The sequence below is a fragment of the Saccopteryx leptura genome, chromosome 2 (genome assembly GCF_036850995.1).
Source record: "Saccopteryx leptura isolate mSacLep1 chromosome 2, mSacLep1_pri_phased_curated, whole genome shotgun sequence".
Taxonomy (NCBI): domain Eukaryota; kingdom Metazoa; phylum Chordata; class Mammalia; order Chiroptera; family Emballonuridae; genus Saccopteryx; species Saccopteryx leptura.
Genome location: NC_089504.1, coordinates 136,885,474 through 137,029,652, shown reverse-complemented (window position 1 = coordinate 137,029,652; position 144,179 = coordinate 136,885,474). Strand labels below are relative to the sequence as shown.

Below are 144,179 nucleotides of genomic sequence, written 5' to 3'. Positions count from 1 at the left end.
ATTTCAAGAAAAGTCCAGATTTCACTCAGACAAGCTGTGAAACAGCTGAGTACCTTCCCTCTTGACAACCAACACACATTGCTGTGTAGAAGCAGACCAGGATAATTATTGCCAACTTCATCCAGCAGTGTTTTAAACTGGCGATCATTTAAAGCTTGGGCAACAACAAAGTTGACCACCCAAATGACCAGCGACATCACCTCACCAAGCTGCTCACCACACATCTGAGCACAAAGTGCCTCCTGATGTAGGATGCAGTGAAAACTTAGGATGGGTCTCTTTTCATGTTCATAAAGAAGCGCTATGAATCCTCTGTTTTTCCCCACCATGCATGGAGCACCATCAGTACACACCGAAATAAATTTATCCATCAGTAGATTTTTTTTCTTTAGCGAACTCAGTGAAAGACTTGAATAAATCCTCCCCTCTTGTTGTCTCTTTCATAGGCAAAACAGCAAGACTTTCCTCACGTAGTGTGTCTCCGACAGCATACCTTGCAATCACGCTGAACTGGGATAAATGGCTTACGTCTGATGACTCATCCAAAGCGGGAGAAAAAATGGTGCTGCATTTATGTCCTTCGCTTGTGTTGCCTCAATTTGATTTGCCGTCATGATGGTACAATCGTGAACAGTTCTTGCCGACAGAGGCATGTCTTTTATTTGTTTGATTATCTTGTCTTTATCCAAAAAGTCATCAAAAAGTTCATTGGCAACATCAAGCATGAATGTTTGGCATACTCCCCATCTGTGAATGGCTTTCTGTTTCTCACAATTGCTAAAGCACCAGCAAAGCTAGCCAAATTCCAGTCACCTTGTTGGGTCCAAACACGGAGTTGCTGCTGACTAGCTTGCACTCTGCACAGTAGCTCTTGACATGCTTTCTTCCTGCTGTCTCCCGCTGGATATTTTGATGCAAATGTAGTATGGTGTGTGTCAAAGTGCTGCTTTCTATTTGACCATTTCATCAATGCAATTTTATCATTGCATATTAGACACACTGCAGAACCTGCTCTCTCCACAAAGGCGAATTCCTCTGTCCATTCCTGCTGAAAGTACGATACTCCTCATCTTTTTTTCTTTTAGCCATCTTCTTCGTCAAAAGGGTTTCTGCAATTAGCTAGCTGACTACTTGATTAAAAGGAGGAAACTTTACTTCCTGACCTCACAACGACCTGTGTACGTTACACATTATCCAATAAAAATTTGGTGTTGTCCTGGAGGACAGCTGTGATTGGCTCCAGCCACCTGCAACCATGAACATGAGCGGTAGGAAATGAATGGTTTGTAATACATGAGAATGTTTTATATTTTTAACATTATTATTTTTTTTATTAAAGATTTGTCTGTGAGCCAGATGCAGCCATCAAAAGAGCCACATCTGGCTCACGAGCCATAGATTCCCGACCTCTGCTTTATATGTTTTAAACGCTTTGGTCCTTATAATACATCTTAAGATAGATGTCCTATTATTTTCTGACTGATGGTGGTGCAGTGGATAGAGTGTTGATGCTGAGGTCCCAGGTTTGAAACCTTGAGGTTGCCGGCTTGAGCCTGGGCTCATTGATGTGATCTCCAGGTTACTGGCTTGAACTCAAATGTTGCTGGTTTGAAGCCCAAGGTCACTGGCTTGAGAAAGGGGTCACTAGCTCAGCTTGATCCCCCTGGTCAAGGCACATATGAGAAGCAATCAATGAACAACTAAAGTGCTGCAACTCATTTGATGCTCCTCATTTCTCTCCCTTCCTCCCTCCCTCTCTCTCTCTCTCTCTCTCTCTCTCTCAAAAAGCTATTATTATCTCTATTTCACAACTGAGGTGCCAGTAAGTAAAGTACATTGCCCGAGATCACACAGCTTAAGTCACTGGGATTTTAACCTAGGCTGTTTGATTTCAGCATCTGTATTAACCAGTTGACTGCACTGCCTGCAGTGGAAGTGTCATGAGCTGAGTCTGGACTTTGTGGGAGAGGATTGGACTGGCAGAAGAGATTGAAAGATGAATGAACTAATCCTAAAATAATGACTACATCTGATTTCCAGTGTGTTTCTTTCTAGCTCCCAGACTCCTCCAGTACCAAGGAGATAAGAGGAAATAGAATGAAAGCTTTTCTCCTGTTATTCCTCCCTTCCTCCTTCCTTCCCCTCCCTCCCTCCTTTCCATCCTTCCTTTAATAAATACTGACTGCCAACTGTGTTCTGGGGAAAGTACTAGATCCTGGACAATGTATTTTTAGCTCTCTGGATACAAAAGATGTATCATTTTGATATGTTTTAAAATAACTGTAGTTTTCCCTTAAATCATCTACTTAACAGTCATCTATTTCAAGTTGAACTGTCTTCCTATTAAATGTACCACAATTAAGTGTTGTGACAGTACTAGAAAATAAGCAATTTGTAAAGCATTTGCACAAATTCTAACTGGGGATACTACTGTGGCTTTCTCTATTATCTGTTTAGCAATCAAAGCAACTCCTTAATTTAACACATGATGTTGAAAATAATCTTACAATATTTCCAATTAAGTTAATTTTCACATGTTTTTGTGTTCTTTGTCATCAAATGGAGAATGATAAAAATCTGTTTTGCATATTATTGATGACTATGCGGTGTGTTTTTCTATTTGGTCATTAATAGCTCACTATGATCTCATTTCAGAAATGAGTTCCAGACTCAGTCTACAAGTAACCAACTTCTCCAAATGAACTACAATTCATAGTTAAACTCACAAAAGCAATTTCTCTACATTTGTGTCAATCTAAAACAAGCCAAAGCTTGATGATCTACTTTAATTAAACAGGTTGGACAGAACTTAGAAGTTTATTAGCAAGAAGTTTGACCCAGAACCAAGAGAGGCCATCACAGACATGAAGAAGAGATGGATGTGCACAGTGTAGACCAACATTATCTGACTTCTAATTTATGGTTGGAGAAGAACATTGAAGTGGCAACCTGTTTTTAAATTAATAAAAGAGTTCAGCCTGACCTGTGGTGGCGCAGTGGTTAAAGCGTCAACCTGGAATGCTGAGGTCACTGGTTCGAAACCCTGGGCTTGCCTGGTCAAGGCACATATGGAAGCTCATGCTTCCTGCTCCTCCCCCTGTTCTCTCTCTCTTTCTCTCTCTCTCTCCTCTCTCTCTAATAAAAGTGAATAAAAAGAAAGATGTCTCTATAAAAATAAAAAAGAGTTCAAAACAATGGGAATAATAATTGTATGCTTTCAAACTCTACTGAATATTGACTATTACCAGGAAAAATATGTTGTAAAAACCAACTTATGGCAAATATCAAGAAAGAAAGTATAGTGGCCTGGGAAAATCTAACCAATTACAATTCTTTTTAAAAAAGATTTTATTTATTGCCTGACCAGGAGGTGGTGCAGTGGATAGAGCGTCAGACTGGGATGCAGAGGACCCAGGTTCAAAGCTCCAAGGTTGCTGACTTGAGCGTGGGCTCACCAGCTTGAATGTGGGGTCACTGGCTTGAGCCCAAAGGTTGCTGGCTTGAGCAAGGGGTTACTCGCTCTGCTGTAGCCACTGGGTCAAGGCACATATGAGAAAGCAATCAATGAACAGCTAAGGCGCCACAATGAAGAATTGATGCTTCTCATCTCTCTCCCTTCCTGCCCTGTCCCTATCTGTCCCTCTCTTGGTCTCTCTCTCTGTCTCTGTCACACACACAAAAAGATTTTACTTATTGATTTTAGAGACGGGATGTGGAGCAAGAAGGATTAACTCATAGTTGTTTCACTTTAGTTGTTCATTGCTTGCTTGTTGCTTCCTGTATGTGCCTTGACTGGACAAACTCAGGGTTTTGAACTGGCGACCTCAGCATTCTAGATCGATGCTCTATCCACTGTGCCACCACAGGTCAGGCTAACCTATTACAATTTGATTAGCATATGAGCTACCAATTTTGTTATACTTTTAGCATATTCTGGTGAAATAAACAACTATTTCTAAGGGATAAATCTGAGAGAATCTCACAATAGCTCCATTTGGCCATTAAAAATATGTCATCGTGTTGTTGCCGTGAAAATATTCTGGTGATTTATTTGTCTATTAGAATTATACGAACTTCTTTTACAGGTGTACTCAATTTATGTGGCTAAAAGGCCAATACAGATATTCTCCAAAGAATATCATCCTCAACAATTGAATAAAATTAGCATACTAAAGGATTCACTTTTAGCTGATGACATTGATCTCTGGGACGATATCAGTCTATCAGGTAAGGCCTTATGAAACACTGACCGGTGCTTCACACATTTCTGGGTGTGACGGGCTGTGGAACAGCACACCTGCTGAGCACTGAGAACTGATGGGGAGTTTTATCAAATAAGCCAACAGACTCCTTTGATTCCTCTTCTGAAGATTCTCATTGGTAGGTTCTGGCACGAAGCTCCCAGGAATCTTTGTGTTTTTTTTTTTAATGGTTTTGGGTTTTTTTTTGTTTATTTAACTTCTTGGGTGATTCTGATGAGTAGTTGGGACTAAGAACCAGTCCTGCAGTGGTTGTCAAAGTCTGGTCCCTGGCCCTCATCATCAGCATAACCTGGGAACTTTTTAGAAGTGCAAATTCTCAGTCTCCTCCTGGCAACCCCTTCCTCCTGCCAACAACCCCTTCCCTCCCTGCACTACTAATTATAGACTCTGGAGATAGATAACCCATACTTTAAAAGCTCTCTGGGTTGCCTGACCTGTGGTGGCGCAGTGGATAAAGTGTTGACCTGGAAATGCTGAGGTCACTGGTTCAAAACCCTGGGCTTGCCTGGTCAAGGCACATATGGGAGTTGATGCTTCCTGCTCCTCCCCCCTTCTCTCTCTCTCTCTCTCTCCTCTCTCTCTCTCTCTTTCTGTCTCTCTTCTTTAAAATGAATAAATAAAAATAATTTAAAAAATAAAAGCTCTCTGGGTGATTTTGAAGCTTGACTCTTTCTTCAGGCTGAGCAGGATGCCACGTTCTTCCCTCTTTGCTGAGAGCCAGGGCTCACTTTTCCTCCTTGGCGTGCCCGACCTTCCTCTACTTCCCACTCCCTTGCTGCCTGGCGAGACAGAGTGTGGTGAGAGACTTCTTTGTTTTCCAGAGAAACAGGAAGAGAATAACAAATAATAACCAATATGTGGAAGTGACAGAAGTTCTGAGGCTTATAAAACCCTTCCTGTCCTGGTCCCTGGTCTTCTGTCCTTCGTTTTATTCCTCAGTGTGCAGCTCACACTGCCTCCTCCTTCTCGTGCCACCCTCAGCAAGGCTGTAGGACTCTTCACAGCACTCAAGGCCTAAACTTTAGCCAAGCAGCTGATGTCTCCTTTCAGCATAAAGTTTTCTTTTTAGTTTTTAATGGACATCGCCCAAACACACATTTTGTTCAGAACATTCTGAATTTTCTCTCTTTTTTTTTTTTTTTCATTTTTCTGAAGCTGGAAACAGGGAGAGACAGTCAGACAGACTCCCGCATGCGCCCGACCGGGATCCACCCGGCACGCCCACCAGGGGCGACGCTCTGCCCACCAGGGGGCGATGCTCTGCCCCTCCGGGGAGTCGCCATTTTGCGACCAGAGCCACTCTAGCGCCTGAGGCAGAGGCCACAGAGCCATCCCCAGCGCCCGGGCCATCTTTGCTCCAATGGAGCCTTGGCTGTGGGAGAGGAAGAGAGAGACAGAGAGGAAGGAGAGGGGGAGGGGTGGAGAAGCAAATGGGCGCTTCTCCTGTGTGCCCTGGCCGGGAATCGAACCCGGGTCCTCCGCACGCTAGGCCGACGCTCTACTGCTGAGCCAACCGGCCAGGGCTCTCTCTCTTTTTTTTAATTTTAGTGAGAGGAGGGGAGGCAGAGACCGACTCCCGCATGCGCCCCCACGGGGATCGACCCCTGGGGATCCACCTGGCAAGCCCACTAGGGGGTGATGCTCTGCCCATTTAAGGCCCTTGCTCTGTTGCAACCGGAGCCATTTTAGTGTCTGAGGAGGCCATGGAGCCATTCTCAGTGCCCAGGGCCAACTCATTCTAGTCAATCCTTGGCTGCAGGAGGGGAGGAGAGAGATAGAGAGAAAAAGAGAGAGGGAAGTGAGAAGGGGAGGGGTGGAGAAGCAGATGGGAGCTTCTCCTGTGTTCCCTGACCGGGAATCGAACCTAGGGCATCCACACACTGGGCCGATTCTCTACCCCTGAGCCAAGCGGTCAGGGCCCTGAGTTTTCTTGATAATCAGCTGTTATTACGTATAATGAACATTAACTGTTCTATCTTATAACAAATAATGATATCATTGACTATTGAAGATAGGAAGCATGTTTGTCAAATAATCAAGGATGTCTAGAATTTTTTCTCGTATTTTTTTTAAATTTTTGTCTTTACTGTTATCCTTAAGCTATCAGCAAACATGTCCAAGTATTTGTAAAAATTTTATGTATTGATTTTAGAGAGAGAGGAAGAGAAAGAGAGAGAGAAACATTGATTTGTTGTCCCACTTATTTATGCATTCATTGGTTGATTCTTGTATGTGCCTTGACCTAGGATCAAACCTGCAACTCTGGTCTATCAGAATAAGGCTCTTACCAGCTGAGCTACCTAGCCAGGGTAGCTAGCCAAGTATCTTTTTTTTTTTTTTTGTATTTTTCTGAAGCTAGAAATGGGGAGGCAGTCAGACAGACTCCCACATGCGCCTGACCGGGATCCACCCGGCATGCCCACTAGGGGGGCGATGCTCTGCCATCTGGGGCGTCACTCTGCTGCAACCAGAGCCACTCTAGCACCTGAGGCAGAGGCCACAGAGCCATCCTCAGCGCCCGGGCCAACTTTGCTCCAATGGAGCCTTGGCTGTGGGAGGGGAAGAGAAAGACAGAGAGGAAGGAGAGGAGGAGGGGTGGAGAAGCAGATGGGCGCTTCTCCTATGTGCCCTGGCTGGGAATCGAACCCGGGACTCCTGCACGCCAGGCGGACACTCTATCACTGAGCCAACTGGCCAGGACCAGCCACGTATCCTTATAAAAAGTATTTTCTGCCGCCTGACCAGGCAGTGGCACAGTGGATAGAGCGTCTGACTGAGATGTGGAGGACCCAGGTTCGAGACCCCGAGGTCGCCAGCTTGAGCGCGGGCTCCTCTGGTTTGAGCAAGGCTCACCAGCTTGAGCCCAAGGTCGCTGGCTTGAGCAAGGGGTTACTCAGTCTGCTGTAGCCTCCCAGTCAAGGCACATATGAGAAATCAATTAATGAACAACTAAGGAGCCACAACAAAGAACTGATGTTTCCCATCTCTCTCCCTTCCTGTCTGTCCCTCTCTCTGCCTCTCTCTGTCTCTGCCACAAAAAAAAAAAAAAAGTATTTTCTACCTTGCTTCTAATTTTTTTGCTTTTAATTTGGGAAGGCTAGGAAACCAGAAAACAAGTTTATTAGAAATATGCTTAGAACAAGTACAATAAATTTGCCAATTTTATTTTTTACTGATAATGTCAAATGTTAGTGAGGTTGTATTAAAGTTAATACTTCCCAATATTGCTCATGCAAGTGTTAATTAATGTAATTCTTTGGGAAAGCAATTTGGCAATATACTCCGGTAAGCCAAGATCCTTAAAATACTCATATTCTTTAATATTACATTTTTACTTCTAGAATATAAAAAATAATTTATTATAAAAAATGGTCCACAATGAAGTTTGTTGGTTTTATCATTTATATTAAGAGAAAACTGAAAACTACCTAAATGTTTAATAATAGAAGACTTTTTAGGTAATTCATAAAAACCTACCAGTAAAATTATAGCCATTAAAAGCCGCTACAGCCTGCCCTGTGGTGGTGCAGTGGATAAAGCATCGGCCTAGAATGCTGAGGTGGTCATTTCAAAACCCCAGGCTTGCACAGTCCAGGCACATACGAAAAGCAACTATGAGTTGATGTGTCCTGCTCCTCTTTGCCATCCTTTCTCTCTCCAAAATCAATAAATAAAACCCTTAAAAAAATAAAAGCTGATACAAGATTTGAAATAATTTTATCACACAAACATGTCATATAACATTAAATGCAGAAGACAATCCCTCTATCCACTGCAGAGGTTACAAATCATATAGTAATGTTTTATGTAAATTAACTCATTTCAACCTTACAAAAACACCTGTAAGTAAGTACTATTATAGTCTCCATTTAATAGGTGAGAAAACTGTTACTAAGTAATACAACTAATTGTCAGAACTAGTATTCAAATCTAAGCAAGGTAGAGCCAAGAGCCTGTGCTTCTAACCACTGGGACTTTAACTAGGGACATCTCAGTTATGCTTGCTGTCCTAACAATTTTTCATGGTGCCCCATTTCATTCTTAGAGGTCCCAATTTAGATGAAAAATCATATGGTTACACAAGCTCTAGGTGAACATGGCCATGCTCAAAAACAACAAGGAAATAAAGAAAGAAAAAGAAGAAATTCTCAGTGGGTCAGAAACTGCGGGTTTTCTGGGACTGCACGCATGTGGAATCAGATGGGAGATGGAACTAGTAACCCAGAACATGACTGATGTAAGGAAGAGTGTGATCACAAAGGAAACGTAACCAAGCAGGCCTCATGCCTGGAGGCTGGCAACACTGGGAGGAGGCCCAGAGCAACCAGTATAAGGAGTAGTGGGTGACTAGCAGGAACAGGGTCTTCAGTTGGAATAGATCCGCAAAAATGGTCACAATTACATCTTGCACCATGGGGTAATATCTGTTTCCCCACCCTTTGAAACTGGGCTGGTCTTATGAGTTTCTTTGATGAAGAGGAGGTGATGGAAGTGATGCTGTGTGATTTCTGAACAAGCCTGGGCTAGCCTGGTGGAAAATGAGAGACCACTTGGAGAAGGACCAAGGTGCCCTAGCCAACGAACGGCCAGCTACCTGTCAGACAGGCGAGTAAGGAACTTAGGACTAGCAAGACCCTAGCAGACCAGCTAACTGACTGCATATCTAGCAGCTGACTACAAATGCATGAATAGGGCTGTAGACAAACTGACCACTAAGCCCAAATTGCTGATCCACAGTTTGTGAGCTGAATAACTCAGTGTTATTTTAAACTACTGAGCTTTGAGATGGTTTGGGACGCAATGAATGCTAACTAATATACCAGGAAGCCCTTGCAAATATCTCCGACTTCCACTCCGCAAAGGTCTAGGTAGTGTTTCTTTGGGGGCGTCTGTTCTAGGCAGGAGCAATACTTGGGACAGAAGGGCTGTGTGTCTAAAAGTCACCTGGGGAAAAATAAAGCTCACTGAGCCCCGAATGTTCAGTCATGACATATCTTATCCAGTAAGATGTGTGTGGTCTATTGCTCTAGAAGAGAAATCATGCCTATTGCGATATGCAAAATGGGCTAAGAACAAAGTAAATTTCGCCAACTATCCAAGAGAAACCTTTCTTTATTCAGAAACTATTTTGTTTTTTAATGTTGCTGTCAAAGAAAAGCCTGCCATTAGGTCTATTCCTCTGTGTAACTCAAGTCCTAGAATTACAACTAAATGTTACCACAGCCCACAATTTTTGCCCCAAGAGAGGTCATAAAAAGAGTTAGAACACTTTCCCCTTTGGAAGCGGACACTTGGTCACGCCACAGGTTTGGCTGTGAATTGCACACAAAACCCTGTTTCATTGCTAAGATGAGTCAATGAGGTCAGAACTGCTTACACGTTTGCAAAAAGTAATTCATCTCACAATCAGAAGGCAATAGCCAAAATTGTTTTATGTGTTTATTTTTTATTGAGGTGAAGTTTCACATATAACAGAATTCATCATTATAAAGTATACAATTCAGGGGCATTTAGTATGTTCACAATACTTTTCATCACCTCAGAAAAACACCCATCATTAAGTAATCACTGTCCCCTGCTCTCATCTTCTGGCCAACACAACGGTGCTTTTTGTCTCTGTGGATTAAAAGGAATCATTCATTCAATATGTGACCTTTTGAATTTGCTTTTTTTCTTAGCATAATGTTTTACTCCAAGCGGTAGCATGCATCAGTATTCCTTTGCTTTAAGGACTAAGTTACATCCCATTAAGTGTATATGCCATGATATGGTGGAACATGTTTTCACCGAGGGGCATTTGGAGTGTTTCCACTTGCAATAAATTCACTTCCGTAGAGGCTTGTCTTTGTATAGTATCTGTTAGAATCAGTTTTGCTACCGAAAATGTGATCTCTGTTGAGGAAAGAGTCTCCCTTTCTTCTTTAATCTCTAGGATAAACAAAACTTAGTTGAAAATGCAGTGTAGTAAAACAAAGCAAAGCGAACAAAACCTACTCCTTGTTTAGGTTACATCCAGTTAACCATGTTGAATCAGAGTGGCCAGGAGACAGGCTGGCTTCTGCATGTGGGGACTTACACCCCTCAGATCTCAGGCAGCCACTCACTCATGCAGGTGAGCGAATGTTGAATGAACCTGCTTTACATCTTGCCACATGGCTCTCGAGGGCAAACAGCTCAGGCCCTTTTATTTCAGACACCTTCCCTGCTCCGCTCCCTGTCTGTCCCCTGGGGAAGCGGGACAGATTGAGTTGTAGGTTGGGCCAGACAGGTGGTAGTTGCCGAGGTCTGTCAAAGGAAAAGTCTACCACTCAATATTTAAACAGAAAGCTGAGTTTAATACTTACTGAAGCGCAGTGTCTTCCAGGAAAGTAAAGAGCTTTTATATAGGGTTTGGAAACTATGGAGCCGAGGGCATGACGGACACTCAGAGGCGGGAGTGGGTTGACGCCAGCTGCGGAAACTGGGTTGTTTAGATGAGAACGGTGTCGCCTGGCTGACTTTCGAAAGCATGGGACTGTTCCTGGCTGGCTTTCAGAAGTGTGTTCACTTAGGCAAGTTGCCATTGATTCATTAGACTGAGGCAAGCTGTCATTGGCCCATTAAACCAATTTAGAACTGGTTCTGGTAGTTTAATCTTTTCCTAGGAGTGTGAGAACTTTTACATTTTATCTTATTTTCATAGGAGTGTGGGAACCTCAAGAAAATCATAATCTATGTGGAGGACAGACATGCAGGCCTACTACACACAGAGGCCACATAACAGAGAGGGGAAAGCACAGGCTTCTTGCTCAACCTGAAAGGTTGGATACTTGTACTTCTGCTTCTTCTCGAATCTCCACCCAGGTGATAGTTCAAGGATTAAACAAGACCTAAACCACTGAGGAGGAAGAGAACATGAGGGGAGGCAGTAGGGAACAGAAGAGCAGTTGAGAGATGTCAATCAAACTTTGGAAGTCAAATAGCAGATGGGCAGTTGCTAAGTGATCCGGCAGACCAGAGAAAGCTGAAACCATACTGCTTGCAGAGACGGAAGCCAGGAAGTGCACTGGGAAATCTCAGGAATTGAGTCTCCAGTTATCTCTAAAGGCAGGGCTGAGGGGCAGAGCTGAAACCAGAAAGATGGGTTGAAATTCTGTAAATGAAGCAGTGAGGCCTATATCCCTCTCCACACAACAGGCAACCAAGCAACCCACTGCAAAAAAAAAAAGAAAAAAAAAAGAAGAATACTGAATTGAGGACTTTAAGTTCAAGCATAGTGAAAAGGCAGGGAGCTCTGCAGAAAGCAGGGGATTAAGTGGAGTTGGATTATCTTGCAGAGTGAAATTCTGAAGCCTCTTTCCCTAACTTGGCTCCCAGAATGCCGGCAGCCAGGTTGCTGCCCACCAAAGCAAGGAACTGGAGGCGGAATATCTCCCTGGGGAGATGACCACCTCAGGGAAACAGACCTAGAGATGCTGACACATTGTGGAGCCGGATCTCCCAGGGAATGCCTGGGACTCTGCCCTGTCATCCTGCAATCCGCCTACAACTCAATCTGTCCCACTTCCCCACACAGAGCTTCTCTCTAGGTTTTAGTGCCACACTCTGAAGTATAAATGAATAAGTAAGAATTGCCAGACAAGTCTCCAGAAAAAAAAAGAGAGAGATTAAAAAAACTTTGAAAGAAACAGAAAATAGAGACTCAGAAAAGTTAAGACCCATAAGTTGTGGTCTCAAAATGATAAAAGCTGTTGCATTCATGAAGAAAGAATGAGTTGTTTTTTAAAAGCCACGTTTACAGGATAAAAAGATCTCTTGAAAATAAAAACCATGATAGAAATAAAAAATCAATAGGCATGGCATAATAGTTGTATGACTATAGGATGTTATTAAACCTGAATCTTAATTTCTTTTTCTATAAAATGGAGATAACAACAGTAACTAACTAACTCACAGGGTCATGAGTATTAAATGATTTAGTACATGAAACGAGTACATAGTTACTGCGAATTTTTTCACTTGCTATTTTATCATATTACAGCATAGTAGATATCAGTTTGTTGTTTAGTTTTAGCATGTTAATAAACTTATTTGAATAATTGCTACTTTTTAAATTAATTGGTTTCTTAGAAAAAAATTAGTCTGTAATGTGCTATAACTCAAAAGTACTTTTTTTTGCAAAAGAGAAAAAGAGAGAGAGACAGGGAGACAGGCAGGAAGGGAAAGAGACAAGAAGCATCAGCTTGTAGTTGTGTCACCCTCATTGTTCACTGATTGACTCTCACATGCACCCCAACGCGGGGGGGAAGCCCTCAAGTCGAGCCAGTGACCACCAGCTCAAGCCAGCAACCTTGAGCTAAAGCCAGCGACCATGGAATCATGTTGATGATCCCACGCTCAAGTCGGGGACCTAGGGTTCCAAACCCGGGTTCTCAGCATCCCAGGTCGATTCTCCATCCACTGTACTGCCACCTGGTCAAGCTCAAAAATACTTTTAAAATTAAATGAGTAGTAATTATTTCTAAGAAAGAAAAAGTCAAAGGGAAATTAGTGAAGCCTACTAATTAAATATTTTTCATTTTTAAAGATTAAAAAATTTTAATATAGTGCAAATCAACATGCCTGGTCAGTTTCAGCTTCTTCCTGGAGAATCTGGGGGCAGGGATGCTTCCATTGCTCTGCCTTCTCTTTGTCTGTGATGACCAATGTATCAGAGTATATGCTGCCTCAAACTTTACTTATTTATTTATTTATTTATTTTTAAGTCTTTTTTTTCTTTTTCAATTATAGTTAACATATAATACTCTATTAGTTTTAGATGTACAACCCAGTGATTAGACCTTACACAGTCCCACATTTTATTTATCCACCTATCAGTTGATAGACATTTGGATTGTTCCTACTTTTTGGTCATTTGAATAATGCTGCTATGACAATTTATGTTCAAATTTTTGTGTGGAGATATGTTTTTATTTCTCTTGAGTATATACCTAGGGGTATACAATGGGAATTGCTGGGTCATATGGAAACTGGATATTTAACTGTTTAAGGAACTGCCAGACTGTTTTTCAAAGGGGCTGCACCATTTTACATTCTCACCAGCAGTGTGGAAGAGTTGAGCCAATTTCTCTACATCCTCATCAACATCTGTTATTATCTGTATTTTTTTATTATGGCCATCTCAGAAGGTATGAGATGATAACTCACCATGTTTTGATTTGTATTTCCCTGATGACTACTGATGTTGAGCATCTCTTCATGTACGCATTGGCTACTCGTCTATCTCCTTTGGATAAATGCCTAATCAGATTCTATATCCATTTTAAAAATTATTATTATTAAGTGAGAAGAGAGGAGGCAAAGAGACAGACTCCCTCATGTATCCGGACTGGAATCTGCCAGGCAAGCTCCCTAAGGGTTGATGCTCTGCCCATCTGGGCCTGCTCTGTGACTGCCTTAGCTTGGCAACCGAGCTATTTTTAGTGCCTGAGGCAGAGGCCATGAGCCATTCTCTGTGCCCAGGGCCAACTCACTCAAACCATCGAGCCATGGCTGCAGGAGAGGAAAAGAGAGGGGGCAAAGGGGCGAGAAGCAGATGGTTGTTTCTACTGTGTGCCCTGACTGGGAATTGAACCCAGGACATTCACATGCTGGGTGGACATTCTACCAATTAGCCAGCTGGCCAGGGCCTCTATATTCATTTTTAAATTGATTTGCCTTATTATTATTTAGTTGCAAGAGTTTTTAATATATTCTTATATAAAATTTCTATAGCATTGTATATACTGTATTATACAATACTATAATATAACATATTATTGATGATACAAGTACCTTATCAGATATGTATGTGATTACAAGTATCTTCTCTAATTCTGTAGTTTGTTTTTTCATTTTATTGATGGTGTCCTTTTATTTTATTTATTTAAAATATCAAAAAAATTTTTTGATTACAGTTGGCATAATATATTAGTTTCAGGTGTATAATCCAGCGATTGGACAGTACATAACTTACTAAGTGATTATTCCAATAAATCTAATACCCATCTGTATTGATGGTATTCTCTGAAGCACAAAATGTTTTCAATTTTGAGTAAGTCTAATTTATCTAGTTTTTCTTTTGTGGCTGTAATCTTGGTGTCACATCTAAGAAATGCAGTTTCTTTAAGATGTATTGCTTATTAAAAATGAGTAAGTAATTTATGCAAAAAATTCCAGGGTAACAAAGTGATGATGGATAAGAAGTATTTTCCCAGACTGACCAGGCAGTGGTGCAATGAATGGAGCATTCATTCATTGGGATGCTGAGGACCCAAGTTTGGAACCCCGAGTTCCCCAGCTTGAGCACAGGCTTACCAGCTTGAGCCCAAAGGGTGCTGGCTTAAAGCTCAAGATTGCTGGCTTGAGCACAAAGGTCACTAGCCTGAGCCCAAGGTCGCTGGCTTGAGTAAGCGGTCACTCGCTCTGCTGGAGCCCTTTTGGGTCAAGGCACATATGAGAAAGCAATCAATGAGCAACTAAGGTGCTGCAACAAGTTGATACTTCTCATCTCTTAACCTTCCTGCATGTCTGTCCCGAGCTGTCCCTCTCCCTATATGTCCCTCTCTCTCTCTAAAAAAAAAAAAAAAAAAAATAAGGAAGTATTTTCTCAAATTATAAAATAATGTAGTATTTTAGGTTTTCCTTTTAGGGTAACTCTTTAAATGTTTTATTTTTCTCCTCTTATAGTAGAAAAAAATTATGCAGGTTGCTATTCATTCAAAATTATACTATTATGTAATATTGTTGTGGTTCCCATTTGGACAATGAACATTTCTATTAAATAATGAGGTATCACTTAAAGTCATTATTTATTATTTTTCTAATTTCTAACTTTTTTACAGGTAGGTAAATAAAAAGAAGATAATTAAAATGATATGAAATTCCACCTTCCACAGCTAACTCAACATTAAAATTGTTTTAATAGAAAGTCCCTTGCTATAGTTTAAATAAAAATAGCAGAATTACCAAATGTTTAGTATATTTCCATTTTTGTAAAAAATACAAAGATATTTGCTTGAAAATAATTTTGTAAGTATGTAAGCCAAACATTAATAGTGACTATCTGGAGAGAGTAGTTTTTATGTTTTGGGGAAAATTCTTAGCCTCATTTAATATCTAAAATAAAAATATAAAAATAAAGAGAAAAATATCTTCTAACCTTTTCTGTACATATTTAAAATGAATTATTTTACAAAATCACAATTTTACTAAATAATGTTTTATATCATGTTATTATCCAGACTTTTTTTTACTTCATATAATATCATGCCATTGAATATACTTTAAAAAGATTATTTGTGCTGGCTGAACTATAATTTATGGGTTAGTTACCTTATTTAGCTATTTCTAGATTGAATGGATAGGTTGTTATTTACAACTTTTCATCACTTAAAATTACATTGTGATTAGCATTTTTATAAATAAATTATTATCTACATGTTCGATTATTTCCAAAGAGAAGATTCCTAAAACAAGCAGTATTGGATTAAAAGATAAGACTATCTTAAGATGTCTTATTGAAAAAATTCCTTTGAAGATACAGTTACATGAATTGCTTTTTGGGTCCAATTCTGCAAGTGTAATTACACATTTCTATAGAAGCAGCAAGAAAAAGAGTTGAAGCAGCTTGTCATGCACGAGAAAACTCCTAAATGCCCACAAGCTTGACTTATCTTCTCTTTAACATTAGAGATGGGTTTCAAAGACCTGAAAGGCTCTAGTTCTCCTCAGGCTATCATTGGAGGACATGCTTTCATTGCCCATTATCCAGAGGTAGTTGTTTCATAAATGAAATAAAGTCCTTAACGACACTGTTAAGCAGGCATTATTATCTCTGTCTTACAGCTGAAGAAACTGAGGGCTAGAGCGATTTTCAACCTTTGTTTCTCACGCACTCATAAACTTATTACTAAAGAAAAAGGGTCCCTGACCTCTTCTTCCTTAGTAACTAATTTATTTGTGCCATGAGATGAAAATGGTTGTATTTAGTCAGGGGCACTGACCTTAGTAATTAGTGTGTGTTTGTGCCATGAAAAAAAAGGTTGAAAATCACTGGCAAGGTAACTTGCTCCAAATCACTCAACTAGCAAGGAGCAGAAGTGAGACACAATTCCAGGTGTTTGTGGCCCCAAAGCCTTTGCTGTTGACATTTCACAATATTTCAATGTTGGACAGAAATAGTATTGTTATGGGCTTAATATTATTAACCCCCCAACTCTATATTGATGATTTCTCTCCAAGGAACTTTTATTTCAAAAGAACTTAATGATGAAGCACTATTAATACATTAACTCCAATACCAGAAAAACAGTATAAAAAGCCCACTGGGAATGTGGACCATAATTTTATGAAAAATGTAAGCCCACAAAAATATAGAGGCTGTAAGAATTCTTTCAGAAATGCTCTAAACTATATGGCAACCTTTTTATTCTACCTGAAGTCTGTATTGGTCTATCCTTTACTTTCATAAAGTTTTCTTCTCAAATATGTGAAGAGACACCTTATGAATCTGAAAGTTGTATGTGATAGTGCATTATTTTAACACAACTTTATTATGTTAACTGTTTTCTGGGAATCTTTATCTTCAGAGGCTTCTTGGTAGTTTTCTCAGTGTCTTCTCTTATTTTGAGTATGTGGCAACACTCCACAAAGCCTTGTAGAACTGCTGACAAGCAGATTTCTATCACCCATAACAAAATATCTAAGATAATTTCTCATCTCTCTACTCATATGCTACCAGCTCCAACATCCTTTGGTGAATCAATTTTTCCAGTTTCAATGACATGGAGTTATATTAATTTTAAGTGACGACAGCATAACCATCCCTGCAGGAACTATACGTTTGCCAGATAATGCATATTTAAAACCCTATCATTTCCGAGGGATATAAAATTTGGCTCTTTTTACAGCAATCAAGTCATTCATCATAAGTCATATTTTTATTTTTCTATTTTATTGAGTTGGTTGTTTCTGCTATTTATTCCTGTAGCTTCTATTGAATTCCCACTCAGCTCCATGGAGGCAGGGGTGGTATTTGTCTCACTCACCAATATATCCTTGTCTCCAAGACATAGCAGGCCCATAAATATTTGCACCCCCCCAGCTTTATTGACATGTGACTGACACATAACAATAAATATTGAATAAGTGAATGAATGTATTCTTCCCACATTGATTTGAAGCAACACCATTTATAATTTTTTTTAATTGTTTTTTTAACAGAGACAGAGTCAGAAAGAGGGATAGATAGGGACAGACAGACAGGAATGGAGAAAGATAAGAAGCATCAATTAGTTTTTTGTTGTGACACCTTAGTTGTTCATTGATTGCTTTCTTATATGTGTCTTGACTGTGGGGCTACAGCAGACCGAGTAACCTCTTGCTCGAGCCAGTGACCTTGGGTCAAAGCTGGTGAGCTTTGCTCAAACCAGATGAGCCTGCACTCAAGCTGGTGACCTCGGGGTCTCGAACCTGGGTCCTCCACATCGCAGTCCAATGCTCTATCCACTGCGCCACTGCCTGGCCAGGCCATTTATAATATTTTAAATCTAGTAATTCCTTGCTAAGTGTGGAGGTGGTTTTCCATAAATACTGCCTCATGGTTGGCAAGACAAATCTATGTGCTGTATAAAGTAGGGAGTTGGGGTAAGGAAATAAAAAACCCCTGACAAATGAAAATTTTTTTTGGGGGGTATATACTTTCAAAGTACGCCAGAATCACTGGTTTTAAAGATCTTCTGTAGCAGGAAAGGATTTTTTCTGAGTCGCCTTTTAAATTTTTTTCAGAAGACCTTACTACAATAGCATCTACTGAGGTACAATCTTCTACAAATGTTATGCTATGCTAAATAAGACTGCACTTTACTGTGCTTAAAATGGAATTACTTTTGCTTTTGCCTTCTTTTTAAAATTTATTTTCTGAACCCATGTTGAGAAACAAATCTGAATTATTCTATTTAGAGGGATATTTAAGATCTATGGCCAGAACTATATAACCCAAGGGATAGTTTTTTCTTGGTCAGTCAGAAGGCAAACATTTTCACGATTAATATGACTAAAATACTATCTTTAGATGCATTATTAAATCAGGCTACAATAGGCACAGCCTGTTAGCCTATAGCTAACTTTATGCCTACTTTATGGCTCAACTTTATGCCTACTCTTGATGCATATTTTTTTCAGCTATGCCCACTGTTTTGATTTTCATCAAGTGTGATAGTATAGCCATCCTCCCCTTATTTTCAGTATCTTTTCTTTCTCTGGTTATAAATAATGAAACAAATCTAATACTTGCCTGGCCCTCAAGGACTCATATGGGATTCAGAGATTCAAAGCAAAAATGCAACATTAAGGCACAGTATAACACTAGGGACTGAAAACCTCCCCACAGATAATAACTGGAAAAACACTGCATCAAGAAAAGTTAAAAATCTTTTTTTTTTTTTTTTTTTTTTTTTTTTTTTTTTTTTTTTTTTTTGCGTGGGCTCAGCCAACACTTTTAAAACTGGACCTTTGTTGATTCGTTTGTGGTTCTGAGTTTTCTCTGTTCTCTTGCTAGTCTAAATAATTTTTATCAGTCTCAGGGGCGGAACCTAAAACAATTCTATTTGTGTAATAGCTGGACACATGTTGGGGCCGGAGCATTGCTAGGTGGTGTCCCCCCCCCCCTTTATTTATTTGGTATGAGAAACACTATCCCTTCCTTCATATACACTGATGTATTTCTAGCCTTTTCTTTTAATTTCATGAAACCTTACCAAGATTATTTTTCAGGTTTTTTTTTCCTTTGAGTGCCAACGAATTCCTGTTTCAAAGCAGCAAATGAAACAGCCTTAAATAATCACAATCTTATGATTGAAGGTTGCAGAATCACCCGCTCCGTTTTTATGGCAATGTTGGGGCATTCTGCTCTAAGAGGCTGCGCCCTTTCTTTGGAAACGTGGCTATCCCCCATCTTACTGAAGGATGAAATGACGGGGGTGGGGAGGGGCAAAGGCACCCACCCCTACACCACCAGAGGCTCAAGCTCGGTTTAACTGGCAATTCCACAAAGGGCGCGCGGCCCTTTTGGAGTGATAGCAATCACCTGCTCAAGGCCGCGCTTGCAATTACTACTGCACGCAATCAGCAAGGTCTCGCAGGGCCTCGGGGTCTACGGCGGGTCGCCACTTCGCGTCATACCGGTCCCACCTGGGACCCCGCAGTCTGCGCAATCGCGGGGAGAACGTGCCCTCTCGCGATCGGCTTTCCGTCGCAGCTGGACATGGAACAAACCCGGGGGGTGGGGGGGAGGCCGGCTTTGGCCCGGGTGGGTGCCGGGGAAGGAGGCGGTGTCGGGCGGCACGAGGCTGCGCGCGCGCGGGAGCGGGGGCGGGGGGGCGCGCCTATATAAAGCGAGCGGGGCTCAAAGAGCGGGCCGGGCCGAGAGCGCTGAGTCGGCAGAGTCGCGCGCCGCAGACTCCGCCGGCCGGGCCCGAGCGGAGCGCGGAGCCAGGCTGAGACGCAGGGGCGGGGTGGTGCCCGCCCACCGCCGCAGCGCTCCTGGCTCCCGCAGGCTTTCGAAGACTGGCCCGGGCTGCGGCAGCCAGAGGTGAAGCCGGGCTGCGGCGGCTGCCCGGGAGGGTGGGCAGGGCTGGGGGGCCGCCGCGGTGAGGAGGAGGGCCCGCGCGGCGTCCCCGGGGCGCTTTTCGCCAGGTCCGCCTCCCCAGAGGTGGCACCTGCCGAAGTGGCCCGGGCTGGTGTCTTGGCTTGCGTGGGGCTGGGGGAAGGGCGGGGGTCGGTGCCTTCCGGGCGCTGAGTGGCAGCCCCACGGAGGCGCTTCTCGCGCAGACCCCTGCGGGGACTTGGGGTCAGCGCTGCCGCGCGGGGCGCCGGGTGTGCCCTCGCTTTGCGGATGCGCCTAGGGGGGTGGGGTGGTACCTCCGATGCGCGGGAATGAGCGGGTGCGAGGACCACTGACCAGGGCCGGTCAGGCTCGCCAGGACCTTAAACCGGTTGGGTGTGAGTGGTTATGGGTTAGTTTAGACAAAACAGAAAACCAACTTGGGGCGCTTGCAACTTGAGAGAGTACCTTGCTACAAATGTCCCGTTAGTGACGGACTTGTCTTGTAGGCCCCAGAGCAAGCAAAGGGAAGTTGGCATTCTTTCTCAGGAAGCTACTACTTTTCGGTTAGTGAATGAGAACTCCGAAAAATATGTGTTAGGGATTAAAAAAAAAAAAAATGTGGCTGGTGGTGAGGGATAAGTAGGGGTTTTGAATGGCTGCCTTCAGGTCCCAGTGGGGAAAGCTTATTTTTTTGTCATCACCTGATCATAGAAATTGTTTAGAATGCAGACTGCTGTCATGAAAAGAGGAGCTCTGAAACCATTGCTTGATTAGCAGTTTTCCCTCCGTGTGTGGAAAATTGAGTTTCGGGGAACATTCCCCACGTTATGGGTTTTGCCTATGGAAAGGCGCTCGTCCTTGGCAATGTTGCCTTACGTTCAGTGAGATGGAAGCACGATCTCTAAAGCACCCTGGGCTTTTTAGCTCCCTTCTGTGGAAGAGAATTTTGAGGGAGTGGGTCTAGATTTTTCAGGGAAGTTAAAGCCTGGATGTCTCTCTCTAGTTCTGATTCCCTTTGATACCTAACCTTTTTTTCCCCCTTCCCTCCTTCAGCCTCAACTGTTTCAATGGTGCAGCTCTCCTCATCTTGTGGTTACCAGTCACCTTCAGGCCGATCAGAGAGGGGAAGAGACAGGAATATGAAGTCAGCCAAGCCCCAAGTGAACCACAGTCAGCATGGGGAAAGCCAGCGGGCCCCCAGCCCCTTGCAGTCTCCTCTTAGCTGTGCAGCCTCTCCTTCTCAAGTGTATGAGACCTATATTGAGAATGGACTCATATGCCTTAAACACAAAATTAGAAACATCGAGAAAAAGAAGGTAACTTTTTCTGTTCTCCCAGCCAGGCGTATGCACCATCTTAAATAAAGGTTAAGGAACTGACTTTTGGCTTTCAGTCACGGCTCAATAGATTACTTACTAAAGATTTAAGGAGCCATGGGTTTGAGCTGGCTGAAAACATATAAGCAGGCTAAATATTGGATATAGTAAACATTTTCTATTTGGTTTGTCAGCATAACTGAATGAAAATATTCTTCATAGTAAAATTGTGCACCTTACTGTTGAAATACTTGAAGAGCTGGATACTTTGTCAGATTAATTCCTTGAGCATAATATTAATGTTCTTTTCATAGATTACCTGTTTTTCTTTTTTAGCTAATTTTCCTTGTGACACACTTTCTGCAGCAGTTGATATTGCAGTCTAGGTACTGCAGTCATTGGAAGCTTTAGTGGTGGTAGAACCAGAAAATGTTTTAGCGTTGATTTTTGTGTTGCTAGGGGATTGTTTAAGATTGGTGGGTGAAAGCATTGTAAAGGGACTTGGGTAACAATCAGCTTAATGTTACAATAAGTGCTGATGTAAAGATCCACATCATTTCTCATTTCCTGAGTCATGTAGCCCGTGAAACAGAACTGTACATTGCTTAGTTGTGTCCTGATTCTCTGTGATATTAGGTGATTCATTAACTCTCTGACCTAGGGACTCTTCAATATTTTTATGCCAAGACCTAGTTAGTTAAACCTTAGGAAAGCTGCTTTTAATGGAGGAGTGTGAAGGGATTTTTTAAAAGTCTGTTTGAGTCTGTTTCTTTTCCTTAAAAAATTAAAAAATATGTATATACATGGGAAGGTAGTGAAGAAGGACCGGTTACTAGTAGCTTCTCTGTAACCCTAGCTCTCACCAGTTGTCTTCTGAATGCATACAGTTAGTTGATCACAGGTGTGATAAGGTGCTTGTGCCTGGGTCAGCGTGAATTCCCTGCCACAGTGGGAAACTAATCAAAGCAGGATCTATTGATGGAGACTCAATTCTTTTCCCAGGTGGAGGAACTACATATATTCATACACCTACGCTATCTGGCTTAATTATACTACCGCTTTGAATGACCTAGCTGACAGTACCAAAGCTTTTGTTTCAAGCTACTAGGAAAGCATTTCAAAGCTATAAAGCCAAGTGGGAAGAACCGAAACATTGCTTTTGGAATACCATTGTGGGTCCTGTCGTCTTTTATGGGGACAATAAATGCAGTTTATTTGTCATGTATTTATTTAAATATCAAACAATATAAAAATAGCTTCAAATTGAGGCTACTATATGCTAGAAAAGAAATCTTTTACGTTTCTGTACTTATATCAGGAAGCTTTTCATCTGACTAATGCCACATAATACAACCAGTAGCTAATGGTTTAAGCATGAGGTTGGAGCAGGATTTCTTAATCTCAGCGCTGTAGACATTTTGTGCTGGATAATTCTTTGTTGTGTGGGTCTGTCCAGTGCATTGTAAGATGTTTAGCAACATCCCTGGTCTTTACCCACAAGATGCTGATAGTATTCTCCACTTTTCTGCCATCCCCCAAGGTGTGATAACCAAAAGTATCTCCAGACATTGCCAGATATCCCATGGGGACAAAATTGCCCCTGACTGAGCACCACTTGGGTAAGGGTATATGACTGACTAGTTAAATCTCTGTGGTCTAAATACATATAGAGGCTTTGAAGAGAAAAGAGTTTTATTATTTAATGTTTATAATTCCAGACTGATGTTCATTGTGTGTAATGTTTTTTTGTTTTTTGTTTTTTGCCCTTAACTGGAACTCACATACTCAGTTACTGCCTGTTTTGCAGTAAATTGGTACTTTTGCAGATTGATAGCTTACTCTAAGAACTTTATTTTCATAAGAAACAAAGTCTGGTATTTAGTTTATTTGCTTCAGAATTTTATATCAGACTGTACTAAATACAAGTTTATCTTTTGTAGCTCAAATTAGAAGATTATAAGGATCGCCTGAAAAATGGAGAGCAACTTAATCCTGACCAATTAGTAAGTGATTTTATGATTGTTTGGGCAACTTGCTGGTTTCCTTTTCTTAATAAAACTGTAGATAGACTTCGAAAAAAGAAGAGTGACATTTGGCCTTTTTAAAAAACCTTACTGTAAATATTAGACTTTTATAACTTTAAGAAATGTTGCTTAACTTGCCTGTGGGGTACTGGATGACTGCAAATTTTACCTTATTTGGTGAAGGAGAGTTTTTGCAATATGGAAATAAAGAAAAAGGTTTCATTGATGTTTGCCATTTTGACTCGATCACATCTCCTGGCTAAGAAGGGACAAATTAATCCAAAACTTATTTGCTCTACCTTGTATATGTATTGTCTTTTACCTTTTTCAATGAATATTTTTTGGATGTGTGTCATAGATACTGGCATTCAAGGACTTACTGACTCTTCTTCACTGGCTTTGAACGCTTGTGATAGAGTAAGTTACAGTTTTGCTGAGGCACACATTTGAATTGTGTGAGCTCTGAGAGTGATGTGTTCACACAGCTGGTGAGAGGACTTAGCTGGACATCCAGCATTTTAACAGGGCTTTGTTTTCAGGTAGTCATGGTATGTTCAGTAAATTTTAAAGTGATAAAACTTTTCTCTGTGTAAATATCCTTAAAGCGTTCTCTTATGGTAGTGTTGTTGATTTGGGGGAAATATGGGGAATGGAGGTGGGGAGGTCGGTGGTTCTCATGGTAGCTCTCTAAGAAATGTCAGGAACATGCTACATCTCAGAGCTGCAGCCAGGTGAACTTTAATCTTAGTATTTTTTTACTATCTTCATAACCATTGTTGTTCTATAATGTTAACTTTGATTTTTCTTTTGAGAAATATGCTGACAACTTCCAACCTTATCTTGCTAATAGCTTAGTTTTCTAAACTCTAGATTCCTATGTCCACTTGCCTATTTGACATCTGATTTCACTCAGTCTCTCCAAATCTGGATTCCCTTTATTGTTAGCTATGTCAGTTAATGGCTAGATGCGTTAGAATGATGGAGTTGCCCAAAACCTTGGAGAAGTTCTCATCTTTCTCTTCATACCTTATGTCTAGCCCATTAGCAAATTTGGTCATTTCAACCTTCAAAATAAATTTAGGAACTATTTTTCATAAATTCTGCTTAAAAAATTTTTTTTAAAATTATTTTAGGTGAGAGAAAGGGAGATAGGCAGACTCTTGCATGCACCCCAACCAAGATCCACCCAGCCGCCCTTTCTGGGGCCAATGTTCCAGTACCAAGCTGTATTTAGCATCTGAGGCTGATGCATTCCAAGGGAGCTATCCTCAGCGCCCTGGGTCACGCTTGAACCAACGTAGCCACTGGCTATGGGAGGGGAAGAGGGAGAGAAAGGGGAGAGGGAGGGGGGAGAAGCAGATGGTCGCTTCTGCTATGTGCCCTGACTGGGAATCGAACCCAGGACATCCATACGCCAGGCCAGTGCTCTATCCACTGAACCACTGGCCAGGACCCATAAATTCTGCTCTGTTACCTTGGTCCAAGCAACATCTGATCTTTCATCTCCATTAATGTAATAGCTTCCTCACAGGTTTTTCTGGTCTGCCCTCTCTCTTTAAATCTATTCTCAGTATAGTAGTCTCAGCAATCCTGTTCACGTGCAAGTCAGAGGGTCATTTCTCTGCTCAAAAGTCCCTATTGATTCCCGTCAGGGTGGCACAATGTCCTTACTAAAGCCCACAAAGCCCTACAAAATACGCTCCCCACTTCCTTTTACATCTTGATTGCATTTCCTACACTTCTCTCCCTTATTAGCTTCAGCCCGGTTACACTGGAACCTCTTGCTGTTCCTCAAACATCTCGGGCACATGTCTATTTCAGGGCTTCTGTTCCTGCTGCCTGGGATGCTTTTCCCAGATGTCTGAATAGTTCCATTTCCACCCTCCTCTGGTGGAAGGTCATCTCAGTAAGGCCTGTCCTGACAACATATATATACCTCCATTTTCCCATTCATACTTTTTAGCTACTTTCCTTGCTTTAATTTTGTTCTTAGAAGCACTTCTCTGACAAACTGTAAAGGGTTGCTTGTCTCTCTTTCCCTTACAGCGCACGTTCCGTTTGAAATACTGTCCGTTCACCGCTGTTTTCCTAGTACTTAGGATAGTGTGCAGTGCTATATAGTGGGCATGTGGATTATTACATATCGATTTCCTAAATATAAGATGAATGAATATTTGGTTTCTAGATGTGATTCAGTATATGATTTGTGGTACTTTCGAAAAATAACAAGCAAGCATTATATATGTATATTTAAGGTAAAAGTTTTGAAAAATGCAGGTAAGTTAGAAGAAGAAAAATCTATAATCTGACCTCCCAGAGAACAGCTGTCAGTAGTGTAGTATTTCATTAAGAAGCTCTAAGATTAGGTTTTAAAATTGATAATAATTCATATAGTTCAGAAATAAGAAAATACTAAAAAAGATTAAGTTTTTTTTACCCTGCCCTTCCTCTGTTCAGTTCTCACCTTACAAAATAATGATTTGTTAATAGATTCTTATACTATCTGTTCAGAGTTTCTTTAAGCTTATATAAACAAACCAGTATTCTTCTCTTTGCCTTGTTATAATTGGAAATATGCTTATATATACATGGTTATCACCCCAAGTCTGTAGTTTACATTTAGGGTTCATTCTTGGTCTGTGGGTTTGGAGAAGTGTATGAAGGCATCCCTACCATTATATATATAAATAGAATCATACGGAGTGTTATCACTGCCCTGAAATGCTCTGTGTTCTACCTGTTTAGCCACCCTTTCTTTTTATACCATGTCAGTGCTTCCGTAATGCCTGGTCTTTAAAGTTTGGTTGAATTGTTCTGTGAAACAATACAAGCCTGTTTTTTGTTGTTTGGTTTTTTTTTTGCGGGGGTTGGGCAGCATGGGAGATTTTTGGTAATAATCTCTGGTTTTGAAAATTGGTATATTTATATATATTTTTTTATTTTGGAGTTAACTTTTAAAAACTTTTCCTTGAAATTTACTTACTTCATTCAGTTTTAAAACTTTATTTACACAGATTGGGGCAAAGTAATATTTTTTATAAGTCTGTTTCTGTGTTTCTGTTTATTTCTAATTTTATATGGTTGTATTTCTTCAGTTTACTCTTATTTAAGTTTTTGAGAAATTTTTCCATCGATTTGAGAGAAAGAGAGAGAGAGAGACAGACAGACAGACAGAAGCATCAACTCATTGTTTCACTTAGTTCCTTCATTTAGGTATACATTCGTTGGTTGCTTCTCATATGTGCCCTGACCAGGAATTGGACCTGTGATCTTGGTGTGTTGAGATACTGCTCTATCCACTGAGCAACCCAGTCAGGGCCAGTGGGATTTTACAGAGGAAGTGGGAGATAGAGAGTGAGAAAGATTGATTTCTTGTTCCACTTATTTATGTATTCACTGGTTGACTCTTGTATGTGCCCTGACTGGGGATTGAACCCACAGCCTTGGTGTATCGGGTTGGTGCTCTAACCACCTGAGCTATCTGGCCAGGGCTGGTGTTCTTTTTCTTGAAACAGAAATCTCAGTATATGAATTCTATTCAAAGATTTTAAATTCTGTTCAGAATATTAGCATGTTTGAGGCACTCTGAGATCATGTTTTGAACTACCTTTTGTTCATTCAACAAAAATATAGGTGCCTTCTCTGGGAGGTGCTGTGCTTAATGCTAGGGTTATAATACCTAAGGAACTAATGTGATGCTTGCTCTCATGGAGATAATGTGATTGGGGAAGAGAGGCAGGAAATAAGCAAATTCAAATGTGATATATGTTAAAGTGAAATAGAGAGTGATAATATAATGGGATGAGGAATCTAACCTAGACTGGAGAGGTGAGGACAGCTTCTTAGAAAAGTAAGAGCTTTGGTTAAGACCTTGAAATTGAATAGGATAGGCCTGACCTGTGGTGGCGCAGTGGATAAAGTGTGACCTGGAACACTGAGGTCACCAGTTTGAAACCCCGGGCTTGTCTGGTCATGGCACATATAAGAAGGAACTACGACACGTTGATGCTTCCTGCTTCTACCATCCCCTCTCCTCTCTCTATAAAGTCTTTTTAAAAAATTGAATAGAACTTACTTAGCCAGTTAAGGAAGGGAAAAAGGAAGAAAAGAATGTTTTCACAAAGAGCATTTCTAAGAAACTGGAGAGAAGGCCAGTATGGATGGAGTGATGAACCTGGACATGGGGGGACACATGAAGACCCTTGTGTGCCATTTAAAGACTGCTTTTTCCTAAGGCATCAGAAATGATGTGGATAGGTTTTAGGCAGAGATGAACTATGGATCTGTAGTTAAAAAAAGTCACTTTTCCGCATGAAGACTGTTTTGGAGATGCTAAGTATGGATGTAAGGAAACTAGATAAGAGGCTGGATGTAGTCTAGGTCAGAGATATGGGAGCTGGTATCTAGGAATAGCAAGCAGGTTTGAGTCAAGTAGTGGGATTTGAGAGGTAAAATCAACATAGCTTGGTAACTGGGTGTATGAGTAGAGGGAAGAGCCAAGTTTCTGGCTTGAATAGCTGGATAGATGGCAAAACCTTTTCTGGGCTTGGAAACACTGGGAAAGAAGGTTTTGGAAGGGTGGGATACAGAGCTCAATTTTGGACCATTGATTTTTACTATGCCTGTGAAGCATAAATGGGCGATGTCTTGTAAGTTTTAAGAAACAGGTCTGGAGCAGAGAGAAGTTTAGTCTACAGAGAAGTTTTACATCCCTTTGAGGGCTAGATACCACAAGTCTTCGATGTCATTTCATTGCAACCTTGGTGAGGAAAAAAAATGATTCCCGGATGGAGTGATGCCAAGGGCAGTGCCTGTGGAGCGTGTATGTTCTCCCATGTCTCTATGATTTTTCTGACACTAGCTTCCTTCCACGTCCCAGAGATGTGCACGTGAGGTGATCTGGCGTGCCTGTGTGGTCGCAGTCTGAGTGGGTGTGAATGCGCTCTGTGGTAGAAAGGCATCTTGTGCCAGGGTGGGTTCCCAGCTGGCATCCTGAGTGGCCAGGGTAGGCACCAGCCACCAGCAATCCTGAACTGGGATAAGCGTGATGGAAAATCATGCTCTCTTTTTGATTTTTCTAAATGTATATATGCCTCACAGTTATTTCATGTTTAATATTAAAAGTGTTTGGGGTCTTTATTTAGAAGTTTGATGTTTTTATGATCAGCAATATGCCATAGGAACCTAACTCTTGTTTTTATCAATTAGCCTTTGATAGAATTGGTTTCATCATGTTGTTTCACTTAAGGGCATTAGTTTCCAAGAACCTGTCAATGATGTTGAGGACTTACTTTACTATAGTTATGTTACCTGTGCATTCTTGGTTCTGTAGTTGGAAGCCCTCTCTTTTTCTTGTGAAATACATGTTCCAAACAAAATGTTGCATATAAATTATAATGCATAATAAAGGATCATTCAACTCAACTAGTATGTTACCAACACCATTGAAGCTACTTCCTGGTACTTTATTCTGTGACTTGACCTTGAACTTTTCCCCCTCCTTCCTTTGCTTTTATTTTAGTAGCACTTGTGTGTTGCCCTTAAATCTGTTAGAATTGCTTTTTTTTTGTACCTTATAATAAATGTTATACTGTTATATTCTGAAGTTTGCCTTTTTCACTCATGTTTAGGATTTTTTTATTGATGCAAGTATAGCTATATATTATTCACTTTCCTCTACTCTGTAGTAGTCTGTAAATAGGTGGATGTTTGAGTTGCTTGCTTTTTTTTTTTTTTTTTTTTTTTTTTTTTCTGAAGTTGGAAACAGGGAGGCAGTCAGACAGACTCCCGCATGTGCCCGACTGGGATCCACCCAGCATGCCCACCAGGGGGCGATGCTCTGCCCATCTGGGGCATTGCTCTGTTGCATCCAGAGCCATTCTAGCATCTGAGGCAGAGGCCACAGAGCTATCCTCAGCACGTGGGCCACCTTTGCTCCAATGGAGCCTGGCTGCGGGAGGGGAAGAGAGACAGAGAGGAAGGAGAGGGGGAGGGGTGGAGAAGCAGATGGGCTTTTCTCCTGTGTGCCCTGGCCCAGAATCGAACCCGGGGCTCCTGCACTCCAGGCCAATGCTCTACCACTAAGCCAACCAGCCAGGGCCGAGTTGCTTGCTCTTATGTTTTGGTATTCTACTGTGAGCAATCTTAATGTGTGTTATGACACAGGTGTGAGATTTTTTTCAGGGTACATATTTATAGTGAACTTAATAAGTAAAAATGTCAAAAAATAAGTTTTCCAAAATTATTGTACCAATTTAGGCTAATACTGTACTGTTAGTAGAGAGGGGTTCCTATTACTTTGTACCTTTTAAAGATTTAGTATTATTAGACTTTTTAAAAAGAGCTTTATTGAGGTATCATAACATATCAGAAAATTAACCCATTGTAAGTTTAGAATTCAGTGTAGAGTTATGCAACTATCACAAGCAGCCAGCTTTAGAACACTTAATAACCCCTCCAGATTTCCTTGTGTGCCTTTATTTGCTTTCTATCATTATAAATTATCTTCTCTGGATATTTCTTTGAAATATGGCTTCTTTGATTTAGCATTATGCTTTTGAGCTTCATCTATGTTAATGGCATGTATCAGTAATTCATTTCTTTTTATTGCTGATGAGTTTCTTTGTATGATTATACTACATTTTGTTTATCCATTTACCAGTTGCTGGATATTTGGATTGGTTTTATTTGAGGGGAAGGGATAATTTAAGTTGCTATATAAATTTGCATACAAGTCTTTATGCGAACATACGTCTTCATTTCTTTTGGAAAGACATCTAGAAGTGGAGTGCTATACTATTTTAATTACGGAGGCTTTATAATATGTCTTTATCTGGTTGGAAATGTTCCCTACCTCGTTATGTTTCATAGTCACAATTGCTTCACTTCAGTTGTTCATTGATTGCTTGTCATATGTGCCTTGACCAGGCAAGCCCAGGGTTTTGAACCAGCGACCTCAGCATTCCAGGTCGATGCCTTGTCCACTGTGCCACCACAGGCCAGGCCTTTCTAAATTTCTTGAAGTTGCTTATTTCTCTGTTTGAATCTTCTCATTTTGCTACTTGTGTAATGTATTTGAGTAGTCATTGAATATTGAAAGAAATCCTGTTGGCTCTGTGCTCTTAAAACCCATAGGCTTCTCGGACCTTAGACTTTATAGATATGAATTCAGCCCTATCATCATCATTATCGTCATGATCATTATTATGGCTCAAATTTTTAGTATAAAAATTAAAAATTTAAATTTAAGGTTATATAACTTCTAAATACTCTTTCTATCTTTTTGATTATATTATATATAGTAAATGGCTAATTTATAAAGTCTTAAATCTCTTCTTACGTTTTTAAAGAACACTTCTTTTTTTCTTTTGAAATATTTGTACTTACAAGTTCACAGAACTGGTGTTTTTCCTTCTACCTGGTAGGAAGCAGTAGAGAAATATGAAGAAGTGCTACATAACTTAGAATTTGCCAAGGAGCTGCAGAAAACCTTTTTGGGACTCAGCCAGGATGTGAGTACGTTTTCTTTGCTTTTCCTAAAACCAGTTCAACCACTGATCTTGATGAAAATTTCAGTGTCTAATGATGGTATTTGGTTATCCTCCATCTAATTTCTGCCGATGTTTTATTGTGGATGGCCGCAGTGTGCGAGTGATAGGGCCCTAATACTTTTCTCTCCTGAAAATTGTGTTCTCTACCTTATACCATGCATACGGTGCCTGTCTATTTACATGCTTTTCCATGGCTGTAGTCTAGAGGTAGCTTCCAACACACCAAATTTCGTTATATAAGAGGTTATTTTTCCCTATTTGTACTGTAGCCCAGTGGTCCTCAACCTTTTTTGGGCCACGGACCGGTTTAATGTCAGAAAACATTTTCACGGACCAGCCTTTAGGGTGGGACAGATAAATGTATCACGTGACCGAGACAAGCGTCAAGAGTGAGTCTTAGACGGATGTAACAGAGGGAATCTGGTCATTTTTAAAAAATAAAACATTGTTCAGACTTAAATATAAATAAAACAGAAATAATGTAAGTTATTTATCCTTTCTCTGCAGACTGGTACCAAATGGCCCATGGACCGGTACTGGTCCACGGCCCGGGGGTTAGGGACCACTGCTGTAGACCTACTTTGATTTTAGGTGAAATGATCAAGTACTTGGGAGTGTGCCTTCATTAAACAAGACCCCGGTGCTCGTCTGTACCTACCTCCCAGCCTCGCAGCTTTCGGGCTGTCCTTTTACGAAGGGTTTTTTTCTTGTCAGACCTTTCCTATGATAGCCAGCTGTAGAGTTTCTGTAACATTTTCTTTCTTCCCTTCAAACTGAAGGGGAAAGCCTTTTTGTTCAGCCCAGCCACTTTTCTCTTTGTCTTTGTGATAGGAGCTCTGTCTCTTGGTACTGGGATTTATCATTCAACATCATGGTTCAAAAAATAATTTAGTTATCCAATACTGTTCGGTGATAGCAGTTTATACTTTCATATCTTCTTTCCAAAGCAGTCCTCAACTGGAAGAAGAGAAGAAAATGTAACCTGACTTCTTAGTTTCTACATAAATAAGGAGAAGTAGGCTCTTGTCAGTAATTTTTGTGACATGAACATCTGATTATCATCTAGGAGACAACATAGTTTCGTACTTGATTGACTCAGCAAACATATGAAGTCCTGTCATGTGTCAGGTTCTATGCTGGCACTTGTTATATATTGGTGATGAATAAATATATAGTCCCTTTCATCATGGTCTTGAAGCCCAAGGGGGGATATAGATTTATAGAGAAATAACCATTTACTGTAATAGCTACTTTGATGGGGAAGTTCGGGGTGGCCTGAGCTCATGAGGACCCCTAATCCGACTTGGGAGATGAGAGATCTGAGGGGACCGTGTGCTGCAGTCCTGAGGATGCCCTGGGCATCAGTTGCATTTCCCTTTACCTTATGAGACTGTGTCCAAGGGAAGCCCACTGTCTGGGAGAGCTCGAGTTGCCATCTTTATACGTTTCCTCCTCTCAAGCAGAATCTGAGAATCCTGTAGTAGTTTGGGTTGTCGTTGGTGTAAGTCCATACTGAAATCTTGGAAAAGATTTTCCGTGCCTTTGCCATCCCAAAGAAAATACCCTTATCCACCATAACCCCCAACCAGCCCGTTCCTCATTTGCAAAGTTTTATCTTCATTCCTTGTCCCTTGTCCCTGATGGAAACACATCAAATTTATTAAGTTGCTTTTATACCCTCTAGAAAGGAATTAATAATGCCATAATAAATCTTTTTCCTGAGTCCCCCCCCCCCATCTTTATCTGTTAGGATTTATGAACATACACCTTTTGTAGAGTTCTACTGATGCTGTGTCAAAGTAATTTTTTTATTTTTGTGACAGAGACAGAGAGACAGGAAGGGAGAGAGATGAGAAACATCAATTTTTCATTGCGGCACCTTAGTTGTTCATTGATTGCTTTCTCATATGTGCCTTGATGGGGGAGGGGGAGGGCTACAGCAGAGCGAGTGACCCCTTACTCAAGCCAGTGACCTTAGGCTTCAAGCCAGCTACCTTTGGGCTCAAGCCAGTGACCATGGGGTCATGTCTATGATCCCACGCTCAAGCCAGCAACCCTGCGCTCAAGCTGGTGAGCCCTTGCTCAAGCCGGCGACCTTTCGGGGTTTCAAACCTGGGTCCTCTGCATCCCACTGCGCCACTGATTGCTCTATCTATCCACTGCGCCACTGACTAGTCAGACTGTATGAAAGTAATTTAATTCATCTATTGGAAAGATTTTTTAGATTTTTTTTGTTTTCTTAATCCTTATACCTTTGAAAATATTCAATATGAAGGAAATATTACAATCAGAAAAACAACTCTAGGAAGAAAAAAACTTTTAGGTTTCTTAGTGGAAATAGGTATTACATTTTATTGTTGTTGTTTTTTTAAATGGAAGCCACTTTTGAGACCCATGTAGTAATGTCAGACTTTAAGGTATTATATAGTTTTGATCTGTAGAGTAAACATTGATATTCCATATGCATTTTGTCTGCTAAATATTGGAAGATACAGCTCCCACCAGACTGGCAGACAATTAAGAAAATACCTCTTAATTTCACTTTAAACCAAACCTATTTGCTGTGGTTGTTTATTGACACTCCATTTGTAAGGCATTTTATTTCTGTTTGGTTTTCAGTTCCTTATGCTTTAGCCAGTCTTTGGTAAACTGACCATTACCGTTCAGATGTTCTCCTCCTAGAACATGAGATAAAAAAAAAAAAAGTGAAGAATTTTCTTAAAATATCTGGTCTAAAAAGGCTTGATATACATAAATATGGAAAAGTAGAAGCTTGGGATTAATATGGACACGTGATAGGTACTTAGTTTCTTATCGTGGTGATATTAGAGGTGTTAGTTAGATATAGCTGGGCATTAGGAGTCAGATATTTGGACTCCCTTGGCTCCGGTCACTTGAGATAAACCAGTTTATTACTCAGTGACTTTAGCTGATAAAGGAAGCAGGGTTAAAGGAATTTACCTGTTTCACAGTCAGCGTTATATATATAGGGGTGGGCAAAAGTAGGTTTATAGTTGTAATACAAATAAAAAATACAATAATAATAATAAGACAAGAATAAACTCTGTGTTTTTGGGTACTCACAATTGTAAACCTACTTTTGCCCACCCTGTATATGAGATTTACCATTAATCTCAACTTTTTGGGATTAGAATTTTTTTTTTTTTTTTTTTTTTAGAGTACAGTTGCTAATATTAGGTGGTGGAGAGTTGTCAATATTAATTAGCATTTGTTTTAACAGCTACTTAAAGCTCAGAAGAAGGCCCAGAGAAGGGAGCACATGTTAAAACTTGAGGCGGAGAAGAAAAAACTTTGCACTATACTTCAAGTTCAGTATGTATTACAGAACTTGACCCAGGAACATGTACAGAAAGACTTGAAAGAGGGCTTGAATGGTGCAGTGTATTTGCCTTTAAAAGAACTTGACTACCTCATTCAATTTTCAAAACTGACCTGCCCTGAAAGAAATGAAAGTCTAAGGTAAGCTAATGAAAATATTTTTCTGAAATAGAACACATAACACTTTAGTCTAGCACATATATATACTCTGTGTGTGTGTATGTATTTTTTTAAGTGAGAGGAGGGGAGATAGACTCCCACGTGTGCCCCAACTGGGATCTACCTGGCAACCCCAGTCTGGGGCCGATGCTCGAATCAGCTGAGCTACCCTCAGTGCCTGAGGGCAATGCTTGGACCAATTGAGTCACTGGCTGCAGGAGGGGCAGAGGGAGAGAAGGGGGAGAGGGAGGGGAAGAGAAGTAGATGGTCACTTCTCTTGTGTGCCCTGATGGGAATCAAACCTGATACTTCTGCACACTGGGTTGATGCTCTGTCCACCGAGCCAAGCCTGCCCAGGGCCTAGTACATATATGTATTCAGTAATTAAGAAAACATTAATTTGATTTAATATGGGAAATGTTGGCTTGCCTAGCCTCTGAAAGGGTTGATAGACTAGGAGAAAAGTGGATTTGAATGACCTCATTAACATGCTTCGTTATTGTAACACTGATTTAAAAAAATATCTGATCATCAAGTTTTAACTTTATACAAGTATTAACCATAATATTAATTGTATATAATCTTAAAATTCTTTTTTGTAATTATCTCAGGCTGTTGTATTACCTGAGAGTCTTTGCCCTTTTACTGCCTTACATAAATGGAGGTAAATGAAGTTTAAGTTGGCCAGTATCATGAAAATTTGAAACTGAGAATTATTTGGTGTTTTTGTGCTGTGAATAAATAGACACAAATCAGATAATTTAAAATACAAAACCTTAGCAAACTGAGCCTACTCAATAACCCCCTACAATTTTCTGTTTTCTATTCTTGCTTTGATAGAATAAATTTGTTAATGAACAGATGTCTATGTTTTTGTTTTGTTAGATACAGGTATTCCAATGTGTTTCTGTTAGCCAGGTAAATGCAGGGTTAGAGTTCCACTGTTGTTAGAAATCAGCTTTGTATCTAATATAACTCTTTTTTTTTTTTTTTTCTGAAGCTGGAAACGGGGAGAGACAGTCAGACAGACTCCCGCATGCGCCCACTGGGATCCACCTGGCATACCCACCAGGGGGCAACGCTCTGCCCACCAGGGAGCGATGCTCTGCCCCTCCAGGGCATCGCTCTGTTGTGACCAGAGCCACTCCAGCGCCTGGGGCAGAGGCCAAGGAGCCATCCCCAGCGCCCGGGCCATCTTTGCTCCAATGGAGCCTCGGCTGCGGGAGGGGAAGAGAGAGACAGAGAGGAAGGAGAGGGGGAGGGGTGGAGAAGCAGATGGGCGCTTCTCCTGTGTGCCCTGGCTGAGAATCGAACCCGGGACTTCTGCACGCCAGGCCAACGCTCTACCACTGAGCCAACCGGCCAGGGCTAATATAACTCTTAATTACCTATAATAGACAGCCATATATATAACTATATATATATATATACACACACACACACACACACATATATATATATATACACACACACATATATATATTTCCCATTCTGATAGTTCATTATCATTACCTATTTGGTGTCTTCCTTCTCCTTCACTTTGGGGGATCAGGGGATTGGAGTTTACTTTAACATGTGAAATGTAAGTGAACACAATTTGAGCAATAAACTTTTTAAAGTTAAATGAAACTCTTAATATTTCCATTCTATTGTTTTTTCATTTAGGACATAGGCTTGATATTGATCCTAAATGATACCACATTGACAGCTTTAAACTCTTTGGTCTATTCCTTAATAGCTGCATTTGGTAAAAAATATTCATTTTGGTAGTTTTGAGGGAAAGTGCTTATACTTGAAATCCATAAATGGGCAGTTAGTCATCTTTTAGAAAGTTTGTCTTCATTTTCAAAGAATAAAAAATCAAAGTTAACATTGAATGCCTTGACTGTTTCTGGGTTAATTGTGTAAATTGCGTTGCTCCATATTATATACGTACCTCTAAAGCCACTTTGTTCTGCGCTGCTTTTCCTTGTCAGTGTTGAAGACCAGATGGAGCAGTCGTCCTTGTACTTTTGGGACCTTTTGGAAGGTAGTGAGAAAGCAGTGGTAGGAACGACATGTGAGTTTTCTCTACTCTGGGCTTATGCAGTAAATACTAAACTTGATTTCCAGCAGTTTACCATGATAGTGAGGACTGGAACTGTGTCAGTCCATCAGAACTTACATGTCTGCCAATAGAAGATTCATTCATTGGGAGAATGATCTCGGTTTAGTTCTACTGAAAGCAGTTGTTGAATAATTGCACTCATTAAAAGAGAACCTAGGGAGTTTTGAAGTGGAAAGTCACTATAACTTGGGAACCAGAGCTAAGGTCTAGTGCTAGCTTTAACACTAGCTTGACCATTTTGGGTTTCAGTTCTTTATTCTGCACAGCTGTACCTTAAATCCACACATTGTTCATATCAAGGCTTATTTACCAGCTCTGCCCAAGAAAATATGAATGGTTTGGTTACATAGTCTATTGGAGTATTGTTGTCTATTGATCTTGAAATGAGCTGGAGAGAAAAAGTTTGACGTTTTAAATAGACTCTCCACCAGTGACCCCAAGTACACATGGCTGGACATGAAGTACATAATTTTATGTACTAGTTTAGGATAATGAAAACTCATTTGAAGCTAGAAAACGTTTTTGTAATAGTGATTGCTTTTTAAAGAAAACTCTTAAGTATGTATAACTGTTACAAAATATCTGAATCTTTTCAAGTTTCAATCACAGATTTTTATTTCCTGGTTAGAATGCAAAATGATACAAATACTTTGGAAAATAGTTTGGCAGTTTTTTATATAAAATTAGGTGTACATTTAGGATATAACCAAGCAGTTATACTTCTTAGTTCCAAAGAGAACTGAAAACATATGTTCGTATAAGTATTTGTGCATGAATATTCATACCAGCTTTATTCATAATAGCCCCAAAATGAATACAACCCAGATGTATATCAACTGATAATTGGTAAACAACATGTGATCTATCCACACAGTGGAATCTACTCAGCAATAAAAAAAGGAGTGATGTACTCATACGTGCAACAATATGGATGAATCTCAAAATAATGATGTTGAGTGAAGCCAGACAAAACATGAGTACATATTGTATGATTCCATTTATATGAAATTCTAGAAAAGACATAACTAGAATGCTAGCAGGTCACTGGTTCCTGGGGAGTGGGGGGAGGGGTTGATTATAGAAAGGACATGGAGGAACTTTTTGAGTTGATGAAATGTTCTATATCATTGTTATGGTGGAAGTAATACCAGAAGTAATACAGCCATACTGTGCTCTTAAAATGGATGAATTTTGTTGTTTGTAAATCATATGTCAAAGTTGATTTTCTTAAAAATAAAAAAAAGATAAAATCTATGTCAAAGTACTTCTATGAAAGGAATAAGAGACCCAAATCAAGTCTGGGAAATCTGCTTAATTTGGTAATTATGTTTTTAGTGGATAGTAAAATGAAGTAGACGTTAGACTTATTTATGGTGCAGTGACTTTAAAGTCATTTTAAGATTTTTCTTAATCACCAAAGGGTGATGTGCTAGGAGTGACATTAAAGCATTACTCAAGAGTAAAGTCTTAATCATGGGATTTTGCAGTTTAACAATCCTTTAGAGATTGTCTAAGATAGGGTTTTCTTGTATGAGAAGCTTTTACTTCCCTAAAGCCTTCAATTACTTGGGGAAAATAGAGTAGTTGCTGGTTGTGATGTGGGAGCAGACAGAAGAAAGGACTTTTTCCTTGAGCTCAGGGAACAATGTGTGCTTTGGTAACATATTTGGGTCTTTGATAAAGATCTCTGACTTTAGTCATTTTTCAGAGAGTAGAATGGAGGCCCAGAGAAATGTCAGTGACTTGCTAAACTTTGGGATTCTGATCTTACCAATTTGTGTCGACTGAGCCTGCCATGGATATGGACTGCGTATTTACTTTCTGTGGTACTGACCAGTTCTTTGAATCCCCTCTAATGTAGAATGTTATAATGACATACTATAGTTAGGAAAAATTGTATTAGGATTTCTATTTCAAAGTTTTCTATGACCTTTTCATTGTATGATAACTAAGTCTTAATCACTTTTTCTTAGACAAACATATGAAAGATCTACTGTCTAAGTTGCTGAACTCAGGCTATTTTGAAAGTATCCCAGTTCCAAAAAATGTTCAGGAAAAAGCAGCATTGTTGGAGGAAGAAATGCTATTAAAATCAGAGAAAGACAAACAATTATTGAAGACTGAATCTGTCAAAGAGTCAGGTTTGTTGATATCTGTGAAATTCTGTACAGTGGTTACATTTTTAACACCCAAAATGAGTTAAAGCATTGTGAAATGATTGCCTTATTTTAATTGGTTAGTGTCTACATGCATGGAAATCTTTACTTGTGTAGGATGAGCCTCCATTTAGAAGACATCTGTAGGCTTTATTACTGTGACTTACTTCCTTTTATTAAGAGTGGACCTCAGCCGAAACATTAGGTTATACTTTGCTACCAGAGGGTACTGTTCACTGTCAAAATGAACAATGTTTATGGAGTTTGAATCTTTTTGTTAAACTATTAGTAGGTAATTTCATGTGAAATTGTCAAAAGTGTAAGTTCTGGTAGCATCCAATAGTGTAGTAGAACACGATTAAAAATGACCTGAGGTTAACGTGTTCAGGGAAAAAATTGCCAAAGTAAATAATAATATGTCCAGTAAAGGAAATATGCTCTTCAAAATTCTACTTTTCTTGGGTAAGAAATACTTTGAGTAAATGACACTTTTGCTTTTGTTTGTTGAAGCTGGATTTATTTAAGAAGTATCACTTTTAAGGAGGTAGTCCACACAGAGGTCTGGAAACCACTAGCAAGATTCAAATCATTTCTCATGTCCACTTCCTCTTAGTTCTTACTACTAAGTCCAGTGCTTCAGTATCTCACTCCCTCATCCTCTCTCCAACCTTAAACTGGCTTGTATGAGGCCTTTAAGGGCTATATTTCAAGCTGAGGTGACTAATTTTTACCCCATGGGACCAGAGCTATACTTCCAACTTGGAAGAGGCTGTGTTTGTGGGTGAGAGGAAATAGTCTTATTTTCAACCAGAAATCAGTTTTTAACTGTAACTTGGCTTCAGAAAAGTATCTTATATGAAGAGAGCTATTAGCTTCACCTAGCCTTAGACCACAAGCTTTTGACCAACTAGCAAAGTGAAAATTCCTCCTGTGAATGTACTTAATTTTACTATCCTTTTTCTCTAACTCTTCTGAAATGTTGCTGGAAAGGATTTCTTGTAATCAGTCAGAAAACTTTGATTTACCTAGTGTTTATTCAGTATTCCTTTTTATCTTCCCAGGGTCTCTTGTGGAACTTTCACAGGCAGAGATACAACCACAAGAGGTAAGGTCCTGAAGGTAGTTTGCTGATTTTGGTGTCCGAGCTTTTGTGTGCCATGGAGCTAGCCTGCTCAAACTTGGATCCTGGCTTTGCAGTTTGCTAGCTTTGTGACTTTAGGCAAGATCTAGCCCAGCTGTGTCTGTCATCCTCATGCTTAAGATTGGGGTGGTGGTGGTAATAATAATACCTAATGTGGTTATTGTGAGGATTAAAGGAGTCAGTTTAACTGAATTACTTAGAATTTGGCCTGGCACACAACTGCCTGTGTTGGCTGTTGTTGTAGTTTTTGGCCCTTGTGTTAGAATTTATAAATGGGTATAGGCCTGACCAGTGGTGATGCAGTGAATAGTGTGGACTTGGGACCCTGAGGTTTCAGGTTCTGGACTCTGAGGTCGCCAGCTTGAGCACAGGTTCACTAGTTTGAGTGTGGGATCATCGACATGATCCCAAGGTCTTTGGCTTGAGCAAGGGGTCACTGGCTCGGCTGGAACCCCTCAAGTCAAGGTAGTTATGAGAAACAATCAGTCAACGATTAAAGTGATGCAACTACGAGTTGATTCTTCTCATTCCTCTCCCTTCTTTTCTTTCTCTCTCTTGCTAAAAAAAATGTAGAATTTTGCTCTGTAAATTTTACTCAGATTAATAACAGAAGTGGGTATTGGCTCTTTCTGAAGTGACATTGAAATTCATAGATGCTGAAAAGAATGGAAGAGGCAAGATCATAGTATTGATCGATATATAATGGAAATAAAAGTCTGGTAAGTCAGGAAACATAAGGCTTAAGGTTAAACAGTATAACTTTGTGTCATTGGGACTACCCTTTGTCTTAAGGGTGTCAGGTGGGTAGTCAGGAATACAGACTTTGATACTTAAGAAGTAGCAATCTATATTTGACTCACCTGAGACTGCTAAGAACTGTGCATCATGATGCCACATTTGCTTGATTCGGGCTCTTTTATCAAGGTTATTATGAATCTGCAAGTCAAGTATAGATTGCTACTTTTCAAATATCAAAGTTTGTATTTCTGTTAACTGAGGGAAAAGGAATGGACAAGCAAATCGGACAGTCTTTTTAAGTAGAATCATGATGGAAGTTTCCGGTTAGCACAATGGTTTGTACCAGTGGGCATAGGAATACTGAGAGTTCATTGTTCCCCTCAGGTCTCCTATACATTTTGTGATACAGTACATTGTTTTCTCTGATCTAGTTTCTTAACAGATGCTATATAACAGAAGCAGATTATTCAAGCAAACAGGATGAAGAGCAGTCTTGGGAAGCAGATTATGCTAGAAAACCAAATCTCCCCAAATGTTGGGATATGCTTACTGAAGCAGATGGTAAGGAGAAGAAACAGGAATCCCTGAAGTCCTGGGAGTCTTCTGTTAAGCACCAGGAATTAGCAAAGCCTGCAGTTTCCTTAGGACAGAGGCAACAAGAGATTGCAAAACTCAGGGCCACTGTGCAGGAAGAGGAGAAGCAGGATATCGCCAAACCCAAGCTAATTCCTAGACAGTGGAAACAAGAAACTCCTACATCCGAGGCAGGACGCATTCAAGAGGGACAGAAGAAGCAGGAAACACCAAAGCCTTGGCCAGTGCAGCCTCCAAAAGAGCAGGCTCCAAAGAAGCCAACTGCAAAGTCTTGGACACCTTCTCTGCAGAGTGAACAGGACAGCAAGCCGTGGACCACTCCCGGGCATGAAGAGCAGGCTTCAAGGCAGCCGGAGACTCCGAAGTCCTGGGAAAACAATGCGGAGAATCAGAAACACCCTTTCACGCAGCAAGCCCAGATCTCTCCAGCGTCCTGGGGAGCAGCTGCAGGAAGCCTCATACCAAACGACCAGCTTCTGCCCAGGAAGTTTAGTGCCGAACCCAAAGATGTGAGTTGATCTGTGTCAGTCTGCTGCTGGCAATGTAGACATGTATGGATAAGGAGTTGTGGTAACGATAGCTCGTTGGTTTTCTTGAAAAAATAGAAATCAACAAAAACCCATGTTAAATTAATGTATACGATATTTCCCTTAACTTTTGAATGTGTAATTTATGGTTTTCCCTTGAAAATTGGAAGTACAACCTAGTCTGTTGAGCCTCACCTGAGATGAAATTTTCAACCACAAGAAAATATTATTTTAATGCTCAAGATTTAATGACATGATATGCTCTCAAAATAGTGGATAGTTGACACAAGACCATAATGTGAACAAGTGTAAATGCATGTCACAGGTGGGAGACTTACGGAATATTTCACTTCTCTTCTACCGGCGCACGGGTGTGACTGACAGAAGTGAACGTTTTTCTGTATTGCTTCTCTTTAACTCATTTGTAGGCACCCAGATATTCTCGTAGTTGGGGAACGGTCTGAATTATTTTTCCATTTCTGTTTCAAAATAAGGATTCTCAGGAGATAGACACTGTAGGCATGAAATATTCTGCAACTAGGGTTTGGAGTATGAGATGTAGCTCAAACGTAAGGCCTCATTCTGTTCATGACAACCTGTTTCAGGAAGCTAAGAAGGCTTATAATGAGTAATCCTTGGCTACAATGCGAGTTAGTGTTAACTTTTTAAAAAATTATAATTTACATACTATTGTTTAAATGCAAACTTGGTGCCACCGTGATTGCCAAGAAATGCGAACCCTCCTCCTCCTCCCTGCGTTCTTCATTTCCAGTAGTTCCAGTGCCATGTAGCTGAAGATTTTCTGATAACCCTTTGGTCCTCTGACGGTGTGAGAAACATTCTGCTCGGGGAAATCAAAGCGTTGTATTTTATAAATAAATTACTCGTACCTTTGTTCTTCCTGGGAAGAAAATTTTAAGACTGACTTGTCTCCTTTTGCTCTCCCTTCTTCCTCTTTTTCTTCAAGTGCTGATATTAATTTTAGCTTCTTCCTGACCCAGCAGAAGATTGATAGCCTTATTTCATTAATCAGATATCACACACAGAGATTATTATATGTCAACCATGTTGAGAGACTTGTATTTAAAACCCTGTTTTATACTTTAATAAAGCTGCTTAAAAAAAAAACCAACTTAAAATTCCACTGGGTATCGAATAGCAATGCTGAGCCTTTACCATACCATAATTTTAATACCATGCTATTTGCTGAATTATTTAAGGTCAGGCATGTTTAGTTGGAAAGGTCAGAACTTATTTAATTTGCTTTTATGGCACAGACGGCATTATACTGAAGTTGCAAGGTCTTTCAGCGACTGAGAGGACACGTCTGTGTACAGTAGTGTCTGTCTGTATCTGTCTTGCAATCTCAGCTGTCTAGAGCTGTCTAGTAAGTACAGTCAAGGGCAAAATAACGTTCAAAAGCAAAAGACTAGATAATATGAAATTAAGCACTAATGCTCATACTTTTTTCTCCTTAAAGAGCTTTTCACTTATTCACTTAGGGTCTACTCTGATTTTATATGATACATTGACAAATTTAGCTGTGCGACCTGAATAAAATGAAAGCTGGAGAAGAGGCACTGGTAGAGAGAGACGTGCTGACAGCTGTAAGAAGTAGCTGCAAACGTTAGGTCTAATTCAGGGTGTGCAGCAGTCGGAAGCAATTTAGCATGAGGCCTAGCCACCTTATAAACTCCAATAGCCCCTCAGAGTATACTTACTTTATATATATAATATAACATGCATTTCCTCCATTCTAGGATGTATATGTATACATTTTTACATCTTAATGTTTCTGAACTCAGATACAGCTTAAAAATGGGATGTGTAGTTAATGTGGTAGAAGTAATTTTTTTCCTAAGAAAAGAATAAGTCATTGGTATGTCTTATGATCATTGACCATCTTATCCTAGAAGACATATGGTAACTGATGTCCATAGTGAAAGAACTTCCTGTCAAGGACGTCCTGTTATTTTGAGTCACCCCTCAAAAAAGGATGTTTGAGGAAGACTTCCATTAAAGTTGTTTTGAAGGGGGAAAAAGTGTTTAAAGTTCAATTAAATTATTTAAAATATATATTTGGAAATTTTTGCAATAACTCTGGTAAATGAGCATTGCTCTGTATTTTGGTTTCAGTTAGGCGTAACGATAGGCTGAGTTTTCCGAGTTCGGTTATTGAATTTGAATTTTACCCTTGATGACAGTGTGGGTCTGTCTTGCAGGTGCCTAAGCCAGTGCACCAGCCCGCAGGCTGTTCCTCTGCCCTTCCAAAGGACCCAGTGCTGAGGAGAGAGAAACTGCAGGCTCTGATGACCCAGATCCAGGGAACCTGTAACTTTATGCAAGTATGAGTCACTACTAAATAAATCTTAAGTGATGTTCAAGGGGCTACTCGCTTCTAACCTGAAGCCTTGTAATGAAGTTGTTAAGAACGTAGATTTTGGTGTCCAAATGAGTTCAGATTCTGGCTCTGTCACTTGTTGGCTCTGAGAGTTTAGGCAAGTTAGTTAAGTCTCTGCCAAGCAGATCATCATTAGTTTTCACTGAGATTGTGAGAACTTACACTATGCTTGGTACTCTGGGAAATGCCTTTGGATGTAGAAAATCAGAAGACATTCATTGTCTTTAGGAGTTTATATTCCAGTTGTATAAGATTGTGAACTTGGGTTTAGTCAATAGTTAAATTCTGTTCCACAGACTCTTACAGAATTTCAGAATAGTGTGATATTACTGAGGTCTAAAGTAAACAAGGTATTTTGCGTAGTGAAAAGATCTTTGCTTTGGAATTTAGACCCATGTTTAAATCCCCCTTCGACCAATTCAACAGCTGTAGAATCTATGGCAAGTTATTTAGCTTTCAACCCTCTACTTATTTTTAAAACGAGGGAATTGCTTATTCCTTCAGATTATTTTAAGATAAATAACAGAACGAAAATGATCACTGCAAGTGTGTAGCTTAAGTACTCAAAGTGTTGGAAACATTTCTGGGAGAACCAAAATGGGCAGAAGGCAGAATAGGATGGTTTCTCACCATGAAAGTGTTTAATAACATGAGTAGTTTAGTGGTTAAGATAAGATAATTAGGCCCTCTCGTTGTTTGGGTTTAATAAAAATGAGGGTTCAGGCCCTGGCCGGTTGGCTCAGCGGTAGAGCGTCGGCCTGGCGTGCAGGGGACCCAGGTTCGATTCCCGGCCAGGGCACATAGGAGAAGCGCCCATCTGCTTCTCCACCCCCCCCCCTCCTTCCTCTCTGTCTCTCTCTGACCCTCCTGCAGCCAAGGCTCCATTGGAGCAAAGATGGCCCGGGCGCTGGGGATGGCTCCTTGGCCTCTGCCCCAGGCGCTAGAGTGGCTCTGGTCATGGCAGAGCGATGCCCCGGAGGGGCAGAGCATCGCCCCCTGGTGGGCAGAGCATCGCCCCCTGGTGGGCAGAGCATCGCCCCTGGTGGGCGTGCCGGGTGGATCTCGGTCGGGCACATGCGGGAGTCTGTCTGACTGTCTCTCCCCGTTTCCAGCTTCAGAAAAAAAAAAATGAGGGTTCAGTATATACTAGTACTAATGCCTTTGTTTAAGACCTCAAGTCAGGAGTTTTATTTTCCAGGTCAGGCCTTAGATTACTATGGTAGTTTTAATACTTGACACAATCTTAAAGTTTGACAATTACCAAGATTTTAATTTTAACTTAATTTCTGCTCTGTAAAGACCTAACTTATTAACCTTTTGAGATAGTTATTAGCTAGGTTCCTATAGTTAATAAGCTATGGACAACATCATGAATAATTTAATGCTAATAGCTCTGAAATGGATAATCTTTGTTTTAATTTATTATTTAAAAACTTGGCTTTAGGAATCTGTTCTGGATTTTGACAAACCTTCAAGTGCAATTGCATCATCACAGTCACCTTCAGCTGCTCCGGGCAGCCCCGTAGGTATGTAATCATTCTTAAGACTTGGAACAAAGAGCCACAGGTCTAGCAACATTAGCGTACTGAACTGACCTGTTCATGTTTTGGAGAAAGTCTCCAGACGGGTGAATGGAAATGCATATTAGTGTGTTTGCAATGTTTTATGTTCTCATAGTTTTCTGACTAAAACTTGCTTGACTCTTTTTGACTTTATAAATTTAGCCTTGAGGCTTTTGGATCCTGACAATGAGTGAAATGACCTCAGTGATATTTAGTACACTGAGTAATGTAGTGATTAATGATGGAGCCTCGATTTGAATCTGGTCTGATGCTTCAAACTTTAGGTCTTTTGCTCTACACTACTTGATCTCAAAGGAAGTAAGCAAAGACATAGTCCAGCCGTAGTAAAAAAGTATACACCAACTAGATTATACAGTAATTCCTGGGTGAAGTAAGAAACAAATAGAGCAATTAAGAAAAGCACAGTAATAGGTAATAAGAAGAAAGAAGGACATTAATATACGTGATCAAAGAAGAAAAAAACTGAAGAGACAGACAACTCAGCTAAGATTTCTTTGAAACTTGGAACTTACGTACATCAATTATTCATGATAGCTCAGTTTATTTTTCAGATTGCTATTACCTGTTATTTACTTATTTATTTATTTTAGTGAGAGGAGGGGAGGCAGAGACAGACTCCTGCATGCGCCCTGACTGGGATCCACCCAGCAAGCCCACTAGGGGGCGATGCTCTGCCCATCTGGGGCCCTTGCTTTGTTACAACCAGAGCCATTTTTTAGCGCCTGAGGTGGAGGCTATGGAGCCATCCTCAGTGCCCCAGGCAAACTTGCTCCAGTTGAGCCATGGCTGCAGGAGGGGAAGGGAAGAGAGAGAGAGAAGTGAGAAGGGAAGAGATGGAGAAACAAATGGGCACTGCTCTGTGTGCCTTGACCGGGAATCAAACCAGGGAATCCACACACTGGCTGATGCTCTACCACTGAGCAACCGGCCAGGGCCTATTACATGTTATTTTTAAAAGTCATATTGCTATTCTTTTGGAAGCCTTGTAATGCTGCTTTTGCCCATTTAATCTTAAAATATTATGTATCACAGATGGGACTAGTATTCTCTTTTTCTCCAATCCTCTCAGACTCTTTGTAGAACTCTAATAGAAAATTCACAATGGACTTGAGACCTAGTTTTTTTCAGATACTGCTTTTCTAATTTTTTGTAGGTATAAACTTTAGGTTCCACTCAGTTGATATGCATACACTTTTCTCTCAGTAGTTTACTGTTGGTTTCACTCTCTGCAGCATCTACAGAACAAAATCTATCCAGTCAAAGTGATTTTCTTCAAGAGCCATTACAGGTAACTTCCCCAAATTAATCTTTCACTTTTCTTTGCTGTTCGGGGAAGAAACTCTTGCTTTAGCAAGAATGATTAGACTGGTGATTCTAATATACATGTCTAGTTTTTTAGATTAAATACAGCTAGTCCTCGAAAGATTCCCAGATGACTGTGGGGAAGACATCAATTATAATAGAGAAAAGTAGTTGACTTAGTAAGGAAAGAATAAACCTAAAGAATTCAGAGGTGCCTTGAATCTTACTTTGCTACTGGGCTATCTAAGTAACTTAATATATCAGCATAATAAAGAGTCTAAAGAAAGAAACTAGTTTTTAAACTCATGGTTAGCCAATCCCCCCACCTGACACACAATAGTTAACAATCCAAGGAACTAATTTCCACAGAACACATTAAGAGGTATAAAGGGACCAGACCATTGAGATCTGTAAATACCACATTGCATTTCCATCAGTAGTAAATTCAAGGTTCTCTGTGTTCTGGTCATCACCTTTTTAAAAAAAAAAATTCTTTGGATCTCACTGAAAGCCTTATTGGCAATTTTCTTGACAGTAGCTGCTTTGACAGTAGGTTATATACAATATTTTGACCAGGTGGGTCAATAATTGTCTTCTCTTCCAAAAACTTCTGAGTATATATTGCTTACAGTGATTTCTATTTGGTTTGATAAGGTCCAGCTCAATTTTCAAAATGGGTTTGTTGAGCAAGCTCTCTCACCCCAGTCACTGCTATGAGTAACGAGCTCCGTTTTATCCGTTCTTGCTGTTAGGGTTCTCTAGGAGGCTTTCAACTGACAAATTATTATTTATTTTTTGAAAAGCCACCAGTCTAGTTCTAGTAGTTCTGGTCTGTAATGTTTTATTTACTCACCAATACTTAAAAGAACCTTCAACTGGTGTACTTAGCAATAATTTGGAATCAAGAATTGTCATAATTTCTGAATAAATACTAATGTAAAAAAGTTTTTATCTTTTTTGTTAAGTAAACATTTTAACTAAAATTCAAGTCTTTTAAAGCTTAGCTATCAAGTTGCCTGAGTTGCCTTAACTTGGTATCTGTGACTCTGTGGCTGGAGAATTTATGTCCCTACAACAGCCAGTCCCACTTACTTAGGCCAGTTGTTGATGAAAGGGCCAGAAGAAAAGCCTAGTCTCATGATAGCTCTAATATAATGGCCAGATCTATATTGTACCTATTTATATATTTCATTACCTAAAATGTTCTAAAGGATATCAAAAATTATTTTTCCATGAGGCCTTTTTAAAACTTGGTTCTCATCTCCTTCCCAAGAAATGCTGTATCATGATGAACCCTTCTTGGAAGGTCACTGAAACGTAACTGGTTCGATATTGGTTACCATTAGTTCTAGTTCACCCGTTTTATTACTTGGGCTTCTGAGAACCACATCAAAGCATTGAGATAAAAAGAGGAGATTCACTGATAATTCAGACCTTGTGATTGCTAGGTTTTTATGGGCCTCTCATATCTGTTAACCTGTTTTACCAGAGACTTCCTAACCATTCTCTTAGCTTTTCTTTGGTTATAGTTGTCACAGCCTTAGTTCCTACTCTGCTTTCCCCCAGTTTTTATTTTCTAAATATTATTAGCTTTAATTTTTTTGTTAGAATGTTGATGCCATTGTGTCTGTAGAGCTTATCCTTTCTACCTGTATTTCTACCTGCCTCTTTAAGACACGGCGAGCGTCCAGAGTAAAAGCATACCGTGACACGTGGCAGAGCTGTGCCTAGTGTTAGATGTGCCCTGAGCTCCTCTTCCAGGGAACTGCTGTTGAGTGCCAGGTTGAAAATCTAGCCTTGGTCTCCAGGCCAAGAATGTTGATAAGCGAAGATGGGATTAGATGTGTGGCCTTGGTGACCAGGCCTGGAAAGGCAATGTAGCTGACTACTTGGGTTTGAATCTCGGCTCTGCCACTGAATTTTGGTGTAATCTTGGGAACATTGCTTAATCTGTCTTTGCCTCTGCCTAATTATCAATAAAATGGGAATAGTATATAGTAGCCACCTCACAGGCTTATTGTTGGACTGATGAGTTGCTAGGTGTAAATGTTTAGCATAGTGTTTGACACTAGTGGGTACTCAGTAAGAGTATCATATTAGGCAGCCCAAGGCCCAAAAACTATAAAGTGAACAAAATGTGTCTATGATAATGTCTTATGTCCTCCTGTGTCTAGGCTGCTTCCACTCCAGTTACCTGTAGCTCAAACGCTTGCTTGGTCACTACCCATCCGGCTTCCACGGGATCTAACACAGACTTTGTGACCTCAGAGGCTCCTGAGGTAATGACAGAGCATCGTCTTAATTTCTTTTCTGTCTTAAAGAATAGCATAACCAGCTTATTTTATGAAATACAGGCATGACTGTTTGAATGATTTAACATTTATACTGTATCACCGTATTGCTTTCTGTAGATGTTGTGGTCCTGGAACTTACACAGGCAACTTGACTGGGACTTCGCTATATAAGTAGACTCACAGAGTATTGCTTTATCACATACACTAACTATGTCCAGGCCGCTGGTGCCAAAAAAGATGAAAAGTTCTAGGTGGGATTAGGTCAGGTTTCTTGCTAGATTTATATTAAAGGAATCCTTAGAACAAAAATATTTTTATTCATATAACTGTGAAGACTTAGTAACTTTGTAGTGTTACTGTTAGCACTTACTCAATTGGAATAATTTACATTCTCTTTTTGGCTAATTTTGTCAAAAGTATTTTACAGTATTATGTTTGTGCTTTCAATTCTAAAGTGATAGTTTTTGCTAATAAATTTGAACAAATTCTTATAGGTATAGGCAAGATAGGATGATTTTTTAAACTAATATAGCTACTCTTAGATTTCATTTTATTTTATTTATTTTTTGGTTAACTATTATTCAAGAATATGTGTTTTTTTTTAAGTGAGAGGAGGGGAGATAGACTCCTGCATGTACCCCAACTGGGATTCACCCAGCAACCCCTATCTGGGGCCGATGCTCGAATCAACCTAACTATCCTCAGTGCCTGATGCCTATGCTCAGACTAAACCAGCTATCCTCAGTGCCCAGGGCCAACACTTGAACCAATTGAGCCACTGGCTACAGGAGAGGAAGAGGGACAGAAGTGAGAGAGGGAGGGGAAGAGGAGCTGATGGTCACTTCTCCTGTGTGCCCTGATTGGAGATTGAACCCCAGACGTCCACACGCCAGGCCGATGCTCTATCCACTGAGCAAACCAGCCAGGGCCAAGAATATATATTTCTTATAGCAGTGATTTTCAACTGCCAGTCCACAGACCAGTGGTGGTCTGCCAAAAATTTTGTGCTGGTCCGTAATGTGATTTTCTTAACCCAAGATTTTTCTAAAGCCTAAATCTAATGTATAAATGTGCACTAATATTAGATTGTTAACTTAATGGAAAATACCATTTCAGGGTTTGAAAAGGACTAGACACTCATGAAAAGTTCAGTCTCTTTATCTGTTAGACTGATTATTAGTAAGACTCTTTCACTTAGTCAGCAAGCTGTGTAAAGCAAATGCTAGTGTGCATCCTCAGCAGATGAGATTTGAAATTGTAAGCAGAAGCTATTCTTTTGCATTCCTGTGTCCAGTTGTCATCCTATAGAACTTGCTGACTTGTGTTAGCTTGGGGTTTAGTGTATGCTAACTGCTTATGGTACTGTGGATGATTGGCTGACGCTGCATTTCTCCTCCCCAGGCAGCAGTTCCCCCAAGCAAGCAACCGTCTTCATTAGTGTCTTCAAACCCTCCCATATCAAAGGGCCCTGAACCGGGCTTCCGCTCACCTCCAGCAAGTAGTAGTTCAGTAACTATTAACACAGCGCCCTTTCAAGCCATGCAGACAGTGAGTATGAAATGCGAATGATGATTGCAATTCATTATTTCTGTTCTTGAGTACTATGTGAATAGATTTGCCATATGTTTTACTTTTATGTGGGCTGGTAGAATCTACATTTGTCCAGTGGAAATATTGTTTATGGTGGAAGGGTATTAAAGCCAAAGCCTCAAGAATTTTGAATGAATGTCTTATCAGATCATTTTCCCTTCTATGAAGATTGAGTAGCAGGCTAAGCTGAGGGACCCTTATTAAACAAATGAACTGTGTGTGTGAGAAATATAATTTTGTATAAACATCTTAATAATACTAACCATTTCTAATATCACCCTAGTGATGTTCCATAGCCTCATAACCAGACATAGAGGACACATACCATTCCTGGGTGTTCTTTCATTGTTGAAACTTTCATCTTGATCTCATACAAGTTTTTAGAGAATTGTTCAGATATGTGTGGTATTTTAGATTACATAAATTACAAATTGTAGTTTAAAATTTTTTATGATACTATTATAACCAGGTTTGTATGTTTATTCTCCAAACACAGAATAGTTTAAAACATTTCTTGAGAAAAAACCAGAAGTCTTTGTTGATAAGTACCTTCCCTGATGGTGCTTAACGTCCCACTCCTGGTCCTTGGAGTGATGGTGGCGGGTGAGGCTAACGGAATGGCAGTGGAAGGTGGGCACAGTGCAGAGGCATTGACTGGTGAATGCAGACACCTGAATTCACTACTCTTATCACTTCCTGCTTGGCCACTTAGAACAGCTTCATTTCTTTTCTTTCCCTCTTTCCCTGTCGGTCCATCCTGCACAGTATTGCCACATTGGTTTTTATTAACTTTTTACTATTCCTAATTAAAAGCAAACAATGTTTCATTACAGAATGAAATTGAAAGTCCGTTGCCTGAGATCGCTGGTTCGAAACCCTGGGCTTGCCTGGTCAAGGCACATATGGGAGTTGATGCTTCCAGCTCCTCCCCCCTTCTCTCTCTGTCTCTCTCTCTCCTCTCTAAAAATGAAAAAAAAAAAAAAGAAAAGAAAGTCCGTTGCCCGACACTCAGTAACTTCTGAAGTCTGGTATAACCTGACAGACTAGTCCCTGTGTTTGTACATTCTAGCCACAATACATTTTTGCTCATGCCAGTAGATTTTCTTCACCTGTGTGAATTCTATCCAGTATAAACTGATGTTAATTCATTTGTTCATTTATTCCCATTCATTCATTCATTCATTCATTCATTCAAAAACCAGGTAGTTATGGAGCCAGGCACTGTTCTTAAGTTACTGGGGTAGTAATAATGAAAAAGAGACAAGTCTTTATACTCAATAATCTTAATGGTTTTTGTTTTTTCTTATGGAGGCGTAGGGCTAGAGGGAAATGTATATGTGGATATGACACATCAGGTGCTATGTGTTGTTAGGAATAATGCATCAGGATAAGGAGGCTAGAAAGTAATAGAAGTGCTATTTATAGACAGTGACAGTAACCAGAGTCTGGGCAGGACATTGTGAGCCACGTGACAGAAATTCAGTACACTGCAGGTTTTTTTCATTTACCTTTAGTTTTTGAAAGACTACCCTTTTCCCCTACTTAGCTTTCGTGCTCAATGAGTATTATTATGATAGCATAGTACTATGCAGGAAGATTAACGTTTTTTATTGTTTTATATTTTTCCAAAGTGAGAAGTGGGGTGTGTGTGTGTGAAAGCAGACAGACTCCTGCATGTGCCTGTGCCTGACCAGAGATCACTGGCATGCCCACCGGGGGGTCATACTCAGCCCATCTGGGGTATTGCTTCGCTACAATTGGAGCCATTCTAGCGCCTGAGGTGGAGGCCATGAGCCATCCTCAGTGCCTGGGCCAACTTTGCTCCAATGGAGCCTTGGCTGCAAGAGGGGAAGAGAGAGATAGAGAGAAAGGAGAGGGGGGAGGGTGGAGAAGCAGATGGATGCTTCTTCTGTTTGCCCTGGCTGGAAATCGAACCCGGGCTGACGCTCTACTGCTCTACTGCTGAGCCAACCGGCCAGGGCCAGAAGATTAACTTTTGTACTTGTTTAAATTCTACTAGCAATCAAATAGAAGCTTTTTTGTTTGTTTTTGTTTTTTACTATTGTAAAATATGCACAACAAAATGTACTGTTTTAACTATTTTTAAGTGTATAATTTAGTGGCATTATGTATATCCACACTGTTGTACAACTATTACCACTGTCTCCAGAATTTTTTCATCATCTCAAACAGAAGCTCTGTATTCATTAAACAACAACTCCTTATTCCTCCCTCTTCTAAGCCCTTGGTAATCTCTATTCTACTTTCTGTCTCTGAATTCACTTATTCTAGGCACCTTGTGTAAAGGAATCACAATATTTGTCCTTTTGTATCTGGCATATTTCACTTGACACAATGTTTTCAGAACTCGTTTATGAGATAGCATGGATCAGAACTTCATTTTTTCATGGGTTAAGTAATATTCCATTGTATGTATATTCCACATTTTCTTTATACATTCATCTGTTGATGGACACTTGAGTTCCCACCTTTTGGCTATTGTGAATAATGTTGCTGTGAACATTAGTGTACAAAATACCTACTTGAATCCTATTTTCCATTCTTTTGAGTATACACCTAGCGGTGGAGTTGCTGGCTCATATGGTAATTCTGTGTCTAGTGTTTTGAGGAACCACTATACTGTTTTCTACAGTGGCTGCACCATTTTACATTCTTTTTTTTTTTTTAGTGAGATGAGGGGAGATAGTGAGACAGACTCGCACATGTGCCCTGACAGGGATCTACTCGGCAGCCCCGTCTGGGGTTGATGCTTGAGTACTGAGATATATTTAGCTCCTGAGGCTGATGCTTGGACTAACCAAGCCACTGGCTGTGGGAGTGGAAGAGGGAGAGAACGGAGAGAGGGAGACCGAGAATTGAACCCGGAACATCCATATACCGGGGCCACACTCCACCACTGAGCCACCAGCCAGGGACCGTTTTACATTCTTATCAGCACAAGAATTCCAGTTTGGCTACAACTTTGCCAACACTTGGATTTTTTTTTTTTTAAATAATAGCCATCCTAATGGGTATGATGAAGTGGTATCTCAGCATGTTTTTTATTTGTTTCCTTAATAACCAATGATGTTGAGCATCTTTTTAAGGTGCTTATTGGCCATTTATCTTCTTTGGAGACATGCTTGTTCAAGTCATTTGTCCATCAAGTAGAAGTTTTTGAATGTTGTAGAGTTTTGCTGGATGTCACCCTTAATAATTTTCTATGAAACTTCACAAATAACTCAGCACACCCTTGTTTTTTAAGGTATTTAATGTTAATGTACCTCTGCCTTCACGGAAAGAACAAGAAATGAAAGAACCCCCTTATTCACCTGGCTACCATCAGAGTTTTACTACAGCAAGTACACAAACACCGCTCCGGTGCCAACTGCCAGCTATACACGTAGAACAAACTGTTATTTCTCAAGAGACTGGTAAGATCTTTTTATACGATATTTTGAAGACTTAGATGACAGCTAATTGAATGGAAAGTAAGTCTGTAGTGACACTTTAGCAGTTCTTTCCTGAGTAGTAAACATAATCTTTCCATATTCAAGTGCTGACAAATGGTTAATGCCATTTTCTCTAGTTAAGTTCACTATTTTAACCTTTATAGAGGTGGAACTTGGATGGTTTTATAAAAAACATATAGGTTCATATTTTTAAACCTGACTGGTTTGATTGCCATAGACAGTTATAGAGGTAGATAGCGCATTGTCCAGTTGCTTTTGTGAAAAAAAATTTTTTTTAGTGAGAGAGAGAGACAGACACAGGAAGGGAGAGAGATGAGAAGCATCAACTCATAGTTGTGGCACCTTAGTTGTTCATTGATTGCTTTCTCATATGTGCCTTGTCCGGGTGTGGGGAGCTCCTGCAGAACTAGTGACCCCTTGCTCAAGCCAGTGACTTTGGGCTCAAGTCAGCGACCTTGGGGTCATGTCTGATCCCATGCTCAAGCTGGTGAGCCTGTGCTCAAGGTGGATTAGCCTGCGCTCAAGCTGGTGGCCTCCGAGTTTTGAACCTGGGCCTTCAGCATTCGAGTTTGACCCTCTATCCACTGCGCCACCACCTGGTCAGGAATGAAAGTTTTGAAACCATTCTGTTAACTCTTTTAGCACAGACATATGGCTATTTGGCCTTTCTTCTTTCTTATAATAAAAGTATTGATTAATGTGATGATATAATTTAGTGTGCTTATTCCACTGTTTGCTTAGAGAGGATAGATGATTTTGATCTTTCATGCTATTCTAAATCATGAAAGAATAAGCAACTTTGTAGTTATTTCCTAATATAAGAAGCACTTGTAGATTTTTAGTGTTGGTATTTCAGACCCCTTTTGAGTTTTCTAAAACTTCAACCTGAGCAAATGAATTGTGCATTGCGGGTTCTTGGTTAATCACAAGACGTGGCAAATGTAAATCCCTGGACCTAGTCATAAACAACCTCATTCTGTTCTCACCTGTGCTGTGAACACATAGGGCAGGTGATTTACTTGAAGGATATTTTTGGTATATGCCTTCCCAATTACAGTAGTATGAAGATTTGTTTTCTTTTACTCCTTGATGTGGAATATTTAGCCTTTTTTCTTTAATTGTGGTAAAATAAATTTTATGTCATTTTAACCACTTTTAAGTGTATAGTTCCATAGCATTAAGTACATTCAGACTTTTTTTTTTTTACCTTCTCCTACTGAAACGGTGTAGCTGTTTAATACTAACTCTCCGTTCCCCTTTCCCTCCACACGGGCAAGCACCATTCTACCCCGTCACTGAATCTGACTCCTCCAGGTGCTCCTTATGTAAGTGCTGTGGCAAGAATTGCCCTTTTGTGACTGGGCTCTTCCCTTGGCACGTGTCCTCAAGGTTCTTCCGTGTTGTGACATGTATCAGGACTTCCTTCCATTTTACGGCTGAATAATGTTCTGTTTAAATAGAAAGGGTGGGGCACAAGTAGATGTACAGTTGTGAGTACGTGAAGCGCAGTTTATTCTTATATTATTATTTATTAATTATTGTATTATTTTCACATGAGCAACTGTAAATCTACTTGTACCCCACCTTGTATATAGAGGCCTCTCTTTATATATTTATACATATATGGCACCATTTTTTTTAAGGGAGAAAATTGTATTAAAGGTTTTGATATAGTGACTTTTTTAAGTATAAAGAATATTGAATCTTTTATTACAATTTAACTCTTTGGCTTTAAAACTTGTTTCCTTAAGCAGCAAGTTATCCTGATGGAACTGTTCAAGTAAGCAATGGTAGCCTTGCCTTTTACCCAGCACAGACGAGTGTATTTCCCAGACCCTCTCCACCATTTTTCAGTAGCCGGGGATCCGTTAGAGGATGTACGCGTGGTGGGAGATTACTAACCAGCACGTGTCGGTCCCCTGGTGGCTATAAAGGTATGCTCTGCATAAACTGTAATTGTACTAAATTATTTTGTCTGTAGATTTACTTGACTCAAACTATTTTTACTTTATCTGTGTCTTTTTGTAGTTGTCATTTATAATGTAGTAAAGAAGTCCCTATTTCTACAAAAGACAGTATTTTCTGGTATACCTATTCTCTATAACAGAGGAACTTTTTGTATGAAAAGCAGATTCATCCTGTTATTTACTAAAGTGAAAGACTGAGCATCTTTTTTTTAGGAATGAATTTTGGTGTTCATATTTGAATAGTTTTTCTTCTTTTGTTAATTGATTGCTAAGACTGTGTCATAATTTTCTAGTTATTTGTCTATCAGAGTATGCCACAGATTTAAAAACATAAACTTTGAGACTGGAATAGTGATACTCTCTTTAGTTTTAAATACGGTTCCAAGTGTTCCAGTCACAGCTGGTTGTTAGCAACATCCTCTGCATAAAAGCCGGAACTATCTACCTACTTACCCTCCACCGTTTCCCAGCCCCCCTCACGCCAGCTACAGGTAGCTTATTTGAAGGCAGCAGTAAGACACATTGTGGAAGCAATATTAATAGAGTTTGCTTAACGAAGACATAAATCTAATGTTGGCATTATAAGATCAATTAACTTTTAAAATGGTATACAATTAGACTATTTAAAAGTGTAGTGTAATTTTGTTCATAATTTTATGTAAGTTGTTTATTTATTAGGTTTTGATACTTATAGAGGACCTCCTTCAGTTTCCAATGGAAATTATAGCCAGCTACAATTCCAAGCTAGAGAGTATCCTGGAACACCTTATTCCCAAAGGGTAAGAATAGTTGTCATCGTTGAATAGTAGTGCAGTTGTTGATGTTAAACTATAGCACAGTCGTAATTGGTTTCGTATGAATTTGTACTTGTAAATACTGTGAAGAGTTTAGTTGGAAGCTTTTCTGATAACCCATGGAGGGTAAATGACAACTGAGAGGGTCTGAAGGACTTTATTAGTCATGTCGTTTGTATTAACTCATTTACTCCTCCATTCTATAAGAGAAACTGGGGTGCAGCAACAAGTTAAGGAACTTGTCTAAGGTCACTCAGCAAGTAAACAGTACAACTAGGTTTAGAATGCAGCTTAACTCCAGAGCGCATGATTTTAACTTTACTGCCTTAAATTTAACTTTTCTAGATATCAAGTATAGCAAAGTCCTCTTTTCATAAGTTTAATTTTATTTTGTTTATTCTGATTTGAGTAGCTCAGTAGATTTTTCTCGACTACAAATGATAAAACTTTGACAGGAGGATGTTAGAGATTCTACTCGAACACACCACGGGACCTTCTGGTCATTGGTCATATAAGAATATATGATATATGCTGACATCAACATTTTCAGTTTTGAAGTTTTATAAGCCTGTAAGTGTGGGATCATACTGAGTTCTGTTGGAATGATACACAGAGCTTACAGGTATATGAGGTAAGATGGTCTTTACAAAAGCAGTAAAGACCACGAAAGAGGTGACACACCTTGGAGAACATACCAAGTCACCTAATGACTTAAGTGTGACCCTTGATTTCATCGTGTCTCTTGTTGCGTGACCACAGGCATGTTACTTAAACTTTCTGGGCTCTAGTTCCTCATCTGTTTAGATGCAAACTCATCTGTGTCAATTACTCATCCTACTCTGAAGTGTTGTGAAGTATACTCCATGAGGTATTCTGAAGATCAGTGAATACCCCTCTGCTTATCACCACAGTGCTAGGTGTAGATTGAGCATGCAAATACTAGCTGTAATTACATTTTTCTCAGGTACTGTGTGTCAAGGGAGTGCATGTAGACTTCAGTGATGGACCTCCCTGTTAACACCAGTATTCTAATATTTTTCTGTGCTGTTTGTTTTAAAGTTGTTCCCGAGGAAACATAGGATATTAATAATAGTGGTTGCTACTGGAAAGAGGACTAGGAGTCTGGGTAGAGACTTATTATTTTCATTGTATACCTTCTTGTATTGTTTAAATTTTTTTGTTAAACCACTAAATATTCTTTTCATGGGTTGTATGGAGGCAGACGTGTACCATACTTGGGAGGCGGTTTGAAGGGCTGTCTCTTGAACATTTTTTTTTTGAAGTTTATAGATTACATTTCCAAGGACGAATACATTTATACAATGTAATTTTTACCAACTCCCTTGTCAAGACATCACAAAGCCCTAACATACTTTGTAATTGTCGTTACAGTTTGGTGTATAAATAGAGCAAGATTGCAGGAGTCTTCGTTCTTGCTGTATTATCTCCTTTCATATCGAGATGAGGGAACGAGGACCATGTCATGTTTTATCATTTCTCCCATTACCTAGCGTTGCATCTTTCAAATATATTTTCTAGACACTTTCTAGTTTTTGCAAGTATTAACTTACCTAATTGGTCAGGTTCATTAACAGATGAAGCAAATATGGTTATTGTTGCCCTTGTTATTTGTTTTTCTTGGTGTTCGGAAACATCTGAGCCTTTTCAGTTGCTGAAGAAGGCCAGATAAAGGGCTAAGAGGACTTTAAATGTTTTTTTTATTATTTATTGATTGATTTAAAGAGAGAGGAAGAAAGAGAGATAGAAACATTGGTCTGTTCCTGTATGTGTCCTGACCAGGGATCAAACCCACAACCTTGGTATGTCAGGATGATGCGCTAACCAACAGAGCTATCTGGCCAGGGCTAAGAGGACTTGAATCTTACAGATTAACCAGCCAGTAATCCTGGGCAATAACTAATTATTTTCTTGCAATTTTGGTGTCAAGATAAATATCATTTGTTCATTTTAGGATAATTTCCAGCAGTGTTACAGGCGAGGAGGGACATCTGGTGGTCCTCGGGCAAATTCTAGAGGTAAGGACAATTAATGGAGTAGTTTATTTACCCAGAAGTACCTCATCCTCTGTCAGGTCTTCTCCAAATGCATTGTTTTCAGCGTTGCTCTTGCTGAGGGTTTCAGGTTGCTTAAGTTGTAGTACTGAAGACCTGAGAGACATAGACTACTTAGAAAGGCTGTGGAGGTCAGCTTTCAATTTAATTAAAAGTGTTAAGTGTGTGTGTACGTTTCAGTTTTCTTGAGACCAGAGCATAATTTAATCTTAGATACACAGGGTGGGGCAAAAGAGGTGCATAATTGAGAGTATGTGAAACACAGTTTATTCTTATATTACTTTTGTATTTTCTGTACAAATAACTGTAAACCTACTTTTGCCTCAACCTGTATGTTCCCAATGCCAGCTTCACATTGTGTCATGGGATGTTTCAGGACGATGGTTTCTGTAATGATGAGGTCTTGCACCTCTAGTGTCACCACATTATTGATGGGAGTAAGCAACAATTAAGACACGAAACAAAAGCAGGAAACTAAATACTTTTAAAAATGTGAAGGTATTATTTAAAGATTCAGTGTAACTGACAAAATGAAGACTTGTTGAAGATGAACTTTGTCACAGGAAAACAGTTTTTCCTTTTAAGAAAGTAGCCAGTAATCACGTTGCCTTTGCCTTACACCTGAGCAGTGTTTTTGTACGGTGCTCAAAAATTTCATACTATCGCATTAACTTAGAAATCGGGAAGCAAGCATTCATCCTGGGGCTCAGTAACACAGCGAAATGCCCTTGAATGGCTGGTAGTTCTAAAAGTTGGTTCTTTTATGTCATCTCAGTGTTCTTGAGTTTTTCTATGTCAGAGAGCTAGAGTAGGTTTATCACTGAGAAATTAAGAACAGTGAGAATTATGAGAGAAAGATGAAGTTTAAAAAGAATGTTCAAACCTGGGTTTTAGACACTGCTAACCTTAACTAATGGTAAGTTATCTAACCTTTTGGGGCCCTTGTTTTTGTGATGTTAAAAAAGATGAGGCTACTAGACGAGATCATCGAGGTCCCTTCAGGTTTTAGAAGAGTTGTAACAGCCTATTGCCAGGAACATCTTGAAAAGCACACTACAGCTCTAGTTGATTGCTTTTGTTTTGGAATTGACTGTAAAATGTCTCTTCGTTCATGTTTCAGTAGCCAACTAATGTTAAATATTGTGTTTAAAGCTAACTGCTTCATTATGAGAAACTCACTGTTGCTAATAAAACAGCAGGGTGGAGTGATTCTTCTCAGGTGAGCAGCCCAGAAAGAGACAGCGAAACCTTTAACAGCGGTGACTTTGGACAAGGAGAGTCCCGCAGCATGACCCCTGTGGACGTGCCCATGACAAGTCCAGCTGCCACCATACTGCCAGTCCATGTCTACCCCCTGCCTCAGCAGATGCGAGTTGCCTTCTCAGCGGCCAGAACCTCTAATTTCGCCCCTGGAACTTTAGACCAGCCTATTGTGTTTGATCTTCTTCTGAACAACTTGGGAGAAACTTTTGATCTTCAGCTCGGTAGATTTAATTGTCCCGTGAACGGCACTTTCGTTTTCATTTTCCACATGCTAAAGCTGGCAGTGAATGTGCCGCTGTATGTCAACCTCATGAAGAATGAGGAGGTCTTGGTGTCTGCCTACGCCAATGACGGTGCTCCAGACCACGAAACTGCTAGCAATCATGCGGTTCTTCAGCTCTTCCAGGGAGACCAGATATGGTTGCGTTTGCACCGGGGAGCCATTTATGGAAGTAGCTGGAAATATTCTACATTTTCAGGCTATCTTCTTTATCAAGATTGAAAGTCAGTACAGAATTGGCAACGCAAGGATGGTGTTCCAGGTAGTGGGATTAAAGGAAGAGGAGTCTTGACCTCGTGACTACTTGGTTTAGGGCAATGTTTTCATTCCTAGAGGACGGAGGGGGTCCTTATTTTTGTTTTTCTCCCCAAGGTGACAAATTTCAAGCTGAACGACAGTGAGCACTAATCTGGCACTTTATAAATTGTGATGTAGCCTCGCTAGTCAAGCTGTGAATGTGTCTTGTTTGCACTTAATCCTTAACTGTATTGACATTCAGTTTACTAAACCGACTGCCTCAACTTCAGGCAAGTTATGATGCCTTGTTGTGCCTCAATAAAAAAGTTACATGCACCTGCAGTGTCCTTAATTTGATTAAACATTTAGTTTAGAGGTAAAATATTTTAATTTTTAGTATGCATCACTGATAACTCTTTTTTTTTTTTAATGGGGTGACATCAATAAATCAGGATACATATATTCAAAGATAACATGTCCAGGTTATCTTGTCATTCAATTATGTTGCATACCCATCACCCAAAGTCAGATTGTCCTCTGTCACCTTCTATCTAGTTTTCTTTGTGCCCCTCCCCCTCCCCCTTTCCTTCTCCCTCTCCCCCCTCCCCCGTAACCACCACACTCTTATCAATGTCTCTTAGTCTCACTTTTATGTCCCACCTACGTATGGAATAATGCAGTTCCTGGTTTTTTCTGATTTCCTTATTATCAAGATCCCACCATTTTGCTGTAAATGATCCGATGTCATCATTTCTTATGGCTGAGTAGTATTCCATAGTGTATATGTGCCACATCTACTGATAACTCTTAAATAAGGGTATTTATGGGTTCATACTATTATGTGAAAATAAGAAGTCTTTTATATATCAGTTTCTTTTAGAGTTACTTTTTTCTGAGATGTACATGTCATTAAAAGATTGCATCTGTTCTCCATTGACCAACCGTTCTATCTTTTGGTTAGTTATTAGGTACCTAATACATGTTTAATAATATAAGATACAATAGGAGATACACAGGTAATACTACTGGTCCACCGTCAGTAAAGCTTATGATTTCTAGTGGATTCTCAATTTGAGTAGAAAAATATTTAGTCATCAAAAAGCGGAGGTCGCTCTGGCCAGGTGGCTCAGTGTAGAGTTGTCCTGGCACAGCGAGGTCGCGGGTTTGATCTTGGATCCCCGGTCAGGGCACAGATGAAGGCCACCAATGGGTGCACAGCTAAATGGAACAACTGAGTGGCGTGGCAAGTTACTGTTTCTCTTTCTCTTGCCCCTCATTCTTTCACCGCTCCCCCTCTTACTCCTCCCTCTCGCTCTCAAATCAATAGGAAAAAAAACATAGCTCTGTGGTCAGGCAGTGCTGTGTTTGAGTCCTTATTTTGCCACTTGGTAATGGATCTTGGGCAAGTTATTTTACCTCTAAGATATCTTTCTCCTTCTATCCTACCTCTTCCCTCCCCCCCTCTCTTTTTTTTTTTTAAAGATTTATTCATTTTTTTAGAGAGGAGAGAGAGAGAAAGGCAGGAAGCATCAACTTTCATATGTGCCTTGACCAGGCAAGCCTAGGGTTTCGAACCAGTGACCTCAGCGTTCCAGGTCGATGCTTTATCCACTGCGCCACCACAGGTCAGGCATCCCTTCCTCTCTTTTTAAGACCATTTCCCCAAATGTAAAATGAGGATGATGATAGATCAACCTCATAAGGCAGTTGTGAAGTTTAAGAATAGAACCAAAGACTTAACTAAGTGCCTGGCATATGAGGGTTTAGTAGGTGTTAGATGCTGTAATTTTTGTTTCATTCTGATAACTTTGGTGGTCTCCCTGTGTGTACACTGCCTTATGCAGTATAGCGGGCACTGCTATACTATCCATTCTAGATGTATATTCTCACACTTCACAATTTAAGCTTCTTTGTTTCTCATTTATAAGAACTTAATATTTTATTTCTCAATTAAAGAATAGGTTTTTTAAAGTAAGCATTTTGATTGCCATAATCTGGAATATATTAAGGGTTGGACAGAGTCCTTTTTTTTTTTACAGAGACAGTCAAGGATAGACAGGGACAGACAGACAGGAACGGAGAGATGAGAAGCATCAATCATTAGTTTTTCGTTGCACATTGCGACACCTTTGTTCATTGATTGCTTTCTCATTTGTGCCTTGACTGTGGGCCTTCAGCAGACTGAGCAACCCCTTGCTCAAGCTAGCAACCTCGGGTCTAAGCGGGTGAGCTTTTTTGCTCAAGCGAGATGAGCCCGCGCTCAAGCTGGCAACCTCGGGGTCTCGAACCTGGGTCCTCTGCATCCCAATCCGACGCTCTGTCCACTGCGCCACCGCCTGGTCAGGCCAGAAGTCCATTTTTGCTGTGTAACCAGGCAAGCCACTTGCTGAGGCAGAAAGTTTTTGGTTTGATCCTCTCACTCTGGAGTGTTCAGTAATCTCAAGAAGATGATATGAGTATTTAATTATTATAACTAATAATTTTGTTTTGAGTTCTGTGTGGGTCCAGCAATTAAATCTTGAAGACATTTAACTTTCCATGGTGTTAAATGTTACAGTAGCATTCTCAAGCTAGAGGGTGTAATGTGATTCATTATTTAACAACTTTTTCAGTTCATGGTAGGTATTTTGTGGGCTAGTATTCTAGTTAAATAAATTAGTACATGGCTTTTATGTTCAGAACACAAACAAAAAAGTATACAGAAAAGCAGAAACATGATCAAATGATTGAGGGGAAAACTTGATGTTTAAAAGCTGTTGTTGGTTAAGTGTAGTGATGTCTTTCAGCCCTTTTTACCCATTATGTTTTGTACTATATTAGGGTCTTTAGCTTATCTTTTCTCCTGCACACAATCAATGTTTATTTAAATTTGTGAGCACCTGACCTGTGGTGGCACAGTGGATAAAGCATCGACCTGGAAATGCTGAGGTCGCCGGTTCGAAACCCTGGGCTTGCCTGGTCAAGGCACATATGGAAGTTGATGCTTCCAGCTCCTCCCCCTTCTCTCTCTCTGTCTCTTCTCTCTCTCTCTCTGTCTCTCCCTCTCCTCTCTAAAATGAATAAATAAAAAATAAATTTGTGAGCACCTAAAGTTTTTTAAGGTAAGTGTCACAACCAAGTGATTTATTTACTAGGGTATCCTCTCATAATAATAGTCATGTTTTAGTAGAGTATTTTAAATGAAATACTGTTTCATGTAAGGACAGTGAGCTGGAAATTATTCTTAGGCTCATGAGAATAAAAGAACAAGATCTTTGATTCTAAAGCAATAAAGTAACTTTTTGAAGACATAGTTCCTTTGGAAACCTTTAGTAAAATAAAAGTCCAGATATCTTTTACAGAAAGATGTACACAGCTACAGATTTTAGATACATTTACAAGTGATGGAGTGGGGATCTGCAAGTATGTACAGCCCCATTTATGGACCTTGTGTAAAGAACTTTTTTTCTTTTTTTTTTTGTATTTTTCCAAAGTTAGAAGTGGGGAGGCCAGTCAGACAGACTCCTGCATGCGCCCGACCGGGATCCACCCTTCATGCCCACCATGGGGCGATGCTCTGCCCATCTGGGGCGTTGCTCTGTTGTAACTGGAACCATTCTAGTGCCTGAGGCGGAGGCTACTGAGCCATCCTCAGCGCCTGGGCCAACTTTGCTCCAGTGGAGCCTTGGCTGCAGGAAGGGAAGAGAGAGACAGAGAGAGAGAAGGGGGGAAGGGGGGAGAAACAGATGGGCGCTTCTGTGTGCCCTGGCTGGAAATCGAACCTGGGACTTCCACATGCCAGGCTGATGCTCTATCGCTGAGCCAACAGGCCAGGACCTAAAGAACTTATATTTTAATGGGAAGATCATGTAGATATGACCTGAGTGGGAAGGCATTCCAAGTTATTACTAGGTCGTCCTTGAGTCTGTAGATACTTAGTTGCCTTACTGGGGGGTGGAGATGGGAAGCTAAAGTTAGTTTTTCTATTTACTAAATTCTCCCTGGAGTTCTATTTTCTTTTACTTTAAATTGTTTAATCTTTTGTTAAGTGAATTCTCCCCCAAGATTTGGGAGCTGCCGACTCCTATGTCTTCTAAAATGATTTGTGCACAAATGAGGTATTTAAAGCAGGAAATGTGTTTTGAGAGTTTTACTCGCTTCCTGTACCATTTATCTGTTAGCTATCCCAATTTTTGAACTTTCTCAACTCCATAATAGCTATCTTTTTACAGTGCTTTGACATCACATATTGTGTGTAATTCTTTAATCCTTTTAGCAAAGTTAATTCCTTAGTTTTGTGACTGATGTGATCCTTGTGTTAACTAGGATGATAATATTATGTATTAGGGAAATCATTGTTAGGATATAGATACTAAGATTTTCCCATATGAATTCACTCCACTCCTGTGCCAAACACTTTATTTTGATAAAAGAAAATTCTAGATCCTCTACTTGCTCATCTGTCTCAAGGTAATCCTAATCACCATGCTCATAATTAGGCCTATAGGTTTATCCTCACTTTTCAGCTTTTGGGCAAGGGTTGACAACTGATAAATGCAGTTCACTTGCTATACTAGTACAAGATGTTGAATACCAGGTTATAAAATAGTCTTACCCATTATCAATACCAAGAGGGCTGAAGCTCACTAATACTGTTTCTCAAGCATTATTCCTTTATTTTATTTCAAGGGTCACATACCTTGAAATAAATGACTAGTCTTTCCAATATGTGGGTTATCTGATTTGTACCTGGCTTTGGAACTACAAAGATGTTCAGACACATCAAGTTTCAGGTATATCAATTTTACCTGCTGGGAGCAAATCTATACTTGTGTTATTTCTTTGCTTTTTATCACACCCCTGTTTTTTTTCTATTCTATATCTGGATTGTTTACTATTCAGAAGCCTGACATCCTTGACAAGTTCATAAATTTTCTCATCTTTTGTCTCTTAAATTTCACTTTCTGGGAGATTTCCTGGATTATATCTTCCTACATTTTTACAGAGTTTTAAATTTCTGCTACATGTAAAATTTTTAAGTACATTTCTGTTATCTGAATGTCCCTTACATTTAGGTGCTCTGTTCATTTCATGATTGTAGTTTCTATTTCTAAGGATAGTTTAAAAAAAATTTCCTTCTGTAGTCTATTTCCTGCACGTTTTTGATTTCAATCTCTTCTCTGTGTTCTGACACTTGTTTAGTATCTTGTGATAATTGGCTATTTATCTTTAGGCCTGGGGTACCAAAAATGCTTTGATTCAATGCTTTGAATGTGGAGATGGGACTTGTTGACATCTGTGGGGAGGACACCAGGGTGGAGGTATGGTCGAGTTTCTAAAGTGGGACACGAAACCCAGAAGTCAAAGGATGGACACATTTGACTCATATGATTTATTCCCCTAAAGTTTCTGTCTAGGGGTAATAATGTCAAAGGACAAATGATAATCTGCTGTGGGAGGAAATCAATAAGAAAAAGATGGCCCAAAAAAGGGCAACATGTGAAGAGGCAGTTCATACATACATACATACATACAAAAAAGGGATCAATAAGCATACATAATTTTTTTTTTCTTCTCAGAGAGGGACAGGCAGGAAGGGAGAGAGATGAGAAGCATCAAGTCTTCATTGTGGCACCTTAGTTGTTGATTACCTTCTCATATGTGCCTTGACTGGGGGCAGGGGATACAGCAGAGCCAGTGACCCTCTTGCCCAAGGCAGTGACCTTGGGCTCAAGCCAGTGACCATGGGATCACATCGATGATCTCACACTCAAGCTAGTGAGCCCGTGCTCAGCTGGTGACCTCGGGGTCTCGAACATTGGTCCTCTTGTCCCAGTTTGATGCTCTATCCACTGTGCTACTGCCTGGTCAGGCAGCATATGGAAATTTTAAAAGTAGATATTTTCACAAGTATGTGATGAAATTGGCATTCATACTATTAATGGGAAAAAAACTGGTACATTTTTGGAGCGTAAATGAGCAATAATTATCAAGATAGAGTACATGCTTTTTTTTTTTTTTAAAAAAAAAAAAAGAGGGAAAGATAGGGACAGACAGGAAGGGAGAGAGATGAGAAGCATCGATTCTTTGTTGTGGCTCCTTAGTTGTTCATTGATTGCTTTCTCATATGTGCCTTGACTGGGGGCGGGTATAGCAGAGCGAGTGATCCCTTGCTCAAGCCAGCGACCATAGGGAGTGACCCCATGCTCAAGCCGGCGACATTGCACTCAAACTGGTGAGCCAGCACTGACGCCAAAAGCACATGCTTTTTGACTCAGAAATTGTTCTGCTAGAAAATTACAAATAGTTTTGAATTATGTCAAGATATAAACATACAGATATTTTGTATAACATTAAGGAGAGACAATCTAGATGCCTGTCACTAGGAAATTGATTAAGTTAAAATGGAAGAGATGTAACAGAATGTGCAACATTTGTGTAAAAATTTATAAAATCCTGTATCTCTGATTACTTGAGTCATCTTTTTTCTGGTAAGTATGCATACGAACTTTGACAGGGCCAGCCTTAAGGAAAGGGAATTGTAGAAGGGAGGACGCCTTGTATCTTGTATTCTGAATCTTACTATAGAACTTGAAATGTGCATACTACTTTTTTGGTAGAAAATCTTAAGTAAAAGATAAAGTGGTAGATGGCTGTGGTATTGACCCTGCCTTGCCTTTCCTTGGATCGGGCTTGAGGGTTTGTTTTAATTAAGTCTAGGATAATACATAGAAGAGTGTTACTATAAAAAAACCTAATAACCTTTCATCTTTGCTAATATTTGCATTTCACTTCGTAATTTACAGAATACTCTTATCTGTGTTATCTTATTTGATCCTCATAATGGCCTTGTGAGGTGCATGCTGGTTTTAAGGGGTCAGGACATCGAGACTGATGGAGATGACTGAGAACACACTAGCAGCAGCACCGGAGTCATGCTCTCTCAGGTCCCAGGGCAGCATGGCAATTTCTACAGTGTGTCTTCTTAGTTCTCAGGTGCTGTTGCCTTCACCATATTTCCCATTGCCATTTGCACACACACTTTTTTGGTGCACTACTCAGCTTTGTCTATGGTGAACTGCACATTTTGTGAACTGGACAGAGTGGATTCAGTTGAGTCTGTCATAAATTAGAGTTTCTTATAGTTCCTGAGGTTGAGGCAGGATGACTCCTTTTCTAATGTGAAATGTGGAAAGCCCGAGAAATGAAGAAACTTTTTGAGGGGAGAAAAAACTGATTTGAAAGTAAGTATTTCTTCTTTAGTTCTAGCTAATGCTACTATTTTTGGTTTCTGTCCCTGCCCACACCCACTACCATTGTTGTCTCTTGGCGAAGGAAGTTTCTGGCTTCTGTTTAGAAATGCCCTAACCCGCTGTTACTTTAGCTCACATATCACTGATTCTTTTAAAATTCATCTTTAACTGCGTTGTCACATTCTTTTAGTAAATTCTACTCGGAGAGTTTGGTTGCATGAGATGTCGTAATGGAGATTACTGTTGACTTCTGTTAACTAAATACTAAAGATCTTACATTTATAAGATACATGTGTTTACTCTTGCATGGAGTTCAGGTGCCGTGAGGTAGAGCTCTGCCAATAAAGACATGTTCTGAGTAGAGGTACTGAACACATACTCTTTCGTGTTCACTTACAGATTGGTATAAACACGGCTTAAAGAACAGATTGTTAAACTTACAGGTAGGGACTTTTGTGTGTTGGGTTTTTGCTCCCATGTTCTCTACCATGTGGACTCGATTCAAGCCTCCTACACGTAGACCAGCAGATGAGCTGCTGCCGCCAGCAGATGGGTGGACAGCTGTGATATTCCATTTAGATGACTAAAATGCTAAACCTCAGAAAAGGCCACACTGGCAGTGCTTAGAGTAAAAAGGTACTTTTTGTAATTTGAGCTGTAACCATGCCAGTTCTTCTCACTCTGTGCTGTATTTCTAGGGTAATGCCATCCACTTCTGTGGTGTCACCTCACCTATACACACAGATGACTCACAGTTTTCTCCCTCTGTCCCTCTCTTTCTTTCCGGTGCGCTAGCTTCCTGCCTTCTCACTCAGCTCTTTTGTGAGTGACAGCTGTAGCTGTATGAACCATAAGTACTTTTTTGGACAACATGTCCACACACAAGTTCATCTTTCTTCCAAAACCCAATACTCCTTTCATTTTTCTCTGGTTAATGACTTCTACAGCCAGAGATTTTCAACCTTTTTCATCTCATGGCACACGCAAACTAATTACTAAACTTCTGCAGCACACCAAAAATAATATTTTTGGCTGATCTGACATAAAGGTATAATTTTGATTCATTTTTTTACATTGGCTGGCTATTGTATTGGCTGTTATTTATTTTTTATTTGACAATCTAAGGGAAAAGAAGAGGTCAGTGCCTCTGACTAAATAGTATTGCATGCTTTAAAATTTTTTGCAGTATGTGGGTTAAAAATGAAAATCACTGCCATAGGCCATCACAGCTAGAAACTTTAGTATCATTCTTGACTTCCCTTTACTTTGTATATCTAATCAGTCACGAATTCCTGTTTATTCAACCTGTGAAATGTCTCATCTCTTTCCTACTGTGGCTATCCTGTTTTAGACCCCTTATTTCTCTCACATGCTATCATTTATTCAACTAGTACTTATTGAATGCTTACTATGCCAGGCAGAGTGTGAGAATATGTTTCATTATGTCACATTCATCAGAGGCTGAATAAGGTCTTCCTTCTCACCTGTTAAGTAGAATACAGTGATAATAGTTAATACTGTATTGTGAACAATGTACTTATCTCAGTCTCCCCAACAGCTCTTGGAAGCAGGTGAGGAAACAGGCACAGAGTGGTGAGGCAAATGCAAACCATGGTAAAATAGGACAATATAGCTGGCTCAAATTTTACCTTTTACTGGGTGAGGAGATCAGTAAATATAGATATCCTTTTATATTACACAAAGAAATAAGAATAGAGGGACTGACCTGTGGTGGCGCAGTGGATAAAGCGCTGACCTGGAAATGCTGAGGTCGCCAGTTCGAAACCCTGGGCTTGCCTGGTCAAGGCACATATGGGAGTTGATGCTTCCTGCTCCTCCCCCCTTCTCTCTCTCTGTCCCTCTCTCCTCTCCCTCTCTCTCTCCTTTCTAAAATGAATAAATTAAAAAAATAATAAAATAGAAATAAGAATAGAGGAACTTGTCTGACTGTAGTGGTGCTGTGGATGAAGTGTCCACCTGGGATGCTGAGGTTGTTGGCTCGACCTTCGGCTTGCCCAGTCAAGGCACAAAGGAGAAACAACTGCTGAGTTGATGCTTCCTGCTTCTCCACCTCTCTCTCTATCTCCTCTCTCTAAACTCAATAAATAAAATCTTTTTAAAAAGGAGGGCTCAAATAATGGACCTTATATAAGTTAAACATAAGTTATAGTTTAGAGAAACACTTAAAAGAAATCTGAGAGCAGAATCATAGATGCTTCCTGGTTTTCTTTTCCTGTTGTCTTGGCCGCTGCTAATTTGGCAGCACTGTAACTTGTCTTTACTGAGTCCAAAGCATATGAAGTTTTCATGGGAGCATCAATTTTCTAAGTATGTGTTTTGCTAGTTAAAAATTTTATTTTGAGATAATTATAGATTCTTACGTAGTTAAAGAAATAATACAGAGGGATCCTGTGTACCCTTTATCAACTTGCTTCAATGGTACCATATTACAAAACTATAGTATGATACAATATCACAACAAGGATATTGAGACAGATAACTGTCAAGATACAGAGCATTTCCATCACCACAAGGATCCCTTATGTTGCTCTTTTATAGTCACACCCACTTCCCTCTTGTCCCACCTCCACTTTACCCCTCACAACCATTGATCTGTTATATAATTACTTTAAGAATGTTATACGTATATCAAAATTTATATAAATGGAATCAGATAGTATGTGACCTTTTGGGATTGACTTTTTTCACTTACCATAATTCTCTGAAGATTTATTTAGGTCAGTAGTCAGCAAATCACAGCTCGTGAGCCACATGCGGCTCTTCGGCCCCTTGAATGTGGCTTTTCCACAAAATACCATGTGCAGGTGCTACCTCGATAAGGAATATACCTACCTATATAGTTTAAGTTTAAAAAATTTGGCTCTCAAAAGAAATTTCAATTGTTGTACTGTTGATATTTGGCTCTGTTGACTAATGAGTTTGCTGACCACTGACTAGGTTGTTGCATGTGCAATTCCTTTTGATTGTTCAGTTGTAGTCCATGGTACAAATGTGCCACTGTTTACTTAGTTGCTGTCTTCTAGAGAGGCTGTAACTATTTTACACTTCTACAAAGAATATATGAGTAATCCAGTTTCTCTGCATCCTCACCAGCATTTGGTGGTTTCAGTATTATTTATTTATTAAGTGAGAGGAGGGGAGATAGAGAAACGTACTCCTGCATGTGTCTAGACTGGGATCCACAGGGCAAGTCCCCTAGGGGCGATGCTCTGCCTATCTTGGGCTATTGCTTGGCAACTAGGCTATTTTTGGCACCTGAGGTAAAGACTCTACAGAGCCATCCTTGGTGCCTTTCAGCCATGGTTGGTGGGGCAAGGGGGTGGGGGGAGGGGTGGAGAAGCAGATGGTCACTTCTCATGTGTGCCCTGATTGGGAATCAAACCTGGGACACCACATGCTGAACTGATGCTCTACCATTGTGCCAACTAGCCAGGGCCACACACACTATTTTAAAAAAATCTTTTTTCTTATGTTATTGGAATGACATCATCAAATCTCTCCTTATGCCAGACTATCTTTAGTGTTACCAGAGTTCAGTTTTAGACATGTGCCTTAAAGGATTTGGGTACCTTCAGGTAGAAACATTGGACGTTTGGATTCATCCAGTTTAAGGAAAGACATCTTGGTTAGAACTAGTTTTGCAAGCTGTTCCTGTTAAGTTGATGGTTAAAGTTATATAAGTGAATGAAATGATGGAAATAGAGTGGGTGGAAGAGAACGACATGTAGGCTGAGGAGAAAGTTCTGAGAAGCACCAGTGTTTAAGACTTGGGTGGCCTGACCAGGCGGTGGCGCAGTAGATAGAGCGTGGACTGAGATATGGAGGTTTGAAGCCCCAAGGTTGCCGGCTTGAGTGCAGGGTTGCTGGCTTGAGCATGGGATCATAGACATGACCCTATGGTCGCTGGCTTGAGCCCAAGGTCACTGGCTTGAGCAAAGGGTCACTCAGTCTGCTGCAGCGCCCCCCCCTCCCCCGTCAAGGCACGTATGAGAAAGCAATCAATGAAAAACTAAGGTGCCTCAACAAAGAATTGATGCTTCTCATCTTTCTCCCTTCCTGTCTGTCTGTCCCTAACTGTCTCTCTCTCTCTGACTCTGTCTCTGTCACAAACACAAAAAAATATTTCAGAGGTCAAAGAACTTAAGATGAATTATCATGACGCCCAAAAGAGTGGATTAATGAAATAGCATGCAGGTGAAAGGCACTATGTTTTCAAAACTAAGCAGTTTGTATTTTATCTTGAAATTGATGGGAAATCAAGGAAGGGACATGATAGTACGTATTTATTTTATTTTTTAGAGAGAGACAGGAAGGGAGAGATGGGGAGGACAGAGATGAGAAGGAACAACTTGTAGTAGCTTCACTTTAGTAGTTGTTGACTTACTGTTCTCATATGTGCTGGGACAAGGGGTAGGGTATAGGGGGGCTCACGGGGAACCAGTGACCCCTTGCTCAAGCCAGCAACCTTTGGGCTCTAGCCAGAGACCTTGGGACTATGTCAATGATCCCGCGCTCAAACCGAGTACCTCCGATTTTCAAATCCGGACCCTGGCCCACGTTCAATCCACTGCGCCACCACCAGTCAGGCGATGGTATTCACCTTTAAGAAACACGACTGGCCCTGGCCGGTTGGCTCAGCGGTAGAGCGTCGGCCTAGCGTGTGGAGGACCCGGGTTCGATTCCCGGCCAGGGCACACAGGAGAAGCGCCCATTTGCTTCTCCACCCCTCCGCCGCGCTTTCCTCTCTGTCTCTCTCTTCCCCTCCCACAGCCAAGGCTCCATTGGAGCAAAGATGGCCCGGGCGCTGGGGATGGCTCTGTGGCCTCTGCCTCAGGCGCTAGAGTGGCTCTGGTCGCAACATGGCGACGCCCAGGATGGGCAGAGCATCGCCCCCTGGTGGGCAGAGCTTCGCCCCATGGTGGGCGTGCCGGGTGGATCCCGGTCGGGCGCATGCGGGAGTCTGTCTGACTGTCTCTCCCTGTTTCCAGCTTAAGAAAAATGAAAAGAAAAAAAAAAGAAACACGACTGATGGCACTGCAGAGAATGGACTAAAGAGGGGGCAAAATTGGAAGCAATCAGGGACATATTTCTAAGCACTTCCATGCCTAGCTGAGGGGCACTGTCTTACTTACAGTCTCTGCAGAGGGGATAGCTTTCAGGCAGGCAAGTTTTACCACATATTTTCTACCCTCTTGATTGAACCCAGTTAACTGAACCAATCTATCTTAATTATCTGCTCTTGGAAAGATCACATTCCCTCAGATGTATTTTTCCCACATGTATTTTGCCCATCTCTTTTCTGGTTAACTTCAGGGAAAACGAGGTCCTTAATATTGTTATGCCATTGAAATTGTGGGGCCAGATATGGCCATAGTGGGTGAAACAGTATAACCCTCTATACCTTTCACTACTTTTCTGAGAAGGCCTGGACATTTTTCAGAAACGCAAGCGTGTTGTTAGTTTCTTTGATCTCTGTATTCCCAGAGTTATTCTGTAAATTTGTCTGTTTACGTTTTGTTTCCTCTATCAAGATTGTAAGTTTCCCCATAGTAACCTGCAAGAAATTCATGTTGCTACAACATGGTCCCTAAATATTTCAGTCCTCTGGCTCAAAAACATATTGAACAAACATTCAGTGAATGAATGAATGATGGCTCCCACAGATAGAGAAGACCCTGTTCTGTTCGTACCCTGTTCTCAAGGTACGAACAAAGTCTGCCCTGGAACAGACTCTGTGTGATGTCCAAACAGTTCTCGGACTAAGAAAGAGCGCCAGTCTATCCATATATGCTTAATTTGGAAGCAGCTGCACAGAGACACCCAGCCAGTTGGTTTCCCAGCTGGGCAGAACGGAGGCAGTTCTGCGCGCAGGACGGCGCCGCGGGCCGGAGACAGGAGAGCGCAGCGCTCGGGGCCGCGCTCCGCACAGCAGCACGCCGGCCGCCTGGGGGAGCCCGCCCTCGCCCCGCGCCCGGGGGAAGAGGCCGCCGTAAAGGAGGCGGCGCTTCCTCTTCTCCCGCCTCCCACCGGCTGTCGTAAAAGGGTGAATGGAGAGCGAGTTGTGGGGGGTAGGAAGGGAGTACAGGGGGCGCGGAGCCGGAGTGGCGCAGCAAGTGGCTGCAGGTGGCGACGGTGGCGGGGGGTGGGGAGTGAGGTAGTGCAGGGGTCACGGAGGAGAAGGCTGAGCGGGTCAAAGGGAAACTAAAGCTGCAGTCTGGCCTACTGGTCCGGGGGCCGCGGAGCCCCCGCCCGGGGAGATGGACCTCAACCGGATCATCCAAGCGCTGAAGGGCACCATCGACCCGAAGCTGCGGATTGCAGCGGAGAATGAGCTCAATCAGGTGAGGCCCGGGCCTGCGGCCCCCACCGGCTCCCCAGCGCTCCCTACTTGGTGCCCGAGCTTTACCCCGCTTGGGGGCTCGGGACCCCGCACCGCCCTCTGCCCGCCCCGCCCCCGCCCCAGGGAGCAGCGCAGCCGCGCTCCCGGGACCTTTCCGGGACAGCCTTCGCACCTGTTGGCTACCTTTGCACCTTTCCTAGTCGTTCCCTTCCCGCTTGGTTCGCAAAAGGGAATTTGAGCTTTAAAACCTGGTGTTTGCAGGGTGTGATTTAAGTGCGCTGACTTGGGGCCGCGGGTGGGAAAATGCACTTAAAATTCAAATCTGAGTTCAGCTTTCCTCCAGACCCAGCCCTTTTTAGGTGTTGCTGTGGGAAACCCTGCCCATCGCCTGCTTCTGTGGGGCTGGCAGGGCCGCGCTGACGCTGATTGGCAGAGTTGTGTTGGAGAGCTGGGAAATGCTGTCGGGAGAGTGGTCTGCGGAGGAGAGGCAGGCTTCATGGTGGTGCTGCCTTACAAAAGACACGTGCAATGATATGTGTTAGGAGGGATTTCTTAAAAAACGCTAAAATGTGTAAGACTTTCTTTTATCCTCCATGCTCTCTTCTTCTTGACTAGCCTTAGCCTTATTCCATAGTTAACACCGACGTTTCCAAACTCTAGCTTATAGTTTCCTCTTCACCTGTAGAAATGAATCATAGACCTCTCACTAAAGAGTAGGAGTTAAGGTCTCCCTCCAGGATGGAATGACAGCTGTTTGAGTTTGTGGTAACCCTTAAAATAGAAAGAATATTCCTAAATTAGTGATTCTCACAGCAGCGGCAACTCACCTGGGAACTTGTTGGAAATGCAGATTATGAGGTTTAGCACCAGACTCGAAGAATCAGAAACTCGGGTTGGGGTCCAATTTTGTTTTAATTAGCTGGGTAGGTGATTCTGTGCTTTCGAAAGTGTGTGAACGACTGTTCTAAGCAAATATTTTTGTAGGAGTTCGCTAGGGTTTTCCCTGGAGTTGACTTAAAAGTGCAGGTGTGCATTGTGAGTTTTTGAAATGGATTGTTTTAGTGGGAAAGGTGGGTGGAGTTTGGAGTAAATGTGAACCCAGGATTCCCAAGAGATAAAAGGGAGAGTGAAAACTCTGACTTTGGAGCGAAGGTTGAGTTGAACCGAAGCCTAAGTGAACGTATTTCTTAAAAAGAAAAGGACTCTTAATCAGAATAGGAGAAAGTTAAAGTCGGTACCTGTCCCAGGCTTTACACAGTATAAGTACTATGTGTTGATTGGCTAGAAAAGTAGTAATCCAGGGGTTGGTTAGGAGGAACAAAGCAAGAGCTGAATTTGCAATCTACTATTATGAACAGGATGGTTGGCCCCTTTGTGACCCCCTTCTCAGTGAGGCCAGCTGTTACTTTGCTAGTGTAGATAGGGATCATATCCTTGATATCATGATACACTTCCCTGCTTCTGTTAGCATCCTCTTGCTTTGTTTCTGATTCATCGGTACATAAGTGCAGTTGACTTTATAGAAGTGGAAATGGTAGATGGGAGATCCTGTAGACCTGGAAGTAATATTTAGAACCCAAATCTATTTTTTTTTCCCATGGTATTTCAATCCAAATTCATTCCATCCTTACTCTGCCCTGGTCCAATATTCACCCAAGTCATCACAGACCACAGTTTCCTCTGTTAGATCTAAAAGTAGATTATTGCTATGCCACTCTTTAGCATTTCATTTTATATAAAGCTTTGAATTGTGATAGGCTCTAAGTATTTTTTTTTTTTTGCATTGGTTGTAAGTAGAAGACTAACATGTCACATAACCTTATAGTAAAACATGGTTATAATGTTGGGTGTTGTATGCTTATCCTTTACCATCCTGCTTTGTTGGATAAACAGGTAGGTAAACCATCATAAGTGATAAGGGTCCAGCTCTTTTATTTTAGTCTGCCCCCCGCCCCCAGCAAATAGGCTGTGCATGGGAAATGAGGGCAGATTCCACAAAGTACTGATTGGCTTGTCAGTTACCATTTAGAAGAGAAAAAAGCAGCTTCAAAATATAATATAGCCTGTATTCCAAAGGATAGATTCTTATTTGGAACTGTATATTTCTGTGGCCAGTGTAGTATTTCTGTTACCAACGACTAGTTCTTTGATAGCTATTTGTGATATTGTTTGTATGGGAAAATGCATTTTCATTTTTATATCAGGATATTAAGAATGCTTCCTGTTCATATTCCTCACCATCTCTAGCTCCAGAAATCAAGTAGGAGTAGGTAGATATCTGGCTCCAGTAACTCATCCAGGGAGGTGTCTTCCTTTAATAAATAATTCTCCACATGGCCTCAACAAGGAAATAAAGATATGTACTTTTATTGCCAAGCTTTTATTTCCTGCTTTTCCACGCATCTGTGGTATCATTTTTATTGCCCTTTAAGGAGTGTGCTTATATGAATCACATTTACTAAGTTAAATTGCAGGTACTACATAGTACAATACTCTGTTCTCATAGAGCTTGCATTTCTAGTGGGGAATACAGACAAGTAAATAATATAATTTCAGGTCATAAATGCTATTGAGAGTAAAGCCCTAGATGAGTGTGTTGGGATGTATAAGTGGGGTGGTCGTTCTCTGAAGGATGACATTGAGCAGAGACCTGGATGTTGTTTAGAGTGAACCTGGTGGAGAACTGGGAGGGGAACAGAGGGAAGGGCAGGTTCAGTGGAAGCCCTTAACTTGGCACATTGAAGAACTAGAGAAGTTAAGGTCATGGGAGCAGTGAGGCAGAGGATGGGAAAACATCAGGGCTTTGCTTTAAATGAGTTCTCATAAAATGCAGATCCAGGCTCCTGGGAGAAGGTATGCTGAACAGACTGCATCATTTGTCTGGTTTTAGCTTTACTGAGAATTTATGAGTCTTCTTGCAAGGCCAAGTATGATCTCTGGAAATGTGGTTGGGTTGTATCATGGTCGAGGTACCAGACATCCAGTGGGAATGTGGTCAGAGGGAATGGGGTTGCTGTATATATTTTTTTCCTGCTTGTAACTGGGCAAACTCAGGAGTAAGTCAAGTTAAAACATGTATGTTGGGTGAAATGACCCAGGCAGCAGGCACTGCATCAGCACAGACTCACATGGGCATTAAGTTTAAAAGATGCTGCAATGACAACAGCTCTCAACGCTGAGGGGTGCACCCTTCCAACTGGCGGCTCCTCTCTGTAGCTCGCACACAGCTTTTTAATAAATGTCATCTTGTTCATTTTCCTGTGTTACATCGTCTGTTTTCTTCAGCATGTGTTTTTCTAGTTTTGGTTTGTGAAAAATATTATAAATAAAGTTGAAGCACACATAAGTTGGGAAGAAGCACTTGCAATGTATGGGTCAAATAAAAGGTTGAGATTGTAAATTCATAAATAGCTTTTAAAATTCATTAAGACTAAAACAAATATGCCATTTACAAAAGGATAAAGGGAATAGAGATTTGTAGAAAAACAAATAGCCAACAAATAGGAAAAAATTCAATGTAGGGGAAATGTAATTTAAAATATGAATAAGATTTTTTTGGTTCACGGTCAAGGCACACAGGAGAAGTGACCATCTGCTTCTCCACCCCTCCCTTTCCTCTCTCTTTATCTCTCTCTCCCCCCCCACTCTCTTCCTCCTGCAGCCATGGCTCGAATGGTTCCAGTAAAGTTGGCCCATCCCGCTGAGCGCTGAGGATGGCTCCATGGCCTTACCTTGGGAGCTAAAAATAGCTCAGTTACTGAGCAACAGAGCAGCTGCCCCAGATAGGCAGAGCATCACATCCTAGTGGGCTTGCCAGGTGGCTCCTGGTCCGGGCACATGCGGGAGTCTGTCTCTCTGCCTCCCCATTTCTCAATAAAAAACAAAACCAAAAACATGAATAAGGTTTTAAAGTTTTGAAACGAATGATAATCCCTATACTGGATAGATGAACACACTCATGTACTACTGTTGGTGCTATAAATTGCTGCACCTTTTCTGGAGAGCATTTTGACCATATATTGGAAAAAACTGTTCATACTATTTAATTTTTCCATTAATTTGAGAAAGAGAGAGAGATAGAGAAGCATCAACTCGCTGTTCCACTTAGTTTTTCCATTTAGTTGTATACTCATCGATTGCTTCTTGTATGGCAGTGGTTCCCAACCCCCAGGCTGCGGACCAGTACCGATCCGTGGGCCATTTGGTACTGGTCTGCAGAGAAAGAATAAATAACTTACATTATCTCCGTTTTATTTATATTTAAGTCTGAACGATGGTTTATTTTTAAAAAATGACCAGATTCCCTCTGATACATCCGTCTAAGACTCAGTCTTGATGCTTGTCTCGGTCACGTGATACATTTATCTGTCCCACCCTAAAGGCTGGTCTGTGAAAATATTTTCTGACATTAAACCTGTCTGTGGCCCAAAAAAGGTTGGGGACCACTGTTGTATGTGACTGGGGATAGAACCTGTGACCTTAGTGTGCCTGGATGGTGCTTTATCCACTGACCTACCCTGCCAGGATTATATTCATACTCTTTTTTTTTTTGTGACAGAGAGAGAGAGAGATGAGAAACATCAATTCTTCGTTGCGGCACCTTAGTTGTTCATTGATTCCTTTCTCATATGTGCCTTGACGGGGGGGGGGAGGCTACAGCAGACTGAGTGGCCCCTTGCTCAAGCCAGTGACCTTGGGTTCAAGCTGGTGAGCTTTTTGCTCAAACCAGATGAGCCCGCACTCAAACCGGTGACCTCGGGGTTTCAAACCTGGGTCCCTGTGTCCCAGTCCAACGCTCTGTCCACAGTGCCACCGCCTGGTCAGGCATGTTCATACTTTTATTCCTCAATTTACAGTAAATTTTTTTACTTGTAGTATTTTAGTAATCTTCATTTTGTTTTTTTTTTGTTGTTGTTTTTTTTCTTTTTTTTCTTTTTTTTCTTTCATTTTTCTGAAGCTGGAAACAGGGAGAGACAGTCAGACAGACTCCCGCATGCGCCCGACCGGGATCCACCCAGCATGCCCACCAGGGGCGACGCTCTGCCCACCAGGGGGCGATGCTATGCCCATCCTGGGCGTCGCCATGTTGCGACCAGAGCCACTCTAGCGCCTGGGGCAGAGGCCACAGAGCCATCCCCAGCGCCCGGGCCATCTTTGCTCCAATGGAGCCTTGGCTGCGGGAGGGGAAGAGAGAGACAGAGAGGAAAGCGCGGCGGAGGGGTGGAGAAGCAAATGGGCGCTTCTCCTGTGTGCCCTGGCCGGGAATCGAACCCGGGTCCTCCGCATGCTAGGCCGACGCTCTACCGCTGAGCCAACCGGCCAGGGCGTAATCTTCATTTTGAATAGTTTCTCTCACTTTAAAAGTTTTATTTACAGAGGTCTATTTAGTAACAGGTGTTAATATTCATTTATATTGCCCTATTTTCTAAAATTTTCTTTGTAATTTCAGTCCTACAAGATTATCAATTTTGCCCCCAGCCTACTTCGTATTATAGTCTCTGATCATGTGGAATTCCCAGTACGCCAGGCAGGTGAGTTGGTTTTTATTTGTATAAATTTATTTATGGTGGAAGTAAAATTAGAGATTTATTTTAAGTCCAGATATCTGTGATTTCTTGAAAAAAAAAAAAAATGAAACGCACAAGAAGTATTTCTAATGCCTTAAAAGAAATCACTTTGCTGTCCCGGGAAATTTGCCGGTGGCCCTGAGCTCCTTCGCCGCCCCTGGGTTTTCCCGCATTCTTTCCCGATTTTAATAGTTTTTATCTGCCTAACTTTTTATGATTCCTGGTGGCCTAGCCTTTGGGACCGTAGATTAATTCTATGAATTTATATGTGTGAATTTGAGCTCCATTTGCATGTCAGATCATGGAGGAAATATATGAATGTTCCTAACCATGCAGTTGAGGAGCAGGACTTGTGTTTTAAACATGAAACTTACCCTTAAGTCTGTGGGGCCAAATGTAGTTCCATGATGTTGTGTATTGTAGTTTTTTTTTTTTTTTTTTTTTTTTTTACAAAAATATTTTCTTAATTGATTTACGGGGAGGGGGGCGAGTGAGAAATATCAGCTCATAGTTGCTTCACTTTGGTTGTTTATTGCTTGCTTGTTGCTTGTCATATGTGCCTTGACCAGCCAAGGCCAGGGTTTTGAACTAGAGACCTCAACATTCCAGATCGATGCTCTATCCACTGCACCACCACAGGTCAGGCATTTTTTTTTTAAATAAGCTGGTTAGAGCCCAAAGGCAAAAAAAATGGCAAAAAGTATGAAGTATCATGAATCCTGAAAAGACAGTAAATTCAAGATAAATGGGGTAAAATAATAACTAGTTAAAAAATGAATAATTAAAAAGACTTTTATTATGTAAGTGATGTATGCTAATTGTAAGTAATTTGGGCAATATAAAAATAAGAAGAAAGTAAAAAAAAAATTACTCAGTATTTATCACTCAGAAATGACCATCATTAATATATAATATGTGTATATGTTTGAGTAGAGGAATTGAATAGTTTTATAGAAATGGGGTTATATTCTACATGGTGACAAAAGTTTTTCATTTTACTTCAAATAACAGAATGAAGAAGTAAGGAATCATTAAGCTTTGGGAAAATATTTATAATAATATGTATGATTAGCTGAAAGATCCTTTGTAGTTAAGAAAAATCTGTAGAAAAACATTCCTATTGGAATTATATTTTACTTTAATAAAGTTTATAAGACTTTTCTGTGAGTTTTTTGAAACCATTACTCTCAGTTTTATTTAATCTTTTTTTTATAAAATGGGCTGTTCTGAAACCACATTTTGCTAAATGGAACCTATTTTAATGACCTAAGTATGTATAGGGTCATTGTGAAGTTCCTATGGAAGCTTTGTGGAAATTGTATTTTTAAAGACCTTAAAGCAATTTATTAAAACTAATATGTCGTCTTTATATGACATATAAACCTTACAAAAATACCGAATTTATACATTAGATTGCTTTTAATGCTTCCGCCAAAGATAGCTGCTGTCAACTCTGGTGCATGGTTGTCCAATTTTTTTTCCCTATAGATCTGCTGGCTTTAATAAGTAACAAGATCTTTTAATATTTCATATTCTGTTTTATAATTTACTTTGAGAAATTTAATCATATGCCCTCAATTCATGCCAGAGCATATGCATATACTTTATAACAGTTGTTCAGTATTTCTTTGTACAGAACTACCTTAGTTTATTGAAACAATTTGAAATTAATGGACATTTCCTTTATTGTTCTTTTTGTTTTTGTTGTTATAGAGGCAATGCTAAAACGAGCATCCTTGGACAGACATCTCTGGATACTTGAGGGAATATTTTTGTTGAACAAACTATAAGAAATAGAAATGCTAGGTCAATGGATATCGCTGATGCTAACATTTAGAAGTTTGAATCTTATCAACAAATTGCTTTTGCTTGTGTTTTCTGTCAACAGTGCATCAGAATGCTAGGTTGCTCATATAGTCACAAAAGTATTATAATCCCTATAGAACTAGTCTTGAAAATAAAAAGCAACCTTCAGACAACAAAGATACACACAGGGTAAAATCGTAGACTTACTTATAATTCAGTCATTAAATGCTGTTAGTTTTATAACTAAAAATATTTTTATTATGGGGCCCCATAAAAGACGGCCTGTATAAAAGGCACACTGTAAGATTTAGAACTGGAAGATTTTCCGTTTTTGCTGGCTGTCAGGTTGAACATGGACGGGTTTAGCCCTTCATACTTTGTAAAGCTGGATTAAAGTCATTTTTTCGATACTGCTTCATGGCGTTTTTTTCTCTAACTTAGCTGCCATTTACTTGAAGAACATGGTGACACAGTACTGGCCGGATCGAGAACCTCCACCGGGAGAAGCGATATTTCCTTTCAACATTCATGAAAATGATCGCCAGCAAATACGTGATAACATCGTGGAAGGAATAATTCGGTCTCCGGATTTAGTGAGGTACATTATACTCTGTCTATGTGATGAGCACAAAATATATATGGGTGAGGGGAGGTGGGATTTAATCATCAGCCTCATGTTTGGTTTTTTAAGAGGTAAACTAATGAAGATGGCACTCAAAGAATATTGTTTTACATGTCTGTCTTTGCGTTTGTAATCCTTTGCAATATTTTTGGAAAGGTTTAGTTGCTTTCAGTTGCCACAAAAAAGAGTTAAGGCGAAAATCGTACTTGACTAAAATTGTTGTATAAATCCCTGCTATGTAAATAGCTTGTATTCTTGGTTATGCTCTCTTGACTTTTTCCTGACACAGGGAAATTGACTTCTGGGAGTTTTAACCTACCACTTTTCTTAACAAATGACCTCTCTTTTCATTCAGTTTTATGCACTGTCTTTTCCCGTGGAGAAGACAGGCTAGAGGAGGTGTAAACACGCAGAATCGTCTGTGGTTTCTCACGGTCAGCTTAGGTGCCGCAGGGCAGTGCTGTGTGAGGGAACTGTCTGCAGGGGTGGAGATCTGCCTCTACACTGCCCGGTATTGAGTCACATGCATACACGGTCTTAAGTGCTTGAAATGTTGCTGGTGTAACAGGAGCTGACTTTTTTATTTAATATCGGTAAATTTAAAGTGTACACATGTGGCTGGTGACTGCCCCTATCTACTGGATAGCACAGCTGTCGAATTGTGAACAATTTTGCAATCTTAAAATAGGCAAAGCAAACTCCTTTCAACATGAGCTGGTAATTAGATTTCTTTTGAAAGTGGAGAATGGAAAGAGATGAATCTGAGGTAGGAGAATGAAATTGTTTAATGTCAAAAGATTAGATATAACTTTTTCCTTTGGGTGTCTGCAAGTTCTGACATGCGCAGGGGAAAGGGAAGAAACTTTGAAGAAGGCAAAGAAACACGGAACTCCTCTTCGTTCAGTTATTTTGTTTGTTAAGAGAAGAAAGTAAACTTAAAATGATTAAAGAAAAATCACCATTATTCTCATTGGTTGCCCAGATGCCAGCCTGGGCAGTGGCTCCCAGATGGTACCATCAGGAATTGTTTCTTGTCGAAATTCTTACCTATTCACATACCTCTGAATCCTGCACAGCTTCTGCATAGTAATGTGTGACAGGATGGCCATTCGTAGCCATCCCTTGCTTAGTTGGTATGAGAAAGGGTCGGCAGGGTCAACCTGAAGATGAAATTTTAAAAATTGAAAAGTTTCAGTTTAATTGCATCCAGATTTGACCAATATGTCAAATCTGGTGGCACAAGGGGAGAACTTTATCTTTATAATGAGATGGTTCTTTGTGGCTTTGTTTCTTTTATGTTCTGAAGTCTTAACTGTAATCACTTCTGAAGAAATAATTCTTCAAGTGTATTGAAGGGCATTGCAAAGAAAATTTTCATATAGATTTGACAACATAAGGAGAAGTCATTGTTCTGTTTGTTTATTTCCAGTGAGTCCTGGTTATTGGCTGTTCAGCTCAGCACACACTGTCTTTTTTCTTCACTGTGGAATCCTAGTTTAGCCAGGCTCACTTTCTAACCCTTTACAAATGACCATGTAAGGACATACAGTATATAGAAGAAAATGTTTTTTCTCTTTTTTTGTGTGTGACAGACACCAAGAAAGAGACAGAGAGAGGGACAGATAGGGACAGACAGATAGGAAGGAAGAGAGATGAGAAGCATCAATTCTTTGTTGAGGCACCTTAGTTGTTCATTGATTGCTTTCTCATATGTACCTTGACTGGGGGGTTACAGCAGACTGAGTGACCCCTTGCTCAAGCCAGTGACCTTGATTGAGCTGTGCTCAAACCAGATGAGCCCTCGCGCAAGCCGGCAACCTCGGGGTCTCGAACCTGGGCCCTCTGTGTCCCAGTCCGATGCTCTATCCATTGCACCATCGCCTGGCCAGGCATCTCATTTTCTTTTTAATACCAATTAGAAGGATCCTGTTGAGGAAATGATTACTGAGATAAGTGTTACGACATCACATCTTTTATTATTTAACTTTATGGTTTTATTAAAGGGATTCTTTTTTTATTTTATGTTTTACCTTTGGCTTTTTTCCCCCTCTTTATATCTTTTGAAATAGCTCTTAGATTTCCTCTTCAGAAATTGCCAGCTTCTTTCTTATACTCGATATACAAACTTGAGTATTTAGGAGGCTTTGATAGGTGCAGCATCCTGTGTTGGCGGTTGACTGAGAGTGGATGCTTCAGTGTTTTGGCCCTTTGACATGCTTCCTCCATTACATAGGCCTCCATTTTACTTACTTCGACCATTTTTAGGCTGTTTGTACAATATACTTGAATTGTACTTTATTTGTTTTATTTTTCTCTTAGGATATGATAACCAAAATATAAAATATAATAAGCCGGGAAATTTTGCAGAGCTAAATTCATAGGATTTAAAAAATATTTATATATATTTTAAATGAACCTATTTTAAATTCAATATTCTACCCAAAACTGTATTTAGAATAAAACGGTCTGAAAGGTTTTATTTGTTTTAGGAAATGATCTGTTCTCTTGATTTTCAGGAAGTTGAGCCACTGAGGAGGATTTTGTAGTGTGGCTCTTTGTCCTCTCACCCCAGACATATAACTGTATCATGTAAAGTGCTTTCCTGTGAAATATCAGTGGGCTTTGAAACCTGATATTTAGTAACTACTTAGATTTCGGACTTTTTCTCCCACCTTACAGAGTCCAGTTAACAATGTGTCTCCGTGCCATCATTAAATACGACTTCCCTGGTCACTGGCCAGCAGTGGTCGACAAGATAGACTATTACTTGCAGTCACAGAGCAGTGGAAGCTGGCTTGGCAGTTTATTATGTCTATATCAACTGGTGAAGACATATGAGTAAGTTGATCTCCATTGGCTGGAAATACCAGCCTGGTGTTACTTAGAATTAAATTGCATAGAGGGGTCTGCTATGGGTGTTCTTGGGAATCAGGTTAATTTGCCAAATGGTAGGTTAAGCACAGTTAAACATGCTTATTTACTACAGTTATCTAAAGAACCTTTCATCTGTGATCGTACATTACTAATCTCTGAGGCAGTGATAAGATAATGCAGTGCTTTTCAAAATTATTTGTTAGTTTCAGAGGACCATTTATTAATAGCTTTCCCTGAAAACTCTGATACAGAGGTATCTTAGCATTTATCTTCAAGTGAGCACATCATTAAGTATATCAAACTTTTAACTTTTTGTGTACAAATTAGAAAATATTAAAATTTCTGTGCTATTAACTTGCTTTTCCATAAAAGTTGCTTGGGAGGTGGGAGATGAGTGTCACGTTTAATTCATTGTTTTCTGGTTTCTAAGAGGATTGTTGCTTGTACATGCAAAGTTCTGTACTTCTTTTTGTAAACTAGTTAGTTCATATTCTAGAATTTTTAGAAGATATTTTATATTTGTATTTATTGAAGTGACCTAAGAACATATAGGTTTGTAAATGATTTTCACTTTCCCAATTTAGGGGAGTATAAGAAGAAATTTATTCCTTATAGTTTATTACTTATAGTTTTTTTATAAGGGGGAAATTATATTTTTTCTTTTTGTCTTTGCTCACATAGATACAAGAAAGTAGAGGAAAGAGAACCTCTTATAGCAGCAATGCAAATATTTCTGCCTCGTATTCAACAACAAATCATGCAGCTCCTTCCTGATTCCTCACATTACTCTGTTTTACTACAGAAGCAGATTCTGAAAATCTTTTATGCACTTGTTCAGGTAAGTTTCTATTGCAGAAGACAAATACGAGGTCTTGCTTTTCTGTCTGACACATGGACAGTGCTTGGTAAATGTCAGTTATTGTTAAAAATTATGTACTCTCACATATATTTCATTAAAAAAATCCTTATGAGAGAATAGGCTCACAGAAATTAACTTGTTTGTCCAAAATTATCCGAGTGGCAGAGCTGAGATTCAACATCTGTAATCCTTTTACTCCAGTGTCTGAAGTGCTGGGTATGGAAGAAACAGGGTAGTTAGCTGTCCTAGGGCCTGATTATTTGATTAACCTGCCCATGGCATTCTGCCTGTAGATTGTAGGTGAAGAGGAAGGAGAAGAAGAGACTCCTTCTTTACTGGGAAATTGTACTGAGGGTAGTTTCTTTGCACTTAACCTAATTTAAAGCTAATAAAGAAGATGTAGTGCCTCATTTTCCTTCATTTAAGCTACTTCCTTTGATCTGAAAGCGATCAAGAATATTAATACGGGAATCTAAAAAGTAATTAGAAGAAGATGGAGATGATGAAGTATTTTAAATAGAAAGATATTTAAAATTTAATCCTTGAAAGACTTGGGTAAATCATTCAGATCTGGGTGAGAGAAGAATGGTTATCAGTCTAAACTGTTTGATGGTGAATGAATAAAACCTCTCGCAGCCTTCTTAGTTAAATAGTCACGGCAAGGGGGTAGTTTTGTCAGAGTACAGAGCCAGGATGGTTTGGTTTTGTTCTTGGCTTCATATATTGACTTAGGTACTTTTGTACTCTTTCCAACTATTTCACTTCAGTGAAAGTTTATATTTTTAGCCTTATCTTTTAAACTTTTAATAGAGGCAGTTGAAGGGAGATTTTGTTTTCAGCTTAGCTTTTTTTGGGGGGAGGGAGGAAAGGGGGAAGGAGGAAAACCTGAGGAGAGAGAAGAAAATGGGATACGAGGAAAATACATCCTCCAGCTCTTTTTCTCTTTCTCTTTTTTAAAGTAATAGGGAGGGGAGATGCATGGTGCCTTTGCTTTTTTATCCAAGCACTGTTCAGAAATTGTCCTCAGGAGAATCACTTTACTCGGAGGCAGACATTTTTCACTCAGTGAGATGTTTTGCCATTAGACTCAGCAGTGCCCCTGTATTCAGAGGCCAGAGCTCCCGTTCCCGCTGGGGGCAGGGTAGCTAGGAGTCAGGAAGGAAGACAGAGGCAGATGAAATGATTTTCCTAAAGCCTCTACCTCTACTTGAGCCAAGAGGGTAAAATCTAAAATGTGTTTTTTCTCAATATAAACATGCTAAAAACCTAAAAAAAAGGCAATGAAAAAAAAAATCTCACCATTTTAAACCATTTTGGTAAGTATTATATGCTACTGACGGAATGTGCCCCCGCTGGGTGTCCTGGAAGCAGGGGGTTAGCAGGCTGTAAGGGGTATGACTGCAGTGCTATGGAAGTGAAAAGTGATGGACAGTTTGGGAAGAGGCAGAGGTATTTATGTTTTGGGAAGTATGGTACAATTAAACTGACTTTAAGCAACATTTATTCACTGTTGTGTACAGAGCATTTGGGTAAATTCATACACACTCAGAACTCAGTTTGTAGGAAAGTGCCCTCGTCACTGTCCCCAGGCTGTCAGCCAGCTCCTCCGTTCCGTCTCAAACCAACTCCCCACTGCACTTGGCATAGGGTGTGATTTCTGAACACGGCCCATAAAGCCTTTCATCTCTCCACCTTACCTTTCCCCTCCTCTCCTTTGTGCTGTACACTCCCGCCATACTGAGCTTTCGGCTTCATGACTAGCCCATGCCCGCTCTTACTTGGGAGCCTGTAGAAGGCTGTATTTCTGCCTGGAGCACTCTTCTTCCCCTGGGATCCAGCTGGTTTGTGCTTTCTCTGGGTCTCAGCTTGCCTTCCTGCCTTCAGGAAGTTTCTGACTTGACCAGCTGGGTTAGGTGGCCCTCTGTGTTCCCCTCTCAGTTGTACGCTCTTACCCATACACTGTCACGCCGTGGTGTAATTCCTTGTTTACGTATGTTCTGTTCCCCCAAACGGAGTGTGAGGACGGAGCCTGTGTCTCCTACTTACTGCGTCCTTAGCATGTAGCAGGACTTGGCAAGCATGGGCGCAGGATGGTGCTGCCTCACCCCCTCTACTCGGGGTGTAGCAAGGGGACCCGCAGTAAGGCAGCGGCTACGGCACTGTGCCTCAGTGGAGAGGAGAGTAGTTGAAACAATGTTTCATGAGCTAAAGATTTTGATTAAAGAGGTGAAAATGAGTTCTCAGTACAAAATAGGTAATTTTTGGGGGGTGATAAGGTTTTAACTAATCTTATTGCGGTAGTCATTTCTCAATATATGCATGTATTAAACCATCACGTTGGGTACCATAAGTATACACACACAATGTTTTATGTCAATTATTATATCTCAGGAAAGTTAGGAAAAAGTGGTTGAAATTATAAGTTTGACAAAGGGGTAAATGGTAAAAATCCCTTATTTGAAATCTCATGTTGAATAAATGAGACCTTATTATATTAAAACTTTTTTTTTCCACTTAAGAAAGTAGTCCAGAAGAACAATTCATGACATGCATACTTTTATATTTTAACATTTTAATTTGCAGACATATGTATATAGGCCTATTTTAAATTAAATTGTAGGTCGAACCATATGAAATGATTGTTGTCGTGGTCAAATGTTAGCCATTTCACGCATTCCAGCCTTCCAGCACAGGCTGGTTACAGACGCCCTTGCTGACTTTCTGAGGGTGGAGTGACTGCTTGCTGACGGTGTCCTCTGTTTGCAGTACGCGTTGCCTCTTCAGCTGGTGAACAACCACACCATGACAGCGTGGATGGAGGTCTTCCGAGCTATTATTGACAGGACGGTTCCTCCTGTAAGAAAGAGCTTCTGTTTCTAAGAAAAATTGGAAAAATTTGGGTTTAGGATATTTGTGGTGGACTAATTTATGATGCTAGGCTGTTTGGAAAAAAAATTACCGTAGTAAAAATAATAATGCATACTGAGTTTTGGAACATTCAGGTAAGCAAAACTAATAAAATAACTATATTTAATCCTACTAAAATGGTAAAAAACATTTTTGAAAATTGGTATTTATTTTTCTAGGCTTTTTTTTTTTTTCCCCCTGAAGTGAGAAGTAGGGGGTGGGGGGTGCAACCGGGATCCACCAGGCATGCCCACCAGGGGGCGATGCTCTGCCCATCTGGGGCGTTGCCCGGTTGCAATCAGAGCCATTCTAGCACTTGAGGCAGAGGCCATAGAGCCATCCTCAGCACCTGGGCCAACTTTGCTCCAATGGAGCCTTGGCTATGGGAGGGGAAGAGAGAAACAGAGGAAGTAGAGGGAGAAGGGTGGAGAGGCAGATGGGCGCTTCTCCTGTGTGCCCTGACCAGGAATCGAACCTGGGACTTCCACACATTGGGCCGATGCTCCACTACAAGCCAACCAACCAGGGCCTTATTTCTCTAGGCTTTTATCTCTGTTTCTTTATATGACCATATTTTTCTTATAAAAATGATATCTGTTGGTACTGTTTTGAAACTTATTTTTCACTTAAAATCTTTTATAAATATTTTTTATGATTATATAAATGTTTTTATACTCTGTCATTTTTGTTGAATGCTTCATTTGCTGGACGTTGAGCTGTTTTAATTTTTTAGTTTCAATTTAATGAGAAGGATGTAGTTAAATTTTTATACACATATATGATTTTTTTTTTTTTTTTTGGATAGACTCCTAAAAGTTTTTAAGACCGACAGATCTTGTAAAGTAGTCTTCGAAAACATTGCCCTGGCTTAGATTGATTGATTGTTTGATTGATTTTACAGGTAGAGGGAGCTAGAAGTATCAACTCATAGTTGCCTCACTTTAGTTGTTCGTTGGTTGCTTGTCATATTTGCCTTGACTCAGCAAGCCCTGGGTTTCGAACTGGTGACCTCAGCGTTACAGGTCGATGCTCTATTTATCCATGCACCACCACAGGCCAGGTGCCCTCACTTATACTTTAATAAGCAGTGGCTGAGGATATCTTTTACATAAAATTCTAAGTTTGCCAGTTTGATAGGTGAAAGATAGTGTCTCATTTTTATCTGCAATAACAAGGATGCTGTAGTTCACTTACCAAATTAACTGAAATAACTAATCAAATTAAATTAAAATATATAAAATATTTTAAGATTTAAGCTTGTCTTCAAGTGTGCAGTGTTTTTTCTCTTATTCATATCTTGAGACAAATTATATTTGAGTTTAATTTGTATACATGAATGCACAAAACTTATTGAACAGTTCAGTAAATTTTGGCAAATGTACACTTGTGTTACTATCACCCCGATCAAGATATAGGACCTTTCTGTCATCCCAGAGTTTCCTCAGGTGACATGGTATTTTGTATTTGCTTTCCACTTACTTGGGTCTTTTAAAGATAGGAGACAAATGTGAACAACAGCATTGGTTAGTCAAAATTTACTTTGTTTATTTAATTTTTACCTAGCAGTCTCTAAGAAGGGATTTGCATTTGTATGGCAGTCTAAATTCACAATGAATATTCATCTATAGCAAGATTTATTCTGCCTGTGTTATTCACATAAACTCTTTTATTATGTAGAAATTTAACCCAGGTGTTTTTGTCTTCTTAGGAGACTCTACAAATTGATGAGGACGATAGACCAGAACTCGTCTGGTGGAAGTGTAAGAAGTGGGCGCTGCATATTGTAGCTCGTCTTTTTGAACGGTAATTCTGTTTATTAGATTTGTGATCTTATAGTCAGTATCTCAGTATTGGATATAATAAAACTGGATGGGTCCCTTGATGGTCCACATTATATATATGGTTATTTGTCTTTAGTGCCCTAGAGGGCAAAGTGTCACCCTCTATTTTTACAGTAGGCGTCACTCTGATCATTGACTTTGAGAATCATGTGAGGTGCTCAGACTTCTCCGAATCTTTCTATTTTTCTGTAAAAAGAATGGAAAAATGACATTGTTTAGCTTATTGGAAATATCCCAGGGATTATACAAGAAGGTGTTTGGTCATTCAGTTCCATAGGAATGTTAGTCAAATTTAATTATAGAAGCGTTTATTGAAAAGATATGTAAAAAATTTTTATTTATAATATTTACCCTTTAGGAGAGCTTTGTTAATTAGAAAGACATTGTGTCTGAAATTTTAAGTATGACCCAGAGTCAAAGTAGAGCTCATCCTGATTTCATTTTGGGGCTTGTAAAAAGGAGGGAAGTGTTAGTTTTCTTTCAACAAGAGATTGTATTTGAACTCTGAACATGCTTGTTTTTAAAATCCATGGTATTTAAACATTTTCTCTTTGTATTTTAAGATATGGAAGCCCAGGAAATGTCACAAAAGAATACTTTGAATTTTCTGAATTCTTTTTGAAAACCTATGCAGTGGGAATTCAGCAGGTAATAAATCCATGCTTTTTAAATTGAAGGACAGTTACTACTGAGAGTAGTTAAGTCATTTCTATCCATTTAAAATAGGTAACACACCCTCACCAGGTTGATTGATGCCCACCCACATTGGTGAGGGTGATCTGTTTGACTCAGCCCACCGATTCAAATGCTAATCTCTCCAGAAACAACCGCACAGACACACCTAGAATGTTTTATCAGCTATCTAGGCATCCCTTAACCCAGTCAGGTTGACAAGTAAAATTACCAATCATGATGAATAAATGAAATAATGGATCAGGGCTGGGTCTAGGATGAGGTGAGAGAGGCACCAGGGGCGCAGTTTCAGGAGGCACTTACCCTCAGTTAGTGCACAAGCGGGAGGATCCTGCACCTGCTGGGCCCGGGGAGCCAGCTGTGTACAACCTCCCCAGGGCACCCTGTATGTGCCAGTCAGTGTCCTCAGTGCACAGCGGATCCTGCACCTGCTGGGCCCGGGGAGCCAGCTGTGTACAACCTCCCCAGGGCACCCTGTATGTGTCAGTCAGTGTCCTCAGTGCACAGCGGATCCTGCACCTGCTGGGCCCGGGGAGCCAGCCGTGTACAACCTCCCCAGGGCACCCTGTATGTGTCAGTCATTGTCCTCATACACAGCGGATCCTGCACCTGCTGGGCCCGGGGAGCCAGCTGTGTACAACCTCCCCAGGGCACCCTGTATGTGTCAGTCAGTGTCCTCAGTGCACAGCGGATCCTGCACCTGCTGGGCCTGGGGAGCCAGCCATGTACAACCTCCCCAGGGCATCCTGTATGTGTCAGTCAGTGTCCTCATACACAGCGGATCCTGCACCTGCTGGGCCCGGGGAGCCAGCCATGTACAACCTCCCCAGGGCATCCTGTATGTGTCAGTCAGTGTCCTCATACACAGCGGATCCTGCACCTGCTGGGCCTGGGGAGCCAGCCATGTACAACCTCCCCAGGGCATCCTGTATGTGTCAGTCAGTGTCCTCATACACAGCGGATCCTGCACCTGCTGGGCCCGGGGAGCCAGCCGTGTACAACCTCCCCAGGGCACCCTGTATGTGTCAGTCAGTGTCCTCATACACAGCGGATCCTGCACCTGCTGGGCCCGGGGAGCTTCATAGAACTCCCCAGGGCACCCTGTATGTGTCATACACAGCGGATCCTGCACCTACTGGTCCTACATAGGCTGGGCCCCCGAGGGAGCTGTACACGACCTCCCAGGGCACCCTGCATGTGTCAGTGTTCTGCTCTTGCTGCCTTGGAATTCTTAATCACTTTTTAATAAGTGTTTTACATTTTCACTTTGTGCTGGGCTCTACAAATTATACAGGAAGTTTTGCCTGAGAGTGAAAGCCTCCTTAAGAGGGAAGCATCTAAGTCACAAAATTAAAAATTAAAAAAAAAAATTTACTTATTTATTGTTTTTAGAGGGAAAGGAGTGAGAGGGGGAGAGAGAGAGAAACAATGATTCGGTGTATGTGCTGTGACCCAGCGTAAAGCCAGTGTCTGCGGTCACCCTCACAGCTGCCTGGCCAACGCAGATTCAGGTTTGATTCGGACTGATGGTAATGAAGCAACAGAGCCAAAAACTGGTGGTCTATTTTTCTTTATTCTAGACTCGCATTTGGAAAGAGGGTAAAAACAAACACACTGGGCTCCAAAACCCACTCGTTGAACACTCACAAAGCTACGGACTCATCTGAGTTTCCTAGACTCAAAGGCTTCTATTGCACCAGTCTTATTCACCTCTGTTCCCCATCTCCTCTCCTCCACAAACTGGCTTCTCCTTCCCCCATTGTGCCATTTTGGCTGCCTCCTCCACGTGGCTTCCCTGCCCTGCTCCAGCCTGGGCTCCTCCTCCCTACAAGAATGTGCCCACTCTCCCCAAAATGGCCTCCTAGCTCCTCCTTTTAAAACCTTCTGTCGGGAAGGCCCTTCCCCAACACACATGAGCACAACCACGCCCCTTCCCAAGCAGGAAGGGCATTAATATTATTGCCTGGGCGATGGGCAGCGACATCTTTAACAATAAGGGTGAGAAAAAATAACTTATCTGCCCAACACCCAGGATGGAGCCTGCTCCTTGGTGTATTGGGATTATGAGCACCCAGCCAGGGCTTAAGGCACAGACTTGAAAAGGTGCTCGCTCTGTCTGGTGCCAGTGCTCTGCCTGTGCTGGCGGCAGGCTGAGAGCAGGGCCTCCTGCTAGTCGGTGCCATGGAGACCTCACTTGCCTCACCTAGTCTGGCCCTGCAGGGGAAGACAAGTCTTCAATAAGCAGAGAATTCAAAAACAAACAAAACAAAAAGAAAATAAAAACAGGTTATAAACATTCATCTATTTTGTATTTATAGGGGATGAAATGGCAGCTCTGGGAAGTTAATGCAGCCAATTAGTTTTAGAAGCAAGAGGCTTAGGGCAGCTCCCACAGGGGGTGCCCTTCCAGACTCCAAGAGCTGGGCTCAAGCCTTTTCAGTTTGTTGACACGCAGTCACCAGTATTAGATTGGGTTCTTCTGTTGACTTTCTGACTCTTCTGAGTTTCTACCCCCTATTTCTTTGAGCCTCACCTCTTTGTTTCAAGCTTTTATATCATTAGAGTTAATGGAATATGAATTATTCTATTTCCAGAGGCGCTGAGCTCAGAAGTTAAGACTTTCAGCTGAGAACTTACACATTTTTATGGAAGTTTGGGAACTATTCTTTACAGTGAAAGTTAGTTCTTGGGTTGATACTGCTATTTAAAAGCAACAAAGGATAAGTGGACATCATTGTCATTTGAATCGTAATATTTTTGTTTATATTTTAACAAATAAAATTCTATGACTATTGAGTACTGTCTGTGTCAGGACCATATTGAGGAAGCAGAGACTGATCAGACATAGAAGGCTTTAATGATATAGAGGGGGTTTCTAGGCCTTTATAAATTTATACATGCTAGTCTTTATTATAATGATACCAAGTTAATACTTCAGATTTGCCATCTAAGATGGAATACTTCCTTTTATAGATTATCATTTTGTCTAGTATCATTTTATGGATTATCATTTTTATTTTTTTATTTTTAAGAGAGACAAGGCGAGATAGAGCCAGGAACATTTTGCTGCTATTGTATGTGCCCTGACAGGGGAATAGAGCCGGCAACCTTTGCACTTCGGGATGACGCTCCAACTACCCGAACTCTCTGGCCAGGGCTTAATTTTTATTGATTTAGAGAGACAAAGAGAGGAATAGAGAGAGAGGGGAGGGGGAAGGGAAGCACTCATTTGCCATCTGACTCACTTGTACATTCTTTGGTTACTTCCCATGTGTGCTCTGACTGGGGATCTAACCTGTGTCGTTTCGGGACTATGCTCTTAACTGACAGAGCTAACTGGCTAGGACTGGATTATCATTTTTTCTTTTCTTTTTTGTATTTTTCTGAAGCCGGAAATGGGGAGGCAGTCAGACAGACTCCCGCATGTGCCCAACCGGGATCCACCCGGCATGCCCACCAGGGGGCGATGCTCTGCCCATCTTGGGGCTTCGCTCTGCTGCAATCAGAGCCATTCTAGTGCCTGAGGCAGAGGCCATGGAGCCATCCTCAGCGCCCAGCAAACTTTGCTCCAGTGGAGCCTTGGCTGTGGGAGGGGAAGAGAGAGACAGAGAGGAAGGAGAGGGGGAGGGGTGGAGAAGCAGATGGGCACTTCTCCTGTGTGCCCTGGCCGGGAATCGAACCCGGGACTCCCGCATGCCAGGCCGACGCTCTACCACTGAACCAACCGGCCAGGGCCTGGATTATCATTTTTAAAAAATATCTAGCAACAGTTCAGGAAAGCTATGGCTGTAATTTTCTCACAAATTATTTTGTTGGCCCTTGAGATAGTCCATGGGGAAAATTAGTGACTAATGAATAAAATGATCTGTTCAGCGATCCTAGCATAATCAGGAAGCTGGTCAGCTTTGTCTTCTGCTCTTTCCACTGCTGTTAAACCTGTTCGCTTCCTAAAGCTGATGCCCCCTCGAAGTGTGGTCAGTAGAGTTTCTAGTGTGTGTGTGTGTGTATACACACATATATTTAAATTTCATATCATGAACTATTTATACCATATTATTTGTACCATATTATTACAGCCATATCATGAACTATTTGTACCTTATTTAAGGTATATATTACTAGTATTTAAAAATAGTTTTCTTATCAAAAACTGTTCTGTTCTTACTCCTATGTCTCGCCTCCCCCACCTCTCCTTTGTATGAGCCACACTGTATTGGGAAGACCTGTTCAGTAGCATCCGTTTTTAGCCTGCATTGCTGAAAACTGCATGGGTGATGGTAGGGCTTCTGACAAATTTTATACCTGAGTTTTACATAACTTGAACTGAGCTGGTGTGCTGAATTTTTTAATTCTGTACATGCTTCGAAAGAACCCTTTTTATTTATTCACCAGGTTGTTTATGAGCTTGCTACAGTGCAGAGCTCCAGAGACCAGAGATGAGAAGACTTGGACTTGATTAGTCTACCTCTGACCCAGGACCCTTAGCACAGTCATGGCTGCCTTGGGCGTGGTTCCTTCCTTATAAACACTCTCTCTTTTTTAATCAGTCTTTTAAAAATAACTTCTCAGTTTTGTGTCTGTTTAGAGACTTCCAGAGTCGGAGATTCTAAAACAGGGGTCCCCAAACTATGGCCCACGGGCCGCATGCGGCTCCCTGAGGCCATTTACCCGGCCCCCACCGCACTTCCAGAAGGGGCACCTCTTTCATTGGTGGTCAGTGAGAGGAGCATAGTTCCCATTGAAATACTGGTTAGTTTGTTGATTTAAATTTACTCGTTTTTTATTTTAAATATTGTATTTGTTCCCATTTTGTTTTTTTACTTTAAAATAAGATATGTGCAATGTGCACAGGGATTTTTTCATATTTTTTTTATAGTCTGGCCCTCCAACGGTCTGAGGGACAGTGAACTGGCCCCCTGTGTAAAAAGTTTGGGGACCCCTGTTCTAAAATAAAATTCTTCCATGTTTTCTTCTAGGAACTTGATGCTTTTAAAAAAATTATTATTATTGAAATATTTCCCTATCTGGAATTTATTTGATATGAAGTTTAGTTAGGGAACCAACTTCATTTTTTTCAGTTGCCCAATACTATCTTTTTGGCTAACCTGTCATTTCTTTTTCAGTTCGAAATGCATCTTTATCAAATATTAAAAATCTGTTTGTGGTGTCTCTTGCTGTGTGGCTGTTTTCAGTGTTCATTTAGTCAAGTCTGTTGTTTTTTTAAAAAAGCGTCTTAATTCATTTGAAGAGCTAGTATGTGTGTTCAAGTGTAGACTTACTCTGGGTAGCTCCATAGGTTAGAAGTAGGACAGGTGGTTAGAAATCACTGTGAGACACCATCTAGTATAACATAAACCCATCTAATAATTAAAACCACCCATTGGGCTTTCTCACAAAATACTGTATTGTCTTCCCTAAACATCCCTTAGTGTTTATCCTTCTGCATTCTGGGTTTTTTGTTGCGCCTAAAATGCCCCCCCCCTTTAACCTTAAAATTGTTTATGTTCTCCTGTATTTTCTCTTCCTATTTTCCCATAGGTACTACTGAAAATTTTAGACCAGTATAGACAGAAAGAGTATGTAGCCCCTCGTGTCCTTCAGCAAGCATTCAACTATCTCAACCAAGGGGTGGTTCATTCTGTAACGTGGAAGCAGATGAAGCCTCACATACAGGTTAGTGGCCGGGAGCAGTTCTCCAAAATTACTCTCTGGTGAAATTAGGTTCTCTAGGCAAAGTAAGTGTTACTAAGTCCATATTTTATATTGAATATATATTCCTATTAATAATTACAAATGGGTGCAGTCTTATATCTGATATGAAGGGCTTGTAAATTTCAGTATTTGAGATGAGTGAGGATTTAAAGTTTAATGAGTTGGAAGACTTGGATTCAGTTGATCTTGCTTAACTGTTACAATCCTATGTTATTAAAGAACAAATGAGAATTAAAAATTATAGGCCATTAATAAATAAATTCTTATTTGCATGTAGATAATTTTGGGTAATTCAATAATGTTAGGAACTATTTTTTTTTTACCTCTTAAACTAGAAATTCTTAAGTTCTGTTATCTCTAAGATGGTATCTAAAAAGGAAAGAAAATTCTTTTTCTTTGCCTTTGGTGTCCAGGATAGAATTTGTTTAGTGTTATCTTAAATATGATATCTTTTGCAATGTGTTTTGTGGAATCTTAGTAATATTTGTCTAATCTACTTGATCAAAGAGGGAATTTCTTTGTAGTTAATAGATACTGATTTCATGTTATTCACTGTTTTCCTGTAAGTAAGGGTGAATTGTCCTAGTATTTTTATTTTTTCTGCTTGATGCCTTTGACCTTAGGTTTTACATGGCTGTAATGTTGGAACAAGAACTCATCCTTAGCTGGATGTTTTCTCCTTGAAATATTTAATTGATTTAAGAGAGGATACTAATTTGCATATGTATAATTGTTAGTGCATGAGGGCTTAGTAGAACATGAGCGGCAGCGCACATACAGATGTGTTTTCTTTTTCTTTTCCCTCTGAAACCTCTATTTATAGAGTAGGAAATTAGGTTTTTGAAAATGGAAGAAGAAATGGAAAATTTTAATATTGTTGATACGTTGACATTTAGGACCAAAATGGAAATGTAAAGATGTTCACAAAAAGAAATATAATAGTAAATATAACTTTTGCTTTATATTTATTTCTCTTCCGTAAAGAGTCAAGGTATGTTTAACACTGATTTATTAGTAAAACTTGCTTATCCTTTCAGTTGCTTCAAAGACTAGCATTTACATTCATCTCTTTCTCTGTATCAGTTGTTATTTAAAAACAATCTTGTGCTTAACCCACCCCTCACCTGTAATCCCTCACTTGTCTAACCCTCCCTGAACACCCCCCCCCCCCGTGCCCCTTCCCCACTGTCCCCTCCCCCTCCGCCCCCCCCCCCCTCCGCCCCTGCCCCCCTGGTTTCTGGCTCTCTTGCTTTCTCCGTAGTTCCTGCAAGCTTAACAGAAAGATGACTATAACAGTTTGGAAAACTAACACCGAGAAGGCAGCCAGTAAGTACATCATTAGTATTCCCCAAATTTGAATAGCTGATGCCCACTTGTGGTTTTTTTTTTTTTTTCCCCCTTCTCAGAACATCTCTGAAGATGTGATTTTTTCTGTGATGTGTTACAAAGATGAAGATGAAGAGCTGTGGCAGGAAGATCCGTATGAGTACATAAGGATGAAATTTGGTAATTGATGGTTTTATTCCTCATTAGTTCTTGGAAACGTAAAATGATATAACTAAGTTTATATTTTAAGCAGATTTCATGACTCTGTTAAATCCCCAAAGTTCTGCTCTGCATGATAAAATTTGAAACTCATGAGAGTTTGGCGTTTTGTTGAACCAGTGAACTGGAGAGCTCTGGGTGTGGGAGCTGAAAGGCTGTTTCTCCCTCCTGTGGTGCTGGAGCACCCCGGGAGCCATCTATAACTTCTGCCCTGACGCTGATCTACAGGGACCATCCCTTTCCGGGCCTTTTGGGGTACCCACGTGTAGGTTGGGTTGTCCTCAGTCTGGGAGAGCCTTTGCATTTCTGCATATTTGAGGAGTACCCGATTTAGTTTGCCTCGTTATCCTAAGGACTAAGTATTCCACAAAGGAATGAGATTTACAGTGGCCCCACTGTGTGACTCAGTTCTGTGTGTGGGGGGTCCTTTTAGTTTGGATTTTTCTGGAAGCTGTTGAATTATGTTGATTGCCTGAGTTGATCCCCTTTTACCCCCAGTTTGAATTAATTGCTTCACGGAATACTCAGGCACTTAGCATAGCAAAATGTTACATGTGTACCTGTCACTCCCTCAGCCTAGAGCAGTCTGAGGGCAGGGGCTTTATCTTACTTGCTTTATCTTGCATTCTCCATTCCTTCTACATCTTGGCATTCCTCTACCAGTGTTGGGCTCTCATATGTCTTCATTAATGTTGAAATAAATAATTGATAACTCTGTGACGGTGTGGTGCTTTCCCTTGTTGGCCGGGTGTCCGGCTGCTGGAGGTGAGCCTCCTGGGGTAGACGCTGCGCTGTGTGCACGTGCTCCGAGGCAGTATTAGTGGGGTCAGTAGGTGAGGAAGTGCATCTTCTCTTGGAGACAAAGTACAGGAAAAGCAAGTGAATGAGAAACGGCATTTGCACTGTTTTATTCCTTCATTCTACCTCTTCCTTTAAAAAATTATTACACATGGGCCTGATTTTTCCCCTTCCTAGTGCTTTTGTTTTCCTAGGAGCAGAGTGATGAGCCAATCTTCTATTTTTTTTTTTTTTTTTTTTTTCATTTTTCTGAAGCTGGAAACAGGGAGAGACAGACAGACTCCCGCATGCACCCGACCGGGATCCACCCTGCACGCCCACCATGGGGCGGCGCTCTGCCCACCAGGGGGCGATGCTCTGCCCATCCTGGGCGTTGCCATATTGCGACCAGAGCCACTCTAGCGCCTGGGGCAGAGGCCGAGGAGCCATCCCCAGCGCCCGGGCCATCTTTGCTCCAATGGAGCCTTGGCTGCGGGAGGGGAAGAGAGAGACAGAGAGGAAAGCGCGGCGGAGGGGTGGAGAAGCAAATGGGCGCTTCTCCTGTGTGCCCTGGCCGGGAATCGAACCCGGGTCCTCCGCACGCTAGGCCGACGCTCTACCGCTGAGCCATCCGGCCAGGGCAATCTTCTATTTTTTTAATGCATTTTTTTAATGTTTAGCTTTTCTATAATACCTGTGTTTTTTGTAATGTGCAGAGTATTTGTTTAGCTTTCAGAAAGCTACCATTATTTCACTTATTCTTCATACCAGACAAGATAATATCTCTGTTTTTAGAAATAAAATAATTAAGAGCTGTGAGTGTTGATTGATAGAATTTACACTTCATTGACTGAAAGAGAATATGAGTAACTGAAGACTAGTTGAAGTGCCTTTTCTTTGACCATTTCCTTCTGTGAACTAGAATGTGGTGGCCATTATTTGATACGGATATTTTACTTTTGGATAACCATAGGGAAGAACACTTATCGCATTAGTTTTCTTTTTATATTTTTGTCACTTGCAATTGTTTATATGAATAGAACATTCCTACCTAAATGTATAGAATGATATTAATAATAAAGGTTTTAGATTTGGTAAAAAGTGTAAGAGCTCAGGCTTTGATGTTAAGGGTGTGAGTGCTGGCTCTGTCCCTTAACTCGTGTGACTGTGGGCAAGTTACTCAATGTCTCTGAGTGCAGTGTTTTCAGCTACAAAGCGGGCAGTGATAACAGTGCTGGATGGATCACGGGGAATAATACACATAACTGATTGCTTTAACACAGTGCTTAGTGTGGAATACTATATGCCGGGGGGAAATCTTAGTTAGTGCAGTGCCTGGCACAGAGTAAATGCTAGTTATTAGTATAATTATGTTTGTGTTTTATATTTTGAGGCAGACTTATTTTTATATTTAAATATGGATATGTCAGGTGCTTCTCAAATTTTCATATTCTTATATAAAGCTGCCTATTCTTTTTTTTGTGACAGAGACAGAGAGAGACAGAGGGACTGATAGGGATAGACAGGAAGGGAGAGAGATGAGAAGCATCAGTTCTTAATTGCAGCACCTTAGTTGTTCATTGATTGCTTTTCTCATATGTGCCTTGACTGAGGGGCTACAGCAGACCGAGTGACCCCTTGCTTATGACCTTGGGCTCAAGCTGGTGAACCTTGCTTAAACCAGATGATCTCGTGCTCAAGCTGGTGACTTCGGGGTTTTGAACCTGGATCCTCCGAGTCCCAGTCCGACCCTCCACTGTGCTACCACCTGATCAGGCTAAAGCTGCCTATTCTGAAATTTTTTAAGTGATGTACTTTACATATGTATCATATGTATTCAACAAATACCCATTGAATACCTGCCGAACCTTCCTGTTGACAGAGCCAAGTGCTGCCCTAGCAGCAGTCCCTCAAAGAGTTTTATACTTATATTTTCTCTGCTTGGAGATCTTTGGTTTTTGTTTTTTTTTTTCTTTTTTACAGAGGCAGAGACAGGGACAGAGAGAGATGAGAAGCATCAATCATTAGTTTCTCGTTGCGCGTTGCGACTTCTTAGTTGTTCATTGATTGCTTTCTCATATGTGCCTTGACCACGGGCCTTCAGCAGACCGAGTAACCCCTTGCTGGAGCCAGCGACGTTGGGTCCAAGCCGGTGAGCTTTTTGCTCAAACCAGATGAGCCCGCGCTCAAGCTGGTGACCTTGGGGTCTCCAACCTGGATCCTTCCTCATCCCAGTCCGACGCTCTATCCACTGCGTCACCGCCTGGTCAGGCTCTCTGCTTGGAGATCTTTATCTTTAGATTTCCATGTAGAGATTGTCCCCTCGTTCATTCAATTTCTGCTTAAGTGTTACCTTAAAAGAGAGCTGGAGAGGCTTTTTTTCGTTTACACCCTATTTAAACGAGCCCCCCATACTCTCACACTATTTCCTTTTATCCTGTTGTCTATTTGTTCTTAGTTGGGCCTATTATATGTGTATGTGTATGTATGTGTATAATGTTCTCACTCTCACCTTGTAACTCGTGAACCCTTTTTGTTTGATCTTTGTATCCCCAGCGCCTAGAACAGTTCCTGACACGTTACTGCCATAAATACATTTTTATTGTTTTCTCATTGAAACAGACATGCCTAAAATATATCGTTCTTTAATATGATTGTTTAAAAAGACAGCCTGTAGAGTTTGATAAAAACTTTTGTGTGTGAAAACACTGATGATATATCCTTAGTTTTTTGTTTTTTTTTTAATGCTGTAAACCAGGTCGTGTGTGGACTGTTTTATTTCTTGGTTTTGGAATAGTGATTAATCAGGTTTAAAATCTATAGTAAGTAATTGTAGTTATACTAACATGTTACGACCTTTTAAAATCTTAGATATTTTTGAAGATTATGCTTCTCCTACCACTGCAGCCCAGACGCTCTTGTATACTGCTGCAAAGAAAAGAAAGGAGGTACATAGTCACTCTTCTCTAAGTCCTGGGTTGATTTGATACTCTAATAGAACTCTAGTATTTGAAAAATTGTATTAGTATAATCTGTCACGTTAAGAATATTTTCCTGTCCTGGTAAGGGCAAAAGTTTGTTTTCTTAATTGTAATTGCTTGATAAAACACACCAAAAATGGCTTTAATTTGGAAAGTGTGTGCATCGTATATAAATAATGTGGTACTAACGCAGCGGAGGCCGATGCCGACTAAAGGGGGTCCTTCTATTTCCAGGTGCTGCCAAAGATGATGGCATTCTGTTATCAGATCCTGACAGACCCAAGCTTTGACCCGAGGAAGAAAGACGGAGCCCTGCATGTGATTGGTTCCCTAGCTGACATTTTACTGAAGGTTAAGTTCCTTAACATTTCACTTACTTAGAACTGTGAAGCACAGGCAATAGAGAGAACAGGAAAGTTATGGATAATGTAACACTGCCAACTGCCTCTGTCTAGTTGGTTTAACTGTAGGCATTTTTTCTATCACCTGTTTCTTTAGTTAAAAGGAACATTTGACTTTTTTGTTTGTCAGTGTTTTAGTGTGAAACTGTTGCTATTATAAAAAAAGAATATGAATTGGCTTTATTTGTTATTACAAAACTCAATCAGGATCAAATTATATTTAAGGTACTATTTTATCTCATTTTAAAACATACAATGTGTAGGTCAAGTGAATTTACACAATTGTCGATAGAAGTGTATTAATATAAGTCATAAGAAACATACTTTATTAGCATGTGATTTTTACATAGGAAAAAGACATTGATAAGTTGAAACTTAATTTCTATCTCCTAACAGAAAAGTTTATTCAAGGACCAAATGGAGTTGTTGCTTCAGAATCATGTATTTCCATTATTATTGTCTAACCTGGGATATCTTCGAGCTAGAGTAAGTTTTCCATGTTTCCATCTTAAAACCTTCATTTGTAGGATAATTATTGAACTAAATGTTTTTGGATAAATTGACACTTGGTTAAGGTGAAATGAAATCAGTTAGACTGTATCTATGGTCACATAAGCTGAGCAAGGAATGAACTAGTAACTAAAGGGATTTATAGTTTTTAATTCCAGCTGTTTTCAATTTTCACCCTAGCTTTACTTGCTGCATATGCAAAACATACAGTGAGAAGGAAGACGTTACAGCAATGGTACAATGTAAATTCATAAACTCATTAATTCTTAGTGTCCAAAAACAGCATGAAATTCTAGTTTGGCTAAGAACTTGATTATTATGTCCAGTGTATTAGGTAGATATACTTTAGTTAAGTAGAGAAAATAATAATCCATGTAAACTTATTTGTGTTCTAAGTGTATATTACTTTTAGAGTCTATCTATCTATCTATCTATCTATCAATCAATCATTGATTTAGGTGAGAAGAGGGGAGATAGTGAGGTAGATTTCCTGCAACCACCCTGACCAAGATCTGCCCAGCAACCCCATCTAAGGAGTACCAAGCTATTTTTAGAGCCTGAGGCTGATGCACTCCAACAGAGCTATCCTTGGTGCCCAGGGCCATGTTCAAACCAATCAAGCCACTGGCTATGGAAGAGGAAGAGGGAGAGAAAAGGGAGAGGGAGATGGGGAGAAGCAAATGGTCACTTCTCCTGTGTGCCCTGACTGGGAATCAAACCTAGGATGTCTATATACTGGGCCAGTGCTCTATCCACTGAGCCACTGGCCAGGGCCTAGAATCAATATATTTTATGGAGAAATAAAAAAATAGAACTTTAATTCAAGAGCATAGTATTTATCTTTATAACTATGTCAACACAAAAAATTTCTTGGTAAACATAGTATATGTTGATAATGCCTACATTCTAAGACATTTTATAAACAGAAGATAATCACCCCTGGAGAAATATTTGGTCAAATGTAGGTTAGAGATGTCAAGGGCCCACAAGTGTTTTTACAGGTAGGCTGCTATCATTGAAAGGATGTGCACATTATAATTCCCTTATAAAAGTCTTGAGTAATTCAAATTAATTACTACAGATTGTGTTTTATGCACATAGAGAATTTTAAAAAGTAATACAATTCTGTGGTCTAATAGTTTAAAATTTGGTACTCTATACAAAGTTTAAAATTCTTTGTACCTTATGTGAATGAAAAAAGGAAGTTTGTTATCGTGTAAGGGACAATAATGTTTCACTTGTTTGCTGTAAAGGCCAGCAAATGAGTGACAAACATTGGTTTGTAGTAGCTTTTATGTATAAGTAATAAATTAGTTATGAATCATACTATTTATTAAAAGCACAGACAACTTTATTTTTCAGAGACACTTAAATTTGGCTCTGTTCTTTTTCCTGTGAAAAATGCTATTGCATATAGGTAATTTACAAGTCCTCAAACTGACTTTTTAAAATATAATGACTGGGAAATCCAGAAGTTAGCAACTAAAGCTTATATTGTACCCTCCAAGAAAGTAAATATAGTACTTGGTACAGTTAATGGTGTTTTTGTTTAGTAAGAAGTTATGTGTGAGATTAATACAGAATGCCATCATCCTAATTGTTCTCTATTTGCTTTTTTCTTACAACATAGTCCTGTTGGGTACTTCATGCATTCAGTTCTTTGAAGTTTCATAACGAGCTCAATCTCAGAAATGCAGTTGAGCTTGCAAAGAAGAGCCTGATTGAAGACAAGGAGATGCCGGTCAAAGTTGAAGCCGCCCTTGCTCTTCAGTCATTAATTTCTAACCAGGCACAAGGTAGAGCCAGAAAGTTTGTTTAGTTTTGGACGTGATCTTGTCAGATAGTTTTGTTCATTTCCTTCCCAAATAAGGACGATTTTTCTCTAAGTCTTCAGATTTAGGTGTTGGATTTCTGCACTTTTGCTCCCTCAGAATTTTATAGGAGTGTTGATTCTTAGCCTTTTTAGGAGTTTCTTTTGACTGTGGTTTCCAGAAAAAATTTATATTAGGGAAGAAGTTGATCATTGTTGGGCATTATGGTAGATGGGATTAAGTGACCTGGTGTGTAGTTTTGATTATGGTACTAATTTGTCACATAAACCTGGACAAGGCCTGTGCTTTGTCAGGCTTAGATCGGCATACATTTAAATTGAGGGGGTTGGACGAGATGGCCTCAATTCCTTTCAGTTCTAGGATTCTGGGGTTCTGCTAGTTCTGAAAGTAGCAAGTACAGGGGGTCCTCAGATTATGACACAGTTCCATTCCTACGACAGTGATGGAAGCCGCGTTTGGTGTAAGTTGAAACACACCTCAACACTTGCACTTTTAACAGTCCAAAATGGCGTAGGTAAGTGTACTGAGCGACGCCAACTCCCTCGCTCATAGGCCATGTTACTGCGCATTATTCTGCTGCGCGCAGCCAAACTAGTTCACCTACATAGTCTGTAAGTACGATGCTAACGGCGTAAGCTGAAACACTCATGTCTCAATTTTTGTAAGTTTTCATGGGAGTGAGCATCATAAACTCGAAATGTTGTATGTTGAGACTGTCGTAACCTGAGGACCCCTGTAGTTATTTCTAGTGAGTGATAACACAGATGTCTCATTTGTTTGTTTAGAAGAATAGTCTGTCAAAAGTTCAAATAAACCTTGAATAGTAAACATGAACCTAGTTCATCTCTATTCAACCATGTTCTGATGGAGGTCAGAATATTGTCTAAGGATATGTGGGGAGGATGGAGGATAGAGATAGGATGGGGCAGGGAGTGAGCACCATCAGTATTGGCCAGAGTTTTTTTCTTTAAGATTTATTTTTAAAAAATAATTGATTTTAGAAAGAGAGAGGCAGAGACAGACAGAAACATTGATCCGTTCCTATTTGTGCACTGACCAGGGATTGAACTCACAGTCTTTAAGCATCAGGATGATGCTCTAACCAACCAAGCTATCCAGCCAGGATGGGGCATAGTTTTATGTACATGATTTTTTATATTTTTTACACTTGTATCCTGGAATCATATTCATGTTCTGTAAGTCATGTTGATGACAGAGCGTATGTGTAGCTAGAATATTTTCAGTGGGGGCTGTTGGCATTTTGGGCAGCACAGTTCTTTCCTGTGCAGGACTGATTATCTGTATATTACTCATGGGGACATTAATATATTGATAAAGATTATTTTGGTACATTTTTGTAACTTATTTACCACAGAGAAAATATCTATCTAGAACCTATTACCCTGTGTCGTGTTACTTTGTGAGCAAGTTAATAATTTTTATTGCTTGTGAATGGCTACTTTGTTAGTGATTTTGTTTGTTTTATTGCTTTAGCTAAGGAGTATATGAAGCCACATGTGAGGCCTATTATGCAGGAGCTTTTGCACATTGTTAGAGAGACAGAAAACGATGATGTAACTAATGTTATCCAGAAGATGATATGTGAATATAGTCAAGAAGTAGCCTCAATTGCTGTTGATATGACCCAACACTTGGTAAGACTGGCCAAAGTTTTATGTTAGTTTGGTATAAAAGCTTTGAATAGTCTAAATAAATTAAACTCCAAAATTTGGGGTTCAGTTTTATGTGTAACTGTAATGTTATGATATAAAAAATGTATGCTCTCTTAATTTTGACAGTAATTACACTTAAATCTAATAACATGTAGGATTATCTCTTTTCATCTATAATACTCTGAGATTTCATAATGATTTGTCTTAATGTGAGCCTTCTAAATTTTCACATCCTGGGCTTTGAATCTTGAAACTCATTTTCTTCAGTTTTAGGCAATTCCTTGTATTACTTCTTTGATGACTTTTTCCCTGCCTTTTTTCTGTTCTGTAGTTCTGATATAGAAGATTGGGCCAGGACTGAGTTTCTGATTTCCTTCTCTTTTTCTCTTGTCTTCATGTCTTTCTTTTTGTTTCATTTCTAGGTGATTCCTTGACTTTGTCTTCTAAACCTCTATTGAATTGTCATTCAAGTATTACTAGATTTTGGATTTATTTGTTTAATGACAACAAGAAGTTAAATATTAGCTATTTGATTGTAATAGCTAATGCATATTCCACTCTAGTGACCAGATAAGGAAAAACAAGGGCTGTATTTAAAACATAACCGGTTCTATCATTGATTTACTGGCAAAGTGCACAACTTTGCTGACATGTACACGTGTGACACTGCTCTTTTGCTAACATAATAGTGACAGGTGGTTATAATAGTAATTGTTGAATATGTTTATCTTATTTTCATAGGCGGAGATATTTGGCAAAGTTCTTCAAAGTGATGAATATGAAGAAGTTGAAGACAAAACAGTAATGGCTATGGGAATTCTGCATACCATTGATACTATCTTGACTGTTGTTGAAGATCATAAAGAGGTGGGATTCTTTGCGTTTTATTTTGTCATTATAGTAACTTTTACTGTACTTAACATGCTAAATGGACAGAAATGTTAAAGTCTTGACTTTTAACTTGCTATTTAGTTATGTTGCTAGATTTTATCTTTATATTTTAAAGACACATTAAAATGATTGAGGGGAAATACTACATGAGTTATAAAGTATATACTATATCCCTTTATTCTGAACTGAGCTAAGTTCAGTACATCATATCTGCTATATGCCAGGCTAGATTTTTAGGGAATACCAAATTGAATAAGACATTAGCTATGCCTTCGGGAACCTACTTTCAGAACTAGCAGAACCACAGAATTCTAGAACTGAAAGGAATTGAAGCCATCTTGTCCACCCCCCCCCCCCCAATTTAAATGTATACCTATCTAAACCTTGACAAAGCACAGGCCTTGTCCAGGTTTATGTGACATATTAGTACCATAATCAAAACTAGTCACCAGGTCACTCAATCCTATCTACCATAATGCCCAACAATGATCAACTTCTTCCCTAATCTAAATTTTTTCTGGAAACCACAGTGTACTCTTCTTGATAGAGAGTGATAGCCATTCATTCATAGTGGCAGATATGTATTAACAAATGGAACTCAATTCTGATGTACCAGATATTGTGAGGATGGAAGGGAAGAAGTGCCTAAAACATCATTTTTCCTAAACTGAATTCCAGAACAATTTTGGGCTAAGAATTGTGCAGACAGTTATCGAGTGCTTTCACATCCATTAGCTGATAAAACTCTCACCTGCTTGACCAGGGGTTAGATGGAGCAGGTGATGGTAGTGTCCCTTTGCAGAAGTGGAAATCACAGTTCAGGTAGTATCAAGAGATTTGTTGTTCATGGTCATCAAGTTTTGTTGGGGTTGCGGTCATATCATTTCGATACTGTGTCAGTTTATCTCATCCTCAAACCTGTAGCTCTCCTCCCCAAGTATCACATAACCTTTCCTTAATTAAATTAGATTTGTGTTCTTCTGTCAGCTCAAGCTCTCTTGTGTAATAGTGGTGGCAGCCCTTGTTTTATACAGCGGGACTTAGGAAGCAGGTGCCGGTTCTTTAAATAGCGTTGTTAAACCCTGTGGCTGTGATTTGTCCTGTGTTTATCACATATCAAGGTAGTATTACCAGATTCTTATAAATGGTTCAATATTCTTCTCCTGGGCAGGCCTTCTTTCACCTAAAAGGCTTACTGTGAATTTTAATTTCCATATTTGTTGTTTTATTTTAGTTTTGTATGTTGTTGAAACTGTATGGGCCTCTTGGGAACAGAGAGGTGTTCCAAATTAAATTACAACAACTATACTTAAGGGTAATTCTTTTACCTCATGTGTAGAACCGTGTTTTAAATTTGAAGAGCCCTGAGAAATCACACAGTCCAGTGTTCCCAAGTTATGTGTGTGTGGAGGATGGACGGGCAGTTGTAGAATGAACAGCAGGATTATTTTGAAAACAAAATGCATTTTATATTTTTGTTTTAATTTTTTTACTTTTGATAGTAAATTTATTTTGAATTTCAAATAAAGGAGCATGTGAACTTAGTGATTATGAAGGGAGGCAAGAGTTAAACTGAGAGCAGTAATCAAAGCCAGCTTCCTTACTTAGAGATGAAAACACTTACAGCCTTCAGCTAAATGGCTTTACCAAGGTCATAGAGAATTGGGGGCAAAACACTGCCCAGAATCTTGTCTCCTGAGTGTCTGCTCTATGATTTTAAATTTTAGCTTGTTATAAGCAAACTTTGAAAACAGTGTTTTCTCAAAGGGGAAAATCACATGTTTGTGAATACTTGTATAAACACTTGATGTGTGAAGAGCACATTTAAGTCTAAAACAGATCTTAAGCATATGCAGTTTTGCTTAATTTTAATATATTGACAGATTTTTGAACTGGGAAAGTTTGGATTATTTGAACTTTAAGACAGTGGTTTAAGCTGAATATTAAAAGAATAATTGTGAAAATTGAAATAGGATATTTACATGAAAATGTAACCCATAATGGATTTTAATTTTTTCTTATATAAAAGCATATGTGGAAAGGTATTGAGTGAAATTTTGCCGTCTTGCTCAGCTCCCCAGTCACCTGCTTCTCCTCTTGAGGAGGTGGCTTCTTTACCAGGTTTTTGTATCCTTCCAGAAAATTTTCTATTATGCTATCCAGGCAAAAAGTGAGTATGTGTGTTTTCCTTGAATGAAAATGATAGCATACCATTTTCATCTGCCATTTTTTTACTTACTATTCCTTGATGATTCTTCCATATCAGTCAGTAAACTTAAATGTTTATAATAGTTGCGTAATATCTCTTTGTATGATATATCAAATTTATTTAACGAGGCCCTTGTTAATAGATATAATTTAACTTTATGTCTCTTGATAAGAGGGCATTTGGTTGTTTCTAATCACCAGTGTTGCTATAAAGAAAGGCCTTTTATATGTCATTTTGCACATGTATTAATATTTCTGGAGGGCATACTCCTTTAAGTAGAATTGCTGGATCAAAACTTATGAGTAAGTTTGAAGGATATTGCTAACTTGTATTTACTTCACATCCCCTAACTCACTGTAAAGTCCCCAAAGCAGTAATCCTATGCTTAGACTTTGTACTTATTGTGTATTAGAATAAACATCTTTTTAGAAGGTTAAGGTTCATTTATATTTCTTTTCTGTAATCTTTGATTTTCTTTTTGCTGATAAGATTTCATGTGAGGGGAATTTTATCTTTGTGATACCATTTGAAAATATTTCCCTTACATTTTCATTTATCTTTGATTTCCCCTCTGCTCTATGAAGACTTTAAAAAATTTTAATACCAAATGCCTCAACATTTAGTTCTGGTTTCTGGGCTTCAAGTCATTTTCATTCTTTAGGATTATGCACAGTTCTTCTTATATATTTCAGTACTTTTCATGTCTGAAATCACAACATTAAAATCTTTGATTTGTTAGGGATTTATTCTATTTTGGTATAAAATATGAGGTAAGGAACTAATTTAATTAGTAATTTTATTATGGATTTAATTCTCATTTCCACTATCGGTTTACTTTTCAGAATTTTCTGGTATTTTTACATGTTTAGTTTTTCACATGAAGATTAGAAATAACTTGTCAGCTTCTCTCAAAAAAGTCCTGTTGGTATTTTTATCTGGATAGAATTAAGTTTATAGATTAATTTAAGGATTATGATGAATTTTAAACTGTTTAAAACTTGTTTTCAGGTTACTCAGCAGCTAGAGAATATCTGTCTGCGGATCATTGACCTCGTTTTGCAGAAACATGTGATTGGTGAGTTCAGAGGTTGAGGAGAAATGCAAATTGAGAATGAAAAAATACTTGATGAATTTTCAGTGATCTTTAGCCCTTTAAATTCAAGGAGATGGACAGTTTTGAGAAAGAGAAGATGGCATTCTTAATATTTGGATATACTTTCTAATATCTGTATTGTCATTTAAAGAGAAACTTTAATACTTATAATTTTTAAATGGCAGAGAATTTAAAATTTTACATTTTTAGAAACCAAGACCTGGGATGGGGTTCAGGTGAGGTTACTTTAATTTGAGATTGGAAAATGTTAAATGATGGGCATGTCTTCTCAGAAGGATGATTCTGTTACGTATTATGGTGACTGACTTATGAATAGAATCGGTAACTAATGCTGGATATTATAAACTGATGGGAATTTGTAGAGGAGGCTACTTTTCTGTATTATCCATGCAAGGCCTCAGGCCTTTGGGCATGAGGGAGATATGCATTCTGTGTACAGATAGAAAGATGCAGGAAAAGCATTTTACTGCTTAAGAGCAGTTGTCCCCGGCCTGACCAGGCTGTGGTGCAGTGGATAGAGCGTCAGACTGGGATGCAGAGGTCCCAGTTCAAAACTCCAAGGTTGCTGGCTTGAACAAAGGGTCACTAGCTTTGCTGTAGCCCCCTGGTCAAGGCAAATATGAGAAAGCAATCAATGAACAACTAAGGAGCTCCAACGAAGAATTGATGCTGCTCATCTCTCTCCCTTCCTGTCTGTCTGTCCGTCCCTCTCCCCGTCTCTCTCTCTATCTCTGTCACACACACACTAAAAAGAGCAGTTATCCCCAAACTTTCCCGTTTATCCAATTAGTAAAAAATTGAGCATGCACTTTTCATGAATATGAATGATATTTGAATAATATATATTTATAGGCAATATACATATTTACATATATAAAAATAGAAATGTGAATGAATGAAATTAAAAGTTTTCTAAGGTCCTAGCTGGTTGGCTCAGTGGTAGAGCATTGGCTGGGAGTGTGGATGTCCTGGGTTTGATTCCTGGTCAGGGCACACAGGAGAAGCACCCATCTGCTTCTCCACCCTTCCCTCTCTCCTTTCTCTCTCTCTCTTCCCCTCCTGCAGCCAAGGCTCTATTGGAGCAAAGTTGGCCCAGGTGCTGAGGATGGCTCCATGGCCTCCGCCTCAGGTGCTAGAATGGCTCCTGTTGCAACAGAGCAATGCCTCCCAGATGGGCAGAGCATCGCCCCCTGGTGGGCATGCCGGGTGGATCCAGGTTGGGCACCTGCGGGAGTCTGTCTCTGCCTCCTCACTTCTCACTTCAGAAAAAAGAAGTTTTCTAATACAGTCTTCTCTTATCTCAATGGATTACCCTGCATACTGCCTAGGGTGCAAACTCCTTATTTTTGAAGTCACTGCTATAAAGCAGTAGTTCTCAGTCTTTGGTGTATGTGAGACTCACAGAGGAGCTAGTTACAGTGCAGGTCCTTTGACCGTCACCTCAGAGTTTCTGATTCTTAGTTGGAGACAATGCCCAGGAATCTGCATATTTTTACTGAATATTCCAGGTGATCCTCTTGCAAGTGAAACAGGAGGTGCTTCCTGCTTAATAGGGTTCCTAGATACAAGTGTCTTTCTTTACTTTCTTACTAGAGCAAATGCAAAACAGGGATCATCTAGTAGGCAGAGAAGAGTAGTCACTAGTAATTGTAGGAAATTAGGTGACTAACTTTTAAGCCCTGGCTATTGTAGAAACAAAAGGAATTCTTAATGAAAGTATTATACTAATAAACAGAGTGATTTATGTGGCATGATTAGAGTTTTATTTAATCTCTTATTGCCCCCAAAGTCAGCTTTTATTTTTCAGCACAGCATTGATTTGTATAAAGATTAAGCTAGTAAAGACATTACTGTAGTCCTCCTTATCCTTGGGGACTATGTTTTAAGACCTGAGACTGAGGATAGTACCAAACCCTATATATAACTATGTTTTTTCTCTACATGCGTACCTATGACAAAGTTTAATTTATAAATTAGGCACAGTAAGAGATGAACAATAATAACAGAACAGGACAATTATAATTATCCTCTAACAAAAGCTATGTGAACGGCTTTGGGGTCATTATTAATTAACAGAAGGGTTATAGAATACCAGCACTGTGAAGCTGACAGTCAGATCTGATAAGAGGGCTACTGAGTGATGAGTGGCCAGTATGTACAGTGTGGATGCTCTGGACGAGCGGATGGTTCAGTTCCCAGGCTGGGCAGAGCAGGGCGGTGTGAGATTTCATCATGCTACTCAGAACAGTGTGCAGTTTAAAACTTACGAATTGTTTATTTTTGGAATTTTCCATTTAATACTTTTGGACTGCAATTGACTGCAGGAAATGAAAACTATGGATAAAGAGGGGAAACTGTATTGAAATTATTTGAGTATCACACCAAGACACAGATAGGGATATAAAAGTTATATACTTAAGGGTAGGAGAAGCGGCAGCAGCCAGGCAGCCCAGGTCCGAAGGCTCCCACCCCCACAGTGCCCAAGGGGAAGGTCCGCTGTGCCAGGGGGGGGGGGGGGGGGGCCAGGGAGGAGCCCAGGAGGAGATGGGCCAGGCTGTCAGCTAAACCTCCTGCAAAAGTAGAAACGAAGCCAAAAAAGATGGCAGGAAAGAATAGATCTGCAGACAAGAAAACTGCGAACAGAAGGGGGAAGGGGAGCAAAGGGAAGACAGGCCCAGGTGGCTCACCAGGACATTCAGTCGGAGAAACTAAAAATGAGAGTCCTCTGACAAAGCAGGGGAGAAGGAAGGCAGTCTGATGAGTATCACGGGCCCTGTCTCGTCAGTGGTCCCTGTCTCCTTCTTGTACAATCCAGAGGGATATTTTATCTACTTTTTTGTAAATGCAAGTTTTTGTAGCTTGCAGAAGAAGGATGGAATTCCACCTTACCCCATTTTTTAAGTGTAAATGCTTTGTTTTTAAAGAGGTGAAGTCCTTGGTAGTTATTTACTTTTTGATAGAACCAGAAGAGTGGGCTATTGAATATGGGAGGCTTTGATTGTCTTGGGGTCAGCTGTCATTCTGGTGGGGGGCAATTTCTGTATCTTATAATACAAAGCATGGTAAGTGGTGATTTGGAGTCAGTCATGCATTTAATATGTCTTGAACATTGCAAATTGCGTCTGTTCCCATGTTTTTGGTAGAACTGCGTCCTAAAGGAAACCACTGCTCAGTCATGGCTCTCCCCGTCTGAATTTTGTGCGCTCTGTAACATCTTTGGGTGGTAGCCAGCATTTCCTGTAACTTGTCAGTGTGCTGTGGAGGATTGGTTATGTTGTCCATGTGCCATTAAGTTGTGAATCAGTGGGACTTCGATGTAACAGCATATCAACATGTGATGCTATATAGGTACTTAAAACTCTGTGAAGGAAAATGAGCCTCCAAATTTTAAATTAGGAAGTCACTGGAATAACTTAAGAATCACAACAACATGATTTTTTAGATTTTTGGTATGTGTACTAAGAATTGTGTACAAATTGAAATTTATGGATACTTAGCCTTCAAACAACCAATAAAATCTCAATTTTGAAAGAAAAATTATATACTTAAAATGTATTTAAAAAGGAAGACAGAGAAGTGGGTTTTTTAATCTTTGAATTGCTTAGATGTTCTAGAATGACAAATATTTGCTTTTTTGCTAGGTAGCAGCAAGAATTGTTTTATGATTACTACATCTATACTTTTCAGGATCTTAAAATATTGTCATTGGAGAAGATGTTAAAATTTGGGAAGGTGATAAACTTAAAAAGAATATATTCTCTTATGTCCTTATTTATGAAAGAGATTGTAACTGAAAATTCTCTATTTACATTTAAAGTAACCTTGAGGAGAAAAACTGTGAAGTAGGCGAAGGGAAATAGTTCATACCCACCTTGTGTAATCTACCTACCCAGCTATTTGATTAGAACAATTAAGCATCAGGATGTTAAGAAAAGGAAAGGGCCTATTTTGGGGGTATGGTGGGCACAGGAGAACACCATGGTTTGAATTGCCTGTCCCTTCCCAAGTTCCAAGGTGATTGCTCAGGTTTTAGCTGTGATGCATTTAATACGAATGGCCCTTTTGAACCAACATTTGGCCACACAAGATCTCAGATAAGACATACTGTTCTGGAAGATGTCCTGTTGAGTCAGTTATCCCAGGACCCCGAACAGCATTCTGACCGTGTTTGTGTCCACGGTGCAGTCTCTTTCCATTATCCCACTTTGTTTTCCTCCTCTGCCTGTTTTTGTTGCTAACTTAACTCATCAAATTTTATTTATTAGTAGCCAGGCTTAGCTATTACTGCTTTAAATGCTTGATCATATGCAGGAACTCAAACTTACTAAAACCATCCTATTCTGACAGTTACTCTTCTTGATTGAGAATGATTGAAATACCTTCTGGTCAATGTAAGCATAAACAGAATTTAAAGGGAGGGAACTTTTTAGCTTAGTGAATCAGTGGGAAGGCTAGAGTTGGGTTGAGCCAGGATTCTGCCATAGAAATTGTCTACTTAGAAGGGCAGTGCTGCCTTTGTCCACACCGGGTCCTGGACTCTGCCCATCACAGCTTGGGGTCTGGCAGAGCCACAGAAAACAGCCTGTAGTAGCTTTGTGTCTTCTAGCTTCTCCCTCAGGTGTCAGTCTTGGTCTTGAGCATCGGAGGGGCCAGGTCTTCCACATGCTGTCATTTCAGGAGTGTGAAGGACTCGTCCCCTTTGCTGTCTTTAGGCTTCATGTTAGGTGGAGGCATTTGCTCTTCTGTTTTTCATCTTTCAAGGTGGGGTGCTGATGAACAGAACCTTTGAAATTTTATATTCAGATAATTTGTTGTTTTTCAAGTGATTGTCTTGCATAAATTGTTTCCTAGTATTGTTTACTTGCCTGTGTTTTGCTCTCGGTAAGGCATATATGCCTGCATTACCAGCTTCTGAATTAATGTTACAGAAAAAAACTCCCACAACACTTTATTTCAGCTTCCAGAGTGAATATTAGTTCCTTTTAGTAAAAGGGAAGAAAAACTTTCAAGTTAGATTTTTTTTGCTCAGTGACACGGGAGGAATTATTCAAAAATTTTACATTGAGATTTGTGTTTTCTGATTGTGTGTTTAGATAGAATTCCCTTTTGACCTATGGGAATAATATCTATGCAAGTGTAGGGACATTCCTTTTGGACTCTCTACTTTATAGTGGGTATAATCGTTTTGAGATAGATGGAAACATACTGTATAAATGTTACAAGTTACATAAATTGACAAAATCCTGTCCAGTATATAGTTTTTAAAAATATGTGAGAAGGCAGATGTTTTAGCCTTGCTCATTAAGTTCTCCAAAGAATATGTGTTATTTGTAAATTTATAATCCTGTGTATGAGAGAGACACGGTAATCTGTTGTTTTTGTATCCATTTCTATGAATAGTTTTATCAGTATAAACTACACTTTATATATTACAGAATATTCAGTATTAGAAGTAAGTTTAGTAAAAACAAATCTTTTCCTTGTCTTATTGGGTAGGGGGCAGATCTGGGGAAGAAATGAAGGTGGCCACTGCGCAGCTGAAGACGTGGCGCTGAGAAAGGAAGGGTTAGCTCTAAGAGGAAGGTGTTTGTACACACAGCCGAACTGCTCCTGTGTGGTCTTTGTGTTTAACCTCTGCTGTTTCCTACCATTCTAACTAGAGATTTTCTTCTTTTTAGAATTCTATGAAGAAATTCTTTCACTGGCTTACAGTTTAACCTGCCATGGTATTTCCCCTCAAATGTGGCAGCTTCTAGGTATCTTATATGAGGTGTTTCAGCAGGATTGTTTTGAATACTTTACAGGTATGGTAACTTTATAGGTTTTAACCATGTAATATATTTGCTTTTCTGTGTCTAGGTATTTTTTCCTTTGACACTTGACATAAAAACGTGGATGATTTCATTACTAGTCAGGAAATAATGGTTCTCATTTCCCTGTTAAGTAGAGCGGAGGCTTTTGTAGTAGTGATTTTCAGCCGCAGGCATGGGGTAAATAGGAGGGTGCCTGTGTTTCCTGTTGTGTCTGAAATTAGTTTGTGATCAGAGCATATTTTCCATACGTTAATTCGGTTAATATTTCCTGAATACAGACTCTATCCCAAGCACTGTTCAGTGAATTAAACAGCCCTTGCTTTTTTGATGCTTTCATTCTAGAGAGGGGAGAGGAAAGGTATGGAAATGCACAGACAAGCAAGAAAAGGTGTGGTATGTCAGATGGTGGTGAGTGCTACGGAGAAAAAGAAGAATACGCAGAACAATCTCTACATCAGAGGATCTGCATTTTAGTCTTTGTGATTTACATTTTTCTCATCTATAAATAGGGCAGATTTATCACTTTCCTTTCTAGCATTTTGTAATTGCAAGGGAAGATAGTAATGTGTGGGTGCAACAGAAATGTGGTTTCAGTGGGAATAATTTATTTCTGCTCCTGTTACTCAAGTCTCATTGGGATTTTGAATTTTTTCCAGACATGATGCCTCTCCTGCACAATTACGTGACAATAGATACGAATACTTTACTCTCGAATCCGAAGCATTTAGAAATACTTTTCACAATGTGTAGAAAGGTGAGCATGTTGAGTGCTTTACTCGTTCAGTTTGTTTCTTGTATATTTAGTTTTTCTATATTGTTTTCATCAACATATATTTGTCATTTTGTTTTTTTAAATGGAGGTTGGAATTGTAAATTGAGAATTTCATGTTTTATGTTATGTTTTTAAGAATGTTCGTCTCTTTTTTAAAGCTGTGTACTTTATAAGGTTCAGAGGTAAATGATTCTCTTTGTGTTTTTTTCTTTCAAAAATGCAAACTTGTTAATTGATTAAAGCAGAGTGCTAGGAAAGGGCTTGGCTGAGTAGCTCAGTTGGTTAGAGTATCATCCTTATATTCCAAGGTTGCAGGTTTGATCCCCAGTCAGGGCACATATAAGAGTCAACCAGTGAATGTGTAAATAAGTGGAACAATGGATCTATGTTTCTTTCTTGCTCTCTGCCTCTCTTTAAAAAAAATAAAAAATAAGACAAGTGCTAGGAAAAAACTACACGATTTGTCAGTCATTGATTTTTCTTTTAAATTGGAAGTCACTAAATATAGGTAATTTGACTATCAATAAAGTAAGACAAAGATCAAAATTGTTGAACAAACAGCATATTTAGCTCAGTCCAGGATAATTTATATGCTACATAATGGCAGCTGTCATATTTATGCACAAACATGATTGTCCACTGTGCAGCCTTTTCACAGGTTAGATTTGATCTGCCATTAGTTATAGCTTGGAGTCACTAATGACTGTTTCCCTTTTGCAGTGAATATATTTATATACATTAATATAAAACTCTATTACACACAGCAGGCAGAGTTTAGACAGCTCAAATAGCTAGACCTAAAAGTTTGGCGTTGGAATTGGGGGTAAAATATTAGTGTATACCTCTTTTCCTCACTGAAGGCATGTGTACCAGGATCTATTATGAGTGCTGAACTGATTATCAATGTATCTGATTTAGGTCTCAGTTCAGTTAAAAAGACCCTGGAAGGTTTGGAGAAGTCACTAAGTTTCATCACATGAACAGAAGGAGTAGAATCATGAATTTTTTTTTTAATTTTTTGTATTTTTCTGAAGTGAGAAGTAGGGAGGCAGAAAGGCTCCTGCATGCACCCAACCGGGATCCACCCAGCAAGCCCATTAGGGGTGATGCTCTGCCCATCTGGGGCGTTGCTCTGTTGTGGAGCCATTCTAGGACCTGAGGTGGAGGCCATGGAGCCATCCTCAGCACCCGGGCCAACTTGCTCCAATGGAGCCTTGGCTGCGGGAGGGGAAGAGAGAGACAGAGAGGAAGGAGAGGGGGAGGGGTGGAGAAGCAGATGGGCGCTTCTCCTGTGTGCCCTGACTGGGAATCAAACCCAGGTCTTCCACACACTGGGCCAATGCTCTACTGCTGAGCCAACTGGCCAGGGCTAGAATCATGATTTTTAAAGACTCCTTTAGCTCGAATAGTTCAACTTGTTATAACATAATCACTTGGCATTCTTCAGTTTTTCTTAAATTACAGAAACAGCTGCTTGTGAGGTAAAGAGGACGAGATAGCAGCAAGTAGAAAACATAACCGCCCTACAACTCTGTTAGGAAAGCAAAGCTGCTTTGTATTGTTATATATCAGGTGGAGTAACAATGCTATTCACAATGATGCACTTGTCAAGTAGTGGAAGTGTTTCATATTCTTGGTTTTACTAATAATAAATACTTATTGAACTCTTACTGTGTATCAATTATTCCCTAAGCACTTTTACAACATGAAGAACGCATCACTTTTCTGTCAAAGAGCAAACCGAACCACAGTTTCTTGTGTTGTGCCTGAAGTTTAGTAAATTTTCCTATATCACTGTGTGTTGGAGCCAGATTTGAACCCAGGCAGTCTGGCTCCAGAGCCAGACTTAATTTAATTTTTAAATTACTGAAATATATTTTGTTTCTCTTCCTTTTGAGGAGGTGGGGGTGGGAAAACAAAATCAATGAACAGAAAACCCAAGTAAGGGTAATTTTGGCAAAAGAGAGTGGTTTTCCCCCTTTGTATGAAACGACCCCTTGAGGTAGATTATATTAAGATCCTGCTTTTACAGATGGGAATAGTCTGACAGGTTAAGTAGCTTTTAGAAGAACACAGCTACCTAGTGGCAGAGCTGGAATTTGAGCTAAGGCATTCTGGTTCCAGAGTCCATTCACATTTAGAATCTAGATCTAGATGCATTGCCTTAGATGTAGAAATTTCAATTTATGTCAATAGAGTTGATTCTTGGCTTTGGCAGCTACCTGTTTACTATTCAACTCATTGTTCCATCTGTTTTCTAGCTTCCACAGTTTTATAGCTTTCTCCTTTTTCCATTACTCCATCTTTGTGGATGTATGCCTCTAAAATCTCTCTCTTTTTTTTTTTTTATCATTTTAATGGCCTTTTGGGAATGAATAAAATTAAATGAGAGTATTCAGTTTGTCATCTTTATCTGGAATTTCTTTTTAATTCAGTTTTTAAAAAATTTTTTATTAAGTGAGAGGCCAGGAGGCGGAGAGACAGACTCCCGTATGCGCCCCAACTGGGATACACCTGGCAAGCCTCCTACTGGGCGATGCTCTGCCCATCTGGGGGCGCTGCTCTGTTGCTCAGCAACTGAGCTACTTTAGCACCTGAGGTGAGGCCATGGAGCCATCCTCAGCACCTGGTGCCAACTTGCTTGAGCTCATTGGAGCTATGGCTGTGGGAGGAGAAAAGAGAGAGAGAAAGAGGGAGGGGGGGAGGAGTGGGCGGGGTGGAGAAGCAGATGGTTGCTTTTTCTGTGTTCCCTGACTGGAATTGAACCTGGGACTTCCACACACTGGGCTTATGCTCTACAATTGAGCCAACCTGCCAGTTTTCTTAAATTGTATTTGTTTGGAAATTCTCAAATTTATCTAAGTTTTCAAATATATAAGGAATAGAGTGTTCCCCACAGTATTCTTTTATTTTTAATTTCCTTTATTTTTCCTGTATTTATATCTTTCATTCCTAATATTTTATTATTTTTTCTTTGATTTTAAAAAATGACTTTTTTAAAAAAGCTGTCTATTAAGTCTTAAATGAACCTGCTTTTGGTTTCTCTCTGCTACCTTTTTTTGTCTATATATTTAATCTGTCTCACCTTTATTCTTTGGGTTAAGTTTGTTCTTATGTCTTGTGTTTGAACACATTAATTTTTTCATCTTTCTTAATTCCTAACATAAGCATGCCTCTCTACAAATCTCTCTTCTGGGTACCTTAAGTATATAATATTGAATTATTATTATTATTATGAAAAAATGGGTTCCTATGGAAAAGAATTAAAAAAGATTGGGAAACTACAAGGTTTGTTTTATTGTTTAAAAGGAAGGTTTATAAAAACTTTATTTTATTGTTTTGATGCCTTTAAGAAGAAGCGTCATTTATCTAGATAATTAACTCATATAGCTCACTTTATTAATTCAAAGTTAAGTAAGTGAACTTTTACTCCTTAGGAGGAATTAGAGTAGATAAAGAAGATAGATGGACTTTATTTTGACCTTTCTTCCACGTGTTGGCAAGGTACACTTAAAAAGCAAGTAGAGTTATGATTTTAATGGCTGAATTTTATGGGACATTTGCTTCATGGGGACTTGGTTTAATTTTATGCAACGCCATTTACTGCTGAGCTAATTGTGATTACGGCAGGTACTATGTGGAGATGCAGGGGAAGATGCAGAGTGCCACGCAGCCAAGCTTCTTGAAGTCATCATTCTTCAGTGCAAAGGAAGGGGGATTGATCAGGTAATACATGTTGAGAAGCCTCTCACTTGATATTTATGTTTAAAATTTGTATTCCTGATTGAAATTTGTTTATGTTATGAAGGAAATTTAAAAAGATAGCCTCTAGTTTGTGCCTGCTGGTGCAAATCCTATTTAAATGACAAAGAAAAATACTCATGAAATTTGGGAATTGTACCTTGCATTTTATTGGAGTAAGAGATACACAGAAAAATATCTAATAATTTAAGGGGCTATCAAGCAAATCATAAAGAAGATAAATGTGTAAATTCTGCACAATTAGATTCTCAGAGATTAGAATTTTCCCTTTGATTTTGTGTATGCTATTATCTTTTTTAAAACCAGAAATGAAAATATTATATTGATATAAAAAAGAAATATTTCTGTTTACCAGCCAAAAAAGTATTATACATTTTCAACATGATTAATTTAATTTTTGATGCTATTATAGTGTGATAATTAGTTACTAAGAAGTAAGTATTGAAGTAAAACTATGGAGTTGTCTCTTCTTTCCATTTTGTAATTTTTTTATAACAGCTTTATTGAGATGTAATTCATATAGCATACAATTTATCTATTTAATGTGTATAGATTTGCCTCTTCTAGACATTTCACATAAATGATATTATATGTGGTCCTTTGTGAATGACTTCTCTCACTTAGCATAATGTTTTAAAGGGTCAGCTGTGTGATAGCATATATCAGTACTTCATTTCTTTTTATCGCCAAGTACTCCATTGTATGGATTTTATTATGTTTAGTTTAGCTATTCAACAGTTGATGGAGATTTGGATTATTTCCATTTTATGGCTATTATGAATAATGTTATGAACATTTATATGCAGATTTTTGTACAAACATGTTTTGATTTCTCTTGGTTTCTAGGATTGGTAATTCTATGTTTATTTTAAAAACTGCCAAACTGTTTTCCAAAGTAACTGCATCATTTCCCATTGCTACCAGCTGTGAATGAGCATTCCAATTTTTCCATATCCTCACCAACATTTATTTTGTTGTTATAGTCATTCCATAGGTAAGAAGTGGTATCTTGCAGTTTTGATTTCATTTTCTTTTTTTTTTTGTATTTTTCCAAAGTTAGAAGTGGGGAGGCAGTCTGCCCGGCTGGGATCCACCTGGCATGCCCACTAGGGGGCGCGGCTTGGCCCATCTGGGGTGTTGCTCTGTTGCGGCTGGAGGCAGAGGCCACAGAGCCATCCTCAGCACCTGGGCCAACTTTGCTCCAGTGGAGCCTTGGCTGCGGGAGGGGAAGAGAGAGACAGAGAGGAAGGAGAGAGGGAAGGGTGGAGAAGCAGATGGGCGCTTCTGTGTGTCCTGACCAGGAATTGAACCCAGGACTTCCACATTCCAGGCTGATGTTGATTTGATTTTCTTGATGGCTAATGATGACGAGCATCTTTTCATGTGACCATTTGTATATCTTTTTTTGAGATGTGTTTATTCAAATCCTTTGCCCATTTTTAATTACGTGTCTATTTATTACTGAGTTGTAGGAGTTCTTTATATATTCTAAATTCTAGTTCCAAAAATCTTACAAAAATTTTCTCTCAACTTGGGGATTGTCTAATCCAGGGGTCCCCAAACTTTTTACAGAGGGGGCCAGTTCACTGTCCCTCAGACCATTGGAGGGCCGGACTATAAAAAAAACTATGAACTATGAACAAATCCCTATGCACACTGCACATATCTTATTTTAAAGTAAAAAAACAAAACGGGAACAAATACAGTATTTAAAATAAAGAACAAGTAAATTTAAATCAACAAACTGACCAGTATTTCATTGGGAACTATGGGCCTGCTTTTGGCTAATGAAATGGTCAATGTCTGGTTCCATATTTGTCACTGCTAGCCATATCAAGTGATATGACGTGCTTCCAGAGCCGTGAGTCGTGCGTCCTGCGTCACTGGAAGTAGTACTGTACGTGAGTGACGCCGTGCTTTGCGGTGCCGCCACATACAGTGTTCCTCTCACCACCAATGAAAGAGGTGCCCCTTCCAGAAGTACGGTGGGGGCCAGATAAATGGCTTCAGGGGGCCGCATGTGGCCCGCGTAGTTTGGGGACCCCTGGTCTAATCCCTTTATTTATGATGTCTTTATTATTATTATTGAGAGGAGGGGAGGCAGAAAGACCTGTGCCCTGACTGGGATCCACTTGGAAAGCTCCCTACAGGGCAATGCTCTACCCATCTGGGGCAGCTGCTCCATTGCTTGGCAACTGAGCTATTTCAGCACCTGAGGTGAGGACATGGAGCCATCCTCAGTGCCTGGGGCCAACTTTCTTGAACCATTCATGCCATGGCTGTGGGAGGAGAAGAAGAGAGAGAGAGACGAGGAGAGGGAAGAGTGGAGAAGCAGATGGTTGCTTCTCCTGTGTGCCCTGTTCAGGAGTTGAACCTAGGACTTCCACACTTTGGGCTGATGCTCTACTGCTGAGACAACTGGCCAGGGCTTTATGATGTCTTTTGAAGCACAAAGGTTTTTAATTTTGATGATGTCTAATTTATCTATTTTTTTATTTGTTGCTTATGGAAGGTGTCAGTTTTAAAAAATCATTGCTAAATCCAAGTTCACAAAGATTTAATCTGTTTTATTCTAAGAATTTTATAGTTTTAGCTCTAACATTTAGGTATTTATTTTGAGTTAATTTTTGTATGTGGTATGAAAAAGGAGTCCAAATTCATTATTTGTGACTATCAAGTTGTCTCAGTACCATTTGTTGATAAAATGATTTTGGCCCCATTGAATTGTCTTGGCACTGTTATTCATTTGACTGTATGTCTGGCTTCTGGCTTTCGTTCTATTTAAGTACTTTTTTTTTGTCTTTAATTCAGGACTACACTGTCATTATTACTGTATCTTTTTAGTAAGTTTTGATATTAGGTCCTTCAGTTTTGTTTTTTTTGCAAGATTGTTTTGGTTATTTTGGGTCTCTTACATTTCCAAATGAACTTGGATCTGTTTGTCAATATTAGCAAAGAAGGCAGCTGTGATTGTGTTAAGCTAAATCTATCGATCACTTTAGGAAGTATTTTCATTTTCAGAATATTTAGTCTTTCAATCTATGAAGATATCTTTCCTTTTCTTTAGGTTGTCTTTAATTGCTTTTTAAAATGCTTTGGAATTTTCAGTTTGAGTTTTGCAGTTCTTTTGTTAAAATATTTCTAAGTATTAATTTTAATGGAATTGCTTTCCTAATTTTTAAGCTGCAAATTGACTGAGCATAGAAATATATATTTTTTGGTATACTTACCTTATATTCTGCAACCTTGCCAAACTTCTTTATTAGTTTTAATAGAATGTCAGTGAATTCATTTATATTTTCTATATACAAGGTCATGTCAGATGGAAATAGAGTTTTACCTTCCCAATCTGGGTGCTTTAAAAATTTTTATTTTTCTTGCCTAATTGCCTAGGCTAGAACCTTCAGTGCAATGTTAAATAGATGTGATAAAGAAGAGGCATCTTGTCTTGTTACTAATTTTATGGGGGGAAAGCATTTAGTCTTTTAGCAGTAAGTCTGATGTTAGCCATGAGTTTTTCTTAGATGCCTTTTATTAGGACAAGGGAGTTCCTTCTTTGCTGAGTGTATTTATAGTGAAGAGGTATTGAGTTTTGTCAGATTTTTTCTGCATCTAATGAAATGATCATGTGGTTTTTGTTTTTTATTCTATTCATATGTTGTATTGCATTAATTGATTTTCAGATGTTAAGTCAAGTGTGCATTTCAGGTTTAAATTCTACTTGATTATGGAGTATGATCCATTTTATGTATTTTCAGATTCAGTTAGCTTGTATTTCAAGTATTTTTGTATCTATATTCATAAGTGATATTGATCTGAAGTTCTTTTTTCTTGTGATATTTTTGTCTGACCTTAATCCTTAATATCAGAGTGACACTAGTCTCATAGAATGAGTTGGGAAGTGCTCCCTTTTCCTCTTCTTTTTTATTTTTACTGTTTGGAAGAGTTTGTGACATTTGGTGTTCTTGAAATGTTTGGTAGAATTTAACAGTGACACCATCTGTGTCTGAGCTATTTTTTGTGGGTAATTTTAAAATTACCAATACAATCTCTGTTTGTTACAGGGTTATTCATATTCATATTTCTTTTGTGTCAATTTCAGTAGTTTGCATCTTTTTAGGAATGTGTCTATTTCATATAAGTTAACTTAGGCAGTTCATAAAATTTCCTTATGTTTTTGTTTCTCTAGGCTGGTAATAATAACTCTAGTTTTGTTCCTGATTTTAGTAGCTAGGATCTTCTTTCTACTTTTTTCTTCCTTGATCAGTTGAGTCAATTTTGGTGATCTTTTTACAGAGTCAATTTATATATCATCATTATCCAGACAGCACTTTTACTACAATTAATAAGTATTTCTTGGGTTAGGAAAACAAAGTTTTCTTGTTAGCTCTAACATTTAGCTCTTTAATTAATTAATTAATGAGAGGAAGGGAGGCAGAGACAGACTCCCACATGTACCCACTAGGATCCCCCGGCAAGCCCACTACGGGGTGATGCTCTGCCCATCTGGGGCCCTTGCTCTGTTGAAACCAGAGCCATTTTTTAGCACCTGAGGTGATGGCCATGGAGTCTCCCTCAACACCTGGGCCAGCTTGCTCTAATTGTGCCTTGTCTGTAGGAGGAGAGGAGAGAGAGAGAGAGAGACAAGAGGGGGGAGGATGGAGAAGCAGATGGGCGCTTCTCCTATGTGCCCTGACTGGGAGTCGAACCCAGGACTTCCACACACTAGGCCGATGCTCTACCACTGAGCCAACCTGCCAGGGCCTTTAATTTATTTTGAATTAATTTTTGTATATCGTGGAAGGTAGGAAAGTGGTTTCGAATTTGGCCAGTGAAAGCCTTTTGAGTTTGTCATGTGAGTGCTTTTGACATGACTCCAGTAAAATTTTGTAGTTTCCTTGTTATCTGTTATGACTAGTTATTTCAGGTTCATCTTGTACATTTCCTGCATTACCCTGGGAAGTGGTATTCAAGACTAAGCAAAAAGGAAATCCACTGGTATTGAGTTGGTCAGTTTCATATCATACCTTTTTTTTTTTTTTTTAAGAACAATTCATCATTAGTACATGCAGATATTTTCAGTTTAAAGTCAGGACTACATTATTTGTACTTAACCTAATTGATCCTAATCTAAGTCTCCCATACCAAAATTCCTCACTTGCTTTATCTTGCTAATATGTACATATAGTCTCAGAGTAATTCTACCAATACCCATATTACCACCAACATATGATTATGTTTAACAGCTTAAGATTTTTTTAATAGCTCTTTTTATCTATAGAATGTATTCATACACTAGCTCAGGGGTCGGGAACCTATGGCTCGCGAGCCAGATGTGGCTCTTTTGATGGCTGCATCTGGTTTGCAGACAAATCTTTAAAAAAAAAAAATAACGTTAAAAATATAAAACATTCTCATGTATACATACAATCCATTCATTTCCTACTGCTCATGTTCATGGTTGCAGGTGGTTAGAGCCAATCACAGCTGTCCTCCGGGACAACACCAAATTTTTATTGGATAATGTGTAACATACATGGGTCGTTGTATGGCTCTCACGGAATTACATTTTAAAATATGTGGCGTTCATGGCTCTCTCAGCCAAAAAGGTTCCCGACCCCTGCACTAGCGGTATATAGTCAAAATCCAGTTGAATCATTAAATTTTAGAGTCATTAAAAATAATCAGTTTGGCTGGTTCATTTATTTTATTTTAATTTTTAGGGATTGCTTAAAAATTTTAAATGAATATATGAAACATAATCCCAAAGTCTAATTTATAAAATAAGGTATTCTCAGGAAGGTTTCGCTTCCATCCCTGTTCCCTCTATTCTTACTCTCTGGCCCTATTTTTTTTTTCAATTTTTACTTTATATTTCATTTGAAAAAATAAGCATATAGATATATTCATTTTCTCATTTTCTATTTTAAAATAGCATACTATCCATGTTTTTTCATGTTTGCTGCCCTCACTCACTATCTCCTGCATGTCACTGTAGTTGTGCATAGAGATAGTCTGTGCTCCTTTTTGACGCTGCATAGTTTTCTCTCTCTGGATTTATGTAGTTTTTTCACAGCCAGTCCCTTTAATTGATTTTGTTTTAATGCAATATAAAAGGACAATTATAAAATTGTTTTACTTGTTTTGAAACCTCAAGTTTTCTTTCCCTTCTTAATGGCTTTGCATGTGATAGTATAAATATTTGTTAAAATAAAACTATTTTTAAAAGATCTCAAAAGAGCTTTTGAAGCTCAGTTTTCATTTTCTTGTGGCTTCATTTATTTGCAGTACTTCTTTGACCGTAGTAATAATTTTTAAGGCAGTCTATATGTTATGTGTGTTTTGCTATCAAATCAAAACACAGAAACCTCTATATCAGAATCTGAGAAGAAATCAATAGTTAAACTAGTCATCTTTTTAAAAAATTTCAGTCTTAAAAGTTCCACATATAATCATGTGTTCTGATTTCATATATCATCCTAAAACAAGGCTAGTATTCTGTTAATCCCAATGTTTTCGTGGTTTTGCCTACTAAAGAAAATATATTCAATTTGACTTTCAAATCTCCATATGAAACGTTGATTTTTCATTTATTTTTTAATAAACTTTATGTTTTAGAACAGTTTTAGTTTCACAGCCAAATCTAGCAGAAAGTACAGAGACTTCTCACACATCCCTGCCCTGGCACTCATAGCATCTCCTGTTACCAACATCCCCACCAGAGTGGTGCATTGGTTGTGGTGAACCTGCACTAACACATTGTAGTCAGTTCAAGTCTATAGTCTACATTGGGTTCACGCTTGATGTGCATTCTCCCAGCTGGGAGAAGTTTATAATGATACATCCCCACCATTACATATAGTAGCACAGAGTAGTTTCACTGCCCTAAAATTCCTCTGTTCTGCCTGTTCATCCCATCCTCCCCTGAAACCTTGATTTTTAAAATTTACTTTTAAAATGAGTTTATATTAAGACCTCAAAGTTTTATTTTGCACAAATGATTTCAGCCCATCCGTTTCAATTAAAAATAACTATTTGCAGATACTTCTAATAAAAATAGTTCATCAGTATTGCCTTTTCTAATTGGAGTCAGATGATTTGGTTTTATTGTGCCAAGTTGACCATTTTTTTTCTATACTATTTTTCTTTTACTTACACCAACAGAAATTTTTTTTCTCGAGAAATTCTGATCACATCATGTTTATTCTCGGCACTATTCATTTATCTCCCCAATTTGATTTATCACCATAGTCATTTTACTTTAAATGTAAAAGCTGAGTCCATATTTGGATTATTGCCACCAGTTGGGTATGGGCTTTTAAGGACACTCTTGGGCTGTAATCTAGTCAGCAATCTAGCTGAAATTCTAGCTGGGTTTTCCATTTGTAATCTGCCCTGAGAAGGGAAGGAGACTTCCTGGCACTGCGCTTGGATCTCTCTTGGGCTGTTTCATATCTCTGGGTTTTAATTAAGAATATGAACTTAATGCCTCAAAAATGATTAAATTAGCAAAGGTTTTATTGCCATTAAGAGTATGTTACTTACTGATTATACTTTTTAGCAACATGTAGTTTTCTATAAAAGTTACTTGGTTTCTCTGTGTCTGGTTGATTCTCTTTCTTTTCTCCTCTAGTGCATTCCACTCTTTGTTCAACTTGTTTTGGAGAGATTAACCCGAGGGGTCAAAACTAGTGAGCTTCGTACTATGTGTCTTCAGGTTGCAATTGCTGCCTTGTACTACAACCCCGATTTGCTGCTACATACCCTAGAAAGAATTCAGTTGCCTCACAACCCTGGACCTATAACTGTACAGTTTATAAATCAGTGGATGAGTGATACAGATTGTTTTCTTGGGTATGTGTCTTCTTGATTTTACACTGTATTTCTATTTCTGGAAGGTTGAATTTTTAATATGTACATACAGTAGCATATAGAAAGATAATTTTTATATCTTAAGAATTATTTTTAGTGTAGTGTTCACATATTTAATTTTTAAAGAATTAAGAATGTGTTTCAGCAATGTAATCTAGTGGAAAGGATGCTAGCTTTGAAAATGAGGTATAGTCCTTCCCTACTGGTTTTCGATCCAACATGTATTGTTATATGTATTGTTATATCTCCATATAACAAAAATTAAGTGTCCATCTACGTTCCATGACTATTAAGTGTCTGTGGGTAAAGATATTCTAAATGGAGTCAAGTTTTTAGGGAAATTACCAGTCTGGTAAAGATATAACATACTAGCCTAGGATATTGAACACCTTGAGGACCTCAAGGGAGCCTGTTCTCAGATGTGGTCAGGATTGTTAGTGGTAACCCAGGCACTGCCTTGGTAGAAGAATTTAGACTTACACGAAGCACTCTCCTAGTTTTCTAACATAGGAAAAGTGAGATTCCAAAGTAGTTATATACCCACTTCAAGGGACCCAACACATAATTGTAACCATGTTATGCTAGAATTTGAGCTAGATTGCACACTAATTTGTTTAAAGCATCAGAAATACCAAATGTTCTTTTTAAGCTTTGTAAGATTTCATTTAGAAAAATTTGCTGGGGGGGGGGGAGATGTCCAGCAGGAGACATAGGTAGGGACTGCTGAGTGGTGAGGTGGAGGGGGGAAATGGAGGCCTGAACCAGGATGGTAGGACCAGGAGTGAGGGAACATCGTTACAGCTGCTATATTTTATTCAAATTATTCTGTTTGTAGGAGACTGGAATTTGGCTCTGTTTTAGATTTCTTATTAAAGCTTTGAAGGGATGAGCATACTTTAAAAAGAAATTCTGCTTAAAGTCATCTCTTACAAAGATTTAGGAAATAGAGATTTGGTCATTCACAGTTCTGCCGTTGGTACGCTTATCTCTTTATTAGTATCTGTAAGCAGTTTTCCAAAGATAGAAAGGCTATCTCAGCTACCGCATAGACTGGCCATGCTTGGATTGGGCTTCCTTGTATTCTTTAAAGCCCCACTTGATAATCATCCTTCCTACGGTGATCTCCTTGACACCTGGCATGCACTACTAGTTAGGGTCTGCATGGATGAGAAAGACCTCAGGACAAGTATTTTTATAGCATCCTGCTTTGGCAGCAGTAACTTGAATGAATCAAGCAGTGCAAATAAAGAAGAATCACAGAAGCTTGTAAGATATCCATCATTGAGTTTGCTGTATATCACTTTCATTTTAAACAAGTTGAATCACTGCAAATGAATTTTTTATTTGTGCCCACAATTTTAAGTGGGCATATAGTTGTCTTTTCATTCTTAATATTTTAAGTTTTAAACACCTTATAAGAAACATTTAGTAGAAAAATATATGTAATGTATTTTGGTCAAATTTTTTTCCTTCATAATTAAATTTTCCTTGTGTTATAGCAGAAGACATTTAATAAATTTACTTATAAATATTAAGCTAAGCTTATTAGATGCTGAGTTTTCTGAAATAACTTTTGGCTCCTGGGGTCAGTGTAGAGTACATCTGCCAAAAACACCTTGTAGACCAATGTAATAAAGACAGAGTCTGAGGAATGCTTTCTTTTTTCCCCATTGGAAAGGAATTTCATGCTGTCAAATATAGGTATTCCTGCTTTAATAAAACTTGTTATGCCAAGGCCCTAATATAGCACTTACATTAATCAGAGTTGGTATTATAGTAAGACTCACTATACTAATTGCAGAATTCTATAGGTATTTGATAATAATTGGTTTATAAAACTTCATTTACATGGAATTTTATATAGTACAAAATGGTGGATGTGTTTGTGTAATTCCAATGAATGAACCTTGGAGTACACCTTAGACACTCCTTTTGCATTTCTTCAGGATCTGTCCCCATTCCTCACATGCAAATTTGTTTTTCTTCATAATTTGTAGGCATCATGACCGGAAGATGTGTATAATAGGATTGAGTATTCTCTTGGAACTGCAGAATCGGCCTTCTGCGGTAGATGCTGTGGTGGGACAGATCGTGCCCTCAATTCTTTTCCTTTTCCTTGGCCTGAAGCAGGTCTGTGCCACTAGACAACTGGTCAACCGGGAGGATGGCTCAAAAGCAGAGAAAACGGATATGGAAGAAAATGGTAAAGTCTCCTAATTGCAGTGAATACTAGAATTGAACTTGATCTGAGCATGTATTTTCATCAAATCTTAGTCTATTTCAAGTCATTAAACAGATTTACAGTTTTTGGACTGTTGCACATTTAATAGATATTTTGGATTTCGTTGCCTTAATTATATCATGTGATATAAATTTATATTTGTTCACCTTTTGACACTTAAAAGATTTATTATTATTTTTTTAAATTATTGAGCCTAGTGAATGTTGTTACACCCTGGGAAATACATTTATATAACAGGATTAAATGGTCTTGACAATAAGTTAACTAGTTCTTTTCTTTTTTCTTTTGATCCTAACAGTCTGTGAAGGCAGTGGTTATGAGTTAAATGAACCATTAAACTTAGAAGTATCAGTACAACAGATCAGTAGAGAATGCCTGATTTTTAAAAAATAATTCTTTGGTGACTCATCATCAAAAATTATAATTAGGAGATATTTGTGGTTTACATATTATACATTTAGAATAAACTACATAAAGGAAAGTGATTGCTTAATCGAGTCAGAATAAGATTATTAGAGTCAAGAATATTAGATCTTTATTTTATTTAGTGATATTGTAAAATTGCTTGCTAGGGCCCAGGAATTAACATTATCCAACTCCAAATGGAGTCTTTCCTCTTCTGGTTTAAAACAAATTTTTCTGGAAAACATACAATTCTATTTTTGATGCTAAATTCTGTAGAATTCTATGTAGGTCTTTTGCAGTAATGTTTCTTTACTAAAAGTTTATTTTTATTTTATTTTTTATTTTTTTGCTAAGTATGTGCCAACAATTAGAGAATTTTCCTTAGTATGTTATGATGTTCTTTTTAAAATTTCTTTTATTGTTCATTTATTTTGGGCTTATAATTAATATGATTTGAGGGAAAACTTTCTGTAATATCTAGACTTTCCTATTGAATTTCTCACTAGAGAATAGAATGATTAACTAGCAAAGGTATTTCTATATCTAGAACTACACTGCTCACAAAAATTAGGGGATATTTTATCACTTCATACTCATTTTGAAATATTCCCTAATTTTTGTGAGCAGTATATATCCATATCTATGTCAATATAGTGATATATATATGTAAAAAAATATATATATATATAGTTATATATGTAATTTCTTGCCTTATTTCTAAAACTACCTTGCAGTTTAATCCAGGTATTCACTGTCTGCTGGTAGTTTACAATGCTGGTCTAACTGCTTGGACGAGACCAGCAGTGGAAATAGAAACGCAGTCCATGTTGATAATTCATCTTTTAACTTTTCAACCCACATGCAGTTAACTATTTTATTTTTCATTTACATTTCTATATTTTTCTGTTTCTGTTAGCAGAAATGACCTCTTCACTCAATCATTTCTGAGCAGTTCATAATCAACTTAGTTAATTGTTAAGAACTGAATTCTCAGTGGGAGCTTATTGTTACTTAAAACACGTTGTATACTTTAGTCAGGTAATCTCATCTGTACGTGGAATCGCTGGTGAAATCTGAGTTCTTACTGATAGAGTTAATTTGTGATTCAGAGACCATCTGCAGCATTGCCATTGGTGACATAATAAAAGTAAAAGTTTCACATTAACAAAATAAAACAACATGCACTGACTGTACAATCTTTTTTTTTTTTGACAAAAAAAAGTTAGTTTGGGTATCTGAAGTTAAACAGTATTTTGCGTTAACAAACACGAGGCAGCCGTAGCGAAACAATAGCAGTGTTCGGCTGGACCACAGGGTTAGGCATAGAGGCAGAGTGGGAAATGGTTCTCAGTGAGGAGGACAAAGTCATTTTCAGTTTAGCAAACTACAGTAAAGATAAGGGTTATTTTTATAATTTTTTTTTTTTTTTTTTTTTTTTTAAAAGGTACTCTTTAATTTTTTTTTAATTTTTTATTTATTCATTTTTAGAGAGGAGAGAGGGAGAGAGAGAGACAGAGAGGGAGAGAGAAGAAAGAGAGAAGGGGGAGGAGCTGGAAGCATCAACTCCCATATGTGCCTTAACCAGGCAAGCCCAGGGTTTTGAACAGGCGACCTCAGCATTTCCAGGTCGACGCTTTATCCACTGCGCCACCACAGGTCAGGCTATTTTTATAATTTTATATAAAATTATATGGTAGGTGTTTCCATGTCCAGAATGCCATTTTATATTTTTTGTTTTCTTTGTAAACTTTTATATTTTCTTAACATGCTTTGATTCCTTTTCAATAATTCATGGCTTCACAGAGGAGATTTCAAGTGATGACGAGGAGGCGAATGTAAGTGCTCAAGCCATGCAGTCTGCTCATGGGAGAGGTGAGGACGAGGAGGAAGAGGAGGATGACTGGGATGAAGAAGTACTGGAGGAAACTGCGCTTGAGGGATTCAGCACTCCACTTGACCTTGAAAACAGTGTGGATGAATATCAGTTCTTTACGCAAGCTCTACTAAGTATGCCTTGACTCCCTGAATCTTCAGAAATGTTTTTCTAAATTCATTTCCCCTTATTAGAATCGGGGGGATCTTTTAACGACATCAGCAACTTACCAGTTTTGTACAGTGAAGGATGCTGAAATACAGTTAAGGACTTACAAAAGTTTGGGAAAAAATATTTACCACAGATCATAAGCTTTAGATCCACAGTAAACAAACACCTTCTACAAATGAGCAAGACCCAGTAACCCAGTATAAAAACGGGGGATGTAAATGGAAACCTTATAGGACTAAAGACTAAACCAATGAAAATGTTTAGAAAATCATATAATGAAAAAAATATTATTAACACAGCTATTTTGTTTTCTTTATACAGTATTCCTATGGTTATATCCTAGTTTGTTTCCACTGATAGGCATATGAATAGTTTGTTTTTTTGCTATCACAAGCAGTATTAAAGAGAGCATCCTTGTGTATAAAATACTGTTACCAACAAGGCAATGCTAGTAGAATGTACTGGCATTATTTAGTATCACTACAAATACTGTTAATGACAGTAAAACCACTGCTGTGTTTTACTGAAATTTAGCAGGAGCTAGGGGTAGAGACACAGGGAAGGACACTCCAGCACCAAAGCAGGGAGAAAGTAAGAGCATCAGTGCGGAGGTGGGAGACAGTGGCTTCTGGACACGGGTATGCATTATACTCAGCAGAAGCTTTTAGGTCTTGGGTGGGATCTTGGGATATGGATTTTAATATGCTCCCCAGGTGACAGGCAGTCCTCTTTGGATCAGTGTTTGATGGAGGAAAGCACACAGGAACGACCTCAAGAAAGCAGCAGACACCGGATGTGGAGAGGACCTAGTCAGAGACGTTAGGGATTTGCAGTGGTCGAGTAGGAGACTGATGGAACTAGGATGAAAATAGGGACTTGAGGAGGGCTTGGGAGGTACAATGTTAAATTTGGTTTTAGTTGTGCCGAATTGGAGGCAAGCTATCCAAATGGAAAAGTCCAGGAGGCTTAGGGAACAATTTTGCCCAAAAGTACAAATTTGAGTTCTTGGTGTGATGCGGAAGCTGCAGATTGTAGGAGAATTCTGGAGGAAATGGCAACAGGTGGGTACAGGCGTTTGCCAAGGCCTGGAGTCTCGGGGAGCATGCGGAGTTAGGGAAACCCTAGGAAGAAGGGGACCTGGGGAAGGAGGCAGAGAACTAGGTAAAGCAGAGATTTCCAATGTCCAGTGGTCCTTTGATAACCCCACATAATCGGCTACAGAGTGGATCCTCAGAAATAATTCATTCTTGGCCTAAGTTTCATCACCTCGTGTTTGTACTTTTTATTTCTTACTGTCTGTTATAATTTCACTATGATTTGATCATGTCTTTATTACTCTCTGAAATTGTCACTGGGATCCCTTATCTTTTCCTTCTCCACCTAACCCCTTCCCTCCAAATGCAACAGCTGTGCAGAATCGGGATGCCACCTGGTACCAGCTGCTGATGGCACCCCTCAGTGAGGACCAGAGGAGAGCACTGCAGGAGGTGTACACGCTGGCGGAGCACCGGAGGACCGTGGCAGGTCAGCCAGTGCGAACTTCCCACGAGAGGGCATGTGTCAGAGTGCCAAAGTCACCCTTACTTAACAAGCCTGGTGGCACCTACACCCTGTTTTTTAAATTGATAGAAGCCAGCCTTTTAAGATAATAAGAGATTATTGTTGTATGATCTTTTTAATTACTCATGGCATCTTAGCTTTACAAAGCACTGTGCGGTAATATGTGTCATGCACGTTCTCATGCTATTTTGGAGCCAATGGTAAAACATAAGGGCCAGGATGAGTCTTGCTGAGGACGAGTTAAGTCAGCTGGTCACCCTCCTAAACGTCTAAAACACCGACGACCACAGGAACTTTATGGGTTCTTGCAAGGAGCTTGTATTCCTAGAAGTGACAGACTCTCCACCTCTATCTGGTGGCCTTTCCATGTTTTGGTTTTTGAGCTGGAGACATTATTTTATGCAGACATTACTATGGTCACCCCTAGAAAATCAATGGAAAAGATTTTGTAATTACAACAACATTTCCGTGGGGAGCATCATGGAATAGGCACCTAGAGTTTAGAACCCAGGTTTTCTCTATTGACGTGGGTCCTGCACTGATTCTCTTCCCGTAGAGGTCAGGTCGTCCTTTCAGCAGTAGATTATGGACCTAGTGGAACTCAACTTTGAGACTTGTTTTCATTTGGCTCGTTGTTAGCAAACAGCTTTCCCGTGATGGTAAACATAGTTAGTTCCTGAGCTGAGTCTGTTACAGGCTAATGCTCAGTAGGGCAGGAATTACTACTGTGAATGGCATTCCTTCTCAGTGCTAAGTATAAAGAATTTGGTTCCTTTGAGGTTATTTCCAGCTTGGTCGCCTTAAATACTCTCCTTTTTTCCCTTTCTCTTGGCAAATGCTAGAGGCAAAGAAGAAGATTGAACAACAAGGAGGCTTCACCTTTGAAAATAAAGGAGTCCTCTCTGCATTTAACTTTGGGACTATGCCCGGTAACAACTGAGAGAAGGAACGTCGGCCGACCAAGACCAAGTGTCATCGGGATATTTCACTTCTCCAGGCAGGGGGATGAGGGGGTCAGGGGAGGAAAGGTTGAGAGCTGCTGTTCAGCACCCTTCTGCTGTGCCAGTTACGCCCAGCCTAGGGCATTGCTTTTATTCACTCTTCCCTCTGACCTGTCTCACTCTGAAATACATATTTTAAGCAGCTACTGTAATGTATGATATTAAAGGCAAACAAAATGATTGGACCGAAAAGGACAGATCATATGCTCCAAAGGATGAATGACCACGGTGGTTTTGGAGAACCGGACTCATTGCACGTCTCAGGTCTTTGCCATGCAGAATCAGTGGATTTATGCGGATACCAGTGCCTTCTGTTGTACATGAATTATCTGAAAACATTTTTTTGGAGTGCATTGCGATTTTTTTTAAAGCATAAAACATATTTCTAGATATAATGTAAACCTTGGTGATACGTTGACTTATTTCTGCATTTTACTATGTGAATTTACTGTTAGGCAGTTAGCTACACCTCACTCTGGTTTCAAAAACATCACTGCCCCCCCTCCCCCGGCTGGTGGGGCCTTTTCTTCAGGGGCTGTAATGTGCGCACTGGCTCCGGGTTTTCCTGAGATGTTTTGTGGCTTCCCTAAGTCATGTCTTATTCCCTCTTCTTCGTGTTTTTCAGCTCTGAAAGGGTGGGTTTTCTTTTGGAGTCAGCAAATAGGAATGTCAGTTTCACTTAATGACTGGATAAGTTCTGGACACAAACATTTCTTGGCAGTAAGTGGCCGGGACTCTAGTCACTGGAATTAATAAGTCCAAGTATATTCTGAATCATGTACTTAATTATGCAGTGAATTGATAATTATACTAAAGCACATTGAACTTTTAAGAGAACAGTGCTACATAAACACGCTGTCTTTCTGGGTGGGGGCTCGCATTTTTAATAACTTGTCATTCCAGCTGTGTTGGGCCTGGGTCCACAGCATTTTATAACAATGTTTTTTATCTAGGGAAGAAGACCCACAGCTAACTTTGTGCTTTCTCACCCATCTGCATTTTCTCCTGCCGAATTCATCCTAGTCTCTACTAGAGCTCAGTTTGGTTTCTTCTGTTTTCCAAGGGTCGGGGCTGTTGGTCAGCTGTACTCTCATATAGTAACGATGTAATACAGTCCATTGAACATGTTGCAGATAAAAGTGATAGCTCTTTTTCTGAGATGATTCAAGACCAGAACATGGATCATAGTGTTTCTGTTCAGTAAAGTGAAAGTGTACTTTCAGAGCCTAATATATTACCGTATGTGATACAGTTTTCCATTTTAGTGAAATGTCTGCAGATTATATTTCCCATCGGTGACTGGAAGTGTTTTCTCCAGGTGTTTCTTGTTGTACCATCTCTTATCAATATGGACTCTTTTGGGAATTGCAGGTTATTTAAGTAGTTTTTACAGAAGTAGCTTAAGACATGAGTTTCAGTTCTCTTCCCTAGGCATTGGTGTTGAAGGCGCCCTCTGGAGGCTGGAAGAGAAAGATGGCACTGGGGGAGAGTTTAGCTCTCTTAAGCTTTGAAGCTCTTCTCATTCTTCCCTTGTCCCAAATCATTTAATTTTAACGTAAATAATATGCCTTCACACTGGATTGTAAAAGGCATGTGACTTTATTTTTGTGATGTATTGTTTTCTGCAGTATTAAAGGGAAATAATTGTTAATGTGTATCACCCCTTCTTGTTTTTGAAGCCAGGGTAGTTGTATAGTTTTGTTACCAGCAGTGCTAACCTGAATGTTATCTGGTCATCTTGGAGATGCAGGAACCTATACGAATGTACTGTACAGTAAAATGTGGACCGATTCCCAGGATCCGGAACTTCTCTGTGTGTCATGTTTTCTGCAAGGTGGGGTTTTGCTGAAATGTGGCAGGTGATTAAAAACCCATCAGTGTTTTCCTGACTTTGGTTACCTGGAGCTAGGTGACTGTTAGTCCGATAGGGTAACCAGGACTCGTCAGGAGCAGCCTAAAGAAGTGGGGGTGTGCTTGGGGGAAAGAGCCCCTCTCATAGCCCAGAGGTCCACATGACTGCAACAGAAGCTCTGGAAAAACAAAGGTCCTCTTCACATCACCATCTGGAGGGAAAGGAAAAGGTGCTTAAGCTGGAGCCGTGTACTAATGGGCTGCTGTCAAATTAGGAGCCGTTCAAATTGAGTGGAATGGTAAATGCTGGCTTCTGAGTCTGACATACGAACATACTTGCCTGGCACAGCAGTACACTGCTTCTTCCCACTTACAGTTTCCGTGAAAACCACACGGAACCAGTAAAAACTGTTCATCGGAAAATTCCTAAGAAAACAGTTATTTTAAATTATGTCATTTTAGTAGTATGGTGAATTACAGTCCAGTTTTCTGTTCAGCTGTTGAGACTGAAAACTGTAACAAATCCACAGGGAAACTTGTCTTTGTGACCAGAGACCACCAGTGGGGGGTGGTGGTGGTGGTGGTGTGTGTGTGTGCGCGCGCATATACATCTTCCGTGGTAATCCTTCCTGACCCTGTTTTACACTCTCCATTGAGATTAGTGAGCAGGTGCTGCCTGGGGTGGGTTGGAAACTTCTTGGGCAGTCCCCTAGTGAGTAAGGCCACAAAGTCAGTGAACCGACGGTTGGACTGTGCACCAACTGAGAGCAACTGTGGCTGATCCTGTAGCCAGGAGAGAGGCGTGTATGCAACAAAGTGAGCGACTGGACTGCAGGAGAGTCGGGGCCGCGTTGTGGAGAAAAGGGAGTGTGAGGCTCTGCCATCAAAAGGGGAGGTGAGCCTGACCAGGCGGTGGCGCAGTGGATAGAGCGTCAGACAGGGATGTGGAGGACCCAGGTTCGAGACCCTGAGATTGCCAGCTTGAGCATGGGCTCATCTGGTTTGACCAAAGCTCACCAGCTTGGACCCAAGGTCACTGGCTCGAGCAAGGGGTTACTCGGTCTGCTGTAGCCCCACGGTCAAGGCACATATGAGAAAGCAATCAATGAACAACTAAAGTGTCGCAATGAAAAACTGATGATTGATGCTTCTCATCTCTCTCTGTTCCTGTCTGTCTGTCCCTATCTACCCCTCTCTCTGACTATCTGTTTCTGTAAAAAAAAAAAGAGGGGAGGGGAGTGAATGCCCATGCTCCCTGGAGGGCACGTGAGAAGACGTTCACCTTGGATGTCACCCATCTTGAAAATTACACAGTATGTGGGTGGTGTTCTCAAGATCTAGAAACAAGGCTTCTCAAAGGGCTTGGAATTTGCAGGGGGCTAAGAGCAACTCAGGCGGGAGTGACCTTACGGAGACTTTCCCAAAGGACCTCTTTGGGCATGAAAGGAAAAGCCAAGGAGGATGAGAACTGCACAGCAAGCTACCCTCCTGGATCGCTTTCCGCTGTGGTCTAGTGTCTTGGTTTCAGTGACCCGCCATTCCTGCTCCCCAGTGAGTGAGGATAGTACCCTGCTTTCCTTTGCAGCCACTCTCCTGGGAGCTGTGCAGCTTAACCTTCAGCCCTGCCGATTGCTGGACAGTCTGACTCCACTCGTCTCTCTCTGCATGTCTTGGATTAGAATCCCTTAAAGTGCATAATCTCTGAATTTGAAATTAGCTCCTTTTTCACAGCATTTGTGTGTGTGTGTGTGTGTGTGTGTGTTTCACCTTGATAATTATAAGTTTGAGAGAAGTTTGTTTTGTCTTTATGCACCCTGCATCTGGTGGCCGGGATAATTAATATGAACAGATATTGAATAGATATTGGAGGTTCTGCCAATGAACTTGGAATTTAGAGGTATCTTGGAGGTCACAAATACGATTTTAAGAGGTTTGTGTGGAGGCACCTTGTTTTTAGGGGAAAACACAATTTTGCAGCAGCAGCAGGATGGTGAAGTAGATAAATGCCCCTGGAGGGAGGAAGTCATCTGTGCATCACTATGGTCCCTGCCGATCTTCCCGTTTCTAAAGCCAGGGCATGGTTTCATGTGCAGCCACATTCAAGGCAGTTGGGTCCTCTTTCATTCTGGCCTCTCTTCCTTTAGTTTTTGTGACAACCCCTTTCTCCCGCTCTTTCTTTCCCTTATGGGTTCATTATCCTGTACTCAATTTTTAAGATCCTATTTATTTATTAATCAGGTATCTATTTGTAGAAAGTCTTTCTGAGATTGAGCCTAGGCATTCTTCTACTGTCTTGACTTCAGTTAATACCCCTGACCTGTCCTCTGGCATACAGACTTCTAGAACCAATTGCTGTCTCTTGAAGTTCACAGGTATCTCAAACTCCACATGTCCAGATGGAAATCACTTTTTCGGCCCTCTGTCTCCAAGCCTGCTGTCCCCCAGTGTTTCTTGATTGGTAGTAGCAGTCACCCAGTTCTTGTAGATGTTTGGGTGTCATCCTGGGTGACTCACTTCTTCACTCCTCATACTGATTATCTCTTCAAAAAATATTCTGAGTCTGTCTCTTTCTTTCTGTATGAACTTACTGTAGGCCACCACCATTCCTTGCCAGGATATTCTAATGTCCTCCAATCTGAGATCTTACATCTGCTCTTGTGCCCACCTTACTGCCCTCACCTATTCAGCAATGGGGCAGAATGATATTTCTTATTCTTTTTTGCCATTTCTAACTTTTTTTTTCATTTTTGTTTAGATGACTAAATTTAACTGGGTGACATTGGTCAACTAGAGTACATAGATTTTAGGTAAATATCTCCACAGAATGATTTTTCAGAATGCAAATATTGATTGTATGACTGAAATGAGAGATGAAGATCTCTCATTGGCTTTTAGGATACAGATAAAATCGTTAGCCTGGCCCAAAGCCCCTGAGTGATTTGGCCCTACTTCAGTGTCCCGTCTGTGCCGCTTCCTCAGTGCCGGCCCGCTGACCCTTCCCACCGCCCCCGAGTCCCGGTTTCCTCTCTCCTGGAGGCTCACTGATGCAGTTTTCCTCTTCACCTGATAAATTCCTCTTCCCCTTCACCTGGGAACATAAAGATTTCCTTAGAGAAACCTTTCTGCTCTTAGGATCTCTAGGTCAACTTGGAATCATGTATCCCACTTATAATCACACATTTGTGCAATATCAGCTTCTTCAGAGCCACACCCAAGCTCTACTTCCTGCTGAAACCCAGCACCTAGCATAGTGCTTTGCCTGTGGCGATTTCATCATTGGTAGCCATGTGATCCAAAACCTTTTCAAAGGAAGACTCCCTGGTAATAGCGAAATTGAAGAAGTCAGTGAGTGGGACTTAAACTATCCCACTGAAAATTGAATGATTTTCCCAGTTTTAGTCAGATGTGTAAAGAAGATCAATAATTTGGTATCCCCTTTGATCTGGTGATATTTTAAAATTTGCTCAACATTTATTTGCTGGAGTTAGGGAGAAATTGATTTATTATTAATAAAACTTGTGCATTTCTATTTTCAATGTATTTGTACATATATAATACATTTATTATATGTATTTATTATGCTTTTCCCAATCAGGTATCCCAGTTTGGTCACTCACAATAACCACAACTATAAATTTAATTTCATAATTTTTTAGCTCCCTGCAGGTGCTGATGTCAGACGACCTTCAGCTGGTGGTATCGGAATTGGTAGCATTTTTACATAAAACAAAATGTTTGACATTGGTAGAGACCAGCAAGAAGTGTTCATTTCTTCAAGAACGTATTGTCTACCTTGCTGGTAACAAGAGCAGTTTTCATTTCACTGGTTAAAGGAGAAGCGTACTTGGACCCTTTATTACCTGGGACCATATTTCCAGTGTACACGAGTGAGGTCGGACCTCCGTAGAGTTAGTGGGCAGGCCACTCTCAGCTGCCCAGCCCCTTGATGGGGCTGTGGTTGGGCAGCCAAGCCCAAGACTCTCCGAAGGCAGAAACAAACAAGCAGACTGTCCACTCTCAACCCTTTGAGTAGTGAGTTTTCTTCATGCTCGCTGACCCCTGCTAGTGTTTTTTTTTTCTTTTCAAAAAATGAAATTAGAGGCCCTGGCCAGTTGGCTCAGCATTAGAGCATCAGCCCAGCGTGTGGATGTCCCAGGTTCGATTCCTAGTCAGGGCACACAGGAGAAGCACCCATCTGCTTCTCCACTCCTCCCCCTCTCCTTTCTATCTCCCTCTCCCCCTCCCACAGCCAAGGCTCCATTAGAGCAAAGTTGGTCAAGGCGCTGAGGATGGCTCCATGGCCTCCGCCTCAGGTGCTAGAATGGCTCCTGCCACAAGGACAAAATTAACATACAGAAGTCAATAGCCTTTCTATATGCCAACAATGAAACATTTGAGAATGAACTCAAAAGAATAATCCCCTTTACGATTGCAACAAAAAAAATAAAATACCTAGAAATAAACATAACAAATAATGTAAAGGACTTATATAATGAAAACTGTAAACCATTGTTAAGGGAAATAAAAAAAGATATAATGAGATGGAAGAATATTCCTTGTTCTTGGTTAGGAAGAATAAATATAATCAAGATGGCCATATTACCCAAAGCAATATACAAATTTAATGCAATTCCCATAAAAATTCCAATGACATTTTTTAAAGAAATGGAGCAAAAATCATCAGATTTATATGGAACTATAAAAAACCCCGAATAGCCAAAGCAATCCCAAAGAAAAAGAATGAAGCTGGGGGCATTACAATACCTGACTTCAAACTCTATTATAGGGCCATGACAATCAAAACAGCATGGTATTGGCAGAAAAATAGACACTCAGACCAATGGAACAGAATAGAAAGTCCAGAAATAAAACCACTATATATAGTCAAATAATTTTTGGTAAAGGGGCCAAGAACACACAATGGAGAAAAGAAAGCCTCTTCAATAAATGGTGCTGGGAAAACTGGAAAGCCACATGCAAAAGAATGAAACTGGACTACAGTCTGTCCCCCTGTACTAAAATTAACTCAAAATGGATCAAAGATGTAAACATAAGACCTGAAACAATAAAGTACATAGAAGAAGACATAGGTACTAAACTCATGGACCTGGATTTTAAAGAGCATTTTATGAATTTGACTCCTAAGGCAAGAGAAGTGAAGGCAAAAATTATTGAATGGGACTACATCAGACTAAGAAGTTTTTGCTCAGCAAGAGAAACTGATAACAAAATAAACAGACAGCCAACTAAATGGGAAATGATATTTTCAAACAATAGCTCAGATAAGGGCCTAATTTCCAAAATATACAAAGAACTCATAAAACTCAACAACAAACAAACAAACAATCCAATAAAAAAATGGGAAGAGGACATGAACAGACCCTTCTCCCAGGGAGAAATACAAATGGCTAACAGATATATGAAAAGATGCTCATCATCTTTAGTTATTAGAGAAATGCAAATCAAAACTGCAATGGATACCACCTCACACCTGTTCGATTAGCTATTATTAACAAGACAGGTAATAGCAAATGTTGGAGAGGCTGTGGAGAAAAAGGAACCCTCATACACTGTTGGTGGGACTGTAAAGTAGTACAACCATTATGGACAGTTTAATTTCTAAATCAAAATCATGTTTTACAGTAATAAGTGATTA

At 39.8% G+C, this 144,179-nt stretch overlaps 2 protein-coding genes across 10 annotated transcripts; both read left to right on the top strand.

Annotated features, from left to right (window-relative positions):
* The first annotated feature begins 19,717 nt into the window (after positions 1–19,717).
* On the top strand, positions 19,718–61,165 carry CAPRIN2 (caprin family member 2). 9 transcript variants are annotated; one of them, XM_066368887.1, is made up of 19 exons: positions 19,718–19,872; positions 20,941–21,203; positions 23,144–23,206; positions 30,652–30,738; positions 34,019–34,257; positions 36,252–36,334; positions 38,356–38,523; positions 39,600–39,643; positions 40,849–41,520; positions 43,761–43,883; positions 45,384–45,465; positions 46,755–46,810; positions 48,999–49,103; positions 50,520–50,666; positions 53,974–54,142; positions 55,993–56,115; positions 56,827–56,927; positions 58,915–58,978; positions 60,211–61,165. In XM_066368887.1, the coding sequence occupies exons 2-19, from the start codon at positions 20,955–20,957 to the stop codon at positions 60,777–60,779; spliced, it is 3,144 nt and encodes a 1,047-aa protein (XP_066224984.1). In that variant the 5' UTR covers positions 19,718–19,872; positions 20,941–20,954; the 3' UTR covers positions 60,780–61,165. The 9 variants fall into 9 exon arrangements, with proteins under 9 accessions (XP_066224984.1, XP_066224983.1, XP_066224981.1 ...); XM_066368886.1 differs by having other exon boundaries at positions 55,936–56,115; XM_066368884.1 differs by having other exon boundaries at positions 55,933–56,115.
* A 12,916-nt stretch (positions 61,166–74,081) lies between these two features.
* On the top strand, positions 74,082–138,471 carry IPO8 (importin 8). The gene is made up of 25 exons (XM_066368883.1): positions 74,082–74,388; positions 79,837–79,918; positions 82,202–82,358; positions 85,062–85,220; positions 85,938–86,094; positions 88,882–88,971; positions 90,731–90,825; positions 91,427–91,511; positions 97,095–97,229; positions 98,675–98,774; positions 102,462–102,538; positions 102,806–102,922; positions 103,369–103,458; positions 105,113–105,278; positions 106,809–106,969; positions 107,729–107,854; positions 111,096–111,162; positions 116,880–117,005; positions 117,671–117,768; positions 121,417–121,512; positions 129,182–129,402; positions 131,418–131,623; positions 133,871–134,074; positions 135,519–135,635; positions 136,514–138,471. The coding sequence occupies exons 1-25, from the start codon at positions 74,305–74,307 to the stop codon at positions 136,609–136,611; spliced, it is 3,114 nt and encodes a 1,037-aa protein (XP_066224980.1). The 5' UTR covers positions 74,082–74,304; the 3' UTR covers positions 136,612–138,471.
* Positions 138,472–144,179: the final 5,708 nt, after the last annotated feature.

Bases quoted from the DNA above. Each gene is read 5' to 3' on its own strand.
- CAPRIN2 (XM_066368884.1), top strand. From the start codon at position 20,955: ATGGTGCAGCTCTCCTCATCTTGTGGTTACCAGTCACCTTCAGGCCGA. The intron at 56,116-56,826 runs GTATGCTCTGCA...TTTATTTATTAG, and splicing joins GTCCCCTGGTGGCTATAAAG to GTTTTGATACTTATAGAGGA. The intron at 58,979-60,210 runs GTAAGGACAATT...CTAATAAAACAG, and splicing joins TCCTCGGGCAAATTCTAGAG to CAGGGTGGAGTGATTCTTCT.
- IPO8 (XM_066368883.1), top strand. From the start codon at position 74,305: ATGGACCTCAACCGGATCATCCAAGCGCTGAAGGGCACCATCGACCCG. The intron at 111,163-116,879 runs GTGAGTTCAGAG...TCTTCTTTTTAG, and splicing joins TTTGCAGAAACATGTGATTG to AATTCTATGAAGAAATTCTT. The intron at 117,769-121,416 runs GTGAGCATGTTG...TGATTACGGCAG, and splicing joins TTTTCACAATGTGTAGAAAG to GTACTATGTGGAGATGCAGG.